At 39.3% G+C, this 144,179-nt stretch overlaps 1 protein-coding gene and 1 non-coding gene across 3 annotated transcripts; both read left to right on the top strand.

Moving 5' to 3' along the window:
• The first annotated feature begins 14,808 nt into the window (after nt 1-14,808).
• Nucleotides 14,809-103,349, top strand: IPO8 (importin 8). Of its 2 annotated transcripts, XM_053556274.1 has the most exons (25): nt 14,809-15,235; nt 20,896-20,977; nt 28,717-28,873; nt 33,285-33,443; nt 34,691-34,847; nt 46,667-46,756; nt 48,185-48,279; nt 50,039-50,123; nt 52,682-52,816; nt 54,439-54,538; nt 58,086-58,162; nt 58,490-58,606; nt 59,048-59,137; nt 60,862-61,027; nt 61,977-62,137; nt 63,804-63,929; nt 67,172-67,238; nt 72,544-72,669; nt 73,348-73,445; nt 76,550-76,645; nt 86,951-87,171; nt 90,169-90,374; nt 93,819-94,022; nt 100,240-100,356; nt 101,318-103,349. In XM_053556274.1, exons 1-25 carry the CDS (start codon nt 15,152-15,154, stop codon nt 101,413-101,415), a joined length of 3,114 nt encoding a protein of 1,037 aa, XP_053412249.1. In that variant the 5' UTR covers nt 14,809-15,151; the 3' UTR covers nt 101,416-103,349. The 2 variants fall into 2 exon arrangements, with proteins under 2 accessions (XP_053412249.1, XP_053412250.1); XM_053556275.1 differs by lacking the exon at nt 20,896-20,977 and having other exon boundaries at nt 15,153-15,235.
• An 845-nt stretch (nt 103,350-104,194) lies between these two features.
• LOC128562861 (U6 spliceosomal RNA) lies at nt 104,195-104,302 on the top strand. The gene has a single exon (XR_008373561.1). It is a non-coding gene; the product is annotated as a U6 spliceosomal RNA (small nuclear RNA).
• The last annotated feature ends 39,877 nt before the right edge of the window (nt 104,303-144,179 follow it).

Below are 144,179 nucleotides of genomic sequence, written 5' to 3' on the forward strand. Positions count from 1 at the left end.
CCCGCCAGCCTCAGTGTATGTGGCCGGCGCCCTACCCACTGAGCAACAGGCGCTGCCCCAAGTGTATAATCTTATTTGATCCTCATAATGGCCCTGGTGAGGTAGACACTCTTTTAGGGGGATAGGAAAATGGAGACTCTTTGAGATGTTTTTTTCTAAGGCCACTAGCTGAAGTGCCTGAGCCGGAATTAGTGCTCTCAAGGCCAAATACAGTGTAGCATTGTCTATGCAGGTATCCTCAAACTTTTTATTTATTTATTTTATTTTATTTATTTATTTTTTTTGTAGAGACAGAGTCTCACTGCACTGCCCTCGGGTAGAGTGCTGTGGCATCACACAGCTCACAGCAACCTCTAACTCTTGGGCTTATGCCATTCTCTTGCCTCAGCCTCCCGAGCAGCTGGGACTACAGGCGCCCGCCACAATGCCCGGCTATTTTTTTGTTGCAGTTTGGCCGGGGCTGGGTCCGAACCTGCCACCCTCGGCATATGGGGCCAGCGCCCCACTCACTGAGCCACAGGCGCCGCCCCTCCTCAAACTTTTTAAATGGGGGGCCAGTTCACTGTCCCTCAGACTTTTGGAGGGCTGGACTATAGTTAAAAAAAAAAAACTATGAACCAATTCCTATGCACACTGCACATATCTTATTTTGAAGTAAAAAAAACAAAACGAGAACAAATATATTCACCCCGCCTCATGTGGCCCGCGGGCCGCAGTTTGAGGACCCCTGGTATGGTACTGCTTTCTACTTCTCTTGTGCTGCGGCCTCACACACACTTGCTTTTGGTGCTCTGCTCAAGTTTCTATTGCAAACGATACACTTTGTGAACTCCGATGAAGGTGTCATAAGCCACCGCTTCTCATAGGTCCTGAAGCTGAAGCAAGGGATGGCGCCTTTTTGAATGTGAAATGTGGAAAGCCTGAGGAGATCACAAAACAACACAGTGGAGGAAAACATTGTTTGCAAATATTTTTTCTTTTATCCCAGTTAATACTACTATCTCCAGCTTATATCCCGTCCAAGCACCACTACCATGGTAGCCTCTGGAGAAGTCCGTTTCTGGCTTCTGTTAGGTAACTTTTGTAATATTGCTCTCAGCAAATAGTTCAGCTTGTGTATCACCGTCTTTTTGTTTTGTTTTATTTTTTTGTGACAGAGTCTCTTGTCGCCCTGGGTAGAGTGCCATGGTGTCCTGGGTCACAGCAACCTCAAACTCTTGGGCTTGAGCCATCCTCTTGCGTCAGGCTCCCTCGTAGCTGGGACTACAGGTTCCTGCTACAATGCATAGCAGGTTTTTTTATTTTTTAGTGGAGATGGGGGTCTCGCTCTTGCTCAGGCTGGTCTCAAACTCCTGAGCTCAAGCAATACAGCCACCTTGGCCTCCCAGTGGGTTGGGATTACAGGTGTGAGCCACCATGCCTGGCCTGGTTTTTTGTTTTAAAAATGCAGTCCACTTGGCTCAGCGATTGTAGCTCAAGCGGCTAAGGCACCAGCCACATACACCAGAGCTGGCAGTTTCAAATCCAACCCGGGCCTGCCAAACAACAATAACAACTATAACCAAAAGTAGCCGGGTGGTGTGGTGGGTGCCTATAGTCCCAGCTACCTGGGAGACTGAGGCAAGAGAATTGCTTAAACCCAAGAGTTTGAGGTTGCTGTGAGCAGTGACGCCATATTACTTTACCCAGGGGTACAGGTTGAGACTCTGTCTCCCCCCCCCCCCAAAAAAAAATGCAGTCCTCTTTAGTTGGGAGGTCTGTCACATTCTTTTAGGAAAGGTGACTCCAGGCTTCTGGTTACATGTGCCATTTTAAAGGTGATTACCATTGAATTCTAGTAACAAAATACTGAAGATATGTGTTTGTAAGATTATATTCTTACATATACAGTTGATCCTTGAAAATGAGTTTGAACTGCATGGGTCCACTTATGCTAGAGTTTCTTTCAACAAAACACTGATTGAAAATAGAGTATTTGTGGAATGTGAAATCCGAGTATAGGCAAAACACCCAGAGTTGCACAGGGCAGACTGGGAGACTGGAGTATACATGGGTTTGGCATATACAGTGGTCCTGGGCCCAATCACCCACATACACTGAGGGGTGGGCTCGGTCAGAATAGACACTTTTGGAGGAGAGGCATTTAATCACAGACTTTACAGTATTTGCTTAGGAGTGGTCCTCAAACTGCGGCCCATGGGCCACATGAGGTGGTGTGATTGTATTTGTTCCCGTTTTGTTTTTTTACTTCAAAATAAGATATGTACAGTGTGCATAGGAATTTGTTCATAGTTTTGTTTTTTTTTTTTTTTGTAGAGACAGAGTCTCACTGTACCGCCCTCGGGTAGAGTGCCGTGGCGTCACACGGCTCACAGCAACCTCTTAACTCTTGGGCTTACGCGATTCTCTTGCCTCAGCCTCCCGAGCAGCTGGGACTACAGGCGCCCGCCACAACGCCCGGCTATTTTTTGGTTGCAGTTTGGCCGGGGCTGGGTTTGAACCCACCACCCTCGGCATATGGGGCTGGCGCCCTACTCACTGAGCCACAGGCGCCGCCCCCATAGTTTTTTTTTTTTTAAATTACAGTCCGGCCCTTCAACGGTCTGAGGGACAGTGAATTGGCCCCCTGTTTAAAAAGTTTGAGGACCTGGGCAGCGCCTGTGGCTCAAGGAGTAGGGTGCCGGTCCCATATGCCGGAGGTGGTGGGTTCAAACCCAGCCCTGGCCAAAAAAAAAAAGACAAACCTTGAAAAAAAAGTTTGAGGACCCCTGGTAGAGATTACTTAACTTGGTTTTAAAGGATACCTTATCTCACGCAGAAAAAGGGCTAATTTTTTTTTTTTTTTTTTTGTAGAGACAGAGTTTCACTGTACCGCCCTCGGTAGAGTGCCATGGCGTTACACGGCTCACAGCAACCTCTGTTGGACTTACGCGATTCTCTTGCCTCAGCCTCCCGAGTAGCTAGGGCTAATTTTTTAAAAAAATCCATTATTAAACTCAGAGATAGGAATGTTTTTGCATTGATTTTTTTTTTTTGTGGTTTTTGGCCGGGGCTGGGTTTGAACCCGCCACCTCCGGCATATGGGACCGGCGCCCTACTCCTTGAGCCACAGGTGCCGCCCTTTTGCATTGATTTTTAACTCCCATTTTTCCTTTACCATATGGACTAATTTCAAGCCTACAAACCCAGGCCAGCAGATGAGCTGCTGCCACAGATGAGGAGGACAGCTGTGTGGTATTCCACTCAGATGACTAAGATATTTAATCTCAAAAAAGCCCACGGTGTCAATGCTTGGAGTGAGTCTGAAGTTGAGCTCTGATGTCAGTTCTTCTTACTCTGTGCTGTATTTCTGTGTAATGCCATTCTTTTCTGTGGTGTCACCCGCTCTCTATATACAGGTGACTTTCGTTCTTTTACCTCATACCTTTATTTCTTCCTCTTCTTGCTATAGCTTCTTCCCTATCTTCTCACCCCCATCTTTTGAGAATGCCAAGTGTGGATTTCCAAGTCATTCACTGGGAATCTCTGGCTGTGTAAACTGGAGGCACTTCCATTTCAACACGTCCAAAGGCAAGATCCTCTTTCCTCCAGCATTTACTGTATTTTTGGTTACTGATTTCCATAGGTCATCAAAGCTTGAAACTTTAAAATCATTCTTGACTTCTTATTTACTTTATATATCTAATCCATCACAAATACTCATTGATTCTACCTGTAAAGTGTCTCCCCTTTAATACCTTCTTTTCTACTGTGGATATACTATTTCAGTCTCCTTAACACTCACATTCATTTCTTTACTCATTTGACCACTAGTTATGAATTACTTATTATGCACCAGGCATAGAGTGAGACTGTGTCATTCATTAAAGGTTGAATAAGACCTTTCTTCTCTTAAACAGATTACAATGATAATATTTACTGAGCATGCCTCATGAGCAGGATGTTTTTCTAGTCCTCACAACAGCTCTTGGAAACAGATGAGCAAACACATACACCGAGGTGAGGCAAATGCAAACCATGATCATACAAGACAATGCAGCTGGTTCAAATTCTACCTGAAACAAGGTGAGGGTATCAAATACAGAAACCCAAACACATCTCATTATACAAGGTAATAAAAAAGGACTCATAATGAGCCGTGTATAAATTAAGCCTGCTATACTTGATCTTAGCTAAAAGGCTGAGAATTGATATATAACTTAAACATAAATTATAGTTTAGGGAAAACCACTTTAAAACACCTGCAGGGAAATCTGAGCACTTATGTTCTTCCTGATCTTTTCCTGTTGGCTTGGGCATGCATGATTTAACAGCGTTGTTTTTTTTAAAATAAGTTGTCTTTCTTGAGTCCGTCTAAAACGTACACCGTTTTCTTGGAACATCAGCTTTTTAAAATTGTTAAAATTTTTGAGATAATTGTAGATTTTCATACAGCTGTAAGAAATAATACAGATAAATCCCACATCCCTTTATTGAGTTTCCTTCAGTGGTAACCATGTTGCAAAACTACAGTAGAACATCACAACTAGGATATGAACGTGGATGTGGCCAAGCACATTTACATCACCACAGAATCCCTCAAGTCACATCTACTTCCCTTTGCCCCCACCTCCACATTAACCCTCAGCAACCACTGATCTTTAATTTCTTAGTTTTAAGACTGTTCCATAAATGGAATGAGACGATGTACAACCTTTTAGGATTGGCTTTTTTCACTCAGCACAGTTCTCTGAAGACCCCCCAAGGTTGTTGCATATACTGTTCCTTTTTGCTGCTCCGTAGTATTCCATGGTATAAATGTACCACGGTTTAACCATTCGCCCATTGAAGGACATCTGGATTCTTTTCAGTTTTGGGCTATAATAAAGCTGTTACAAACACAAGCTTTTGTATGAGCACTGGTCTTCATTTCTCTGGGATAAATGCTCAGGAGTTCAACTGCAGGGTCATATGGTAGTTCCATATGTAGTTTTTTTTTTGTCAAGACAGTCTCTCTTTGTCACCCTCAGTAGAGTGCTATGGCATCACAGCTCACAGCAACCTCCAGCTCTTGGGCTTAGGCGATTCTCTTGCCTAAGCCTCCAGAGAAGCTGGGACTACAGGCACCAGCCACAACGCCCGGCTATTTTTTTGTTGCAGTTTGGCCGGAGCCAGTTTTGAACCCACCATCCTCAGTATATGGGGCCGGTGCCCTATCCACTGAGCCACAGGCATATCTAGTTTTTAAAAGAAACTGCCAAATTGTTTTTCAGAATGGCTACAGCACTTTACATACCTACTGCCAGTGTATGGATGATCCAGTTTCTCTGCATCCTGGCACATTTGATCATGGCACTATCTTTGATCTCTCCTTTCATGTTTTTGGAATAACTGCATCAAGTTTCCCTTCTGCAAACCATCTTCTTCTGTGCTACCAGAGTTAAGTTTTAGACACATGCCTTAAGTGATTTCTACATCCTGGCATTGGATACATTTAGTTTCAAGAAACAGAACTTGGTTGGGTGGCTCCTTGGCTCAAAGGAGTAGGGCACTGGCCCCATATGCTGGAGGTGGTGGGCCCAAACCCAGCCCTGGCCAAAACTACAAAACAAAACAAAACAAAACTTGGTTAGAACTAGTTTTGTAAGTTATCTTTGTGGAGTTGATGCTTAAAGTTAAGTGATGAAATGAAGAGGAATCAGTAGAAGAGAGAGAAAGGGGCTGAGTGAGAGGCACCGTTTGTAAGAGTTACATGATTAATCGCATAGGCAAAGGGTTAGGAATATATTCTGTAAGAGAAAACAAGAAAGGAGATATTTTAAAAAGAATGTAATGCAATACATTCAGATACCAGAGAGGGTGACTATTTATTATAACAATTAAAACTGTCTTTTACATTTATTACCTAAGGGAGTCAGTTGCTTGGCAAGATCTTTGGCCGTTTCAGTGGGAGATGAGGGCAAAAGCCTGGTGGGTATCAGATTAAAGCATGAATGGGAACCATACAAGGAATGCAGTCTATTTTTTTGGAAGGAAAAATGAAAAATAATGAGCAATAATTAGAAAGCATTACTGAAAAACCTGTTTTTTTTTTTTTATTGTTGGGGATTCATTGAGGGTACAATAAGCCAGGTTACACTGATTGCAATTGTTAGGTAAAGTCCCTCTTGCAATCATGTCTTGCCCCCATAAAGTGTGACACACACCAAGGCCCCACCCACCTCCCTCCTTCCCTCTTTCTGTTCCCCCCCCATAACCATAATTGTCATTAATTGTCCTCATATCAAAATTGAGTACATAGGATTCATGCTTCTCCATTCTTGTGATGCTTTACTAAGAATAATGTCTTCCACGTCCATCCAGGTTAATACGAAGGATGTAAAGTCTCCATTTTTTTTTTTTTTTGGTTTTTGGCCGGGGCTGGGTTTGAACCCGCCACCTCCGGCATATGGGACTGGCGCCCTACTCCTTGAGCCACAGGTGCCGCCCAGTCTCCATTTTTTTTTAATGGCTGAATAGTATTCCATGGTATACATATACCACAGCTTGTTAATCCATTCCTGGGTTGGTGGGCATTTAGGCTGTTTCCACATTTTGGCGATTGTAAATTGAGCTGCAATAAACAGTCTAGTACAAGTGTCCTTATGATAAAAGGATTTCTTTCCTTCTGGGTAGATGCCCAGTAATGGGATTGCAGGATCAAATGGGAGGTCTAGCTTGAGTGCTTTGAGGTTTCTCCATACTTCCTTCCAGAAAGGTTGTACTAGTTTGCAGTCCCACCAGCAGTGTAAAAGTGTTCCCTTCTCTCCACATCCGCGCCAGCATCTGCAGTTTTGAGATTTTGTGATGTGGGCCATTCTCACTGGGGTTAGATGATATCTCAGGGTTGTTTTGATTTGCATTTCTCTAATATATAGAGATGATGAACATTTTTTCATGTGTTTGTTAGCCATTCGTCTGTCGTCTTTAGAGAAAGTTCTATTCATGTCTCTTGCCCATTGATATAAGGGATTGTTGGCTTTTTTCATGTGGATTAATTTGAGTTCTCTATAGATCCTAGTTATCAAGCTTTTGTCTGATTGAAAATATGCAAATATCCTTTCCCATTGTGTAGGTTGTCTCTTTGGTTATTGTCTCCTTAGCTGTACAGAAGCTTTTCAGTTTAATGAAGTCCCATTTGTTTATTTTTGTTGTTGTTGCAATTGCCATGGCAGTCTTCTTCATGAAGTCTTTCCCCAGGCCAATATCTTCCAGTGTTTTTCCTATGCTTTCTTGGAGGATTTTTATTGTTTCATGCCTTAAGTTTAAGTCCTTTATCCATCTTGAATCAATTTTTGTGAGTGGGGAAAGGTGTGGGTCCAGTTTCAGTCTTTTACATGTAGACATCCAGTTCTCCCAACACCATTTATTGAATAGGGAGTCTTTCCCCCAAGGTATGTTCTTGTTTGGTTTATCAAAGATTAGGTGGTTGTAAAATGTTAGTTTCATTTCTTGGTGTTCAATTCGATTCCAAGTGTCTCTGTCTCTGTTTTTGTGCCAGTACCATGCTATCTTGAGCACTATGGCTTTGTAGTACAGACTAAAATCTGGTATGCTGATGCCCCCAGCTTTATTTTTGTTACAGAGGACTGCCTTAGCTATACGGGGTTTTTTCCGGTTCCATACAAAACGCAGAATCATTTTTTCCAAACCTTGAAAGTACGATGTTGGTATTTTGATAGAAATGGCATTGAATAGGTAGATTGCTTTGTGAAGTATAGACATTTTAACAATGTTGATTCTTCCCATCCATGAGCATGGTATGTTCTTCCATTTGTTAATATCCTCTGCTATTTCCTGTCTGAGGATTTCATAGTTTTCTTTATAGAGGTCCTTCACCTCCTTCGTTAGGTATATTCCTAGGTATTTGATTTTCTTTGAGACTATGGTGAAGGGAGTTGTGTCCTTAATTAGCTTCTCATCTTGACTGTTATTGGTGTATACAAAGGCTACTGACTTGTGGACATTGATTTTATATCCTGAAACATTACTGTATTTTTTGATGGCTTCTAGGAGTCTTGTGGTTGAGTCTTTGGGGTTCTCTAAGTATAAGATCATGTCGTCAGCAAAGAGGGAGAGTTTGACCTCCTCTGCTCCCATTTGGATTCCCTTTATTTCCTTGTCTTGCCTAATTATATTGGCTAGAACTTCCAGCACTACGTTGAATAGTAAAGGTGACAGAGGACAACCTTGTCTGGTTCCAGTTCTAAGAGGAAAAGCTTTCAGTTTTATTCCATTCAGTAAAATATTGGCTGTGGGTTTGTCATAGATAGCTTCAATCAGTTTTAGAAATGTGCCACCTATGCCTATACTCTTCAGTGTTCTAATTAGAAAAGGATGCTGGATTTTATCAAATGCTTTTTCTGCATCTATTGAGAGGATCATGTGATCTTTATTTTTGCCTCTGTTAATATGGTGGATAATGTTTATAGACTTGCGTATGTTAAACCAGCCTTGCATCCCTGGGATGAAGCCTACTTGATCATGATGAATGACTTTTTTGATGATAAGCTGTAATCTATTGGCTAGGATTTTGTTGAGAATTTTTGCGTCTATGTTCATGAGTGAGATTGGTCTGAAATTCTCCTTTTTGTTTGGGTCTTTTCCTGGTTTTGGTATCAGGGTGATGTTTGCTTCATAGAATGTGTTGGGGAAGATTCCTTCTTCCTCAATTTTTTGGACTAATTTCTGCAGTACAGGAATAAGCTCTTCCTTGAAGTTTTGATAGAATTCTGGAGTGAAGCCATCTGGGCCAGGGCATTTTTTGGTTGGAAGATTTTTTATTGTTTCTTTGATCTCAGTGCTTGAAATTGGTCTGTTCAGGAGCTCTATTTGTTCCTGGCTAAGTCTAGGGAGAGGGTGATTCCAAATATTGATCCATTTCCTTCACATTGTCAAATTTCTGGGCATAGAGTTTCTGGTAGTATTCAGAGATGATCTCTTGTATCTCTGTGGGATCAGTTGTTATTTCCCCTTTATCATTTCTGATTGAGGTTACTAGAGATTTTACTTTTCTATTCCTCGTCAGTCTGGCCAATGGTTTATCTATTTTATTTATTTTTTCAAAAAACCAACTCCTTGTTTCATTAATTTTCTGAATGATTCTTTTGTTTTCAATTTCATTGATCTCTGATTTGATTTTGGATATTTCTTTTCTTCTACTGAGTTTAGGCTTAGATTGTTCTTCTTTTTCCAATTCCATAAGATCTCTTGTGAGATTGTTGATGTGCTCTCTTTCTGTTTTTCGAATGTAGGCATCTAAAGCGATGAATTTTCCTCTCAAAACTGCTTTTGCAGTATCCCACAGGTTTTGGTAGCTTGTGTCTTCACTGTTGTTATGCTCAAGGAAGTTAATGATTTCCTGTTTTATTTCTTCCTTCACCCATCTGTTATTCAACAGAAGATTGTTTAGTTTCCATGCCTTTGGGTGGGGTCGAGCATTTTTGTTAGAGTTGAGTTCCACCTTTAGTGCCTTATGGTCTGAGAAGATACAAGGTAAAATTTCAATTCTTTTGATTCTGTTGATATTTGTTTTGTGTCCCAGGATATGATCAATTTTGGAGAATGTTCCATGGGGTGATGAGAAGAATGTATATTCTTTATCTTTGGGGTGGAGTGTTCTATATGCATCTATCAAGCACAGTTGTTCTAGGGTCTCATTTAAATCTCTTACAGCTTTGTTTAATTTCTGTTTAGAGGATCTGTCCAGCTCTGTAAGAGGAGTGTTAAAGTCCCCTGTCATTATGGTATTATCAGATATCATATTGCTCAGACTGAGTAAGGTCTGTTTCAAGAATCTGGGAGCATTTAAATTGGGTGCATAGATATTTAGAATTGAAATGTCTTCTTGTTGTATTTTTCCCTTGACCAATATAAAGTGACCATCTTTGTCTTTTTTGACTTTAGTTGCTTTAAATCCACATGTATCTGAAAATAAGATTGCAACTCCTCTTTTCTTCTGAATTCCATTTGCCTGAAAAATTGTCTTCCAACCCTTGACTCAGAGCTTTAATTTGTCTTTTGAAGCCAGGTGTGTTTCTTGCAGACAGCAAATGGATGGCTTGTGTTTTTTAATCCAGTCAACCAATCTATGTCTCTTCAGTGGGGAATTCAAGCCATTAATATTTATTGAGATAATTGATAAGTGTGGTAGTATTCTATTCGTCTTATTTTGTGATAGTCCATTGCTTAGTTTTATCTTTTGCATCAATGTGGATGTTTGGTTCTGTCCTTTAATTTCTGAGTTCTTACTTTGCTGCTGATCCATTGTGGTGGTCAGTGTGCAGAACAGGTTGAAGTATTTCCTGTAGAGCTGGTCTTGTTGTGGCGAATTTCCTAAATGTTTGTATATCCGTAAATGATTTGATTTCTCCGTCAATTTTGAAGCTTAGCTTAGCAGGGTACAGAATTCTGGGCTGGAAATTGTTCTGTTTAAGTAGATTAAAGGTAGATGACCATTGTCTTCTTGCTTGAAAAGTTTCATTGGAGAAGTCTGCGGTCAATCTGATGGATTTGCCCCTGTAGGTCAACTGGTGCTTACTCCTGGCAGCTTGCAGAATCTTTTCTTTTGTCTTGACTTTGGACAGGTTCATCACAATGTGTCTTGGAGAAGCTCGGTTAGAGTTGAGGCGACCTGGGGTCCGATAGCCCTCTGAAAGCAGTGTGTCAGAATCTTTGGTGATGTTTGGGAAATTTTCTTTTATAATATTCTCTAGTATGGCTTCCATTCCTCTGGGGCATTCTTCTTCCCCTTCTGGAATTCCTATAACTCGTATGTTGGAACGCTTCATAAAGTCCCATAATTCTGACAGTGAACGTTCTGCTTTCTCTCTCTTCTTTTCTGCCTCTTTTACTGTCTGAGTTATCTCAAAAACTTTGTCTTCTACCTCTGAAATTCTTTCTTCTGCATGGTCTAACCTGTTGCTGATACTTTCCATTGCATCTTTAAGTTCCCTGATTGACTGTTTCATTTCCTTCAGCTCTGCTATATCCTTTTTATATTCTTCATATCGTTCATCTCTGATTTGATTCTGTTTTTGGATTTCCTTTTGGTTATTTTCCACTTTATTAGCAGTTTCCTTCATTGTTTCCATCATTTCTTTCATTGTTTTCAACATGTGTATTCTAAATTCCCTTTCTGTCATTCCTAACATTTCTGTATAGGTGGAATCCTCTGCAGTAGCTACCTCATGGTCCCTTGGCAGGGTTGTTCTGGACTGGTTCTTCATGTTGCCTGGAGTTTTCTGCTGATTCTTCCTCATGAGTGATTTCTTTTATCTGTTTCCTTGCCCTAATTTTCCTTTCACTTCCTCTTGCTCTTTAAGTTCTCGTGCCTGTGGACTAAGGGTTACAGGACCAGAAGGGTGAGAAGGTTTAAGAGCAAAAAAGGGATGAAAGAAAGGAGGACCAAGTGATAAGGAAAAAAAAAGAAAAATAGAGAAAGGAGAGGCGGTGGGTAAAAGGAATATTGACAAAAAGAGGAGAGGTACAGAAAGAGGGAGACAGAGCAATATAGGTGTACAGTAGGGTACTTTGATACAACCTTAAAAAAAAAAAAAACAACACCTTCTGGGGGTGCCCAGTTGGGTGGTTCCCTTGAGGTCAGCAGCTCTTTGCTAACCTGATCAGACAGAGTACCCCACCTCCACCAAGTAGAGAGGAAAGACAAAAATGCTATAAATCAAACCAAAACAAGCACACAGAAAACTTTACGGGATAAAATTGGCTAGAAAACCAAATAATAGTGGTAGAAACACTAACAAAAATGAAGTTCTAATTATTGAAATAGGCAGCAATGGGAAATTATAATTAAACTAGAAAAATTGAGAAAGAAAAAGGATCTGTATGGAAAAGGTTGAACTTAAAAAAACAAAACAACAATCAACAACATCAAAATAAACAAAAAAAAAACAACCAAACCAAAAAAAAAAAAAAAAAAACACAACCAAAAACAAAGCAGTATGTGTATGTTATTGAACATTGTCTGGGCAACACGTGGTCTTCTGGGGTATGAGATGTTAATCACAGTTCCGATATGACTGGAGGCTGCTAGTTTCTCAAACCCCAGTAGGTAGACACCCTAAATCTCTCTTCAGCCCACTTAAAAGGCACTTTGAACTTGTTCACTTACTGAGCAGAAGCTTTCTCAGGGAAGTGCTTGTCGCTGGAATCACTGCTGAAGTGGCTATCCACTTACCCTGTGTGCCAAAACCGGTCTCACTCTGCCCCCGAGGGTTAGGGCTGCAAGGCGGCTCAGACCCCGCCCTTAGGCTACTTGGTTGCTGGGTTACCAGCTCCCACCCAATTCCAGCTCTGCGACCCTGAGGGTGGAGCTTGCTGGGGCAGATCGCTCACAATGTCTGCCTGTGACCCAGAGCCAAACACTATTAGCTCCGTCTGGCTCAGCGGCTCAGACTGGGGCCCTAGACAAAGGCCAAAGTTCTCCGCACTCCCACTCAGGCTCTCCCCAAGGCCGTTCAGCTGAGTGCCAAGTCCAAAGACACCAAAACAGTTCACAGGTAAGGCCTTTCTGGTTTGCAGTCTCACTGCTACTGAACTTACAGTTGCGGGCGGGTTTAGACGGATTGAACACACGCGACCACTTGCCAGTTTTCCACTGTTTTAGTCCTCCTCTTGGGGTCCAGAAGTCTCTCGCTGACTCCCTGTATCCTCTCAGGGGTGATGATAGGCAGATCCCACCAGCCAGAGATGCCTGGAGTCCTATATCCCCAGACTCACGGTGCCCAGATGCAAGGAAGCTGTTACTCGGCTGCCATCTTGCTCAAAACCTGTTTTTGTTAGCTGGGGGAAATGATTTTAAGCTAAAATTGAATCAGTGGAGGGAGAGATGCTGAAAATACAGGGAAAAAAATCTTAAAGTTTTTCAACAATGAGCATATACTACCCCAAATTTACTTTGCTGAAAAAATACATAAAAGCAGACATTTATGGAACAAGGTTCTGGAGGAGATTGGAGAGGATTGGGTTCACACTGGAGAAAAGGAGGAGAGGCAGGATAAACAAAGATTAATTTGTTGTTGGGTGAGTTGAACCTGATGTTGTTGCTCATCTTTGCAGGGCTCTGTGGAATGGGTAGGGAGCTTGAGGAATCCTGAGGGCCGGAACAGTCACAGAGGGAATGGAAGATGGTGCTGATTAAAGAGAAGGAATAGGATTATTAAAGTCTGACAGGACACATATTTGTAGTGGTGTCAGGTTGCACAGTGGGTCAAGGGTAGACTTGAAGTTGAATTGGGGTTTAATAGCAGAAAAAGATAGTCAGGAGTGGATACACTACACTACAGAGAACTGAAGGAGTGACTGAGTTGCAAAACAGGTGTAGGATTATTGAGGGAGAAAGCAATAGAAGAATTGGGTCTAACTATAAAAGAGGATATTGAAGTTAGGGTTTTAGAGGTAAAGGAATTTTAATCATGACCTCTAATCATGAGATCCAAGAGAGTGGGTTAGTGAAATAGTGTGGAGATGAAAGACATGTTTTGTAAGACTTTGGAGTGTTAAGGAGTTTGTATTTTATCTTGAAATTGATGGGAAATCATCAAGGAAGAGACAGGACAATATTAACATTACAGAAACATTACTTTGATGGCAGTTTGGATTATGGATTAAAGAGAGGCAATACTGGAAGCAATCCGAGCCAAGACATGTTAAATTTGTTGCTAGGTACTTTTGCACACAGCTGAGGGGGGAAGCTTTCAGTCACTAAGTTTTCTGCCATATATTAAAATTTTCTATCTTCTTGATTGAACCCTAATTGAACAAATCTCCTTATTATATGCTTCTGAAAAAAATCATACCCCCTCAGTTGTATTTTGCTCACAATCATGTTCTTTACTAAATGTAACTAGAACTCTCTTTTCTGGCTTAACTTCAGAAAACTAGTTTCTTAATATATTTTTCTTTTTTTGGTAGAGACAGAGTCTCACTGTACCGCCCTCGGGTAGAGTGCCGTGGCATCACACGCTCACAGCAACCTCCAACTCTTGGGCTTACGCGATTCTCTTGCCTCAGCCTCCCGAGCAGCTGGGACCACAGGCGCCCACCACAAGGCCCGGCTATTTTTTTGTTGCAGTTTGGCCGAGGCTGGGCTTGAACCCGCCACCCTCAGCATATGGGGTTGGCACCCTACTCACTGAGCCACAGGCGCCGCCCAGTTTCTTAATTTTTTTTATGTCATTGAAATTGCGGAGCCAGATGGTCACGGTGAATGGAAACAGCACAACGCTTCTCCTTGCTTTTCACTACTTTTCTATGAAGGTCTGAACTTTGTCAGAAAACTCTCAGGCATATAGTTTCTTTGATCTGTGTTTCCACACTCTGTAAATATATACTTTTAATGTTTAGATTGTTTCTTCAATCATATTGTGAGCTCCTTCATAATAATCTGCATCAAATTCATCTTGTTATAACGTGGTACCTGAAAATCCTAGTCTGGTTCAAAACTACGTTAAATGTTCAGTGAAAGTGAATGAATGAAGGAAAGAATGATGGTTCCCACACACGGAGGGAACTCTGTCTTGTAGAGTACGTGGTCTCAAAGTCCCAACAAGTCTCTCTTTGACCCAGTTGCGACGTCCAAACTATTCTCGGACTAACAAAAAGCGCCACTCGGTCCAGATATGCTTAATTTGGAAGCAGCTGTAAGGAGAGACCGGACCAGCTCAAGTTTCTCCACCGGGAAGGAGCCGGAGGCAGTTTTCCGTACGAAAGCATGGCGGCCGCCTGACGGAGCTCAGCAGCTTAGCTTCCCTCCGGGGAAGTCGAGATCGCTTTCCGTACAGCAGCATGGCGCTCGCCAACGGGAACTGGTCGTAGCATTACGCCTGGGGGAAGAGGCCGCCGTAAAGGAAGCTCTGCTTCCTCTTCTTGGTTCTCCCGCCTCCCACCGGCTGTCGTAAAAGGGTGAATGGAGAGCGAGTTGTGGGGGGGGGAAGGGAGGACAGGGGGCGCGGAGTCAGAGTGGCGCAGCAAGTGGCTGCAGGTGGGAACGAAGGCTGGGGGTGGGGAGTGAGATATTTCAGGGGTCGCGGAGGAGGAAGCCGAGGGTCAGAAGGAGACTAAAGCGTCAGTCTGGCCTACTGGTCCGGGGGCCGCGGAGCCCCCACCCGGGGAGATGGACCTCAACCGGATCATCCAGGCGCTGAAGGGCACCATCGACCCGAAGCTGCGGATTGCCGCGGAGAAAGAGCTCAACCAGGTGAGGAGCGGGGCCGCGGCTCTCCCCTCCCGCTGGAGCGGCGCCCCCAGCCGGCGCTCCGGGCTCTTCCTGCTCGGCGCCGCTCTTCTCCACCCCACGGGGCTGGGACCCTGACGCCTCTCTCGGCCCGTCCCGCCCTCCGCTCCGCGGTCCTGTGGAGCAGCGCTCCTAGGAGCTTTGCTAAACAGCTCGCGCACCTGTTGGCTGGATTTGCATCTTTTCGTATTGTCTTCCTTCCCCAGTGCAGTTTGTTCAGCCCACAGCGGTCTGCAGAAAGAAGCCTTTGCAACCTTTGCTAGGGTTTTCACGGTGTAATTTCTTCTTAAGTGCGTTGACTTGGGGTTGGAGGTGGGAAAATTCACTTCCAATTCAAATCTGAGTTCAGCTTTTCTCCATACCCAACCCTTTTTAGTGTTGTTGTGGGAAACCCAGCTCATCACCTGCTTCCGTGGGGTTGGCAGGACAGTTTTGACACTGAATGGTAGAGTTTCGTTGGAGCACTGGGCATTGCTGTCGGGAGGGTGGTCTGGGAAAAAGAGGCAGTTTTCATGTTGGTATTGCCTTATCAAAGACACAGCAAAGTAATATGTGTTTGAAGGGATTTCTTATAAATGCTTAAATGTGTAAAAGTTTCTTTTTTCCTCCCTTCTCTAGTCTTCCTAACTAGCCTTGACCTCTTCCCCACGTTGCCCCCAACATTTCAAAATTTTAATGATCACAAATTGTAGCTTATTTCTTCCTTTTTACCTGTACGAATAAATCATAGACTAAAAAGTAGTAATTAAGATCTACTTCTAGGATGGAGTGACAGCTGTTTGAGGTTGTGATAATCTGTAAAAGGTAAAGGAAAATTCCTACATCAGTGTTTTTCAAAGTGAAGTCCTGGATCTGCAGTTGCAACGTCACTTGAGAACTTGCTGGAAATGGAAATTCTGGGGCTTCACCTAGCCTTAAAGAATCAGAAATTATGGAGGTGGGGCCCCATTGTGTTCAGCTCCCCAGGAAATTCTGTGCCTCCTAGTGTGACTGTTCTAAAGAGACGATTCTGTTGGAATTGACTTTAAAAAACAGGTGTGTGTTGTGAATCTTTTTTTTTTTTTCTAAGAAGTTTGAGTGTTGTTGAATCCCTTTGAAAGGGCTTCTTTTAATTATTTTAATTGGAAAAACCTGATAGAGTTTGGAGTAGGTGTGAATCCGGGATTCTCAGAGATCAAAGAGAGAGAGTGGAAGCCCTGAGTAAGGAGAGGAGGTTGAGGTGAACTAAAACCCAAAGAGAAATGTATTGGTCTTTCAAAAAGAAAAGAACTGTTATTCAAAATAGGGGGAAGTTAAAGTCAGTACCTGTCCAAGGCTTTGCATTGTAGAAGTACTGGCTGGAAGAATAGTAATCCAGGGGCTAGTTAGGAAGAACAAAACAAGAGCTGACTTTGCAATCTACTAGTATGAACTAGGGAGTTGGCCTATTTGTGACCCCTTTTCCTCTCACAATGAGGGCAGATAGTATTGATGGGGAGCAAGCGCATCTTTGATAACGTGTTATACTTTCCTGTTTTTAGCCTAACCTTCATTTCTTTCTGATGCATCATTATGTTAAAGACATGGAAAAAGTAGTTGGGAAAGCTGGTAGAAGTAGGAGACCTTTAAGACCTAATCCTATTCTTTTTCCTTTGTGATATTCCAATCCAGGCCAGTTCAATCCCATCCCATATCTACTCAACTGATCACAGACCGTGGTGTTCCCTGCAACTTCTAATTGCCATAACACTGTTTGAGCATTCATATTTTACATACTCTTGATTTGTAGTATGTTCTCACAATTTTTTTTTAATAGGCTGTAAGTAGAGGGCCAAAATACAGTGTCACATAACCTTGTATGACATGGTTGTAGTTTAGGTTTTGTATGCTTATCCTTTTCCACCACTGTAACATCCTGCTTTGTTGAATAAACGGGTGGGTAATCTGTAAGTGATTTAGGTCCAGCTCATTTATTTTAGTCTAGCCCTATCCCCACCCTTAGCAACTATGCTCTGTGCAGAAAATTGGAGCAGATTCCGCAGTGTACTGATTGATCTATCAATTGCTGTTTAGAAGAGTCGGCAATTTCATGACAGCGTGTGTTCCAAAGGATACATCCTTATTTGGAGCTATATTTACTCAGGCTAATATTTTCTGTTACTAGTGACTGGTTCCCTGAATGCTATTTGTGATCTCTATTTTTTTTAACGGGAAGATACTTTCAGTTTTATCTCAGGATATTAAGAATGAAGCTTGCACACCTTCTTCATTATCTCTAGACCTTAAGTCCCTTTAGTAGCAGCACAGGGAAGCAGGAGTGGGTGGTTATCTTGCTTCAGTAATTCATCTGAAAGATGCCTTACTTTAATAAATCATTCTCCACATAGCCTCAACAGGGAAGTCAAGGTATTTACTTTCCTTGCCAAACTTTTGGATCTCTGCTTTTCATGCATCTGTACATACCATTTTTCATTATGCTTTAAGAGAGTTTGTTTTTATGCATAACATATTTATTGAGTTATTTTGAAGGCATTGGTATAAGACTTCACTCTCATGGAGTCAGGGATACAGACAAATAGTATAATTTAGTACTGTTCCCATGCCACTGGGACAAATAAATAATGTAATTTCAGGTCATAAGGGCTATGAGAATAAATCCAAGAAAGAGTGCTGGGGTATAGAAATAGTCATTCTGTGATGAACAATATTGAACCAGAGACCTGGGTGTTGTGAGGGAATGAGTCAGGTGAAGAGCTGGGAGTGGAACAGAGGGAATAGTGTTCAGAGAGGGCCCTCACTCAGTGTGCTGGAGGACGAGGGAGGTTAATGTAGTTAACTCGCTGTTGGGGCAGCGAGTCAGAGAATATCAGATCTTTGCTTTATATGAGTTCTCAAAAACTACAGAACTTAGCATTGAAGCAAACTCCTTATTTGTAGAAAACTTAATGGATATAAAATATCCACAGGTATGCCGGAGGTGGTGGGTTCAAACCCAGCCCTGGCCAAAAAAAAAAAAAAATATCCACAGGAAATCATTGAGGAATGAGCCTTATTTTGTTAGAAACTTGAAGCCTAATGAAAGAAGAAATTGAGGAAAATAGTATGAAATACTTGTGAGGAAAGTAGTATGAAAATGTATCTGAATTTACCTCTGAGTGTTTTACCTGGCCAAATTAATGTACAGTGAATCAAAGCTGAAAGAAGATAGTTTCAGAAGTTCTTGAAAATGTCAAATTGCAAAAGGAGGAGTTCTAAAATGTGTACAACATTGTTGCTATAAAAGTAGTTTCCTGTGAAAATAGGGTACTTTCAAGTAAGCAGTGTTAATGTAAGTATAAAGGTGTTACTTTGTAAATAATAAGGTTTTTTATTTTTATTTTATTAATTTTTTTTTCTTTTTTGCAGTTTTTGGCCAGGGCCGGGCTTGAACCCACCACTTCTGGCATATGGGGCCAGCGCCCTACTCCTTTAAGCCACAGGCACTGCCCTTATTTTATTAATTTTTTTAAAAAGCAACTGAAGTCAGTTTTTATGAGAAAAAACTACATGGATATTTTAATCTTTGATTCACTGCAAGACCTTTTAGTATTTAGAAGGTTATAAACATGAGTTATTTAAATACATATACAGGTGAAGAAGATTGGGGTAAATGTACATTAATTTTGTCTCCTGTAAACTGCTGTTAAAATAATTCTGTTTTTGTAAAAACTTTAAAATTTTGGTGGTTTTACTCATGGATTAAAAAGAGTTTACCTGGGTGGTGCCTGTGGCTCAAAGGAGTAAGGCGCCAAGACCATATGCCAGAGGTGGTAGGTTCAAACCCAGCCCCGGCTAGAAACTACTAAATAAATAAATAAAAGAGTTTACCTTACATCCCACAGACTTGAGATTCTGAAGAATACACAGAATGAAAGAAAAAGAATTACAAGATAATTCAAAATTTTATTGAAGGATATGTAAAGATTAAGAAAACAATGTTCTTGGATGGAAAGGTTCAATATTTTATAAAGATGCCAGTTTTCACCAAGTTAATTTTTAAATCAAACGCTTGCCTTAATAAATGCTATTATAAATAAATGAATAGGAAAAGGGATTACTTTAAAAATTGAGTGATATGCACGAAACCTAGCTGGGTGTAGAACCAGGTTCTTTGGGTCATTGTTCAGCTTGGCCTCACTGGAATTTATGGATCCTGGCTGAGAATGTCAGTGGACAAGGTTATGTGTGGGCTGCGAGAATGTGGCAGGCTTGTAAGATGGTCCAGGTACTAGAATCTGTATAGAACACGATCAGAAGGAATGGGCTCCCCTATAATTTTTTTCTTTTAGGGTCACTGAAAGGGCGGCACTCAACTGGCAGAGATGTCATAGACCACCAAAGCTTGTATGAAAGGTCTTCATTGACAAGGGAGGGATGCTGCAGAGCAGCACCAAGGAGGAGAGAGAGAAGAGAGGAACCAAAAGAAAAGCGCACCCTTATATAAGTTTGGTTAGGGGAAGTCTTAGAATGGTGACGGGATGATAGAATAGCCAATAAAGAGTTACTGCTCTGGTGGGAAGAGCCATTATGGGCAGGACATAAGTTTGAAATTTTCAGTGGGTAATTGGGATAGGGAGATGAAGTTAAGTTTTGCGGCTAGGAGATGCTTAGTAGGCAACTCCCTGTGCTTAGAAAGGAGCTGTAACTTTAAGAGTGAGACAGCTAGTCTTGGTCTGTTGAAAGCAGGAAGGGGTTTTCTGGGGAAGGGGCTTTCTCTGGGGCAATTACCTGACAGTCACCATGGCCAAACTCAGGAGCAGATCAAGGTAGAACATGCCTGTGAAATGACCCAGGCAGCAGGGCATATCAGAAACTTCATCCACACAGGCTCACTTAGGCATTGCTAAGTTTAAAGGATGGGACAGCAGGAGAGGGCAGCTCAATACTGTCTCGTTAATCACACTGTTCCGGTCTGGATTGGCTTCTCTCTGTAGCTCCAGGTCAACTGTGTAACACTTACCTGGTCTGTTTTGCGATTTTCTGTAGCCTATGTTTTCTTGTTTTCTGTTTGTCAAAAATACCATAAACAAAATTGAAGCACAGATAATCTAGGAAGAAATACTTGTCGTGTGTAAGTCAAGTAAAAGGGTGAGATTTGAAATTCATAAATAGTTCTCAGAGTTTATTTTTTAAAAAAGCAAATATTTGCTTTACAAAGGGATAAAGGGGGCAAGGACTGTAGAAAAAACAAATAGCCAGTGAACAGGAAAAAGAAAATCCAACCGCCTTAGTCATAGAGGAAATGTAATTTAAAATAATAATAAGGTTTTAATGGTTCAAAGGAGTGATACTATCTGTATTGGATAGATGGGCACCCTCCTCTGCTACTTTTGAGAGTGTAAATTGGCATACCCCAGATAAACCCCTTCTGGAGAGCATTTTGACAATGTATGTCAAAATAACATTTAAAAATGTTCGTGTTCTTTTATTCGTCAGCATTGTGTTTTTTTTTTTACTTGAAGTATGTCAGTAATCTTCATTTTGTTTTGGAGAGTTTCTCTTTAAAAGTTTTTCTTTTATTTGGATAGTAGTGTATTCAGTAGCAGGTGCTAACAGCTATTCACTTATATTGCCCTATTTTATAAAACATTGCTTTGTAATTTCAGTCCTACAAGATTATCAATTTTGCCCCCAGTTTACTTCGGATTATAGTCTCTGAACATGTGGAATTCCCAGTACGTCAGGCAGGTGAGTTGGTTTTATTCTTCTTTTATACCTATAGATGAAAGTAGAATGATGCAGTTTTATTTTGATTGTAAATATTTGTAATTTCTTGAAAAATTAGGAAGGAGACATGCAGTGTTTCTGATGGCTAAAACCCTCACTGTTTTCCCCTAGAAATTTGGAGGTAGATACTGAGCTCTCAGATGTTGTCTAGCTTTTTCCTTCCTTTTTTCCCCTCCCACCCACTAGTTCCTTACTTCTGTAACTTTGCCATTTTCCCCCTTAGCTTTCTTGACTTTAATAGCTTATTCTCCCCCATTTTTTTAAAATGATTTCTGGTAGCCTACCCTCTGGGCCTATAGATAAATACTGCAAATTTGTAAGTGTGCATATAAGCTCCATTCGTGTGTCAGATTGTGGAGGTTATGTATTGCATAGATGTTCTAATCCGGTGACTTTATGTTTTAAATATGAAATTTAAAAGTGTATGAGGTCTTATGCAGTTCTGTGATGTGATGCATTGCTGTTCTGTTTCTTTCTTTCTTTTTTTAATGGACTAGTCATCAGAGCTCAGAAGGTTAAAAATTGAGAAAGCCTTGGAGTGTCATGAGTCCTGAAAAGATAATAATTATAAGCTAATGGGGGTAAAATGAGAGTAGCTAATTTAAAAAACAAATATATTTAAAAAGACTTATTTAAGTGACATATACTCATTCTAAGTAATTTGGGCAATATAGGAGGATACAAAGAAGAAAGTAAAATGACCTAAGAGCTAATTGTCCAAATTGTGGTGTGTACATACCATGGAATACAATTCAGCCATAAAAAGATGGAGATGTTACATCTTTTATGTTTATCTGGATGGAGGTGGAACACATTCTTCTTAGTAAAGTATCTCAAGAATGGAAAAAAAAAAATTATCCGATGTACTCAATACTGTTATGGAACCAATATATAAACACATACTCATATGATAAAACACAAATATCGTCTAGCCAGGGGAAGGAGAGAGGATGGAGAGGGGAGGGATGCCGAGGGAGATTGGTGGGAGGAGGGAGGGCATTTGGTGGGATCTTGCCTAATGTGCACAATGTAAGGGTATATTTCAAAATAACTAAGAGTAAATTTTGGGCGGCGCCTGTGGCTCAGTGAGTAGGGCGCCGGCCCCATATACTGAGGGTGGCGGGTTCAAACCCGGCCCCGGCCAAACTGCAACAAAAAAAATAGCCAGGCGTTGTGGCGGGCACCTGTAGTCCCAGCTGCTCGGGAGGCTGAGGCAAGAGAATCGCGTAAGCCCAAGAGTTGGAGGTTGCTGTGAGCCGTGTGACAGCCACGGCACTCTACCGAGGGTGGTACAATGAGACTCTGTCTCTACAAAAAAACAAAACAAAACAAAAAAAAAGTAAATTTTATTTATTTATTTATGATTATTTTTTGAGACAGAGTCTCAAGTGTCACCCTGGGTAGATTGCTGTGGTGTCACAGCTCAAAGCAACCTCAAACTCTTGGGCTCAAGCCATTCGCTCAGCCCCAGCCTTCCAAGTAGCTGGGACTACAGGCGTCTGCCACAACGCCTGGCTATTTTTTGGTTGTAGTTGTCATTGTTGTTTGGCAGGCCCGGCCTTGATTCAAATCTACCAGCTCCGGTGTATATGGCTGGCACCCTAGCTGCTTGAGCTTCAGGCACCAAGTCTAAGAGTAAATTTTAAATGTCTTACCACAAAAAATAAGTGAGGTTGGGCTATGTTAATTAGTTTGATTTAAGCATTCCACATTGTATATCAGATCATTACATTCTACCCCATAAATTTATAGTTAGGATTTTAATGAAAAATTATATTAAAAGAACTATCATTAATATTAGATGGACATTAATCTTTGTATCTATGGGTTAAGGGAGAAAGATAGTTGAACAGTTTTCTAGAAATGGGATCATAATCTACATGCTGATAAAAATATTTCATTTCAGGCGGCTCCTGTGGCTCAGCGGGTAGGGCGCTGGTCCCATATGCCGGAGGTGGCGGGTTCAAACCCAGCCCCGGCCAAAAAAAAAAAAAAATTATTTCATTTCATTATAACATAGAACAAAAAAGTAAGAAATTATGAAGCTTTGGGAAAATTTATAATATACATAATTTCCTAAAAGATACTTTTATGGCTAAAATAAAAGAAAAAAACTTATGTAAAAATATTCATATTAGATTTACTTTTTTATGTTAATAAGGTTTATAACTTCTGTGTAAATTTTTTGAAACCATATTGTCAGTTGTTTAATCTTTGTTTCATAAAATAGGGCAGTTCCAAAACAACATTTTAACAACCTAAGTATTTATAGGGCCATCGTGACAATCCTATGAAGCTTTTTAGAAATAGCATTTAAAAAGATCTTACAACCAGTTATTCCACTAATGTCTTCTTTATCTATCATAATATGTAAACATTACAAAAACATGGAATTTATTCGTTAGATTGCTCTCACTACCCCCAAAGATCATCAGCTTTCTTGTTTTTTTTTTGTAGAGACAGAGTCTCACTGTACCGCCCTTGGTAGAGTGCTGTGGCGTCACACGGCTCACAGCAACCTCTAACTCTTGGGCTTACGCGATTCTCTTGCCTCAGCCTCCCGAGCAGCTGGGACTACAGGCAGATCATCAGCTTTGCCTGGTTCTCTAATTCTTTTTTCTTTATCAGCATTTTTTTTATTTTTTATTTTTATTAAGTCCTATACACATAGATCATGAATACGTTTATGCATATGTGGGGTACAATGTGTTGATTTTTTTATACAGTCTGATGTGGTTACATCAAACCAATCAACATAGCTTTTGCCTCATTTACTTGATTATTGTGTGTTAAGACATTTATGTTCTACACTTGACAGATTTGACTTGTACCCTTGGTTCGCTAATTCTTACAGATGCTATTTTATAGTTTCCTTTTTTCTTTTAACCACGTACTCTTGGGGATTGTTCCACGGCACTGCATATACTACTTGGGCTTCATTCTTTGTAACAGCTCTTCAGCATTTCTTTGTATGAACTACCATAGTTAATTGAAGCAATCTGATGGTATTGGACATGCCCCTTAGTGTCGTTTTGTTGTTGTTAGAGGAGGCAAAGCTAAATGAATGTCTTCGGACATGTATCTCTGAGTACTTGTGGGAATGTTTTTATGGAGTATATTTTAAGAATGTAACTGCTAGGTTAATAGGTATTAATGATGTCAACATTTAGAATTTTTTAATGTTATCACTAAATTGCTTTTGCTTACTTTTTCTATCAAGAGTGCATTAGAATGTTTCCTCATATTATATACCAACTCTGTTACTTCTCGAAGTTTTGATATAAAATGTAAATAGTATTTAAAGACAATTTTTCTTCATAATTTATATGTGCATTTCAAATCTGTTAGCCACCAGAGTTTATCTTGATGATCATTTCCTAACTTATTAGGACAGTTTTCTATCTTAGAACAGTCATGTTTATAGTCTTTTATGATAAGGTATGAAATACACTGTGTAAAATTCTACATGATAACTATCCTAAATTTAAGTGTCATTTATAAATTTTCTGCTCTGTTCAGTCTGTTAATAAACAGGACTGCTCCAAGAACTTTATGGTGACACCAGATAGGTGGTTTATCATTTCAGCATGACACTTAAAAACAAGTGATGCGATCTTTGTTTTTTTGTTTTTTTTTTTAAGAGACAGTTTTACTTTGTCACCCTCGGTAGAGTGTTGTGGCATCACAGCTCACAGCAACCTCTAACTCCTCGCTTAGGCGATTCTCTTGCCTCAGCCTGGGTAGTAGCTGGGACTATAGGCGCCTGCCACAACACTCAGCTATTTTTTTGTTTGAACCGCCACCCTTGGTATATGGGGCCGGCGTCTTTCTCACTGAGCCACAGGCGCCTCCCATGATCTTTGTGTTTAAAGGCCAGGCATGATACCTCACACCTGTAATCCTATCACTTTTACATGCTGAGGTGGGAAGATCATTTGAGGCCAGGAGTTTGAGAACACCGTGGGCAACATAGTGAGACCCCGCTACAAAAAAAAAAAAGAAAGAAAGAAAAGAAAAATTAGCTGTATATATCTGTAGTCCCAGGTATATGGGAGACAGAGGTGAGAGGATGAGCCTAGGACTTTGAGACTGTAGTGAGCTCTGATGGTGCCACTACGTTCCAGCCAAGGCAACAACAGAGACCCTGTCTCTTAAAACAAACATCTGTTAAGGCTGTTAAAAAATTATGCTAATATTAAGTAGAAAGACGTAGCTCTGCAAAATATTTAGTTTTTAATTTTTTTGCTTGTGGGCAATTCTAAAATATTCCTGTGACCATAAAGCACATATTCACTACTTATTAGTGAATATCCTTCTATTACTATGAATTTTTAAAGAAATAGTAAAAAAGATTAGTATTTTGATGTTGCCAAGCAATTCAAAATAAACTTGAATGCTTGCTCTCTACTGCTTTTCTTTTGAGGTGTTGATAGATTTAATGGCGTTATTAAATTTTCATGTAATGTACAAAGAAGGATACCTATCTTAAATTAGTTATGACTGAGAATTACTCGTCTATTTTGATTCCAAGTTTTTACTCCTTATCTCTGAAGAGACTCTTTATTAAAATTCTTCTAATATATGTAAATCTAGATTTAGAAATGTACTTTCTTTAGAGCATTTTGGAGTTGCTATGAAGAGTAGTGCTGATTTAAAAGTGGTTGAGGGGGGCGGCGCCTGTGGCTCAGTCGGTAAGGCGCCGGCCCCATATACCGAGGGTGGTGGGTTCAAACCCAGCCCCGGCCAAACTGCAACCAAAAAATAGCCGGGCGTTGTGGCGGGCGCCTGTAGTCCCAGCTACTCGGGAGGCTGAGGCAAGAGAATCGCTTAAGCCCAGGAGTTGGAGGTTGCTGTGAGCTGTGTGAGGCCACGGCACTCTACCGAGGGCCATAAAGTGAGACTCTGTCTCTACAAAAAAAAAAAAAAAAAAAAAAAAAAAAGTGGTTGAGGGTGTTTTATTGGATGTGAAGAAATCCTTGGTGGTAGCTGATATGGGACCATTATTTGAAAAACAATGTGGTTTCTATTTTCTATAAGTCGACTGGTTTTTGTTCTTCTGACTTTTTTTGTTTTTGTTTTTTTGTGGTTATTTCCAAAAGAAAGGGACAGGATATAAAAATTCAGTCTGTCTATGGTTAGTTGGTCTGAGGTTATTTACTTAAGATTAACCTTAGCATTTTAGAGTGTAGAACCTAGAAATAAACAGAAAGATGCCTCTAATCAATCCAGAAGCACTCAAGAAACTACTAAAACTCAGGTGTTTTATTTTTAGGAAGCTTCTTGACTCTTACTCAGAATTTGTTTAATCTTAATTTTAGACATAATTTACACATTTGTTATCTGATCTACCATTTCACAGATTCAAGTAATAACAAGGGATAGAAGTGTTGGAAAATTACAAGGAAAAATGTTAAGGCTTCTGCTTCACAGTTTTTATAACAGAGTTTCTAACAGCACTTTCTCCCGTTTGAGGTTATGAAACCCAATTGATCTCTCTAGTTGCATTTCTGGATCCAGAGTTTAAGTGATGATTTATTGTGCTGGAGAAGGAGAAAACTGTGTATATGTTTTAGAAAATTAATTTTGACTTAAGTCACTTAAAATGTTAAGTAGATTTCATAGGAAGACTTAAGTTTCATGCTTCCTTTCTTTATGAATTGGATTAAAATAATATTAATATTTTGTTAGGTCGGGCAAGTCGCTTAAATGATTAAAGGGTTGGTTTTTAGATTATTGATGTGGTTATAATTATCTCTGGAATTTTTCCTTCATTATCCTTAGTAATCCATATTTATCCATAAGAGTAATTTTTCTCTTTTTAATTTTTATGTTAAGTTCAATTTTATTTTAACTAATTATACATTGATTTAACCATATATAAATTAGTCAGTGTACCTTTTATTAATATATAGGCTGTCTTGTATGGTGCCTGTGATAAAATTACTTTAAGTTATAAAATTAGCAGTATTTAATTACTGAATCATTTATAAATAAGTATGATTTTACCATGTTGGTATCTTTTTTTTTTTTTTTTTGCAGTTTTTGGCCAGGGCTGGGTTTGAACCTGCCACCTCCAGCATATGAGGCCGGCGCCCTACTCCTTTGAGCCACAGGCGCCACCCCATGTGTCTATCTTTTGATGGTTGCTTTTATTTATTTTCAAGACTAGGTCTATAGAAATTGAAATGATTTTGCTTATAGTTGATTTTTTCTTTGACAAAGATTAATCCCATGAAATTAGTCTGAACTTCTGGCAGGTTCTTATGCTTCGGTAATTCATTCATTTTTTTTTTAATGTTCTACAATACATGTTTTTATTGAATATCTAAATTTTTGTCAATAACTTATTGTGTAATAACTGTATTGGGATAAAATATGATGCTTAGTCCAGATCGTTTGTGATTGAAATTTTTTTTTTTTTTTTTTTGGTTTTTGGCCAGGGCTGGGTTTGAACCCGCCACCTCCGGCATATGGGACCGGCGCCCCACCCCTTGAGCCACAGGCACTGCCCTGTGATTGAAATTTTTAAACAACAAAGAAAAAAAAAACAACTAATATACACACCTTTAAATAATTTTTGTTTTTACTCCAACAAATTGAAATCCTAGGTGAAATAGTCTTTTTGAGACCTTTGAATCACAACTAATGAAAGGAACTTATATCAAATTTATAATTTCCTTTGTTTTAGCAAATATTTGAACATGCTGGTTTATTCTCTATGGTGTAATGCTTTCACCAATTTTATGTTAAAAGTAGGGTGAAGGGAGGGTTGAGTGGGGAAAAAGGGGATAAGAAAAAGTAAGAATGCTTTGCAGTCCACATCTCTTTATTACTGCATATATGAAGATACAGCATTACTTACATTCAGTGTTCAATTGAGATAGTTAGAAAGCTTCACGTTCCCTCTCAAAACCCTGTAGCAGTATGTCAGCCTTTTGTTAAAAGCTGAAATCGAAGATGGTTAAAAAGAATAGCAGTAAGGGTGGCGCTTGTGGCTCAAGGAGTAGGGTGCTGGTCCCATATGCCAGAGGTGGTGGGTTCAAACCTAGCCCCGGCCAAAAAAAAAAAAAAAGAATAGGAGTAAAATAATTGATTACACATTTTGATAGAAGTAAAAATAAAAATAATTTTCTAAGATTTTACAAAAATATTTGAAGGCTGATGTCTGTTTCCCATTTATTATATTTATGATTAGTAAATATTTCAAAGGTTAGATGAAAAATTACCAATTCCATAAAGAGCATAGATATTCCAAAGTGGTAGTGTAGGATAGTAGCCTGTGAACGAAAATGAAAAAGTAATCTATATGAAGGAAAGTAGAATTTTACTTGTTAACTCAAAGTCAGGCATGGTGAAAAGTTTGATTTTTATGATCTCAAAGTATGTTTAGTGAGGTCTCACTTAGACCACCTGGCACTTAGTCTATGGGTATTTACATGAGTCCTAGATTTTTTTCTGTCATGTAATCGCTGAAGCTTGATTTGATGAAATGTTTTCTGCTTAGACTAGCTGACATGAAACCTTTAAATTCTTACTCATTTTCTCTTCCTGACTTGGCTATTTATACCTGTAGGATAATTACATTTTTGGTGAGTATTATGTTTTAGCATTGAAGGGTTTAGCCTTTCATGCTCTGTAAAGCTGAATTTAAGCCACCCTTTTTGATACTGCTACATTAGCATTTTTTCCCTCTAACTTAGCTGCCATTTACCTGAAGAACATGGTGACACAGTACTGGCCAGACCGAGAACCTCCACCGGGAGAAGTGATATTTCCATTCAACATTCATGAAAATGATCGGCAGCAAATACGTGATAACATTGTGGAAGGAATAATTCGGTCTCCAGATTTAGTGAGGTACATTATGCTTTATCTATATGATTACTTAGAAGCGTGAAATATTTGGGGTGGGTGCTGTTGGATCTAATCATCAGCTTAAATTTTGTTTTGTAATGGCCCAGCACACTCCTCATGTACAACTTGGCTAAGTTTGTGTTTTGGAAGATTTGAAATTAAAGCTTTAAATTCTAATAGAACAAAGAGGTAAAATAATGGACAGTCAAATAATATTATTTTACTGGTCTTTGCATTTGTCATTCCTTGTCTCAGAATATTTTAGAAAAGGTTTCGTTGTGGTAAGTTGTCACAAAAAGAAGGTAAAAATTACGTTTAACCAAAATGATTGTATAAATCCTTGCTATAAATAGCCTATGTTCTTAATCGCAAACTCTTGACTATTTTTACTACTTGCTTTTATTTTTCTTTGCTATAAGGAAATTGATTCTGGGAATTTTATCCTATGACTTGTCTGAACCCTTTGCCTATATTTTTATTCATTAAAAAAAATGAATTGAGTATCTTTTCCTTTGGAGAAAACAGGATTTAGTAGATGTAAATTAGAAGAATTCTCTCTAGTTTTTCAAATTCATAGATTGGATGCTGTAGAGCAGCCCTGTCCAATAGAACTTTCTGCAGTAACAGCAACATTCTGTATTCATGCTGTCTAGTATTTAGCCGTGTGGCATTTGCGTTTTCAATTCTGTTTAATTTTGATTCATTTAAAGTATATTTATGGCTCAGCACCTGTAGCTCAAGCGGCTAAGGCGCCAGCCACATACACCAGAGTTGGCGGGTTCCAATCCAGCCTGGGCCTGCCAAACAACAATGACAACTACAACCGAAAAATACCCGGGTGTTGTGGCAGGTGCCTGTAGTTCCAGCTACTTGGGAGGCTGAGGCAAGAGAATCGCTTAAGCTCAGGAGTTGGAGGTTGCTGCGAGCTGTGACGCCACAGCACTCTACCCAGGGTGACAGCTTGAGGCTCTGTCTCAAAAAAAAAAAATTATTTAGCTAGTGGCTGCTCTGTTGAACATGAACAGCTGTACGGTAGAAAAAAAAAAAACACCCTTAAAATAGGAGACAGAAATTCTTTTTAATGAGCTAGTAATTTTGAAAAGGGAGGGCAGGTAAGTGAAACAAAGATAGGGGAATGCAAATGTTTGATGTCAAGGTCAGATACAACTTTAGCTCTGAGTATCTAATACTCATCATGACACAGCAGTAGAAAAAGAAGGAAGTGTGAAGGCAATGGTACCAGGAAGGAGAGTAGATATTGAACTTTGTGCAGTTATTTTGTTAAGAGGAGGAAATAGGTGTTCAGAAAGTCACAGAGTTCTCCTTGGCTGTCCATCATGTACCCATTTTTTTTTTTTGTCAAAATCTTTATAGTTTTGGATCTCCCTGAATCTTCCAGTGGTTTTACACAGTAATTCATGAAGGATGGCCTTTCTTAATCATGCTTTGTTTGGGATAATAAAGCAAATTATTCAGGTTGGGAGGGTCAATCTGAAGATGAAATTTTAAAAAGTGAAAACCTTAGCTCAGCGCCTGTAGCTCAAGCAGCTAAGGTGCCAGCCACATAGACCAGGGCTGGTGGGTTTGAATCCAGCATGGGCCTGCCAAACAACAGTGACAACTACAACCAAAAAAAAAAAAATAGCTGGGCGTTGTGGCAGGTGCCTGTAGTCCCAGCTACTTGGGTGGCTGTGGCAAGAGAATCATTGAAGCCCAGGAGTTGGAGGTTGCTGTGAGCTGTGATGCCATGGCACTCTACCCAGGGCGACAGCTTGAGGCTCTGTATCAAAAAAAAAAAAAAGAAAAGAAAAGGAAAGAAAACCTTCAGTTTTATTACATGCAAATATGACATACTTGTTCTTTAAAGGAACAACAGCTGCTATTGGCAGTAGAAGAAATCTTTATTATGAGACAGTTCTTTGTGACTTTGCTTCTTTTATGTCCTTGAGGCTTACTTGTAATCACTCCTGAAGAAATATCATCTTCTGTCTCAAAGTTTAAGAGTGTTACAGAGGAAATTTTCAAATAGATTTGGTAATGTAAGGAAAAGGCATTATTTTGTTTTATTTCAGCAGTTTCAGTGGATCTAAGTTATTGCTTGTTCAACTGGACACACTTTTTTCTTTTTCTTTTCTTTTTTTTTTTTTTAGTTTGAGAAAGAGTCTCAATCTGTCACCCTGGGTAGAGTTCCGTGGCATCATAGCTCGTAGCAACCTCCAACTCAGGCTCAAGTGATCCTCTTGCCTCAGTTTTTCTATTTTTAGTAGAGATGGGGTCTCACTTTTGCTCTTGAACTCTTGAGCTCAAGCAATCCACCTGCCTTGGCCTCCCTGAGTGCTAGGATTACAGGTGTGAGCCACTGAACTAGCTTCACTTTTTTCTTTCTTTAGACAGAGTCTCACTCTGTTGCCCCAGGCTAGAGTGCGGTGGTGTCAGCCTAGCTCACAGCAACCTCAAACTCCTTGGTTCAAGTGATCCTCCTGCCTCAGATTCCTGACTAGCTGGGACTACAGGTGTCTGCCAAAATAGAGGCATCATGTCCTTTATTTTGAGTAGATACAGGGTCTTACTGTTCAGACTGGTCTTGAACTCCTCACTTCAAGTGATCCTCCTGACTCAGCCTTCTAGAGTGCCAGGATTATAGCTGGTCTGGATATGCTTTTTGTTTTTATGTCTTTTTGCATTCTGGAATCCTTATTTTGCCAAATTCACCCTTTAACCATTTGCAAATAACTATGTAAGGACATATTTGTTAATAATATTGATAAATTTGTGGAAGAGACATTTTTTTCCTTATTTTCTTTTTCAATCCCAATTAAAGTTGAGATCCCATTGAGGAAATGATTACTGATCTATGTTATCTTTTATTACTTAACTTTGCATTTTTTTAAAAGGGGGTTTTTCTTTTTCTGTTATGTCTTTTCTGTTCAGTTTTTCATTTATTTCTTTGGGAATAGCTCTGAGCTTTCCTCTTTAAAAATTGCCTAGTGAATACATGTTTCTGTCTTATACTAAATCAGAAAAATTACTATCTCGGGCTTCTTTGATGGGTTTAACATACTATCCTGGCTGTTAAGAGATAACGAATGGGTTCAAAGTTTTAGCCCACAAAGAAGCTTTTCACAGTTATGTGAGCCTCTGTTTTTGCTTACTTTTACCATCTTTTTATGCTAGTTTTGTTTATTTGGAATGATACAACATTCCTTCCCTCCTTTAGGGTATAATAACCAAACTATAAAATATAATAAGCTGGGAAATTGTACAGAGCTGAGACAGATTCATAGTCTTTCTTTAAATTAAAAAAAAACTTTTTTAGATTCATAGTTTTTTTAAAAACTTAAAATTATTTTTAAATTAAAAAAATTGTTTTTGAGACAGAGTCTTACTGTGTCACTCTGAATAGAGTGCTGTGGCGTCATAGTTCACAGCAACATCAAACTCTTGGGCTTAAGTGATTCTCTTGCCTCAGCCTCCCAAGTAGCTGGGACTACAGGCACCCACCACAACGCACAGCTATATTTTTGTTGCAGTTGTCATTGTTGTTTAGCTGGTCCGGGCCAGGTTCCAACCTGCCAGCCTCGGTGCATGTGGCTGGCACCGTAACCACTGTGCTACAGGTGCCAAGCCTTAAATTAATTTTTTAAAAAAGCTGTCTTTAGCCGGGCGTTGTGGCAGGCGCCTGTAGTCCTAGCTACTCGGGAGGCTGAGGCAAGAGAATTGCCTAAGCCCAGAAGTTGGAGGTTGCTGTGAGCTGTGTGATGTCACGGCACTCTACCGAGGGCCATAAAGTGAGACTCTGTCTCTACAAAAAAAAAAAAAAAAGCTGTCTTTAGGATAAGATAGTTTGAAAAGTTTCATTCATTTTAAGAAATCACACATTTTGTTTATTTTTGATAAGTTGAGCCACTGAGGAGCTTTTTTATAGGTCTGCTCTTTTTCCTGCAACCCACATATATTTACTACAGTTGTTGAAGGAAACTTTAATCTGCTAATGTATAAGATAGCAATATAATATAGGCACATAGGAGCTAGATTTTTTTATTTTTATTTTTATTTTATTTTATTTTATTTTATTTTTGTAGAGACAGAGTCTCACTTTATGGCCCTCGGTAGAGTGCCGTGGCCTCACACAGCTCACAGCAACCTCCAACTCCTGGGCTTAAGCCATTCTCCTGCCTCAGCCTCCCGAGCAGCTGGGACTACAGGCGCCCGCCACAACGCTCGGCTATTTTTTTGGTTGCAGTTTTGGCCGGGGCCAGGTTTGAACCCGCCACCCTCAGTATATGGGGCCGGCACCCTACTGACTGAGCCACAGGCGCCACCCGGGAGCTAGATTTTTATGAAAAATGTTAAAGGTCTTTAAAACATGGTATTGATAACTATTTAGATTTTGGATTTTCTTTCCCGCTTACAGAGTCCAGTTAACAATGTGTCTCCGTGTCATCATTAAATATGATTTTCCTGGTCATTGGCCAGCAGTGGTCGACAAGATAGACTATTACTTGCAATCACAGAGCAGCACCAGCTTGCTTGGCAGTTTATTATGTCTGTATCAACTGGTGAAGACATATGAGTAAGTAGATTTCAACTGGCTGCAGCTTTGTGTAACTTAAAATTAAGTTGCATAGAAGGGGTCTTTGGTTCCTACAAACAGTGTGTAGAGTTTAAACTATGTAGAGTTTAAAAGAAGGAAAGCTATGGGATTTATGGATCAAGTAGCAATCCTCCTAGAGACTAGAAAGCAGTACTATTAAATGTGATACCAGTCTAACACCTCCCAAGCAACTTTTATGGAAAAGAAACTGTAACATTTTCTATCTTGTATCCAAAACAGTAAATACTTTGTTTTACTTAATAACATGCTCCCTAGGCAACAAATGTTAAGGTTCTTCTACATTAGAGTTTCCATGTCTCTTCAGAATCAGATTGGTTTGGGAAATGTTGGGTTAAGCACAAACACGTTTATTTATTGCAGTTATTCAAGGAAACTTTAACCTGCTAATGTACGTTGCTAATTTCGAAAACAGTGATATTATATGCAGCACTTCTCAAACTTACTCTTTTTGGTAAGTTTCCTTAGAAACTCTGAAGTACCTTAACATTTGTTTTCTAGGGAGCATATTATTAAGTAAAACAAAACATTTATTGTTTTGGATGCAAGATAGAAAATGTTCACGTTTCTTTGCTAATGGCATTCTTTTCCTTAAAAGCTGCTTGGGAGGTAGAGAACTAATACACACTGTGTGTTACAGTTAACAGCCTTGCTTTCTGATTTTTAGGAGGATTGCTACTTGTACTTATAAAGTCCTATAGTTTTCCTTCTTTTAAAATGATTAGTACAACTCTAGTTGTAGAATTTTTAGAGAATATTTTAGATTTATGACAATTAAAATGACCTAAGGCACCTACATTTGTAAACTATTTCAACTGTTCAATTTAGAGTAACATAAGAAAAAGTTTTTTCTCCATTATTTGTTATATAATTTGGATTACTATTTAAACTAACATGTTGACTTATATAGGAAGAATTGTATTTTGATGAAAATTAAGTACTAAAAACATTCAAGTAGGAAAGCTGCAAAATAGTCTTGGATTCTATTAAATCTTTCGAGAAAGATTTTAGGTATTCTGTGTTAAACAGAGATGTGTTCTTGTAAACCTTTTTCAACTTTTGCAATCCAAACAGAAAATGTAAGCCAATGTTTATATGTTTTTGTTTTGTTAGTTTTATATATTTAAGAAATATTTTTTCATTCATTGTTTATAGCTCTTTGAGGAGAGGGAGAAACTATTTTTCTCTTTTTGTTTTTGCTTATGTAGATATAAGAAAGCAGAAGAAAGAGAACCTCTTATAGCAGCAATGCAAATATTTCTGCCTCGTATTCAGCAGCAAATCATGCAGCTCCTTCCTGACTCCTCCTATTGTTCTGTATTATTGCAGAAACAGATTCTGAAAATCTTTTATGCACTTGTTCAGGTAGGCGTCTCTTGCAGACAGCATGTTTGGGGAATTGTATTTCTGCCCAGCACTTGGGAAGTGCCCAGTGTCAGTTACTACTAAAAAATTGTTACCTATTCTTGCGTACATTTCTTTTTCTATTTATTTTATTTCACAATATTAAGGGGGTACTAAAGTTTTTGTAACATGGATATAGTCTGTAATGCTGAAGTCAGGGCTTTCAGTGTGCCCACCACCAGGACAGTGTTTATTGTATCCAATAGGTAAGTTTTTATGTGTCACCCTGCTCCAACTTTCTCCCCTTCTCAGCTTCCAATGTTCTTTACAGGTTTTGGTGCCCATATTCATCAATAGCTTAGCTCCCACTTATTGGTGAGAACATACGGTGTTTGTTTTCCATTACTGAGATATTTCCCTTATGATAATGGTCTCTAGTTCCATCCAAGTGGCTGAAAATTACATGATTTCATTCCTTTTTAATGGCTGAGTGGTACTCCCTTTCTTTATTCACTCTGTATTGTTGGACACTTAGGTTTGATGCTACATCTTTGAAATTGTGCGTTGTGGGCTTGGTGCCCATAGCTTGGTGGTTAGGGCACTGGCCACATACACCCCGGCTGGTGGGTTCGAACCCAGCCTGGACCAGCTAAACGACGACAGCTGCAACAAAAGAATAGCCGGACGTTGTGGCGGGCACCTGTAGTCCCAGCTACTTGGGAGGCTGAGGCAAAAGATTCTCTTAAGCCCAAGAGTTTGCTATGCGCTGTGACTCCACAGCACTCTACCAAGGGTGACATAGTGAGACTCTGTCTCAAAAAAAAAAAAAAAATTGCATATTGTGCTGTGATAAACATTTGAATGTAGGTGTCTTTTTGATAAAATGATTTCTTTTCCTTTGAGTAGGTACTCAATAGTAGAATTACTGGATTAAATGGTAGGTCTACTTTTAGCTCTTTGAGGAATCTCTATAATGTTTTCCATAGAGGTTATATTAATTTGCAGTCCCACCCACAGTGTTTAAATGTACCTTTTTCTCTGCATCCACACCAGCATCTATTATTATTATTCTCATTATTATTTTTGAGAGAAAGTTTCACTCAGTTGCCCTGCATATGGTGCAATAGTGTTATAGCTCATAGGAACCTTAAAACTCCTAGACTCAAGCAATCCTCTTACCTCAGCCTTCTGAATAGTCGGAACTACAGGTACCCTCACAACACCCACCTAGTTTTTGTATTTTTAGTAGAGATGGGGTCTCACTTTTGCTCAGGCTGGTCTCGCATTCCTGAGCTCAAGCAATCTACCTACCTCAGCATTCCAGAGGGCTAGAATTATAGGCGTGAGCCGCTAAGCCTGGCCCCATCTATTGTTTTTTGACTTTTTAGTAATGGCCATCCTGATAGGGTAAGAGGGTGTCCCATTGTGGTTTAATTGGCATTTTCCTAATGATTAGTGATATTGAATATTTATTATTTTTATTTTTTAATTTTTTTTTTTGAGACAGTCTCACTATGTCACCCTTGGTAGAGTACTGTGGCGTCACAGGTCACAGCAACCTCAAACGCCTGGGTTTAAGTGATTCTCTTGCCTCAGCCTGAGGAGCTGGGACTACAGGTGCCTGGCTATTTTTTGTCATGGTTGTCATTGTTGTTTAGCTGGCCCAGGCTGGGTTGGAACCCGCCAACCTCAGTGTATTTGGCTGGCTTCGTGACCACTGGGCTACGAGTGCCGAGCCCAGTGGTTTTAATATTTTTTAATTATGAACATTTTTTAATATGTGCTGGCCATTTGTATTCTTTGGAAAAAATTCTGTTCATCTTTTGCCCATTTTTTGATGGAATTGTTTGCTTTTTTCTTGCTGTTTTGAGTTCTTTGTAGCTTCTAGAAATTAGTCCTTTGTTGGATGTAGTTTGTATTTTTCTCTATTCTGTGGGTGCCTCTTTAGTCTGTAGATTATTTTCTTTGCTGTATAGAAGCTTTATTCTCATTTATTTATTTTTGTTGCTGCTGTATTTGCTTCGGGGTCTTAGTCATAAATTCTTTGCCTAGGCTAATGTATAGAATAGTTTTTCTTACGTTTTCTTGAAGAATTTTTAGGGTTTCGTGCCTTACACTTAAGTCTTTAATCCATCTTGAGTTACTTTTTACAGTAAGAGTGAGAGGTACGGGGTCCTGTTCTTCCACATGTGGCTCTCCCATTTTCTTAGCACCATTTATTGAATAGGGCTTCTTTTCTCCAGTGTATGTTTTTCTCTGTTTTGTTACAGATTAGTTAGTTGTAGCGCTAGCGCTATGGTTCTATTTCTGGGTTCTCTATTCTGTTCCTTTGGTCTGTGTCTCTCATTTTATACCAGTACCACACTGTTTTGGTTACTGTGGCCTTATAGTAAAATTTGAAGTCAGGTGATGTGATGCCTTCAGATTACTTCTTTTTGCTTGAGATTGCTTTGGCTTTTTGGATTCTTTTTTTGGGTTCCAAATGAAGTTTAAGATTATTTTTCTAGAATGTGAAGTGAGATGTTATTTTAATGGGCATATGGGAATTGCATTGAATTTATAAATTGCTTTGGGTGGAATGGACATTTAAACAATGTTAATTCTGCCAGACTGTGGGCATGAGATAATTTTCCATTTGTCTGTGTTATCTGTGAGTTCTTTCGTCAATGTTGATAGGTCGTCTTATGAGATCTTTCACTTCCCTGGTTAACTATATTCCTAGGTACTTTTTTTCCCTTTGTAGCCATTGTAAAATGGTATTGAGTCCTTCATTTGACTCTCAGCTGGATTGTTATTAGTGTATAGAAATGTTACTGATTTGTATACATTGATTTGGTAACCTGAGAGTTTGCTGAATGTGTTTATTCGAGGATTCTTTTAGTGGGGTCTTTAGGATTTCCCAGATACAGGATCATATCATTGGTAAAGAGGGATAGTTTGGCCTCCTTTTTCCCATTAAGGATTCCTTTTATTTCTTTCTCTTACTTGATTTCTCTGTCTCCAACTTCCAGCATTATGTTGAATAAAAGTGGTGACAGTGGTGACCATGATAATTTGTGATCTTTTTTTTTCTGTATCACCCTTGTCTGTTCTAGTTCTTAGGGGGAATGCATTCAAATTTTCCCCATTTAGCATGATGTTAATTGTGGGTTTGTCATAGACAGTTTTAATAATTTTGAGGTATGTCCCTTTCATGCTAGTTTATTGAGGGTTTTCATCATGAAGTGTGTTGGATTTTACTGAACTTTATTTTAGCATCTATTGAGATGAGCATATGATTTTTGTTTTTGCTTCTCTATTTGTGTGGTGAATCACATTTACGGATTTGTGTATGTTGAACCATTCTTGCACTCCTGAGATGAAAACCACGTGATTGTTGTGAAATTGTCTTTTTTTTTTTTTTTTGAGACAGAGTCTTACTCTATAGCCCTGGATACAGTGCTGGGGTGTCAGAGTGCATAGCAACCTCAAACTCCTGGGCTCAGGTAATCCTCTTATTACCTCAGCCTCCCAAGTAGCTGGGTCTTTAAGTACCCACCACAAGGCCCAGGTAGTTTTTCTGTTTTTAGTAGAGCCAGGGTCTCGTTCTTGCTCAGGCTGGTCTCAAACTACTGTGCTTAGGGATCCACCTGCGTCAGCCTCGAAGAGTGCTAGGATTGCAGGTGTGAGCCACCATGCCTGCCATCAATCATCTTTTTGATACGCTGCTGAATTCAGTTTGCCTACTACTTTGGTAGGGCTCCTTTGGTAAGGACTTTTGCATCAGTGTGCATAAGGGGTATTGGTCTTTATTTTTCTTTTTTTGTTGTGTCTTTTTTTTTTTTTTTTTTGTGGTTTTTGGCCGGGGCCGGGTTTGAACCCGCCACCTCTGGCATATGGGGCCGGTGCCCTACTCACTGAGCCACGGGCGCCGCCCCTTGTGTCCTTTCTTATCTCTGGTATCGAGGTGGTACTGGCTTCATAGAAGTAGGAAGAATCCCTCCTTCTTGATATTATGGAATAATTTCTGTAGACTAGATGCCAGTTTTTCTTTGTAGGTCTGGTAGAATTTGTCTGTGAATCAGTTTGGTTTGGGGCTTTTGTTTTTTTGGGGATAATTATTTATTACTGCCTTAATCTCACTGCTGGTTTATTGGTTCATTCAGGATTTCTATTTCTTCCTGATTCAGGCTTGTGTTTCCAGGAATTTATTCATTTTCTCTAGGTTTTCTAGTTTGTGTGCACAGAGGTTTTTGTAGTATTCGCAGATGATATTTTGTATTTCTTTGGTATCAGTTATAATATCTCCTTTTTCTTTTTTTTTTTTTTTTTTTTTTGAGACAGAGTCTCACTTTGTCACCCCCGGTAGAGTGATATGGCATCACACAGCTCACAGCAACCTCAAACTTTTGGGTTTAAGCGATTTTTTTTTTTTGCCTCAGCCTCCCAAGTAGCTGGGACTACAGGTACCTTTTTGTAGAGACGGAGTCTCACTCTGGCTCAGGCTGGTCTCCAACTCCTGAGCTCAGGGCAGTCCACCTGCCTCGGCCTCCCTAGGATTATAGGCGTGAACCACCATGCCTGGCTAAATTCCTTGGTTGCGGGGTTTGGTACTTGGCTCCTGGTCACTGGCATGTGAGAGCATTTCCTTTCCCTGCTCACTCTTCCATAGGCAAGGGGCAACATGGGGGAAGTTGTAGCAAAGCTGATCCCTGTTTAGACCAGGACCTTGGGACCCAATAGCTGAGAGTGGCATCAGCTACAGCCATCCAGGAACCCAGGCAAGCCAGCGGGTCCCTGCTGAGTCTGTTTTCCCATGTAACTTTACCATCTCCAAGCAGTTTCCTGATGAGAATGGAGACCCATGGTAGTGTTCAGGGGTTCCCCGCAGCTCCAGAGGCGGTGTCTCCTGCAGAGTGTGGGGTCCCAGAGTTCTCTCCTTTGTCCCTTCTCCATTTGTAGGTGTCTCCCCTAGGGACTTTCTGATCTTGGCCAGTGGGACACCCTGTCCCCAACTCCTTCACTCTATCTCCTTTTGCCTCTCTGACAATTTACAATGCTGTCTCTAGCTCCTGTCGGTGAGCATCTACTTGCACCATGAGAATGGTGTTTGTGGGCTGCTTCTAGTCCGCTATCTTGGGCCCTCTCTTGCATATATATCTTTTAAAAATCCACATGAGGAACAGGTTTGCAGAAATTGTCTAAGATCATCTCAGTGGCAAAGCTGAAATTCAATGCCTATGTTTTTCACTCCGGGTTTTGAAGTCCTGGGTAAGGAAGAATGGGGGTAATTATAGTACTCGTCCCCAAACTTACTTACTTACTTTATCTATTCACCTCATCCTATCTGTAGATTATTTGTAATTATAAGAGAAGAGGAAGGAAAAGGAAAAGCATATAAATGGTAGTGTTTTTGCATTTGACTCAACATAAAAATAGCAAAGAAGACTTAGTGGCTCATTTTCTTTAAATAATGCCTTCAAAAAATCTGAATGTTATAAATGATACTTATGAGAATCTAAAAATAAATTAGAAAATGGAAATGGAGTATGTTTGAAATATAAAAATATTTAACATTAAATTCCTGAAAGACTTGGGTGAATTATTTGGGTCTGGTTGGTGGAAGAAAAATTGTCAGTCCTAACTGATGAATGAATTAAACTCTGTTATGTGCTTTCTAATTAAATTTGTCAAGACAAGAGGATGGTTTTATTTTGTTAGTGAGCTAAGGTAGTTTGGATCTGTTCTTGGCTTTTTAATCTGACCTATGTACTTTTGTAATGTTTCAGAATATCTCACTTCAGTAAAGATTTACATTTTTTTTAAAGCCTCATCTTTTAAACTTGAATAAAGACAAGCTAAGGCAGAATTGTTTCTCAGGTGAGCCTTTTTGTGGGGAGAAAGAAGGGAGAAGGAGGTAAATGTGAAAAGAGAGAAGAAACTAGGATGCCAAGAAATTATATTGCCCCTCTTTTGTGCAATGATAGGGAAGGAAGATGAATGGTGCCTTTGCTTGTTAAAACAGTATTTAGAAATCTTCCTCAGAAGAATCACTTCACCTTGAGGCATACTTTTTATTTAGCTATATGTTTTGCAATTAACTAATTTGCACTTACTAATTAGTAACACCTGTACCTATGATGCACTAGCTCATTTATTCAGACTTCCCTTTCCTCCTTAGAGAAACACAGCTAGAAATTGGGAAGTAATACAAAAGCAGATGATGTAATTTTTCTAAAGCCTCTATCACTACTTCCTATGCAGAGAGCAAAATCTACAATTTTTTCCTCTGTTTTTACATGCTAAAAACCTAAATGACCAATGAAAAACTTTAACCTTTCTAATCATTTTGGTAATCTATTATATACTAATATAATAATATGCTCCTCTTGGAAAGTAAAAATTTAGAAGTCTTTAGGATATGGAAAGAGGCAGGAAAATTTGTTTTTAAAAGTACTGATTTTTGTTTAAGTAGCAGTCATTTGTATGGGGCACTTGGATATTCCACATATATCCCTAGCCCACCCTTCACCCTGCTTTTCCTCTGTTTCCTGTCTCAAGTCCAAATGACCCCCAGTGCTCTTAGAATAAAATGTGAATTTCTTAACCTAGCCTTTCATTTCTCTACTTTCATCTCTTAACATTCCTACCTTTGAACTTACACATTCATGCGTTGCTTAATGATGGGGATATGTATTGAGAAACGTGGCGTTGTGCGATTTCATCCTTCGGCAAACATCATAGAACACGAACCTACTGGTACACCTGGGCTATGGTGGTTTAGCCCAGGAGTGGGGCACCTTTTCATGTTGGAAAGCTTTCTTAATTTAGCTGTAATCAAATAAGGCTGCATTCAAGAAACTTCAATTAGATATACTTAAAAATGTACCTTATTTTGTAAAAATCTACTATTGTACTTAATAGTTTCAAAAAAATGAAAATTATTTTAAAGTTAACTAACATAAAAGTATGTGGGTCTTTACAAAAGTATTGAGATACATGAAAATCCAGAAATGTAAAGTCTGCATGGACAGAAACAAATGAACCCTCCTTGCACCACCAGTAAGCTGAGCAAATTGAAACTTGCATCAGTGATCAGAAAGGATGGTGTCGAATGTGTTTCTTGGAAGTGAAATAATGGAACATAACAGTCTAGCTCAAAACTTTTGTAGTGTCCCAGGTAATAACTTTGTTGTGTCTGCTTATTGTTAGAAAGCATTTGAATATTTGGTTGCAGCATGGAAGTCTGCAGTTTCATTTGGATATAAGTCGTTTTGTGATCTTAAGGGTGTCTTTGTTTGGGTTAGGTAGGAGAATGCAGGTTCATAGCAATAAGTGGTTGAAAAGCAAGAACGCATTTATTATTTATTTATTTATTGATATGCAGTCTCATTTTTGTTGCCCTCAGTAGAGTGCTGTGGCATCACAGCTCTTAGCAACCTCCAACTCTTGGGCTTAGGCGATTCTCTTGCCTCAGCCTCCCAAGTAGCTGGCACTATAGGTGCCCACCACAATGCCCGGCTATTTCTTTGTTTTTAGTGGGCTAGGGTGTATTTTAAACCCACCAGCCCTGGTGCATGTGGCCGGCGCCCTACTCATTGAGCTATGGGTGCCGCCCCAGAATGCATTTTTTTAGGCATGTTGCTGAAGGCAACATTTTTCCATATTTCAATTGGATCTTCCTTAGCATCAACCAATGACTTTAGAATGTCACCTACTGAGAGCTCAGTCAACTCTATCTGTAGTTCTTTAGGTGCCTTGGTGATGATATCAAGTAGGTGAGGCTGAAATGCTAATTTGAGTGTGATGTCATAATTCTCAAAGTCAGTGAACCTTCCATTGTATTCTCCAGTTATTAGATATATAGCAGCTGCATATTCTTCATATGATTATCTGTCATCCTGATCATCAATAATGTTTGCTAACTGGGGAAAATGTCCATCTGAAATTTCCTTTTGAAGAAGTGTTTTTGGAAAAAATGGCTTCTTTTGAAATGGTTGGATTTTTTTTGGCCATCACATCATATGTAGACTTAATTTTACCTTGCAAAGAAATATTCAAGCTGTTTTGATTTGACATATCACACAGAAATGCTGCGTTCCTGTAGAAATCATTCAGCAATTCACATTGCTGATTTGTTCTTCATAAATTTGACTATCTGTTCATGCAGAGATAAAACTTTGACTAACACCTGTCCCTATGATAACCAACACACTTTAGAATGATACAGGAAATCCACACTTAATACCTCATCATTCAACTTTAGCATGTTATGTACCTGATGATGCTGTGTTGCATTTGCATAAGTGTAGTTAGCCATACTTGTTGCAAAGTGTCAGTTAAAATAGTAGTTTTAGCACAGAGATTTTGCTGATTCTTGATACAATGAAAAGAAATGATAGCATCTGGATCTGTTGATACTTTTCTTATCTGTTTTCCTGTCACGGAAGGTGTACCTTCTGTAAATACACTGTAAATTTGCCAAATTTGTCCAACTTCATTACATTTATCTTGAAATTTGTTGAAGGTATCTATTCTCCATGTTCTATTCACAAGAGTGCCCAAAGTGAGTAACTCTTCATGGTAAAGAAAATCTGCTATGACCTGAATGAAATACAAAACCTGTGTGAGTTAGTAGGATCAGTTAATTCATCCAAAGGGATTGGATAATATATATTTTCCCTGTGAAATATTGCATGAAATTCTGTTAAGTTGAAGGCTAAATTGATGCTGCTGATTAGTTATGGTTCTCCTACAAGAGGCAGTTGTTAGTACTTTGAAACATTATCAAGGTGTAAGCATCCTACAACTCTGACAGTGCTACTGAAGAGTAACTGTCAATGCAATAATCCTCCCAGATTGACCAGCACAATTAGAACATTAATAAGCCGTGGTCCTTATTCATGGTCCTTGTGAATGTAACAGTGTTCATGAGCTTTGTGTTTCTTTTTTTTTTTGGCTGGGGCTGGGTTTGAACCCGCCACCTCCGGCATATGGGACGGGCGCCCTACTCCTTGAGCCACAGGCGCCGCCCTGTGTTTCTTTAATGTTCATATTGTGGTAGCACAAAACCAGCAAATCATCTTTATTATTTTTTTTTTGTGTGTAATCCTCTTGCCTCAGTTTTTCTGTTTTTAGTAGAAATGGGTCTCGCTTTTGCTCAGGCTGGTCTCGAACTCCTGAGCTCAAGCAGTCCACCTGCATTGGCCTCCCAGAGTGCTAGGATTACAGGCATGAGCCACCATGCCAAGCCTGTTTTATGATCCTTAAATATTTGAATTTAAATAATTTTTTAAAAATTACTAGCCGTAGAGTTGTAATTGTAGAAAAGTAAATAAGGGGACAGTGGTTAACTTTTACTAACCAAACGAAGAACAGGAAACAGAGACAGAAATTGTCAAAGAGTGAAGAAGAAAGACTTGAAGGTAGGGAACCTCTGACTATTTTCATTGTGGTGGCAAAAGTTAAGATTTTGAAGGATGTTTCAGTAAAAGGTGTCATTTTTAGTCTATTGAGAGTCATTAAGTTGGTACAGAGGCCCAGCTGTGATAGAGAAGATGAGGTGCTTAGTGTGGGTATTGGACAGGCTAGAGGAGAGAGGTCATCTTTACTTTTAGTGTGACTGCCCTGAGAGTGAGAGCATAGTCTTCAATCCAGACATCCTTAGAGTTAGAGAAGGTCAGGGAGTAGGGCCCAGGGCCCAGCTGAGAGGGATTTGTGGCTTAGAAGTAGAAGTTGGGTTGGAGAAGGATAGAGAAAAAGGGTGTCTTTTTAGTCTAAGATTGTAAAGTGTGTGGTGGAAGGAGGAATAGGGGAGAGGGGTAAAGGGATCTGGGACGAGGGGAGCCATAGGGACAGTGGTTTCCCTGACTTCCCACAGATCTTGGGCTAGTCAGAAGGAGCCATCAGGTTTTGGGACCACTAGGGTAGTGGGTCAGAGGATGTGGTTTATTAGTAAATGACTAATAATTGGTTGGGTCCCTTTATAGCATAGGGCATAAGGGGGTATTGAGGTCGGTTTGGGAGATGTAAAGGAGTGGTGGTAGAGGAAAGCACTATATAAATGATCTTTCATGAGAGGTCATCGAGACTGAGTTAAATACTGGAAGTTTTGTAAATTGGGTAGGGTCAATTGAAAAGTATCTAAGGCATTTTCAATTTGGAATGGTTAAAGGGGACATGAACTCTGAGGCTGTCCCTGAGAGAGAGTGTGGAGGAGAAAGGGAGTCAGGAGGAGAGGTTGGGGGTGTGGGAGTTGGGGAATGAATGGGAACAGAAGGTTCAGGAGGCCGAGAGGCAAAAGGTGGGGGACAGAATGGTCAGTGGGATTGAAATCTGAGTCAGAGGTGGAAGGTTGAGGTGATGGCTGTTGGTTGAGAAGGAGCATTTGAAAGGTGGTGCAGGTCTGGCAGAGTGAAGAATGACCCCAAAGGAAGAAGAAAACTTGAAGATAGGGGACCCCAGACCACTTGCCGTTGCAAGCTATGAAATTTTGAAGATCACTGAGGATATGAAATCTAAAGCTCTTCTCGGGGTATTGCTTCCCCTTGTCTGATGTACCTTGGGGCCAGGCAGTGCTGTGGAGGTGGTTTTGATGTCTCCTTTTAAACCTAGGCTGCCAAGGTTTTTGAGGAGACTGCTAGTGGCAGGTTTTAGGAGTGAACTGAATAACCACCACCAGCCGTGTGAGGTAAGGAGGAGGAATGGGGCACAGGCTCACCAGTGGGGAGGCAGATGTCCCTGCATCACTCATGGAGCTGAGAGGACAATGTCCTCAGAATCCCAATCCTGTGCCTTAGGCATCTCCGAGGGAAGGTGTTGGGGAGATTGGGACTCAGATTCTCAGGGAAATCCCAACCTAGTGCTAGGACTTTTAGAGGAGTCAGTGAACAGAGGAGGAAATGAATGAAAGAGGAATGGGAAGTCTTGGAGAACAAGGGGGAGGAGGAGCAGTAGGAGGGTAGGAGGCCCCTTGCTCCAGCTTACCAGAGTCCTAAGGAATGTTGGAAGGAGGGCTGCGGTAAGGGTCTGGTGTGGTCCCTGGACTGGTCTCACTGCCTCCTTTCTCGGCCAATGCACCATAAAGATAAGAGGTTCTGGCATAGAATTGGGGTGAGGGTCCATAAGAAAGGAGAAGAGGCCAGTCCAGGGACAAGGAAAGACCTTAATAGAGGGGAAGAGGAGAACTGGAGACTGACCAGGTGTCAGCTCCTTTCAGCTATGTTGTAATCTTTGGGGCCGTCCATTGGTGGTGGAAATATTATGTGACATGTGACTTTTTTTTCCCAACTAGAGTGTAGGCTTTGTGGAAGCAAAGATGTCTCTTTTACTTAACTGTTGTGTCGTAAGCATGTAACGTATTTTGGAATGAATGGATGGGGAGGCAGTGTACCTCCTCCCCCATTGCTCCAAGTGTAGCCGGGAGACACATACCTGTGTAGTACACGGTGGCTCTACTTACGCCATGGTGTAGCCGAAAATAACAAAAAATGTTTCATGAGTGTTTAATGAGGTTCAGATTTTCAACCAGGTGGTTAAAATCGAAAGTTTGATAAATAAATGGTAAAAATTACTTACAGTTTTATGCTGAATAAATGAGACCTTAATGGTATTAATTTGTATTTTCATTTTCAAAAGTAGCCCAGAAAAACAAGTCAAGGCATATAGTCTTCTAAATTTAAAACAGTTCTATGTAGATGCTTATAGATTTAAGTATTAGGTTGAACCATATGTCATTGCTATTGTCATGCTCAAATGTTAGCTATTTTTTATATAGTATTTTAATTTTCCAATATAGATAAAATTGCTTATTTTTTTTGAAGGGAGGAATTATTGTTTGTTGTTGTTCTTCCGTTTTCCAGTACGCACTGCCTCTTCAGCTGGTGAACAACCAGACCATGACAACGTGGATGGAGATCTTCCGAACTATTATTGACAGGACTGTTCCTCCTGTACGGAAAAGCTCTGTGCCTAAGAAAATTTGGGGAAACTTGGGTTTGGAATATTAGTGATAGATTAGTGATAGATCATTATTCGAGCCTATGTGGGGAAAAAAAAATCACTACTGTAATAAAATAAATATATATTCATTTTTAGAAAGCTCAGATAAACAAAAATAATAAAATAATAATTCCACTAACAGTGGTGTACACCATTTTTAAAACTTGACATTCCTTTTTTCCTTCTGTAGTCTATATGCAACCATATTTTATTTATAAAAATAGTATATGCTACTATTTTGAAGTTCATTTTCCACTTAAAATTTATTATAAATTGAATTTTTTATGATTATAAATATTTTTATACTGTGTCTTTTTGTCAAATGCTTCATTTACTCGGTAGTGAGATTATTTTAATTTTTTAGTGTTTTAACTATAATAATGTAGTTGTTATTATAGTTATTATTGTAGTCTTTGTGCACATACACAATTTTTTTTTTCATTAAAGTCCTAGAAGTGTTTAAGCCTCTTTACAGTTTGTAAAGTGCTCTCCAGAAAGGGTGTGCTGGCTTATGCTTTAATAATCAGTAACTGGGAGTGCTTGTTGTGAGTTCACACTTAATTCTAAATTTGTCTATTTGATAGGTAAAAGATAGTGTCTCTTTTGATTTGCAATAGTGATATTATTTTTCATTGATCAAATTAACTCGTGTTTTAAAATGTTAGCTTTTCTTAAAATGTACAATATTATTTCTGTTGTTTGTATCTTGAGACAAAAGATACTGAGGTTTAATTTACATATGTAAATGCACAGAATTTATTGAATTTTGACAAGCATCACTTAGCTTACGGTCACCCAGATCAAACTGTGGAAACTTTGTCATCTCAGGGTTTCCTCAGGGGCCCATTGTGTTTTGTATTTTCTTTTCTACTTTATTTGGGGTTTCTGAAGATAGGAGATAAATGTGAAAAATGGCACTGGTTAGTTGAAATTTATTTTTTATTTTTATTTTTTTGTAGAGACAGAGTCTCACTTTATGGCCCTCGGTAGAGTGCCGTGGCCTCACACAGCTCACAGCAACCTCCAACTCCTGGGCTTAAGCGATTCTCTTGCCTCAGCCTCCCGAGTAGCTGGGACTACAGGCGCCCGCCACAACGCCCGGCTATTTTTTGGTTGCAGTTTGGCCGGGGCCGGGTTTGAACCCGCCACCCTTGGTATATGGGGCCGGCGCCTTACCCACTGAGCCACAGGCGCCGCCCCAGTTGAAATTTATTTTGCTTATTTAATTCCTGCCTAGCAATTTATAAAGTAAAAATTTGTATTTGTGTGGCAATCTAACTTCACATTTAATGACTTGACCTATACCAAAAAGTATTCTGCCTTTGTTATTCACATAAATCCCCTGCAGAAATTTAATCTGTGTGACTTTCTCCTGCTAGGAGACTCTGCAAATTGATGAGGATGATAGACCGGAACTCATATGGTGGAAGTGTAAGAAGTGGGCACTGCATATTGTAGCTCGCCTCTTTGAACGGTAGTTCTCTATTTATTATATTTATGATCCTTCACTCATTATCTCAGTATTAGATATATTAAAATTGGTTAGTTCCTTTGATTCTCTGTACCTGCAGGGGTGTCCAGCCTACTGCCTGTGGGCCACATGCGGATTATTTGAATACTGTTTTGTTTATCTGTGTGTCAGATATTGCAAAAAGTATGCATAGACCTTTTTCTTTTTTTTTTTTTTTTTTTTTTTTGAGATAGAGTCTCACTTTGTCACCCTTGGTGGAGTACGTGGTGTCACAGCTCACAGCAACCTCAAACTCCTGGGTTTAAGTGATTCCTTTGCCTCAGCCTCCCAAGTAGCTGGGACTATAGGCAACGTTCCAGCACATGCCACAAAGCCTGGCTATTTTTAGAGATGAGGTCTTGTTCTTGCTCTGGTCTCGAACCTGTGAGCTCAAGCAATCTGCCTGCCTCGGCCTCCCCACTGCTGGGATTACAGGTGTGAGCCACCATACCCGGCCTTGGACTTTCTTTTTTTATTCATCAGCTTTCATTAGTGTGTGTGTATTTACTGTGTGGCCCAAGACAACACATTTTTCCAATGTGCAGCAGAAAAAAAAAAGGTTGGATGCCGCTGATTCTACAGTGTATGATTATTTGTCTTTAAAGACACGGGGCAAAGAGTTACACTCTGTTTAAAGTAGGCTTAATTGTCTCTCTCTCACTTTGAGATCATAATAGAACGAGCAGCCTTCTCTGGGTCTTTTCTATTCTGTGAGAAACATGAAAAATAACATTGTTCAGTCCATTGGAAATATCTAGGAATTATGCAGGAAGGGTCATGGGCGCTCAGCTCCACAAGAAAGACAAATTCAGTTATAAAAGCATTTATTGAATAAAATCTATTATATATCAGTTATAACATCTTTTTTTTTTTTTTTTTTTGAGACAGTCTCAAGCTGTTGTTCTAGGTAGAGTGCTGTGGTGTCACAGCTCACAGTAACCTCCAACTCCTAGGCTTAAGAGATTCTCTTGCCTCAGTCTCCCAAATAGCTGGGATTACAGGTGCCTGCAACAATGCCCAGCTATTTTTTTGTTGCAGTTGTCATTGTTGTTTTAGCTGGCCCGGCTGGGTTTGAACCTGCCAGCCTCGGTGTATGTGGCCAATGCCTTACCCATTGAGCTACAGGTGCTTCCCTTTCTTTCTTCTTCTTCTTTTTTTTTTTTTTTTTTTTATTGTGTTTTATTTTTTGGAGACATAATCTTGCTTTGTCACTTGGGCTGGAGTGTTATGGCCTTAGCCTAGCAAACAGCAACCTCAAACTTCTGGGCTCAAGCAGTTTTCCTGCCTCAGCCTCTTGGATACTTGGATTATAGGCACACGCTACCACATCCAGCTAATTTTTCTATTTTTAGTAGAGATGGTGTCTCACTTTTGCACAGGCTGGTCTTGAACTCCTGAGCTCAAGCAGTCCTCTCATTTTGCCCTCCTAGAGGGCTAGGATTACAGGTGTGAGCCACCATGCCCTGCCAGCATTTTTATTTCTCGTTCTTTCTAAGCTCTTGGTTAAGTGGGTGAATGCTTCTGTCTGAAACTTAGGCTGGTAATTTTCATCATGTTTCATCAACTTATCTTGATTTTATTTAGTGGCTTGTGAAAAAAGGGGAAAGTGTTAGTTTTTTGTCTTAATTGACTAGATCTTTCAACCAGAGACTGTATTTAAGCTAGCAAACAGGCTGTGTTTTTAAACTCACAGTGTTTAAACATTTTCTCTTTGTATTTTAAGATATGGAAGCCCAGGAAATGTCACAAAAGAATACTTTGAATTTTCTGAATTCTTTTTGAAAACTTATGCAGTGGGAATTCAGCAGGTAATACACTTACGCTTTTTAAGTAGAAGGACTACATGTATTACTACTGAATGTAATTAAGTCATTTCTGTTTAAAAGTAGGTTATAAACATATTAATTCATTGCATATTTATATAGGATAAAATGCTAGCTCTGGGAATCAAATACAGTGCAGTTTTAGGACCAGATGTCCTAGAGTGGTCACCACAAGAACAGCACTTCCAGACTCTGAGACTCTGAACTCAAGCCTTTTATGTTTTTTGATGCTGGGGTGTGTATTTGTCCGCAGTATTAGATCTGATTCTTCCATTAGCACTTCCTGATGTCTTCTGGGTTTCTTAACCTTTATTTCTTTGGGCTCCTACCTTTTTGTTTTAATGTTCTATTTTAGAGGATGTGAGTAATACAAGTTGTTCTATTTCAAGAGTAGTTGAGCTTGAATGTTAAGACTCACACCTGAGAACTTACACATTTCTATGCAAGTTTGGGAATGATTCTATACAGTGCAAAGTTAGGAGTTCTTGAAAAACAATCCAAGTCAATACTAGTACTTAAAAACTTTTAAAACTCCAAAGGACAAGTGAGCTATGTTGCCATTTATCAGGATATTTTTGTTTATATTTCAACAAAGAAAATTTAATAGTTATTGACCACTGCATCAGGACCCTCTTGAGGAAGCAAAGATTCATCAGACATGGACGAAGGTTTAATGAGATAGTGTTTCTGGATTTTTTTTTTTTTTTTTGGTTACAGTTCAGCCGGGGCCAGGTTTGAACCTGCCACCCTTGGTATATGGGGCTGGTGCCTTACCGACTGAGCCACAGGCACCGCCCTTGTTTCTGGATTTTTATATGTCTTTATCGTCACCAATATAAAGTTAAATCCTATGAGCTTGTCTTAAGATGAAAGACTTCCTTGTATGGATTATCACTTTGGTAGAATGTGTATCATGTGACAATTTTAGAAAGCTACAGTATAATTTTCTCACTTGTAGTGAAAATTGGTGAATAATTAGAAAAATTATCTGTTCAGCCACTCACCATAAATACCGTGAAAATCAGGAACCTAGTTAGCTCTCTCCTGCTCTTTCCCCTGCTATTAAACTCTGTTAAGTGTGTTACAGTTGATGTCCACAGGGAATGTGTTCAGTAGAATTTTCCCAGTATCATTAAGTGTGTTCAGGTGTGTATATATACATGTGTACACACATACAGTAGAACCTCTGTAAGTCGACCACTCAAGGGATTGTAAAAACTGGTCAACATACAGAGGGGGTCAACATAAGGAACTAGCCCTACTGTCCTGATAGGTACATGTGATGCATGCCCTGTCTATGAAAATTAGGTCAGTGTAGGGAGATGGCCAACTCTGCAAGTTCTACTGTATTTTAACATCTCCTGCCTTTGCATCCATGTCATGAACCCCTTGTACCACAGTTATTTAAGGCCTGTATTCCTGATGTACAAAAGCAGTTCTCTCACCAAGAGATGTTCTCTCCTCCATTGTGATCTCCTTTCCCATCGCCCCCTGCTTTGTATGAGGCACCGCTGTATTAAAAAGACCCCTGCTCAGTATTATCCACTCTTCGCCTGCATTGCAGTCATAGCTTCTCTGACATGGTTCTTTTCATATGAACAGTTTTTTAAAATCAGTCTCTTAAAAAATAACTTCTCAGTTTTGTGTTACACTTATAAAGACCTTCTGTGGTCTGAGATTATAAAACAGAACTTTCCCACACTTTATTCTAGGAATTCTATGCTTTCATTTTGTTGTCGTTGTTGAAATATTTCCCCATCTGGAGTTTATTTTGGTATGGAGTTTAGTTAGGGAGCTAATTTAATTTTTTCAGAGGTCCAATGAGCTGTGCCAACACTGTATTTTGAATAACTTTCCTCTTCCAATTTGAAAGAGCCTTTATCAAATAATAAAATCTCTTTGCTATATGGAAGTTTTAAATGTTTAATCAAACCTGTTTTTTTAAACAGGAGTTTTATTTATTTTATTTTATTTTTTTTGTAGAGACAGAGTCTCACTGTACCGCCCTCGGGTAGAGTGCCGTGGCGTCACACGGCTCACAGCAACCTCTAACTCTTGGGCTTACGCGATTCTCTTGCCTCAGCCTCCCGAGCAGCTGGGACTACAGGCGTGCGCCACAACGCCCGGCTATTTTTTTTTTGTTGTTGTTGCAGTTTGGCCGGGGCTGGGTTTGAACCCGCCACCCTCGGCATATGGGGCCGGCGCCCTACTCACTGAGCCACAGGCGCCACCCAGGAGTTTTATTTTATTTGAAAAACTAGCAGTGTAATAGAACTCAGACTTACTCTGAGTAATTCTACAGGTTAGAAGTAGGACATGTGCCTAGAAATTATAGTGAGATAGCCTTAAATTCAGTAGAACATGGACTTGTCTAATAAATAAAACTGCCGAGAGAGAGTCTCTCATAAAGTATTGATGTTCTCAAAATCTGTTAATTTTTATCTGTGTGGATTCTGGATTTTATGTCATGCCAAAATTGCCCCTACTCCCTTTTAACCTTAAATTTGTTTACGTTCTCTTACGTTGTCTCTCTTTTCCCACAGGTATTACTAAAAATTTTAGATCAGTATAGACAGAAAGAATACATAGCCCCCCGTGTTCTGCAGCAAGCGTTCAATTATCTCAACCAAGGGATTGTTCATTCTGTCACCTGGAAGCAGATGAAGCCTCACATACAGGTTAGCATCAACAGCCGTCTGAAGTTGTTCTCTGGTAAAATTAGATTTTCCTGATTTACTGGACAAAGTACATGTTTCTAGTCCCATATTTTGTAGTAAATATATTTTTTTCCTTTAATAATTTCTAAAAGGTGCAGTCTCGTATCTGGTATGAAGGGCTTGGAAATTTAAGTATTTACGAAGAGTAAGAGCTTTAAGTTTTATGAGTTAGAAGACTTGGGTTCAGTTAATTTTGTTTGAAATCTCACTTAGCTTCAGTTTCTACTCCATTAAAGCAGATAAGGTTTTTCTACCTTTCTTATCTATAGGTTGCTAGGATCAAATGAGGTATTGTGTGTAAAAGCATTTTGAAAATTGTCACCTGGGATCTACTAAAGTAGTGTTATTTTTCAAGAAATGAAGCTTGGTATGTGACTCTTTTCTTTTGTAGGTATGAGCTCTTAAGAAAGGTTTTGGTTTCTTTTTTTTTTGGATCTGTGAAGTTCTATAGCAGAAGTTAATGTTTTCTGTTTTTTTAAATCAATTGTTTACCTAAAGTAGAATTCAGCATTGTAATTAAGAACAAATGAGAGTGGAAAATTATGGGCCATTAATAAATGAATTCTTATTTGCATACAGATAACTTTGGGTAATTTAAAGACATTTAGGGGGAAAAAAAGACATTAGGAACTGAATACCCACCCTCTATCAAACCATGAGTTCTTAAAGTCTGTATAATGGCGACTGAAAAGAAAATTAAATTCTTTCACTTTGCCTTTGGTGTCCCAGAATTTGTTTAGTGTTATTTTATTACAGATCTTACCAATGCAGTATCTTTTCCTTATATGGCTGTCTCAATAACTGTTTGCCTAATCACTTTGATCAAACAGTAATAATTTCTTTGCAATTAATAAAGATACTGATTTTATTTTATTTTTTTACTATATTCCTGTAAAGTAAGGGTGAGTTATGATAGCATTTCTTCTCTACTTGATACTTTTGGCCTTATTTTTACATGGCTGTAAAGTAGGAATTAGAAAACTTATCTATAGGCAGAAGTTTTTTTCTCCAGGAGTACTTTAAGAGATGATCCTGTTTTTACATAACTAATTGTTAGAGAACAAAAGGCGTTAACAGAACATAGCAGCAATGTATGGAGAAACTAGAAGATGGAATTTTTTTCCTACCGAAACCCACACTTCGAGAGTAGGAAATTGGTTTTTAAAAAATGGAAGAAGAATAGAAAACTTTAATATTATTGATACATTTCCACTTAGGACCAAAATGGAAATGTTGAAAAATTTCAAAATAAGAAACATAATAGTTAATAAAACCTTTACTTAACATTTTCCTTCCTTAAAGAATGGAAGTATTTTTCATAGTGATTTGTTAATAAAACTTTATCATCCCTATTGTTGCCTCTTTCTCCTTTATCACTTGTTTAAAAGCAATCTTCGGAACTCTTCAACAACAGCCCCTTCTCAGAGGCTCTTGTCCTGCGTTCACCTTAGTAAATGCATGCTTAAAAGATTAAAGTAACAATTGGGACAATTTACGTTAAAAAGGGTGTCCGTAACACACTATTGGTATTCCTGAAATGTGAATAACTTATCCTATGTGTTTTTGCCCCCCTCTCATCTTAGAATATCTCTGAAGATGTGATTTTTTCTGTGATGTGTTATAAAGACGAGGATGAAGAGCTGTGGCAAGAAGATCCATATGAGTATATAAGGATGAAATTTGGTAATGGGGATATTTTATTGCTCATCACTTCCTGGATATAGAAAGTAATGTAACTAAATTTATATTTAAAGTAGATTTTATGACTTTGTTAAATCCTCAAAGTTCCCCTTTGCGCAGTTGTTCTATTGAGTCAGAGAACTTGAGGCTTTTGGGTGTGGGAGCTGGGAAGCCACTCTCTTCATCTCTCTTACGGGCACCTAAGTACTCCCAGATGGCAGAGAGATGCCCATCTGCAGGGACCACCCCTTTCTGTGCCCTTCGGAGTATCGGTTTCTAAATCAAGTTCTCACTTTGGGAAATCCTTAAATTTCCGCATATTTTAGGAGCACTCAGATTTTGTTTGCCTCCTTATCCTAGGGACTGTTCCACAAGGGAAGGAAGTTACCTATGCTGGCCCCACTGTGTGTGGCCCAGTTCTTTTAGTTTGGACCTTCCAGCAAGTTGTTGAACTGTGCAGGTTGCCCGAGTCATTCCCTTGTATCCCCAGTTTGTATTCTTCCTTTCCTTGAATATGCAAGCATTTCACAGAGCAAAATGTTCATTTGGGTACCTCTGTCTCTCCGGCAACTTAGAAGCTTGCTGAGGGCAGGAATTTTATTTGTTTGGTTTATTTTGTATTTTTTTTTTATTTTTTTATTTTGTATTCTTTATCCTTTCTGTACCTCTATATCCCTCTACCAGTGTTTGGCACCCAGTATGCCTTCAGTAAATATTGAAATAAATAATGGCTGAAACTAAGGCATGCTGCAGGTGCTGTGACAATGAAGTGCTTTCCCCTTGTGGAGCTAGATGTCTCTGGCTGCCTGAGCTAACCCTAAGGATGTGGATGCCAGGTTGTCTGGCTGTGATGTTTTTACAGCGCTTTGTGTAAGTGAGGAGGTGCCTCTTGGAGACAAAGCATAAGAACAGCAGATGAATGAGAAACCACATTACCATGTGCTTTATTTCCCTGTTCTATCTTTGTCTTTTGACAGTCCTTACTCAGATGCATAATTTATTATTTCCCCTTTATTCTGCCCTTGTTTTTCCTAGTTTGCCTTGTCAGAGCAGATGATGAGTCCATCTTTCTTTTTACTGTTAACAGGCATTCTTTTAGTGTTTACCTTTTCTACACTACTCGTGTGTTTTGTAATGTAAACGGTATTTGTTGGCTTTCAGAAAGCTACCATTAGTTCATGTAATCCTCATATCTGACATGTAGAAGTATCTCAGCTTTTAGAAAATAAGGGTTGTGTGTCACTGTGTGATTAACAGTGAGAATTTGTCTTTTATGGATTGCTTAGAAGAGAATATGGATAATTTAAGACTAGCAAAAGTGCTGTGCTTTTTTAAAAAGTTCCTTCTGTGGACTAGAATGCAATGGCTTTTATTTGATACGTGTATTTTAGGTAACTATAAAGAACATTTACTGTATTTTCTTTTCATATTTTTGTCACTTGTAATTCTATATGTGAACAAACTATTTCTATCTAAATGTATTGATAGATAATAATGTTTTTATTTTTCTTTTAATTGTATCCTTTAACCTTCTCCCCATATTCCCTAATGTCAATGCTTTTAGATTTGATAAAAACTAAAAAGGTTGTGATGTTAGGACAGCCTGGATTCAATGTTGGCTTGGTTGCTTGCCTGTTGTGTGATTGTAGGCTGGTTATTTAACCTCCCTAAGAAGCAGTAAAATGGGTAATGGTGATAGTGTTGGATCATGCCCAGCTACTTTTTCTGTTCATGTGTAGGATGATAGATATGAACTGCTTAACATAGAATACTAGATGTTTAACAGTACTCCAAACTTAGTTATTAGTATTTTCTATTTTGAGGCATACTTAGATTTGGCTTTATTTATTTATTTGTTTATTTATTTATTTTTTGCAGTTTTTGGCCAGGGCTGGGTTTGAACCCACTACCTTCGGCACATGGGGCTGGCGCCTTACTCCTTTGAGCCACAGGTGCTGCCCTTGGCTTTATTTTTTATAATTTAAACAAACTGAAACAGTTTCAGTTTCCTATTCCGAAAATTGCCTATTTCGAAATTTGTGAGAACTTGTGTAATATTGGAATATTACAAAGGTGACAGGAATACTTGGTGCACCTGTCTCTTGGGAGAGCCCAGTGCTGCCCTAACATCCCTCAAGGCTTCCACGCCTGCTGTTTCCTCTGCTTGGAGTGCTCTGTCCATGGATAGCTTTCTCCCTCATTCATTTTCTGCTTTAACATTACCTTAACAGAGAGTTGGAGAGAGTTTCCCTGATGCCCTACTTAAACTAGCACCCCGTACTCTGTCTCCTTACCCTGCTTTACATTTTTTTTTTTTTTTTTTTGAGACAGTCTCAAGCTGTTGCACTGGGTAGAGTGCTATGGATTCATAGCTCATGGCAACCTCCATCTCTTGGGCTTAAGTGATCCTCTTGCCTCAGTTTTTATATTTTTAGTAGAGACGGGGTCTTGCTAAGACCAGTAGGCTGGTCTTGAACTCAGGAATTCAAGCAATCCACCCACTGGGGTCTCCCAGAATGCTAGAATTACAGGCCTGAGCCACTGTGCCTGGCTCTATTTTACGTTTGTTTTTAGCCTAACTTATTGTGTGTATGTGTGTGTGTATAATCTGTTTATTTTTTTCTCTCACCAAGTAAGCTACATATAAATTTTTTTTTTTTCTGAGACATAGTCTTACCCTGTTGCCCCAGCAGAGTGCCGTGGTGTCAGCCTAGCTCACAGCAACCTCAGACTCCTGGGTTCCAGTGATCCTCCTGTCTTTGCACCCCGAGTAGCTGGGACTACAGGCACCTGCCACAATGCCCAGCTACTTTTTTTTATTTTAGTAAAGACAAGGTTTTTGTTCTTGCTCAAACTCCTGAGCTCAAGCAGTTCTCTCATCTTCGCCTCCCAGAGTCCCAGGATGATAGGTGTGGGCCACTGTGCCCAGCTGGAGAACCTTTTTTTATTGATCTTAGTATCCCTGGAGTTTAGAGCAGTGCCTGGCACAAAATAAACACAAAATAAATTTTTGTTGTTTTTTGATAACGTTCTTAGCAAAATAGATATCTCTATTGTGTTTTTTTAAAAGTATATAATTGTTTGAAAGTCCAAACAGAGTTTGATAAATATTGTGCATAGGAGCATTGGTGATATATCCTTAGCTTTTTAATGCTATTAACAAAATCGTGGTCGGTGCCTGTGGCTCAGTGGGTAGGGCACCGGCCCCATATACCGTGGGTGGTGGGTTCAAACCCTGCCCCAGCCAACTGCAACAAAAAAATAGCCAGGCGTTGTGGCAGGCTCTTGTAGTCCCAGCTACTCAGGAGGCTGAAGCAAGCGAATCGTTTAAGCCCAGGAGTTGGAGGTTGCTGTGAACTGTGATGTCACGGCACCCTACCAAGGGCGATATAGTGAGGCTGTCTCAAAAAAACAAAAAACAAACAAAAAAAAAAAAACAAAGTCGTATATGGACTGTTTTATGTCTTGGTTTGGAATAGTTGTGAGTTACGTTTAAAATCTATAAGTAATTGTATTTTTACTAACATGATTTAACTTTTAAAAATCTTAGATATTTTTGAAGATTATGCATCTCCCACTACAGCAGCCCAGACTTTACTATATACTGCTGCGAAGAAAAGAAAAGAGGTGTGTAGTTATTCTTTTCAAATCCTAAACAGCCTATGTTGCTTTGATACTCTAATACACCCCTAGTATTTGAAAAATTATATTGTTACTAGTTATAACTTGTCACTTTAAGAATATTTTTCTGTTCTAGGAAGGAGTTGTCCTAAAAGGGCTGAGAATTGTTGGTTATTTGGTTTTCTTAACAAATTATACCTTTCTTATTGAGCTTATATTTGATAAAACACAATAAAATGGCTTTATGTTTGAAAATTTGTGCAGCATATTTACTTATTATAGTAAGATAGTGAAAGTGCATGGAGACTAAAATAGATTCTTTGATTTCTTTAGGTGTTACCAAAAATGATGGCATTCTGTTATCAAATCCTAACAGATCCGAACTTTGATCCTAGGAAGAAAGATGGAGCCCTGCATGTGATTGGTTCCCTAGCTGAGATTTTATTAAAGGTGAAGATAATCAAAATTTAATTTACTTAATAAAAACTGTGAAGCACAGGCAAATGAGAGAACGTGAAAGTTATGGGTCATTTAAAACTGGTGACTACTTCTGGATAATTGAGTTGATTTTAAAATATCCTTTTTTCTGTCTTCTATTTTATTAATTAAAAAGAAAATTTGACTTTTGTGTAAGTTTTTCAGTGTGAAACTATAGGTATATATAAAAAAGAATGTGAAAGTCCTGTATTTCTATAAAAATTAATATCAAAATTAATATAAGGTACTATTTGTCTTTAAAATATGCAATATGTAGACTGAATGATTTTACAAAATTATAAATAGAGGTATAGTTATACATGCAAGTCATCATAAACTTACTTTATTGGAAAGTAATTCTTTCATATGAAAAAGAGATTGATAAGTTGAAATTTAATTTCTGTTTCCTTACAGAAGAGTTTATTCAAGGACCAAATGGAATTGTTTCTACAGAATCATGTATTTCCATTACTACTGTCTAACCTAGGATATCTTCGAGCTAGAGTAAGTTTTCCATATTTCTTTTGTGTCTTAAATCTTTACCTGTAAGGTAATTATTGAAATAAATATTTTTGGATGAGTGGGCCTTTTACCACATACTGAGATGAAATGGAGTCAGTTAGAATGTCTGTATAGTCACATCAGGTGAGTCCGGAACAAACTAGTAAAGAAAGGGGTTGTTATGGGTTTTAATTCCAGCTGATTTCATTTGTCACCCTGGCCTCACTTGCTGCATTTGAGAGCATGGTACAATATAAATTCATAAAGAGATTAATTTTCAGTATCTAAAGTGGTATGAAATTTTAGTTTGGCTAAAAAGTTGAATTTGTTTTCTAATATAGTGGGTAGATTTGCCTCAGTAATATGGATAAATAATATTCCATGTAAACATATTTGTGTTCTAATAGTATATCCTTTCTAGAATCTTTATATTTTATTAAGAAATAGAAATAGAACTTTAATTCAAGAGCCTGGTATTTGTCTTTATAAATATATAAACACAAAAAAGTCTTGCTAAAAACAACATATATTAATACTTTGTACACTTTGAAAGCCTTTTAAATACATAATAGTCACTAGAGAAATGTTTGGACAAATGTAGGCTAGGGATACTGAACATCTTGATCATTGGGCTCTTAGCTTTGAGCAACTGTGTGAATTGTAATTCTTTTTCAGAAGTCTTTGGTAAATCAAATTGATTTCTGTTGATTGTGTTGTATGCCCACAGAGTATAAAATGAAGTAGTAATGATTCTGTGGTCTAATAGAATTGATCATTAAAAATTGATCATTTATGAAAGGTTTAAAATTCCTTTTTTTTTTTTTTTTTTAATTTGGCCGGGGCTGGGTTTGAACCCGCCACCTCCGGCATATGGGACCGGCGCCCTACCCGCTGAGCCACAGGCGCCGCCCAGGTTTAAAATTCTTGGTATCTTCTGTGAATGAAAAAAGGAAATTTGCTAAGCCAGTTAGTGTAAGGGAAAATAATGTATCACCTAGCATTGAAGTGTGAAGGGCCAGCAAATTATTTCAACACATTAGTTATGAATCATAATATTTACTAAAAGCATAAATGGGATTATTTTTCAGGAATACTTATATTTGGCTTCTTTTTCTCTTTCCTGTAAAAAAGGTGATCACATATGGGTAATATAAAAGTAATGAAACTAATCTTTCTTTCTTTTTTTTTTTCCTTAAGACAGAGTCTCAGTCTGTTTGCGCAGGCTATATAGTACTGTACCATTAGCCTCGCTCATAGCAACCTTAAACCCCTGCATTCAAGCAATCCTGCCTCAGCCTCCCAGGTAGCTGAGACTAAAAGGAGCCACCACATGCCTGGTGTGAACCCAGGCGTTTGAAAAATTAAAAAATTTTTCTTTAAAAATTGCTTGAACCAGGAGTTTGAAAAACTTAAAAGTTTTTCTATTTTTAGTAGACCTGGGGGTCTTACTGTTGCTCAGGCTGGTCTTGAATTCTTGAGCTCAAGACATCCTCCCTCCTCAGCCTCCCAGGGTGCTAGGATTACAGGTGTGAGCCAACATGCTGAGCCAGAAACTACCTTTCTTTTTATAAAAAGGATGGAAAATCCCAGAGTTAGAAACTAAGGCCAACATATCACCCTCCAAAAACAAATGAACACTTCCTGGTAGAATCAGTGGTGTTCTCCTTGGAAGTTCTTACGTGTGTGACGCTGCCACTGAGCGCTCCCGACCTGCTGTCTTCTTGCAGTCCTGCTGGGTGCTTCATGCCTTTAGCTCCCTGAGGTTTCATAACGAGCTCAACCTGAGAAATGCAGTTGAATTAGCAAAGAAGAGCCTGATCGAAGATAAGGAGATGCCTGTCAAAGTTGAAGCTGCCCTTGCCCTTCAGTCCTTAATTTCTAACCAGATACAAGGTAAAGCTAAATACTTTTTAAGAGTTTTTTGAAATAAATTTTTTGGGATAGTCTTCTCAAATAATTTTGATTCTCTATGTCTGAGGGTTCAGGCTTTGGAATTCTGACTTTTTGCCCTCTTAGAATTTTAAAGGGGTTTATTCTTGCCCTTTTTAGGAGTTCCTACTGATCCAACTTTCCAGAAAAGTTTTAAATTAGGAAACATGTTAATAATTGTTGAACACTAAGGTTGACTGGGAATCGGGACCTGGGGTCCAGTACATGCCATGTAAACCTGGGTGAGGCACGTGACCCAACAAGGCTTAGGCTTCCACATAGTTAAATTCAGGGGTATTGGACTAGGTAGCTTCCAGATTCCTTTCAGTTCTAGAGTTCTGCTAGTTCTGCGAGTAGCAAGTAGGATTTCTAGTGAGTGAGAACAGACATATCTCATTCATTTCTATAATATTTTGTTGAAATATTTAAAAATATTTCTGAAATATTTTGTTCAAATAAATCTTTGGAAGTCACCTTTATTCAGCAATGTTTCAATGGGAGGATTGAATATTATATAAGGACGTGGGGAGGGGAGGGTAGGTAGAGGTGGGTTGAGGAGGGATGGTCCCCATCTGTACTGACATAGTCTTTCTATGTACATCATTTTTTAAACTTTGTCATCAGGGTGGGTGTAATGTTCCTGTTCTCCAAGTCCTGCTGATGACAGAGCATATGTATATTTAGAATTTCTTAGTGGAGGCTGTTGGCACTTTGGGCAGGAGAGATTTTTTTCCTGAGCAAAACTGCTTGTCCTTATGTTACTCACAGGGAAATTGATATATTGGTGAATATTATTTTGGTATGGCTTTGCAGTTTATTCACCATAGAGCAAGTGTATACCTAGAACCATATCTAGGTATTAGTTAATTCACTATGGCTAATTTTTACTAATTTGTTTGTTTTATTGCAATAGCTAAGGAATATATGAAGCCTCATGTGAGGCCTATTATGCAGGAGCTGTTGCACATTGTTAGAGAGACAGAAAATGACGATGTTACTAATGTGATCCAGAAGATGATATGTGAATACAGTCAAGAGGTGGCCTCGATTGCTGTTGATATGACCCAGCACTTGGTAAGACTGGGCAAAGGTTTACATTACTTTAGTGTGGAAGCCTTGAGTAATCTAAATAAATTAAACTCCAAGATTTGGAATTCGGTTTTATTTGTACAATCTTGTACTGCTTAATGATGTGGTCAAGGACCGATCACATATATGACAATAACCCCATAAGATTACAATACCATATTTTACTGAACCTTTTCTATGTTTTGATATGTTTAGACATACAAATATGTAGCATTGTGTTACAGTTACAGTTGCCTGCCGTGATCAGTACAGTAATATGCTATACAGGTTTGTGCCTAGGCATGTGGTAGGCTATAATGTTTCAACAATGTTTCAGTGGGAGGATTGAATGTTATATAAGGATGTGTGCGGATGGTAGTGTAGGTAGAGATGGGTTGAGGCAGAGATGGTGCCTGCCTCAGGTTTGTGTAAGTATGCTCTGTGATGTTCACACAGCGAGAGTATTACATAACAAAGCATTCTTTTTTTTTTTTGTGGTTTTTGCCCGGGGCTGGGTTTGAACCCGCCACCTCCGGCATATGGGACCAGCGCCCTACTCCTTGAGCCACAGGTGCTCCCCTTTTTTTTATTTTTATTTTTTTTTATAACAAAGCATTCTTAAAACATATCCCTGTCATTAAGCAACACATGACTCTAACTAAAATATTAATCTAAAAAATGTTTGCTGTAATAATTCTATGATAATTCTGATATTTCTAGTTAATAGACTTAAATCTAATAGCATTTAGGATTAGGATAATTTCTTTTCATCTATGATATTCTCAGATTTCATAGCAATATGCCTTGATATGAGCCTTCTAAATTTTTACTTTCTGGGTTTTGAATCTGGAAAGTAATTTCTTTCAGTTTGGGATAATTTATTGTATTACTTCTTTTTTTTTTTTTGAGACAAAGACTCTTATTTCGACACCCTGGGTAGAGTGCTGGGGTGTCGTCATAGCTCATAGCAACCTCTGACCCCTGGGTTCAAGAGATCCTCTTGCCTCACCCTCGCAAGTAGCTGGAACTACAGGCGCCTCCACGCCCAGCTAGTTTTTCTGTTTTTGGTAGAGGTAGGGTCTTGCACGCTCGACCTCCAGCAATCCACTGCCTCAGCCTCCCAGAGTGCTGGGATTGTAGGTGTGAGCCAGTGCACCTGGCCTTGTGTTACTTCTTTGATAAATTTCTCCCTGCTGTTTTTTTCTGTTCTGTATTTCTAGATGTGGAGTATCTGACCTGGACCAAGTCTTTGATTTTCTTACATTTTTTCTGGTGTTTTCCATGTCTGTTATTTTTGTTTCACTTTTCTAGGTGACCCCTTGACTTTATCTTCTAAACCTTTTTTCACATTTTTCTTTTTAGTGTTATTTGATTTCACTTTTTCTAGATTTTGATTTTATTTGCTTAATGACCGCCAGAAGTTAAATATTAGCTATCTGGTTGCAATAGCTAATATATGTTCCACTCTAGTGGCAAGAAAAGGGAAAATGGCTATATTAAAACATAACAGGTTCTATCATCATAAGGAAATAAATGCTTTAGTCAGCAGAGGGGAGGATTTAAAGTTTGAGCCCTGCTAACATTTAGATGTGAGACACTGCCCTTTTGCTAACTTTTATAATGGGGCGTATAGCAGTGCTAACTGTTGAATATTTTAATGTTATTTTCATAGGCTGAGATATTTGCCAGAGTTCTTCAAAGTGATGAATATGAAGAAGTTGAAGACAAAACAGTAATGGCTATGGGGATTTTACATACCATTGATACTATCTTAACAGTTGTAGAAGATCACAAAGAGGTGAGATTTCTTTGTGTTTTATTGTCACAATAGGAGCATTGACTCAAAGTTATGTGATCAGTGGATATACATTTTAAAGTCTTAACTTTTAAATTGCTACTTAGTTATGTTTCTAGGCTTTACAAATGGCCCTTAGATTTTAAAGAAACACAAGTAGCACATTATATTCGTAATATTGTAATATTATAAAGTTTATAGTGTATCTTTTTATTAAACAAAGTTCAGTTCATCCCATCTGCCTAGGCTAGGTTTTGGGGAATACTGGACAGAATAAGACATGAGGCCTGCCTTCTGGAAACCTACAGCCCAGTCCTCTTGTTGGAGGGTGTAACGGGCAGTCATTTAATGACGCTGGCAGGGGCTACGTGATGGAATGAATTCTGATGCAACAAGTCCTGTAAGAAAGGGAGGCAGTAGGAGCAAGCACTTAAAAACATCTTTCCTAAATTCCAGAATAGACGGAGACGAGAATTTATACAGATGTTTACCCAGGGCTTTCATATTCATCACCTGATGTGGTCTTGTGATGCCACTGTGAGATAGATAGAGCAGGTAGGGGCAGGCTTTTTTGCAGAATTGGAAAACCAAGTTCAGCTAGGGTTCAAGGGACTTGCTCCTGGTCACAGGGCTAGTAAGTTGTACATTTGGGTTTCGTAGTAAGATCATTTTGATAAGGTATCAGTTATCCCTATTTAAATCTGTAGCTCTCCTTCTCGAGTATCACATGGCCTCTCCTTAGCTCAGGATTTTGTTCATTACTCCTGTGAGTGCAGGTTGACTTGCTTGGCACTGATGGCAGCCTTTGTTTCACAAGGTGAGGATTTTAGGAAATAGGTGCCAGTTTTTTTAAATAGCATTGTTGAACCATGGGGCTGTTGGTTTATCCTGTGTTTATCACATACTCATGGAAAATTATTAGGTTCTTAAAAACAGTTTGATATTCTTCTCCTGGACTGGTCTTTCTTCACCTGAAGGGCTTAATGTGAATTTTTATTTCCATATTCATTATTTTATTTCTGTGTCTTTCTGTGTTGAACCTGGTCCTTTTGGTAACAGTGAGATGTCAAAGTATACATAAGGGATAGTTCTTTTACCTTATATTTAGAACATGTATTTTTAAATTTGAAGAGACCTTAGAAATCACCTAGTCCAGTTTTCCCAAAAGTGTGGGTGTGTGGGGGATAGTGGAATGAGCTGCAGGATTTGTTTGAAAACAGAAGAGCATTTATCTTTTTTGTTCTAATTTTTTACTCTTGATATTAAATCCATTTTGAATTTCAAAGAATGTTAAAGGAGCACGTGAACTTACTGTGCTTGACAAGGGAGGCGGGGATTAAAATTGAATATACTAAGCAAATCCATCTACCCTACCTATGTATGAAAAAACCTAAGGCCTTCAGCTGAGTGGCTTTACCAAGGACGTGGAGGCAAAGCCAACTGGAATCTTGATCTCCTGACCACCTGTCCTTTAATTTTGAACTGTGACTTACTAAAAGCAAACATTGAAAACATTATGTTCTTAGAAGGAAAAACTGCATGTGTGAATCCATGTACAAATACTTGATGTATAAAAAAGCAAAACTGGAAATCTAAAATAGGTGCTTAAGCATATGCACTTTTGCTTACTGGATTTAAGTATACTAATAATTTTTCAAACTGGGAAATTTGCATCATTTGAACTTAAGGGAATAGTTTAAACTGAATATTAGAATGTGCAAAGTTAAAATAGGATATTTACATGAAAAATGGAACCCATAATGGATTTTAATTTTCATTTGTTTAAAAATATTTAATATAAACATATGTTGACAAATATTCAAAAGGTATGCAAAGATGTTCAGTGAAATTTTACCTTCTCAGCTCCCCAGCCATCTAATTCTTCTCTCAGGCAATAGCTATTTTTTTTTTTGGTTATAGATTGGCCGGGGCCAGGTTTGAATTCACCACCCTCAGTATATTGGGCTGGTGCCCTACTCACTGAGCCACAGGTACCGCCCTGGCAATAGCTATTTTTACCATTTTTATTGTATCTGTTTAGAGATTTTTCTATTGACATACCAGCAAAAAGTGGGTGTGCATTTTTTTTTTTTGAAAAAGCATATTATCCATAATTTTTACCTGCCATTTTTTACTTAATATATCTTGGTGATCTTTTCATGTCAGTTGATAAAATTATATCTAATGGTTGTGTAACATCCCCTTGTGTGATTTGTCAAGTTTATTTAACCATTCCCTGACTAATGGGTTAATTTAACTGTCCTTTGTTTAAATGGACATTTGTTTGGTGGTAATCTCAAACATGAGCTCAATGAATGTCCTTTTACGTGTCATTTTGCACAGGTGCACAGGTAATAATAGGTCTGTAGGGTTAATCCTTGAAGTGAAATCACTAAGTTGCAGGATACATGCATGAGTAAGCTTGAAGAATGTTGCTAACTTGTTCTTCACAGCAGGAACCAATTTATGTTCTACAAATCAATGTACCGCAGGATCTTCCACAGGGTCTTCTTCCCAGGCCCATACCTTTGATCATTGCTGGTCTGATAGGCCCAAAGTGTTAATGTGGCACTTTGAATTTTTACTCTTACCATGTATTAGACTTGCAGGGGTCCTCAAACTTTTTAAACAGGGGGCCAGTTCACTGTCCCTCAGACCGTTGGAGGGCCGGACTATAGTTTAAAAAAAGAAAACTATGAACAAATTCCTTTGCACACTGCACATATCTTATTTTGAAGTAAAAAAACTGGGAACAAATAGAATCACACCACCGCATGTGGTTTGAGGACCCCTGTTAGAGGGACCATCCCTTTATAAACATAGGCAGAGGTTATGAAAAAGATATGTTCACATGCATTGTCTTCGTATTTCTTTTTTATAACCTTTGTTTATTTTTCTGTTGTTGATTTCATAATACAAAAATTTTTATTGCTTCTAGCATTTTTTTATGGTTTAATTCTTCACATTGAAATCTTTGATCCATTAAGAATTTATTTTGGTATAATATATGAGGTAAAGAACTAATTTAATTTGTTATTTTATTATGGATTTAACCCCCATTCCCATCATTAGTCTATTTTTCAGTATTTTCTGATTATTCGTGTATGTTTTTCAAAGGAAGTTTAGAATTTTAAGTTCCCTTCTCAGAAATGCCTTGTTGATATTTTTATTGAGATAACATTACATTTATGTATTAAGGGTCATCAGGGTGAGTTTTAAACTAAATCTTTAAAATTTATCTTTAGATTACGCAGCAGTTAGAGAATATCTGCCTACGGATCATTGATCTTGTTTTACAGAAACATGTAATTGGTAAGTCCAAAGCTTAAAAAGGTGAATGGATATACATTTTTTTAATTTGACTAACTCAAAGTATAATTTTAGTCCTTCAAATTTAACAAGATAGACAATTTTGAGAAAGCAGCTTACACTCTCTTCATTTTTTTTGATATCCTTTCTAATGTTAGATATGTATATTTCATTTACAGACAACTTGTAATATAACCAGTTGGGAATTTTTGATCTTGGAATTTTTAAAGGACAAAGAACTTAAAATTTTACATTTTTAGAAATGAAGAAATTTGATGAGGTTTAGGTAAAGTTACTTTAATCTGTGGTTGAGCCAACTCTGGTGGCTTAAGTGTGTAATCCAAGCAACTATGGAGGCTGCAGCAGGAGGATTGCTTGACACTATGAGTTTGAAACCAGCCCAGGAACATAGGGAGACCCCCTTCTCTTTAAAAAAAAAAAAAAAATTAGAAAAATTAACTGAGGCAGGAGGATCACTTGAGCTCACAAGTTTGAGACTATTATAATACAGTGAACTATGATCATGCCAGTACATTCCAGGCTGAGTGGCGGAGTGAGACCCTATCTCTTAGATAAAAAACAAAAACAAAAATGTCTGGGCTTTAAAAATGTTTAATTAGCATATTTCTTATCAGAAGTGTGAATCGTTTTCCTGTTGTCTATTGTAGTATCTGACTTCCATTTAAAATACTAACTGATGCTAGATGTTACAAACTGATGGTAATTTAGTATCCAAGCATTTTGAGATGCCAGGCCCCAAGTCCTGTAAGCACAAGAAAGATGCAAAGCTGTGTAGTATTCAGAAAGATACAAGAAAACCATGTTCCTGATTAATAGCAATTGTCTTCAGACTTTTATTATTGTTCACCATATTAGTAAAAAATTGAGCCGGTACTACTAATGTAATAAATAATATTTGAATATTATTTGAATATAATAGAATTCCATTCAGCCTTAAAAGGGAAGGAAATCCTGCCATTTGTGACAATGTGGGTGAACCTGAAGGACATTTCGCTAAGAGAAGTAAGCCAGGCACAGAAAGACAAGATACTGTGTAGTTGGCTTGGACCACTAGCTCAGCAGCTGGGGTGCCGGCCACATACACTGGAGCTGGTGGGTTCAAATCCAGCCCGGGTCTGCCAAACAACAATGACAACTACAACCAAAAAATAGTCGGGCATTGTGGCGGGCACCTGTAGTCCCAGCTACTTGGGAGGCTGAGGCAAGAGAATTGCTTAAGCCCAAGGGTTTGAGGTTGCTGTGAGCTGTGACACCATGGCATAGTGGGACTCTGTCTCAAAGAAAAAAAAAAAAAAAGATACTATGTAATCTCACTCATGCCTGGAATCTAAAAGCAACAGGCTCCTAGGAAGTGAGACTAGAATGGTGGTTATGAAGGGTTCACGGGTGGGGGTGAGGTAGAGAGATATTGGTCAAAATGAGGGATTGTCAATAATGATAATGTATTACATACTTGAAAACTGCCAAGTGGTCTTACAAAAAAAGTAAGTTTGTGAGTTAATGGGTATGTTAATTAGCTTGATTTAGCCATTCTATAAAATACATGTATTTCAAAGCATGTTGTATGTCATAAAAATATACAATTTTGTCAAGTAAAACAAAAATAAATAATAATTTTTTTTTAAGTGTGCTTTTCAGCGAAGAGACCAGTGGTTCCCAGGGGTTGGGGATGGGAGAGCTGGGAGGCTGAACAGGTGGAGCATGGGATTATGGAGGCAGTGGAACTCTTCTGTACCCTGTGGTAGGGAAGGACACACGTCATCATACATTTGTCAAAACCCATAGAATGTATAATACAGTGCAAAGAGTGAATCCTGATGGAAACCACAAACTTTAGTTAATAATGGTAAGACTAGTGAAAGAATTTCTGAAAGCTCTGTTCTGGTTTATTTTACTTACCATAGTACATTCTAGGTCCATCCATATTGCAAATAATGGGATATTCTTTTTCTATGACTGAGTAGTTTCCCACTGAGTATGCACACCACGTTGTGCATTCATCCATGATGGACCCTTAGGTTTCCCCCATATCCTTTTGATAGAGACCCAGTAATGCAATTGCTTGATCATATGGTAGTTCTGTTTTTTTTTTTTTTTTTTTTTTGTAGAGACAGAGTCTCACTTTATGGCCCTCGGTAGAGTGCCATGGCATCACACAGCTCACAGCAACCTCCAACTCCTGGGCTTAAGCGATTCTCTTGCCTCAGCCTCCCGAGTAGCTAGGACTACAGGCACCCGCCACAACGCCCAGCTATTTTTTGGTTGCAGTTTGGCCGGGGCCGGGTTTGAACCCACCACCCTCGGTATATGGGGCCGGCGCCTTACCGACTGAGCCACAGGCGCCGCCCGGTAGTTCTGTTTTTAACTTTGATGAATCTCTATAGTGTTTTCTACAGTGGCTGCACCATTTTACATTACTACCAGTAGTGTGCGAGAGTTTGGTTTTTTCCACCTCACCAACATTTACCTTTTGTCTTTTTTCTCCTCTTTTTTGAGACAGGGTCTGGGTCTGTCACCCCAGCTAAGGCGTCATCTTGGGCTCAAGCAGTCTATCTGTCTCAGCCTCCTAGGTAGCTGAGACTACAGACCACCACATATTGCTAATTTTTTTTTTTTTTTTTTGAGACAGAGTCTCACTCTGTGTCCCTGGTAGAGTGCTATAGCATCATAGCTCACAGCAACCTCAACCTCTTGGGCTCAAGCTATTCTTTTGCCTCAGCCTCCCAAAGAGCTGGGACTATAAGTGCCCATCACAATGCCCAGTTATTTTTGGAGACGGGGTCTCAGTCTTGCTCAGGCTAGTACCTGGCTAATTTTTGTTTTTTTTTTTTTTGTAGAGACAGAGTCTCACTTTATGGCCCTCGGTAGAGTGCCGTGGCCTCACACAGCTCACAGCAACCTCCAACTCCTGGGCTTAAGCGATTCTCTTGCCTCAGCCTCCCGAGTAGCTGGGACTACAGGTGTCCGCCACCACACCCGGCTATTTTTTTGGTTGCAGTTTGGCCGGGGCTGGGTTTGAACCCGCCACCCTCGGTATATGGGGCTGGCGCCTTACTGACTGAGCCACAGGTGCTGCCTGTACCTGGCTAATTTTTAAAAAGATTTTTTTTTAAAAATTATTATTATTTTTTTTTTATTGTTGGGGATTCATTGAAGGTACAATAAGCCAGGTTACACTGATTGCAATTGTTAGGTAAAGTCCCTCTTGCAATCTAAAAAGATATTTTTAAAGACAAGGGCTCACTATGTTGTCCAGGATGGACTTGAACTCCTGGCGTCAAGTGATCCTCCTAAAGTGCTAGGGTTATAGGCATGAATCCCTGTCCCGGACCTTCCATCTTTTTGATAATAGCTGTTCTAAAAGGTATGAGATGGTATCTCATTGTAGTTTTAACTTGCATTTCCCTGATAATTTGTGATTTTTTTTTTTTTTTTTTTAATGGACCTGTTGGCCATTTTTTAATTTTTTATTTTTGTTGGGGATTCATTGAGGGTACAATAAGCCAGGTTACACTGATTGCAATTGTTAGGTAAAGTCCCTCTTGCAATCATGTCTTGCCCCCATAAAGTGTGACACACACCAAGGCCCCACCCCCCTCCCTCCGTCCCTCTTTCTGCTTTTCCTCCCCATAACCATAATTGTCATTAATTATCCTCATATCAAAATTGAGTACATAGGATTCATGCTTCTCCATTCTTATGATGCTTTACTAAGAATGTCTTCCACTTCCATCCAGGTTAATACGAAGGATGTGAAGTCTCCATTTTCTTTAATAGCTGAATAGTATTCAATGGCTGTTGGCCATTTTTATGTTGTCTTTTGAGAAATGTCTGTTCAGGCCCTTTGTCCATTTTTAAATTGGATTATTTATTTTTTTTTGCTATTGAATGGTTCATGTTCCTTGTATGTTTTTGATATTAACTATTTATTGATACATGATTTGAAAATATTTTCCTCCATTATGTACATTGTTTCTTTGTTATGTCGATTATTTCCTTTGCTTTGCATAGAAAATCCTGTTTGTCTAATTTTGCTTTTTTGCCTGTACCTTTGGGGTTATGTCAAAAAAAAATCTTTCCCCAGACCAATGTCATAGAGCTTTTCTAGAAAGAAAACTAGAGTTTTCTTCTAGTAGTTTAACAATTTACAATAAGTAGTCTTAAAGTTTAAGTATTTAATCCACTTTGAGTAGATTTTTCTGTATGGTATAAGATGAAGTCTAATTTCCTCTGCATGTGGATATCTGATTTTTCTCAGCACCATTTATTAAAGCGAGACTGTCCTTTCTCCATTGAATTTTTTTGATATCTTTATTGAACATTACTCAATCATGAATGGGATTTGCTTTTGGGCTGTCTATTCTGTTCCATTGGTCTATGGTTCTGTTTTTATACCAGTACTATGGTAGAACTGTCAGAAATTCAATATTTAGATAATGTGTGATTTATTATTTTCAAGTGATTATCTTAAATTATTTCCCAGGATCTGTAAATTCCATCTCATTTTGCCTTCAGTATGGCAAGTATCTATACTACTGGCTTTTGAATGTATTAAATCTTAAGCAATATTAGGGGGGAAAAAACCTTTAATCAAGCTTCCAGGGTGAAAATTGATTCTTTTGATAAGAGGAAAGAAGAAGAAAACCTTTCAAGTTAGAATTCTTTGCTCAGTGCAGTGATTGGAATTAATTCAAATTTTTATAATAAGGTTTGTTTTTTGATTATATGTATATAAATAACTTACTTTTGACTGAGGGTAATGATAATATATATGAGAATATAAGAATATTTCCTTTGGACTTTTCTACTCTATAATGGGTATAATTGTTTTGTGTAACTTGAATACTGTATAAATCTTATAGGTTTTGTAAATCAAAAAAATACTGCACAGTATATAGTTGTTCATGAAATATAAATTTGAGATAGGTAGGTATTTAGCCCAGTGTAATTAAGTTCTCCAAAGAATATTGTCATTCATGAGTTTTAAGTCTTCTACATGAGAGAGATATGATAATCTCTTCCTTCTTGTATTCATTTCTAATAGTTTTATAAATATAAGCTGTATTTTATATATTACAGAGTAGAAAAATTATCTATTTTTTCACTAGTGTAAAAGTTTTAGTAAAAACAAATTTAGGCAGCATGTATGTGGCTGAGGATGCAAGTGCTGTGGGGGGAGGCTTGGCAAGTACATGAGATGTAGGTACACCCCACGTGAGCGTGTGTGGTCTTTGTGTTTAAGTTTTGCTGTTCTCAGGTTTCTAACTAGAGACTTTCTTCTTTCTAGAATTCTATGAAGAGATTCTTTCACTGGCATACAGCTTAACCTGCCACAGTATTTCCCCTCAAATGTGGCAGCTTTTAGGTATATTATATGAAGTTTTTCAACAGGATTGCTTTGAATACTTTACAGGTATGGTTTGGAGCGTGTAACATTTTTGCTTTTCTGTATCTAGATATTACTTCCAATGACACCTATAATAAAAACATGTACAATTCCAGTACTGATCAGAAAATGTTCTTATTTCCCTGTCAAGTAAAAGGTGGAGCTATCGTAGTAATGTTTTTCAGCACTAGGTATATAGGCACAAGAGGTATGTTGTATTTATTTCTTATTATATTGTAATTTACTTTACAACCAAAGCATCTATCAATAAATATTTTCTGAGTACAATTCTAAGCACTCTTCTGAGTTCAGCAGTACAGCAATGAGCAAAATAGCCTTTGCCCTTTTGAAGCTACATTGTAGTGGGGTGGGGGAGAGCAAGGAAAACACTCAAACAAAAAAAAAAAAAGAAAGAAAACACTCAAACAAGCAAGGAGATATAAAGTGAGTCATATGGGGAGGGGGGCAGTGGAGAAAAGGAACAGATTCAGAACAGTAACTACAACAAGTGACGAGCATTTCGATCTTTCTGATCCTTATTTTCCTCATCCGTAAATAGGCAGATTTATTGTTTTCATTTCTAGCGTTTTGTGGTCGCATCGGAAGATAGGAATGTGTGGGCACTACAGAGATGTGGTTTCAGGAAGAATAATTTATTTCTACTCCTATCACTCAAATCTCACTGGAATTTTGAATTTTTTTCAGACATGATGCCTCTCCTGCATAATTACGTGACAATAGATACAGATACCTTGCTGTCCAGTCCAAAGCATTTAGAGATACTTTTTACAATGTGTAGAAAGGTAAGCATGCCATAATCAGGTATTGCAGTGTTTCTTATTAATGTTTGAATATTTTATTTTAAGACATTCTTTCAGTTTGTTTATTAAATATTTAGTTCTCTTTTATCTTCATCAACATATACGTTATTTTATAGTTTCAAAGGGAGGTTAGAATGAAAGTTTGAATTTTAAAGTTTGATATTACATGTTGTGAAGAACATTTGTCATTTTTATATTTGTGTACTTTATAATTTTCAAGGTAAATACTTTGTATTTTTTTCTTTCTACAGTATAAATTACATGTACTTGATTCAAGAAAATGCTAGAAAAATTCACTGCACAGTTTGTCAATCAATGATAGAATGGCACTGGTCTTTTTTCTTTTAATTGAATGCATATTTTGAGAGCCACTAGATGTTGGTAATGTGAACATAAGAAATATAAAACAGAAATTATAATAGTTTGGAAAGAAGTATTATTTAGCTTCATACAATACAATGTATAATCCACTTAATGGCTGCTGCTATATTTACACGCAAATGAGTACTGTGCTGTCTTTGTCACAGGTTGTATTTGGCCTTCTGTTGGTACATCTTGGAAACTTTGATGCTTAAATAACCTTTCCTTCTTTAGGCAAATATATGTATATACATAAACATACAATTATTTTGCACGCAGCTGGCAGGTGACTTTTAGAAACCTCAAATAGCCAGAAACCAAAAAGTTTGACATTGGAGTTGGGAGTAAAATCGCTAGTGTACAATGCAGTTTTCTCAATTGAACAGGAGTGTGTGGAAATCTGGTAAGAGCATTGAACTGGTTATTAGCATATCTGATTTAGGTCCCAGTTCAGTTATAAAGAGCCTAGGAAACTGCTTCAAGTGTAAACTGAAGGGGTTGACTTTGATTTTTCATGACTCATTTAGCTCTGCGATAACCCTTCTTGTTAAATCATAATCATCTGTCAATTTTCAATTTTTCCCTAAGTTATGGAGATAGCTTACAATGAGGGGACGGGGGAAAGAAAGCACCAAGCAGAAAGCACAGCAGTCCTGTGTGTTCCGTTGGTAGAGTAATTCACAGCTGCTCTGCATGATGACAGAGTCACTTGATGTTCGTAACAGCATCCTTATACTTATCAAGTAGTTAAAATACACTTCATATTGTTTTTTTTTTTCCAATTGAGTCAGAGTCTCACTCTGTCACCCCTGGGTAGAGTGCTATGAAGTCATAGCTCACAACAACTTAAAACTCTTGGGCTCAAGCGGTCCTCTTGCCTCAGCCTCCTGAGTGGCTGGGATTACAGGCATGTACCACCCTGCCTGGCTAATTTTTATTACTTTTTGTAGAGCCTGAATCTAGCTGCGTTGCCCAGGCTAGTCTTGAACTCCTGGCTTCAAGTGATCCTCCTGCATTGGCCCTCCAAAGTATTGAGATTACAGGCATAAGCCACCACGCCTGGCCACACTTCCAACCTTTTAATTGCTGTATCTCTTTACTTTTCTCTGAGTATGTGTACCTTTAAAATCTCTCTACTGTCATTTTGATGGCAGAATGAGATTAAATGACAGAGTTCAATCTTTATCTGGAATTTCTTTTTGATTCAATTTTCTTAAATTATACTTTTCTGGAAAATTATCTAAAATTTCAAATATATAAAGAATATAACATTCTTCATTTTTTTCCCTCTTCTTTCTTTAAAAAATATATATTTTTAAGAGGCGAGGTCTTGCTGTGTCTCCCAGGCTGGTGTGCAGTGGCCTGATCACTGCAGCCTCAACTCTTGGGCTCAAGCATTCCTCCTGTGTCAGCCTCCTGAGTAGCTGAGACTATTGGCATGAGCCCCTGCATCTGGCTTTATTTTCTTATTTCTTTTTTTTTTCTTTGAGACAGAGTCTCAATATGTTGCCCTCCGTAGAGTGCGTGACATCACAGCTCACAGCAACCTCTAACTCTTGGGCTTAAGTGATTCCCTTGTCTCAGCTTCCCGAGTGGCTGGGACTACAGGCGCCGCCCCCACAATGCCCAGCTATTTTTCTTTTGTTGCGGTCGTCATTGTTGTTTAGCTGGCCTGGCCTGGGCTGGGTTCAAACCCACCAGCCTCGGTGTATGTGGCTGGCGCCATAACCACTGTGCTACAGGCACCAAGCCTATTCTCTTATTTTTAATCTCTCTTTTCTCTGTATTTATGTCTCTTTCATACCTAATACATACTTTAAACTTTTGCTCTCTTTTCATTTTGAATATTTTGGCAAAAGGTTGTCTACTTTAAGGTTTTTTTTTTTTTTTTATTTTAAGTTTTTTTCCAATGGATCTGCTTTTGGTTTTTCTCTGTTCTTTTTGTCTATATCTTAAATTTCTGCTCTCACATTTCTTTCTTTGGGTTATCTCTTCTTTTTCTTGCGTCTTGTGTTTGGACCTTAATTCATTAATTTGCTTATCTTAATTGTTAACATAAGCATGTTCTACTCTAGGGGCCTTTCTTTGGAAATCTTAGTATATGGCAATCATATTCCAGATCTTTTGTATGAACATGTGCATTGTAGAATTGTTTTATAATAGTGAAAATACCGAATTGGCAATAGGGGAGTAGTCTGATAACTTTGTTATACTTCTCTCTCAACTGTCGTATTGTATCATCCTAAATGGTTATAATGCCCATGAAAAATATTTCTAACTATTAAGTTCATGTGGGGGAAATGGAGAAGTGTGTAATATCAAATTATGGTTATTATGAAAAAATGGGTTGTATATGGGCAGGAATTCAAAAGAAACAAAAAAAATAGTTTCAATGTTTAAAAAGGAGATTGTTTTGTTTTATTTTGATTTAATTTTATTGTTTTGGTGCCTTTAAAAGGAAGCTTCGTTTATCTGGACAATGAAATCATGTAGCCTGCTTCATCAGTCTAAATAAGCAAATTATTACTCCTTAGGACTTAGAACCGATAGAGAAGATAGATGGACTTCATTCTGACCTTCTTTCTTTGGGTTGGCAGGGTAAACTTGCAAAGTAAGCAAAGCTGTGATTCCCAAGACTGAATGTATACGGGATGTTTGCATCTTTTTGCCTTGATCAAGCTCCCGGCTGTGCCCCTGGTTGCTGAGCTGACTTGTATCCCTTGCAGGTGCTGTGTGGTGACGGGGGAGAAGATGCAGAATGTCACGCAGCCAAACTTCTTGAAGTCATCATTCTTCAGTGCAAAGGAAGGGGAATTGATCAGGTACTGTACGTCTGGAAAGCACCTTCCATGACGTTCACATATGAAATTCACAATACCTGACTGGCGTTTCTAAAATGACGAAAAATCAGAAAGAGCCTGTAGTTAGCGCTTGCTGGTGCAAATCCTATTTAAATGATAAAAACAGCCATGTAATTTGGAAATTTTCCCCCTTCCATTCTAGTTGAGAAGGGGATGCATAGGAAAATATGTAATAATTTAAGGGGCTATCAAAAAATTAATGAAGGAAATAAATTCTACTCACTGGGAGTCCCAAAGATTTAAATGCTTCCTTTGCTTTTGTGCATGCTATTTAAATACTCCTGATTACCTTTTCTAACCAAAAATTAAGATACTATGAAAGAAAAAGTTTCCCTTTACCTATTTAGAAAGTATAATTTTATACTATTTATTTATTTATTTTTTGAGACAGAGTCTCATTATGTCGCCCTCAGTAGAGTGCCGTGGCGTCACAGCTCCAACTCCACAGCAACCTCCAACTCTTGAGCTTAAACGATTCTCTTGCCTCATCCTCCTGAGTAGCTGGGACTACAGGTGCCTGCCACAATGTCCAGCTATTTTTGTTGCAGTTGTCACTGTTATTGTTTAGCTGGCCTGGGCTGGGTTTGAACCCGCCAGCCTCAGTGTAGGTGGCTGGTGCCTTAACTATAGAGCTATAGGCGCCGAGCCTATTCTATGCTTTTTATAAGGTATAAATTTGTAAATTTTCTATAAGATTAATTCAATTTTTGGTACTGTTGAGGTATGATAGAGCCTTTTCCATGTGTTTGTATCTTTGCATCTAAAGTGTGCTTTATTTATATAGCAGATAGTTGGATTTTGTTTTTATCCAGTCCAGCATTCTCTACCTTTTGATTGTTTACTCCATTTATATTTACTATTACAGTTACATACTGATTTAGTCTGCCATTTTTTTATATGTCTAATGTTTTTGTTCCTGTATCATTCCTTTACTGCTTGTTTCGACTTAAGTAAATATCTTTTAGTGTCGTATTTTAATTTCTTTAGTTTTTTTCTCTTTTTGTTTTCTTAGTGGTTGTTCTGTATTTCTTCACTGTTTTATTTGTGTGTCTATTTGTATGTCTTAACATATTTTATCTTATTAAAATCTACACCAGATTTATGGTAAGTTAATTTGAGATACAGAAACATTACTAAGAGTTTAGAATTTCCATTTAGTTTTTTTTATATGTCTATACTCCTTCCCCCATTTGCACTGTTATTATACACTTATATATTTTACAAACAGAGGAGTACATGGTTTATAATATTACTTTTTTTAATTTTATGTCTGTTAAAGAAGCTGAGAAAAGAAAGGTGATAAGGATATAGTTACAGAATTTTTTATGTTAACCCTCTTACCATTTCTGCTTTTCCTCACTTGTTCCTGTGGATTTGGGTTATGGTCTAGTATCATTTTCTAACTCGAAAAAGCTTAGCTCCTTTGATATTGTTATTAATGTTGAATATATTATGATTTTCTATTTTAGAAGCACAACAATACAATTATAACATTATTATTTTATGCAATTGCTCTTTATAATAGTTAAAGAAGCCAAAGAAATACTGTTTTACTTTCTTTTATAACTATATAAAGTTATAATTGCTCTTGTGTGTGTGATAGAGACTGTCTTTGAATTACTTAGATTTAGCATGAAGAACTTCACTTAGTATTTTTTTTTAAGGTGGATTTGCTAATAATGAATTCTCTATTTTTGTTTATTTGAAAATATCTTTATTTTCCCTTCTTTTTGGAAGAGAATTCTGGCGGGATTTTGATAATTTTTTTTCAGTTCTTTGTATATGCCTTCCCACTATCCTCTGTGATAAGAAATAATAATTAACACTTGTTAATCTCACTGAAGTTCCTTTGTTATGATGCTGTATGTTTTTTTCTTAGTGCTGTTCAAATTTTTTTCTTTCAGCATTTGTACTATACTGGGTCTCTGTGTGGGTCTTTTGCATCTATCCTGCTTGGAATTAATTCATGAACCTTTTAGATGTGTAGGATTTTTTGTTTGTTTGTTGCTTAAATTTGGGAAGTTTTTAACTATTATCCGAGTATTTTTTCTGCAGCTTTCCTCCCTGTACTTCATCACATACACGTTGGTATGCTTAACTGTAGTCCACATTTCTCTGAAACTCTGATCATTCTTCATTCTCCTTTTTTTCCTCTGGTTTTTGGATTACATAATCTTTATCTGTCTCTCTCCAAATCTACTGTTGAGCTCCTCTAGTGAATTTTTCATTTTGCTTATAATATTTCATACGTTCAGAATTTCTATCTGGTTCTTTTTTATAATATCTGTATTGATGTTTTGTATTTGAGACATTGTCATCATAGCTTTATCTACTGTACAAAGTAGATAATTAATTCCTTGCATTCTTTATTCCTAAGCATTTATAATGGCTGATTTGAAGTTTTCTTTTTTTTTGCAGTTTTTGGCCAGGGCTGGGTTTGAACCCACCACCTCTGGCATATGGGGCCGGTGCCCTACCCCTTTGAACCACAGGCGCCACCTGATTTGAAGTTTTCATAGTCCATCTTTGAGGTTTGTTTTGACTCCAGGAGGGTCGTTGGCCATTATGCTCTCATGGTAGTAGCTGCCAGCTTCCTCTTCCTTGCTTACCACCAAAATCTTAATGATTTTTGAGTGCCCCCCACTACATTGGGGTGTAACTGACAGATAAAAATTGTATGACCTTTCTTTTTAATTTGTAAAGTTTTGCAGGTATTTTTGAAAGTTCTTTGCCCCTTTCATTATTGTGTACTGTTTTAGACGATGTAGTGGAGGTGAAAAGAAACTGTGGTGTAAAAAAGATAAGATGAGGCTGTAAAGCGCCAGACTCGAGTGGGGCTAGAGAAGTGTTTAGTCTTTTGACTGGATTTTGGAGGGTTCTGAGCAGTAGGATTAATAATGGAGAGATAGCTTTTTGTATTTGTATGGGTGGAGCTGAAGAATATTCTTCTTGGTAAAGTATTTCAAGCATGGAAAAACAGGCTCAGCGCCTGTAGCTCAGTGGCTAGGGCACGAGCCACATACATCGGTGCTGGTGGGTTTGAATCCAGCCCAGGCCTGCCAAACAACACTGACAACTACAACCAAAACATAGCCGGGCATTGTGGCGGGCGCCTGTAGTCCTAGCTACTTGGGAGGCTGAGGCAAGAGAATCGCTTAAGCCCAGGAGTTGGAGGTTGTTGTGAGGTGGGACACCATGGCACTCTACCCAGGGTGACAGCTTGAGACTCTGCCTCAAAAAAAAAAAAAAAGGAAAAACAAGTATCCCATATACTCAGTACTATTCGAAACTAGTAGATGAACAACTGCAGGCCCACACGAGAGGAAAAACACAATTAAATTCAAGAAGGGGAGGAGAAAGGGGGAAGAGACTCAGTAAGCCCCACCTAATGGATGAAGTAGGGGTATATGGCACGTATCCCGAGTCAAGGACTCAGATACAACTCGGACTTTTCTTAATAGATGCAACGTAACCTAACCATATGTACTGTCATATTAATCGGAAATTAAAAAAAAAAGTTCTACAAAAAATAATTGAGAGAATGTTTGGGGATAGGTTCAGAAAGCATAGAATTTATGGCACAGAATTTGAAATCTGTTCTGTAAGTCCGAGGTGGTTTGTAGGCCATTTCCAGCCTGAGGCCTGTTTTTGTACAGCCGGGGAACTAAGAATGCTTTTTATATTTTTAGAGGATTGTTTAAAGAATAACTGAAACAAACCAAAACAACAGCAATACTGGTAACAAAAACAGAAAAAATCATATGTAATAGATTATATATCGCTTGCAAAGTAGAAAATATTTACTCTCTGGCTATTTACAGAAAAAGTTCAGCAGCTCTTGCTATAAGCAGTTAAACAGAGAGACCTCACAGAGCAGAGAAGGAAGATCAAGGTGGGGCCTGATGAATCTGCTAGCAGTGCCCTAGAGCTAAACAGAACTTCTGTAGACACTAGACTATGAAGATGAGCAAGGAGGCTATTGGCAGTGGAAGTGTGAGGGTTCTGGTTCTGCTCTAGGCAAGTATCATTGGAAATGAGAGGTTAGAGCAAGATTTACAATGGGAGGCTGGTGGCTTGTGCCTAACACTCTGGGAGGCTGTGGTGGGAGGATTCCTTAAGCTGAGAGTTCGAGACCAGCCTGAGCAAGAGTGAGGCCTTGTGTCTACTAAAAATAGAAAAATTAGCCAGATGTTGTGGCAGGCACGTGTGGTCCCAGGTACTTGGGAGGCTGAAGCAGGAGAATCACTTGAATGTAGGAGTTTGAGGTTGCTGTGAGTAGGATGACACCATGGCACAACAGCCTAGGCCACAGATGGAGACTTTCTCAAAAAAAATTTTTTTTTTTTTTACAATGGGAGATGTTGCAGACATTGCATAGGAAGCATCAGAAAAAGCAAGATGTGGAGGACAGAGTAAGGGCCAAGAGCACAGGATTGTCTTGGGAAGTAAAAGGATGGTGTCTTCCACGGTATGCAAAGTGTGGGAAGTTGCTATTTGTCTTACTCTGTTTTGTATTGGTATAACAAAATACCTGAGACTAGGTAATTCATAAAGAAAAGAGGTTTATTTAGCTGATGCTTCTGCAGGCTGGAAAGCTCTAGAAGCATGGTGTTTTCTTCTGGTGAGGGCTTCCATGCTGCCTCACAACATGGGCCAAAGTCAAAGGGGAGACAGACGCGTGCGAAGGGCCAAAACTGAGGGGTGTCCTCACTTCATAACAACCCACTCGTGAGGACTGATGTATTCCCAGGAGAACTAATTCAGTCTCCCGAGAGTGAGAACTCACTACCTGAGAATAGGAGAACCTGGGAGAACCAGAATGATGCCATTCATAAGGGATCCGCCACCCCTCTAACTCAAATACCTTCCACTAGGCCCCACTTCCCAACACTGCCAAATTAGGGATCACATTCAACAAGTTGGGGTGGGAACAAACCATATCCCAACGATAATAATATTTAAGACTTTGTATATGAGAACGTTAGGGACACTAGGGCATCCGTAATGTTCGTGAGGTCACCATGACAGCACACTCATGTACAGCTGAGGTCACCATGACAACACACTCAAGTACACCGTGACAACACACTCAAGTACACTGTGACAGCACACTCAAGTACAGCTGAGGTCACCGTGACTGCACGCTCAAGTACGCCGTGACAGCACACTCATGTACAGCTGAGGTCGCCGTGACAGCACGCTCAAGTACGCCGTGGCAGCACACTCATGTACAGTTGAGGTCGCCGTGACAGCACGCTCGTACGCCGTGGCAGCACACTCATGTACAGCTGAGGTCGCCGTGACAGCACGCTCAAGTACACTGTGGCAGCATACTCAAGTACAGCTGCGGTCACCGTGACAGCACGCTCAAGTACACCGTGGCAGCACACTCATGTACAGCTGAGGTCACCGTGACAACACACTCAAGTACACCATGGCAGCAAACTCAAGTACAGCTGCAGTCACTGTGACAACACGCTCAAGTACACCGTGGCAGCACCCTCATGTACAGCTGAGGTCACCATGACAACACACTCAAGTACACCGTGGCAGCACACTCAAGTACAGCTGAGGTCACTGTGACAACACATTCAAGTACACCGTGGCAGCACACTCATGTACAGCTGAGGTCACCGTGACAACACACTCAAGTACACTGTGGCAGCACACTCGTACAGCTGTATTCTTGGCATTCTGTTCCTCAGAATTTTCTGCAAGTTGCTGGTTGCTTTTAGAGGTTGGGTCAGATTCAGCTTTTGGAAGAATACTTTGTAGGTGATGGTGTATATTTTTACCAGGCCTGGTCATCTCTCCTCTTACGATGTTAGTGCTGTTGGTGGTGATAGTCTGTCATTCCTTCTTCATTTCTTAGTGGAAATACTTCTATAAAGAGAAACGTTTTCTCATAAATTATTAGGTTAACCTGAGAAGCAGTTTGAGTATTTCCTTTTACTTAAACGTGATTCAAGATAATAAGTTTATTGCGTGGCATCCTCCAAAGATGACCAGGGAAGTGTTTTCTTATATTGTTTTGTTTTTGTTTTTTAAGTATCATTGTGAACTTATGGATCCAAATGTACTTGATGTGTTTCAATATATTTTAATTATACAAAGTTGTTTTGTTTTTGTCAGTGGGAGCCCTTGAATTTGTCTTGAGTTCTTTTTTTAAGGCAGAGTCCTTTTCTATCAGCCCAACTAGAGAGTAATGGGATCATCATAGCTCACTGCATCCTCAAACTCCTGAGCTCCAGTGGTCTTTCTGCTTCAGCTTCCCAAGTAGCTGGGACTACAGGTGCGTGCCACCATGCCTGGCTAACTTTCTATTTTTAGTAGAGCCAGGGTCTTGCTCTTGTTCAGGCTGGGCTTGATCTCCTGTCCTCAAGCCATTCTCTCAACTCATTCTCCCAGAGTGGTAGGATTACAGGCATGAGCCCTGGGACCCTGCCGTCTTGAGTTCTTTCGACCTGATTGTTTCAGTCTTTGGCAGTTTCCTGGCAATCTAGTATGAGTAGCTTTTCCAGGCTTATCTTACAGATTTCTTGCTCTAGTCTGGGAAATGGGGTTTCAAGACTAAAAACCTAGACACAAGAGATATTCATTGTTATTCATCTATTTATTAATAAAATATACGATTAATATGTGTTGCATTAGTATATTGACATAATACAATATATAATTATATATTAATACATAGATGTATATAAATAATATGTAATATGCTCTCTCTGTGAATTTATTAATATTGAATTGGTCATTGTTTCTACAAAATAGAGCCAAGAAATAATTTTTTTTTTCTTTTTGTCCTTAAAACATTAGAACACCTGGATAGGCCCAGCGCCTGTGGCTCAAGCGGCTAAGGCACCAGCCACAAACACCTGAGCTGGCAGGTTCGAATCTAGCCTGGCCGCCAAACAACAACAGCTGCAACCAAAAAATAGTGGGGCGTTGTGGCGGGCACCTATAGTCCCAGCTACTTGGGAGGCGGAGGCAAGAGAATTGCTTGAGCCCAGGAGTTGGAGGTTGCTGTGAGCTGTGATGCCACGGTACTCTACCCAGGGCGACAGCTTGAGGCTCTGTCTCAAAAAAAAAAAAAAAAAAAAAAAAGAACACCCAGATATCTCTAATTCAGATTCAGGACTACATTGTTTTTGCCTATCCTACTTGATCTTAATCTATATTTCCCACCTCATAAATTCTGAGTCTCATCAGAATTAATTTTCTTGCTTTATCCCACTAATATATGCGTATAAACTCAGTAATTAATTATACCAACATCATTATAAAAATGATGACTGTTAATGGTTTAAGTTGTTTGGGTAGCTCTTTTTATCTCAAGGTATATTTATATACTAAGGAGATACACAAATAATTCATATTATTAAAATTTAAAGTCATTAAAATAATCCCTGGTTGATTAATTTATTTCATTTTATCTTAATTTTTAGAAATTGCTAGACCAGGTGCAGTAGCTCACATCTGTAATCCCAGCACTCTGGGTAGGTGGATTGCCTGAGCTCAGGAGTTTAAGACCAGACGTCTCTAAAAAAATATTAAAAAATAGGGTGGCGCCTGTGGCTCAAAGGAGTAGGGCACTGGTTTCATATGCCAGAGGTGGCAGGTTCAAACCCAGCCCCCACCAAAAACTGCAAAAAAAATATATATATAATAATAATAATAATAATAAAATAGGCATTGTGGTTGGTACCTATAGTCCCAGCTACTCAGGAGGCTAAGACAAGAGGATCCTTTGAGCCCAAGAGTCTGAGGTTACTGTGAGCTATGAAGCCACAGCACTTTACCCAGGTTGACAAAGTGAGACTCTGTCTTAAAAAAAAAAATTGCTTAAGAAGTTTTTTAAGGCCTGGTATAGTGGCTCACACCTATAATCCTAGCACGTGGATTGCTTGAGCTCACAGGTTCCAGACCAGCCTGAGCTAGAGCAAGACCTCATCTCTTAAAAAAAAAGTAGCCCGGTGTTGTGGCAGGCACCTGTAGTCCCAGCTACTTGGGAGGCCGAAGCAAGGGGATTGCTTGAACCCAAGAGTTTGAGTTTGCTGTGAGTTGTGACGCTAGAGCACTCTACCGAGGGTGACAAAGTGAAACTCTGCCTCAACAACAACAAAAAGTTTTTTAATGAATATATAAAACATATGCACAATTCTAAAGTCTAATTTATAAAACTGTGTATATTCAGGGTAGCCTAGTTTCTTTTTTTATTTTTTTTGTAGAGACAGAGTCTCACTTTATAGCCCTTGGTAGAGTGCCGTGGCATCACACAGCTCACAGCAACCTCCAACTCCTGGGCTTCAGCGATTCTCTTGCCTCAGCCTCCCGAGTAGCTGGGACTACAGGTGCCCGCCACAACACCCGGCTATTTTTTGGTTGCAGTTTGGCCGGGGCCGGGTTTGAACCCGCCACCCTCGGTATATGGGGCCGGCGCCTTACCTACTGAGCCACAGGCACCGCCCAGGGTAGCCTAGTTTCTATCCCTGTCCCTACTCTCCTTTTTCTTTCCCCAGTTGTTCTTTCATCCATTCATTTAAAACAACATAACATACCTTCTCTCTCTCCTTTCCTGGGTGAACGCTGTGTTCCTGTCTCGCTTCTTTCCTGGTAGCATGCCCTGCAGAACACTCCACAGCAGCAGATGGAGGTTTCTTCGTTCCTTCTGCAGCCACCTGGGGCTCTGGCTGTCCTGCTAGTCCCCATGATCAGTTTTAAAATAATGTAAAGGGATCATTTTAGTTTTACTAGTTTTTTTTTTTTTTTTTTGTAGAGACAGAGTTTCACTTTATTGCCCTCGGTAGAGTGCCGTGGCGTCACACAGCTCACAGCAACCTCCAACTCTTGGGCTTAGGCGATTCTCCTGCCTCAGCCTCCTGAGTAGCTGGGACTACAGGCACCCGCCACAATGCCCGGCTATTTTTTTGTTGTTGTTGTTGCAGTTTGGCCGGGGCCGGGTTTTTACTAGTTTTAAAACTTCAAAGCTTCCTTTATGTTTTTATTTAACAAATACTTACTATTACATGCAAAGCCATTAAAACTTTATTTTTTAATTAAAAATTTGATACATAATAATTGTACATAAATTCCGGGTACATAGTGAGGTTTCAATATATACATACCCATCGTCTCATTTATCACTTTTTTGTGTTGCAAACATTTAGTATCCTCCTTCTAGCTATTTGAAACTATGTACTATCATTAGCCATAATCATTCTGTAATGCTTTGTCTCCTATTAATAGCTGTAATTTTGAAACTTTAATTTTAAAACATCTCAAAAGAGCTTTTCAAACTTAACTTACATTTTCTTGTAGTTTCACTGATCTACAACCGTGGTGGTAATTGACCATGACAGTAATTTTCAGTGTAGTTTACGTATGTGTTGTGCCATCAAATCAGAACACAGACTGTATCAAATGGGAAGAAACCAGTGTAGAGATAAGCACACTAGCTATCTCATCTCTTTGTAAATTCCAAGTCTTAGAAGTACATACAATCATGTATTTTGATTTAATATGTCATTCTACACAACACAGATATTCTGCTGATCTGAATGGATATGTGTACATGATTTGGCTTACTAAAGAAAACATAATAAATTTAGCTCTTAAATTTTTATAGTAGACCTTGATTTTTGAAGTTTAATTTTAAAAGGGGCTCACGTTGATACCTCAGAATTTTATTTTGTACAAATCATTTCAGGCCATCGTCTGTAATTGAAAATAACTATCAGGAAATACTTCTAATAAAACTGGTTTAGCAATACTGCATTTTAGGATTGGAGTCAGATGATTTTAGTGTGTGGAGTCTGCCATTTTTTGTTCGATCTTTTTCTTTCACTTATACCAATAGGAGTTTTCCTTCTCAAGAAACAGTCCAACTACATATTTATTCTCAGACCCATTCACTTATTTCCGGTTTTATTTGCCAAAGAAAATGACACCCAGTGATTTTACCTTAAGCATGGAAGTGGCTGAGTCCCATGAGGATGATTACCACCATTTGTGTGTGGGCTCTCATCTGAACTTAAAAACAAAGATTGTCTGGCACTGCTATAGGACTTCTTTTTGTCTGTTTAATGTCTGTAGGTTTTATGAGGATGTAAATCTTTTAAATAATTCAACTTATTTAGATAGGGAAAAGGTTCATTACCGTTAAGCCTATCTTATTTATTGAAATTCTTCTTTGCCAACATTCAGCTTTCTATGAAAGTTACTTGGTTGCTGTCTATCGTCCACTTTTTTTCTCTCTTTGTTCTCTAGTGCATTCCACTCTTTGTTCAGCTTGTTTTGGAGAGATTAACGCGAGGGGTTAAAACGAGTGAGCTTCGTACCATGTGTCTTCAGGTTGCAATTGCTGCCTTGTACTACAATCCTGATTTGCTGCTACATACTTTGGAACGAATTCAGTTGCCTCACAACCCTGGACCTATCACTGTACAGTTTGTAAATCAGTGGATGAACGATACAGATTGTTTTCTTGGGTAAGTGTCCTTTGTATTTTACACTGCTTTTCTGTTTCTGGGAAGTATACTTTTTAATATATGCATATTATAGCATGTGTAAAGATAATTTCCATATCTTAGAAATTATTTTTAGTGTATTAATTAATTTTTAGAAAGTTAAGAGTGTATTTCTACAGTATAATTTAGTGGAAAATATCCAGGCTTTGAAAATTAGATATAGTCCTTCCCGACATATTTTTGGCTTAATATGTATATCTCTAGGCAACAAGAATTAAATGTCTGCCTGGGTTCCATGGCTAGTAAGTGTCTTGGATAAAAGCATTTTATTTATTTTATTTATTACTTTACTTTTTTGTTTGAGACAGAGTCTCACTCTGTCATCCTGTTGTCATAGCTCACAACAACCTCAAACTCTTGGGCTTGAGCAATCCTCTTGCCTCACCTCCTATGGGACTATAGGCATGCGCCACTACACCTGGCTAGTTTTTCTATTTCTGGTAGAGATGGGGTCTTGCTCCTGCTCTGGCTGGTCTCCAATTCTTGAGCTCAAGCGATCCACCTGTCTCAGCCTCCCTGAGTGCTAGGATTCCAGGTGTGAGCCACTGTGCCTGGCCTGGATAAAAACGTTTTAAATGGAGTCCGGTTTCTAAGGAAGACACTAGTCTGGCAAAGTAATAATGTAATATCCTAGCATGTTTAACTCTTTGTGCATCTTAAGGGAGCCTATTCTCAAATGTGGGGTCAGAAGGCTTGTTAGTTGTAGCCTGGGTGCTGCCCATTAGAACCTGGCATTCTTCTTGTTTTCAGAGTAGGAAGAGTAAGGTCCTAACTAGCAGTTATGGGCCCACCTCAAGTCACCTAGCGCATACTAGTGATTGTGTTATGCTAAAATTTGAGCTAGATTGCTGTGTAGTTTGTTTTGGTTTAATATGTCATCCTAAATAAGACTAATATTTGGCTGATCGATATATATATCTATATATATATATATATAAAATTTGGCCTATTTAAATCTGGCAAACTTAAAACTTCTGCATGAAACTTTGATTTTTAAATTTTTAGAAAGTCAAAAAATGTTAAAGCCAGGAGTGATGGCAGGCACTTGTAATCCCAGCTGCTCAGGAGGCTGAGGTAGGAAAATCATTTGAGCCCAGGAGTTAGAGGCTGCAGTGAGCTGTGCTTGTACCACTGCACTCCAGCCTCAATGATAGAGCAAAACCCCATCTCTCTCCAAAAAAAAATTAAAAACACCTCCTGTTAAGACTTCAGAATTATATTTTATACAAGTCATTTCAGCTCCTTTTTCTTTCCATACCCGTTTCAGCTCATTCTTTTTAACTGAAAATAACTTTTATAAAATACTTTTAATTAGTTCTTCCATATTGTACTTTAGAATTGGAGTCTGCCCACTAGAAATAATGTTCTCTTTAAGTTTTGTAAGATCATTTAGAAAAATTTGGTGTGAGGAGTAGACCCCCAGCAGAAGTGGTGGAGAGAAGATGGAGGGCTAGATTAGGATGGTGGGATAGGACTGGAGGAACATGTTTACAAGCAGCTATGTCTGTTCTAATTTCTCTACTTGTAGGTCACTGGAATTTGTCCCTATTGAGATTTGTTATTAAATCCTTGAAGGGAGGAGCATACCTTAAAAAGAACTTTGTTTAAAGTTATCTGTGACAAAGATTTAAGAAGTAGAGATTTGGTCATTCAAAGTTAAGCAGTTGGTACGCTTACTTATTAGCCTCTATAAGCAAGTTTCCAAAGATAGGCTGCCTCTCCCAGCTGTTGCATAGATGGGCAGTTTTGTCTAACTTGAAGTCTCTAGATCCCCACTTGATAATCATCCTTTTTTGTTAGGATCTACTGGTATCTGGTGTGCATTCCTAGTTAGGGCCTGTGTGCTGACAGCCCTCAGATCGTGTGCAGCGCCTGTTACAGCATGCTGTTACGCTGGGGTGTGAATAACTTGAAGGAAGGAATAAAGAGCAATAGAAGCTTATACTGTGTTCATTATTTGGTTTGTTCTATTAATATTTTATTACCCTCAATTTAAACAAATTGAGCATAGCAAGTGAATTTTTTGTTTGTGCCAAAAATGTTAGAGTTTTTACCAATATAGTAGTATTTTAACCCATAATATTTTTGGTTTTAAACAATGTAGAAGAACATGTAATAGAAAATAATACAATATACATACATTGGTTGAAGTCTTTTTTCTCCTCAGAATTAAATTTTCCTTATCTGTGTTGTAACAGAGGATTTTAATAGATTACTTACATTAAGTTCAACTTGCTAGATGCTGAGTTTTCTTTTTTTTTTCTTCTTTTTTTTTTGTAGAGACAGAGTCTCACTTTATGACCCTCGGTAGAGTGCCGTGGCCTCACACAGCTCACAGCAACCTCCAACTCCTGGGCTTAGGCGATTCTCCTGCCTCAGCCTCCCGAGTAGCTGGCACTACAGGCGCCTGCCACAACGCCCAGCTATTTTTTGGTTGCAGTTTGGCCGGGGCTGGGTTTGAACCTGCCACCCTTGGCATATGGGGCCGGCGCCCTACCGACTGAGCCACAGGTGCCGCCCGATGCTGAGTTTTCAAAACAACTTTTAGCATCCAGGGTTAGCATAGAGCATATGTGCCAAGAAACCTTGTAGCTCAGTCTAGTGACAGAAAAGTCTAAGAACTTTTTGTTTTTGCCATTATGTAAGAATTTTATGTTGTCAAATACAGGTATTCCTATTTTAATAAAACTCATTATGCCAAAGCTCATATATAGCATTTATATTAATCATAAATTGGTATTGCATTAAGATTCACCATGGTAATTGCAGGCAATATATAATTGGTTTATAAAATTTGATTTACATAGGATTTCATATAATACAAGATAGGGGTATCTCTGTATAATTCCAGTGAATGAACCTTAGAGTATACCTGGGACATTTCATTTTATAGTATCTTCAGAATCTGTCCTTTATTGCCATTTCTCATGTCCATATTTTTTCCCTTCTGATTTGCAGGCATCATGACCGGAAGATGTGCATAATAGGACTGAGTATTCTTTTGGAATTACAGAACCGGCCTCCTGCAGTAGATGCTGTGGTGGGACAGATTGTTCCCTCAATTCTTTTCCTTTTTCTTGGCCTGAAGCAGGTCTGTGCTACTAGGCAGCTGCTAAACCGGGAAGATCGCTCGAAAGCAGAGAAAGCTGATATGGAGGAAAACGGTAAAGTCTTCCAATTGCTATGAATGCTAGAATTGATTTTGATTGGAGCATGCATTTTCTTTGAACATTATTTGGGGCTTGGTTGACTTCCTGTTAATTATATCAGGTAGCATAAACTAAGATTTGTACACCTTTTGACATTTAAAACTGTTAATTGTTTTTTGTGTAGAGCCTAATGGATGTTACACATTAGGAAATACATTTATAACAGAATCAAATGGTGACTACAGGTTAGCAGCCCGTTGTTTCATTTTTTTGTTTGTTCTCACAGCCTAGATGAAGGCAACAGCCAGGGGTTAAATGAACCATTAGATTAAGAGAAGTGTTAGTACAACAGATTAGTAGAGAATGTCCGATTTTTTTAAAAAGGTTCTTAGGTGACTCATTACCAAAAATTGTATTTGAGAGATATATTTTTTTATTTAAATAAAAATTAAGGATAAAGTACGTAAGTGAAGGTGATTTGCTTAATTAAGTCGGGATAAGATTATTAGATTCAAGAATATTAGGCTTTTATTTAACAATGAGATTGTAAAACTGCTTGCTAGGGATCAGGAAGTAGCATTATTCAATTTCAAGTGGAGTTTTTCCTTTTAAGGTTAAATGTAGACATTTTGTTAGCTCAGAAAAATACAAACACTTCCTTGAAAACACACAACTCTATTTTGATGCTAAATTACGTGATTTTAGCATGTGTAGATTTAAAACACTTTTCACTTAACTGGCATCATCCCATTTTTTTCATATACAAGGAATTGTGAACTACCCTTCTACCCTCAACACAAAATAGAACTTCTAATTTGTTTTTCTGAATTCTGTGTAGGCCTTTTGAAGTAATGCTTCATTATTAGAAGTTTTGTTTACTTGTTTAGTTTTTCTTTTGGCTAATAATGTGCCAACAATTATAGAATTCCTTTTTTCAGTATGTGAGAGTCTCTAATTTCTTGCTTTGCAAAATCTTTATTGGCTTATACTACTATGGTTGAGAGGAAAATTTTCTAGTAACATCCCACATTTTCTTGTTGGTTTCCTACAAGTGTGGATTGATTAACAAACCAAGATATTTCTTTTTTGTTTTTTCTTTTGGCTGGGGCTGGGTTTGAACCCGCCACCTTCGGCATATGGGACCGGCGCCCTACTCCTTGAGCCACAGGCGCCACCCTAAACGAAGATATTTCTTATTCTCTTTATAATTATACCCTTCCCATGTATTTTTTTCATGTATTTGGTCCAAACTATGGTTAATTGCCTCATTCCTAAAACTATCTCATTCCTAAAACTGCTTCAGTATGGTGTGTTTTTATATCACTAGTTTTAGATTAATATTGCCTGGTTTGGGTTCACTCCAAGTTTTTCCTCTTATGTTTTTCGTTTTATATTTGCTGCTTTCCTGTTACAGTATTCCCAGTTATAATCTAGCTGCTAGGAACAGATTGGTGCTGGAAATAGATACAGAATCAATGGTGATACGCAGTTTGGCTTTTTAACTTTTCAAGTTGCATATAGCTAACTATATGTATGTATATGTATATATAATTTACATGTTTATTTTTCTAAATTATAAATTGACAAGTTACAATTGTATATATTTATGGGGTACAAAATGTTATAATTTATGAATATAATGTAGAATGATTAATCATGCTAATTAACATACCCGTCACCTTAAATACTTATTTCTTGTGGTAAGAACATTTGAAATTTACTGTCTTATCAATTTTGAAATGTAAAATACACCATTATTAACCAATTTCACCATGCTGTACAACAGATCTCAAAAAAACAACGCCCCTGCCCCCCCCCCCCATTCTCCTGAGACTTTGTACCCTTTGAGCAGCATCTCCCCATTCCCTGCACGCCCTAGCCTCTGGTAATCGCCATTCTGCTTTCTACTCCTATGAGTTTGATTGTTTTAGATTCCACGTATAAATGAGAACATGTGATACTTTTCACTCCATGCCTGGCTTATTTCACTCAGCATGATACCCTCCACGTTCATCTGTTATTGCACAGAATTTCCTTTTTTTTTTTTAAGTCTAAATAGTATTCCATTGTGTATATGGAATATAAACATTTTCTTTATCCATTCATCTGTTAATGGACACTTAGTTTGACATTAACTTGACTGCAGTGAATAATGTTGCAGGGAACATGGGGGTGCAGTGGGGGTGGGACTGTCTGTCCCACATACTGTTTTGAAATCTCTTGGTTACAATATTTGCATTTGTTAGGTGGAGTCCCTTTTGCAGTTGTGTCCCACACCCCAGAGGTGTGCCATACACCCTTACATTGTGCCTGTTAAATGGGCAAACACCAATCCCCTTTCCATCTCCTTTGTTTCCTCATCCCCCAACTTGAATTGAGTTTTTCTCTTATGTGGGCATGAGATCTATATTCTATCTGTATTTGGATCTATGTTCTTTTTTTTTTTGTAGAGACAGAGTGTCATTTTATCACCCTCGGTAGAGTGCTGTAGCGTCACAGCTCACAGCAACCTCCAACTCCTGGGCTTAGGCGATTCTCCTGCCTCAGCCTCCCGAGTAGCTGGGACTACAGGCGCCTGCCACAACACCCTGCTATTTTTTTGTTGCAGTTTGGCCAGGGCTGGGTTTGAACCCACCACCCTCGGTATATGGGGCCGGCGCCCTACTCACTGAGCCACAGGTGCCACCCTGGATCTATATTCTAACATTTTTACTATTTCTGTTAGCAGAAATGAAATTATGTGGGCATTTCTGACCAGTTTATAATCAACTTAGTTGATTAGGAGATCTGAATTCTCACTGTTACTTAGACTCCATAGACTGACTACACAATCACCTTATGTCACCCTCCCCTTTGCTTTAAAGAGAAGAGCCTGGTGCAGCACTTGGGGAGGCCAAGGCAGGAGGATTGCCTGAGGCCAGGAGTTTGAGACTCGAGACTAGTCTGGCAATGTTATAAGACCCCCATCTCTACCAAAATAATAATAATAATAATAATTGGGAATGGTGGTGGGCACCTCCAGCCCTAGTTACTCAGGAGGCTGAGGCAGGAGGATCACTTTGAGCCCAGGAGTTTGAGGCTGCAGTGATCTATGATTGGGCCATTATACTCCAGCCTGGACGATAGAGCGAAACCCTGTCTCTAAGAAGAAAAAAAAATAATTAATTTTGGCATCTACAATTAAAATAGTCTCTGTGTATTAATGAATGTGGGACAGCCACAGCATAGCAGTAGTAATGTTCAGCTGCATGACAGATTTAGGGAAACTTTTCAGTGAGGAGGATAAAGTCATCTCAATTTAACAAGCTATAGTAAAGATAAGGTTAATTTTTATAATTTTAGGCAAAATTATGTGGTAGTTTATCCATGTCTAGAGTGTTATTTTATAATCTTTTTTATATGAAACTTACTTTGTCCTTATGCGTTTCAATTCCTTTTAAATACTTAATGGATTCATAGAGGAGATTTCGAGTGATGAGGAAGAGTCAAATGTAAATGCCCAAGCCATGCAATCAAATAACGGAAGAGGAGAAGATGAGGAGGAAGAGGACGATGACTGGGATGAAGACGTGTTGGAAGAAACTGCCCTTGAGGGATTCAGCACTCCCCTTGACCTTGACAGTAGCGTGGATGAATATCAGTTTTTTACACAAGCTCTGCTAAGTATGTCTGTACTCCATGAACCTTCACATACTTTTTCTAAATTCTTTCTTCATTTCTTCCTGTTATAAGTTGTTTGGGACCTGCCCCAATTGGTGTAGAATCTTTTAAAAAATTTTATTTGTTCTTTGTTATAGAAATCCCCAAACATATGCAAAAAGAGAGAGATTAAAATAACGTACCACCCATCACCCAGTCCTAGCAGTCTTCATCATTGTAAAGTAACAGGGTGAGCCTGTAGATGATCTGCACAGAAGCAGTTTCAGGCAGCAGTCTGTGCGTATGCTGTCACCCTTTAGGTCTGAATGGGCAGCATGTTCACAGAAAAGAATGAAGCGTTTCAGTCATGTTGCTAAAAACTGGGGCCATACGCCATTAGTAATTCACAGACCCTGTGGGAAGGAACTGGTGCTGTAACATTTTGTTATATAAACAGTTTGCCAATTTTGTGCAGAAAAGGAAACTATAAATACAGTCAAAGGGCTCATACATGATTGGGAGAATCATGTATGAGCCCTTATTAGAGGTTTAATGTACACACTGTACAAAGGCCATCTACAGGTGAATAGGACCAGTAACCCAGTATAGAAATGGGAGATATAAATGGACAATTTACAGAATAAAAATAAATTAAGACCCAATGACAATATTTAGGAAATTATTATTATTATTATTATTATTTTTATTGTTGGGGATTCATTGAGGGTACAATAAGCCAGGTTACACTGATTGCAATTGTTAGGTAAAGTCCCTCTTGCAATCATGTCTTGCCCCCATAAAGTGCGACACACACCAAGGCCCCACCCCCCTCCCTCCGTCCCTCTTTCTGCTTCCCCCCCCCCATAACCTTAATTGTCATTAATTGTCCTCATATCAAAATTGAGTACATAGGATTCATGCTTCTCCATTCTTGTGATGCTTTACTAAGAATAATGTCTTCCACTTCCATCCAGGTTAATACAAAGGATGTAAAGTCTCCATTTTTCTTAATGGCTGAATAGTATTCCATGGTATACATATACCACAGCTTGTTAATCCATTCCTGGGTTGGAGGGCATTTAGGCTGTTTCCACATTTTGGCGTTTGTAAATTGAGCTGCAATAAACAGTCTAGTACAAGTGTCCTTATGATAAAAGGATTTTTTTCCTTCTGGGTAGATGCCCAGTAATGGGATTGCAGGATCAAATGGGAGGTCTAGCTTGAGTGCTTTGAGGTTTTTCCATACTTCCTTCCAGAAAGGTTGTACTAGCTTGCAGTCCCACCAGCAGTGTAAAAGTGTTCCCTTCTCTCCACATCCACGCCAGCATCTGCAGTTTTGAGATTTTGTGATGTGGGCCCTTCTCACTGGGGTTAGATGGTATCTCAGGGTGGTTTTGATTTGCATTTCTCTAATAGATAGGGATGATGAACATTTTTTCATGTGTTTATTAGCCATTCGTCTGTCATCTTTAGAGAAAGTTCTATTCATGTCTCTTGCCCATTGATATATGGGATTGTTGGCTTTTTTCATGTGGATTAATTTGAGTTCTCTATAGATCCTAGTTATCAAGCTTTTGTCTGATTCAAACTATGCAGATATCCTTTCCCATTATGTAGGTTGTCTCTTTGCTTTGGTTATTGTCTCCTTAGCTGTACAGAAGCTTTTCAGTTTAATGAAGTCCCATTTGTTTATTTTTGTTGTTGTTGCAATTGCCATGGCAGTCTTCTTCATGAAGTCTTCCCCCAGGCCAATATCTTCCAGTGTTTTTCCTATGCTTTCTTTGAGGATTTTTATTGTTTCGTGCCTTAAATTTAAGTCCTTTATCCATCTTGAATCAATTTTTGTGAGTGGGGAAAGGTGTGGGTCCAGTCTCAGTCTTTTACATGTAGACATCCAGTTCTCCCAACACCATTTATTGAATAGGGAGTCTTTCCCCCAAGGTATGATCTTGTTTGGTTTATCGAAGATTAGGTGGTTGTAAGATGTTAGTTTCATTTCTTGGTTTTCAATTCGATTCCAAGTGTCTATGTCTCTGTTTTTGTGCCAGTACCATGCTGTCTTGACCACTATGGCTTTGTAGTACAGACTAAAATCTGGTATGCTGATGCCCCCAGCTTTATTTTTATTACTAAGAACTGCCTTAGCTATACGGAGTTTTTTCTGGTTCCATACAAAACGCAGAATCATTTTTTCCAAATCTTGAAAGTACAATGTTGGTATTTTGATAGGAATGGCATTGAATAGGTAGATTGCTTTGGGAAGTATAGACATTTTAACAATGTTGATTCTTCCCATCCATGAGCATGGTATGTTCTTCCATTTGTTAATATCCTCTGCTATTTCCTTTCTGAGGAGTTCATAGTTTTCTTTATAGAGGTCCTTCACCTCCTTCGTATATTTAGGAAATTATTAAGCAAAGAAATTATTCAGAATCCTATCAATATAAATCATTTGTTTTATGGTTAGGTAATATTTCTATAGTAGTATCATAATTTAACTTATTTCAGCTGTTGGATCTTTACAATTATTTCAACTTTTTGAGACTATAAGCAACATTAAAGTAAACATCCTTGCGTAAGCTATATTAACAAGGCAGTACCAGTACATTATAGGTATTATTTACACAATACCACAAATACCATTGATGATGAAAAATACATCCTTCTGTTTTTATTTAAATTCAATAGGAATCAGAGGCAAAGAGCATAGGGAATGGTCCTGTAAAGTCTGGAGAAAATAGAAGCATGTGGAGGGTGTGCTCTAAGGCAGTTGCTCCTGGACGTGTGTGTGCGTGTCACAATCACCCAGGAAACTTTTAGTTTCTGGGTGGGATCTCAGGAAATGTATTTTAAAATGCTCAAGTCAACATTAGGCAATCAGCTTGGGACCAATATGTAAGGACCATTGCTTAAAGTCTCTGAGAAGGGGTCAGGTTGGGCTGGATTGCAGCAATCCTGATTTCTAAACTGGTGGGACCACACCTATGGTGCATCTTACAAGCGTATATGTGAAATTTACTAGGTGTAGAATATAAATCTTTTTTCTTTCCCCCCCATTTTTTTTTTTTTTTATTGTTGGGGATTCATTGAGGGTACAATAAGCCAGGTTACACTGATTGCATTTGTTAGGTAAAGTCCCTCTTGCAATCATGTCTTGCCCCCAGAAGGTGTGGCACACAGCAAGGCCCCACCCTCTCCCCCCTTCCCTCTCTCTGCTTTTCGTCCCCCCCATGACCTTAATTGTCATTAATTGTCCTCATATCAAAATTGAGTACATAGGATTCATGCTTCTCCATTCTTGTGATGCTTTACTAAGAATAATGTCTTCCACGTCCATCCAGGTTAATACGAAGGATGTAAAGTCTCCATTTTTTTTAATAGCTGAATAGTATACCATGGTATACATATACCACAGCTTGTTAATCCATTCCTGGGTTGGTGGGCATTTAGGCTGTTTCCACATTTTGGCGTTTGTAAATTGAGCTGCAATAAACAGTCTAGTACAAGTGTCCTTATGATAAAAGGATTTTTTTCCTTCTGGGTAGATGCCCAGTAATGGGATTGCAGGATCAAATGGGAGGTCTAGCTTGAGTGCTTTGAGGTTTCTCCATACTTCCTTCCAGAAAGGTCGTACTAGCTTGCAGTCCCACCAGCAGTAAAAGTGTTCCCTTCTCTCCACATCCACGCCAGCTTCTGCAGTTTTGAGATTTTGTGATGTGGGCCCTTCTCACTGGGGTTAGATGGTATCTCAGGGTGGTTTTGATTTGCATTTCTCTAATAGATAGAAATGATGAACATTTTTTCATATGTTTGTTAGCCATTTGTCTGTCTTCTTTAGAGAAGGTTCTATTCATGTCTCTTGCCCATTGATATATGGGATTGTTGGCTTTTTTCTTTTTTTTTTTGTGGTTTTTGGCCGGGGCTGGGTTTGAACCTGCCACCCCCGGCATATGGGACCGGCGCCCTACTCCTTGAGCCACAGGCGCCACCCAATTGTTGGCTTTTTTCATGTGGATTAATTTGAGTTCTCTATAGATCCTAGTTATCAAGCTTTTGTCTGATTCAAACTATGCAGATATCCTTTCCCATTGTGTAGGTTGTCTCTTTGCTAGAATATAAATGTCTTAACACATTAACTAAGAAAATGCCATGAAGGCTATGTTAACCAGTTTGATGAAAACATTTCAAATTATGTATAAAACTACCACGTTGTACCCCATGATTGCATTAATGTACACAGCTATGATTTAATAAAAAAAAAAACAAAAACAATTGAGATAGTCTTTTTCCCATCTCCACTGGAGTAGTGTTGAAAGTTCTGTGAGAAGGTTGGAGATGAGGTGGTTGAAGACGAGGGGAGTTACCAGGTGATGGACGATGTGCAGAAAGAGCCGAAGAGGGCTGGATGCAGGAACCAAGCATGAGATGATTCTTTTTATTAACTTAGGAGTATTAGGGACCTGGAATGGGAGGCCAGCATTTCATAGAAAGAAGCATATAGGCAAAAGACATTCAGAAAGAAACAGATTTAGGTCTGTAATCCCAGAACTTTGGGAGGCGGAGGCAGGAAGATTGTTTGAGGCTGGGAGTTCAAGGCCAGCCTGAGTAACATGGCAAGACCTTGTCTCAACAAAAAAATTTAAAAATTGGGCGGCGCCTGTGGCTCAGTGAGTAGGGCGCCGGTCCCATATGCCGGAGGTGGCGGGTTCAAATCCAGCCCCGGCCAAAAACCACAAAAAAAAAAAAAAAAAATTAAAAATTAGTCAGGCATGGTAGCATGTACCTGGAGCCCCAGGTACTTGGGAGCTGAAGTGGGAGGATTGCTTGAGCCTGGGAGTTTGAGGTTGCAGTGAGCTATGATTGGACCTGGGCAACAGAGACCCTGCCTCAAAAAGGAAAAAAAAAAAAAAAAAAAAGCAGAAGTTTGGATGTGGAGAGGGCATGGTTAAAGATGTTTAGGAGTGGCTGGATGCAGTGGTTCACACACGTAATTCCAGCACTCTGGGAGGCGAGACGGGAGAATTGTTTGAGCTCATAAGTTGGAGACCAGCCTGAGCAAGAGCAAGACACCCCCCCCCATCTCTATTAAAAATAGAAAAATTAGCTGAGCATCATGGCAAATGCCTGTAAGTCCCAGCATCAGGAGGCTGAGGGAGGAAGACCACTTGAGCCGAGGAGTTTGAGGTTGCTGTGAGCTAGGCTGACGCCATGACACTCTAGCCTGGGCAACAGAGTGAGACAGTCTCAAAATAAATAAATAAATAAAGATGTTAAGGATTTATAGTGGTTGAGCGGAGGGCTAATAGACCTAGTGAGGGACATGAGGTGAAGAGAGTTTGGGTGAAAAATGTTTTAGCCATGCTGTTTGAGGTTTAGGGGAAGGTTTTACATAAATTTACAGATTTGAGTCTTTGATGTAGGAGCAATACTGAAGCTGCAGGTGGTATGAAAATTCCAGAGGAAAATGGTTACTAGTGAATATACATGTTTACCAAGATTCAGATTTTAGGGAACATCTGTAGAGAGAAGTCAGTGGAGGAGGCAGAGAACTAGGCAAAGTAGAGATACTCTGGGCCCTGACCTTCCCTTGACACCCCATGTATTGGGTACGAACTGGGTGCTCAGCAATACACTAAGGGACTGTATCAAACTGGTCAGCTACGAAGGTGGTGAACATGAGAAAGTAGGCGTCAGTACCTGTGGTGCACATGTCTATGAAATTAGGTCAGCTTAAGGAGTTGGTCAGTGTAGGGAGGTGGTCCTCTATGGAGGTTGCACTGTAATCCCTTGTTGAAATAAATTTCATTAACTGCATTTGTTGGAATTGGACTCTTGTTTCTTTTTCTTTCTTTTTTTGAGACAGAGTCTCACTATGTCACCCTTGGTAGAGTGCCGTGGTGTCACAGATCACAGCAACCTCACCTTTTGGGCTTAGGCGATTCTCTTGCCTCAGCCTCCCGAGTAGCTGGGACTACAGGTGCCCACCACAACCCCTGGCTATTTTTTGTTGCAGTTGTTATTGTTGTTTAGTTGGCCTGGGCCGGGCTCCAACCCGCCAGCCTTGGTGTATGTGGCTGGCGCTGAGCCTATTCTCTGAGGTAATTTTGTTCATGTTCCTAGTTCTCTGAAATATAAAATAATATATAATATTAATAATTATTAATGTAATAATAATTAAATAATAGTCACTGTATTCTCCTATCTTTTCTTCCCCTCCTTTTTATCCCCCCAAACATAATAGCTGTACAGAGTCGGGATGCTGCCTGGTACCAGCTGCTGATGGCACCGCTCAGTGAGGACCAGAGGAGGGCACTGCAGGAGGTGTACTCGCTGGCAGAGCACCGGAGGACGGTGGCAGGTCAGCTGAATTCACCTCCCGATGGGATGCATGAATCAGTGCCAATAGTCATTCTTGATGAGTGACCTCTAAATACTGCTTTTAAAATTGTTGGAGAATAAGGACTTGTATGGTTATTCTTTTTTTTTTTTCTTAAGACCTAGGTTTGAGTGTAGTGGTGTGATCATAGCTCACTGCAGCCTTGAGCTCCTGGGCTCAAGTGATCCCCCTGCCCCAGTGTCCCAAGTAGCTGGAACTACAGACACACCCAACCATGCCTGGCTAATTTTTAAAATTATTTGTAAAGATGGGGGTCTCACTATGTTGCCCAGGCTGGTCTCAAACTCCTGGCCTCCAGTGATCTTCTTTCCTTGGCCTCCCAGAGTGCTGAGATTATAGGCATGAGGCTCTATGCCCAACCTAACTGTTCTTTTTAATCACTCATGGTATCTTAGCTCTGCAAAATCCTGTGCATTCACATGTGTCTATTTGTGGTGCTCTCATTCGCATCCTTATCCTATTTAGGAAAGAAAGGTACAAAATAAGGGTTGGGATCCTTCTTAATTAATCCAGACTTAATTAGCTGGATCACCCGCCTGAGCTTCTCAACCACAGAAGAACCAAGGGATGCGTTCTTGCAAAGAGCTTATATTCCTAGAAATGAAATGCTCTCCATTCCCATTTTAGGGGCTTTATGTGTTACTGATTCTTGTTGATTTTCAGTTTTTAAACTGGAGAAATTATCTTTCGTTGATTATTGTAGCCACTCCTAGGTTACCAATGGAAAAGATTTTGTATATTTTAGTGGAAACATCGTGTACCAGCCATCTAAAGTTGAGAACTCCAGTTCTTTTGTTGGGACTTAGATCTTCAATTCTAAGTATATAAAGAGTCTGGTACCTTTGACCTTATCTCCAACTTTGTCACCTTAAATACTCTTTATTTTCTCTCCCTGCCACCCCTTTCTTTTGGAAAATACTAGAGGCAAAGAAGAAGATTGAACAACAGGGCGGCTTCACATTTGAAAACAAAGGCGTCCTCTCTGCATTTAACTTTGGGACTGTGCCCAGCAACAACTGAAGGAGGGGACATCAGCCTACGGGATGTCATCCCGCATTTTACTTCACGAGGGGAGTGTGGGGTGAGGGCAGACAAAGGGCTGCTTTTCAGGGTCTTCCTGCTGTGCCAGCTCCCATCTGGCATTAGGCAGCACTTTTCCCCACCCTGCCTTTCCCCTTTGACCTTTCTCCCCCTGAAATCTAGATGTTTTAAACAGCTACTGTAATGTATGAAATGAGAGAAAAACAGAGTCATTGGGCTGAAAAGGACAAACTGTATACTCCAAAGGCTGAGTGCCCAGGGTGTTTTAGAGGATCAGATCAACTCGCCCGTCTCAGGTTTTTGCCATGCAGAATCGAAGGATTGATGCGGATAACAGTGCCTTCTGTTGTACATGAATTATCAGAAAAAATTTTTTGGAGTGCATTGCAATTTTTTTTAAAGCATAAAACATATTTGTAGATATAATATAAACCTTGGTTGTATGTTGACGTATTCTGCATTTTACTCTGTGAATTTACTGTTAGGCAGTTAGCTGTGAGTCACTCTGGTTTCAAAAATGTCCTTGCTCCCTTTGCTCACCCTGCTGCTGGGGGGCTTGCTTCAGGGGTTGTGAAACATGCACTGGCTCTGGTTTTCCATAAGATGTTTTGTGGCTTTCTTAAGAAGTGTCTTACTCCTTCTTCCATTGTATTTTTTTTACCTTGGAAGGGATAATATTTCTTTTGGGGTCAAGAAATATGCGTATCAATTTCATTCATAACCTTGTATGTTACGAGTGTTCCTGCCAATAATTTCTTTGCACCAAGTGGCAGGGGCTCTTTAGTCACTGGAGTTAACAGTAAGTCTGAATATATTCTGAATCACATCTTAATTATGCAATTAATTCATCATTATACCTAAAGCACATTGAACTTCTAGGAGAAAGGTACTACATAGGCACACCGTCTTTCTGGATGGGGGCTTGCATTTTCAATAACTTATCATTCCAGCTGTGTTGGACCAGGGTCCAAAGTATTTTATAATGATTTTTTTTTTAATCTAGGAAAAAGACCCAAACATCGCTAACTTCTTGCTTTCTCACCTATTTTAATTGTCTCCTACCTAAGTTTTTTCTAGTCTTTATTAGAGCTCAGTTTGACTTCTTAAAATTTTTTAAGAGTTGTGCAGACTCCATGTTAAGGAAGAAAACTTTTTCAAGGGTTGGGTCAGCTGCACTCTTAGATGGGTAATGATGTAAGATAACCTACAGAAAATATTGCAGATGGGTAGAATTGTTTTTCTGAACTGGTCCAAATCCAGAACCTAGACCATAGTGTTTTTATTCAGCGAAATGAAAATATATCTTCAGAATTTCACATATTATTGGATTAATACAACTTTTCATTTTTGCAAAATGGAAAATTCAGAAATTCACAGCTTAAGTTTCTCTTCAGTGACTGGAGGAGTGGTAGGGAGCCAGGTGCTTCATCTGCTGCCATCCCTATTCATATGTCAACTCTTCTTATTACAAAATTGTAAGTAATTTTTGCAGAAGTAGCCTGAAAAACCATGACTTTTGGAGGTAAATGTCCCCTGCTTTCCTCTGTCCCTTCACGAGACATTAAAGCTGAATGTGCCAACAGCAGTTAGGAGAGAAGGATGACATTGGGGGAAGTTGTAGAGAGTTCTGAAACTCTTCATTCTCCTCATATGAATTTTAACATGAATACTATGCTTTGATACTGGATGGTAAAGGCATCTGATTTTAGCGATTTTGTGATGTGTTGTCTTCTGCAGTATTAAAGGGAAAGAAGTATTAATGTGCATCACCCTATCTTGTTTTTGAAGCCAGGGTAGTTGTATGATTTTGTTACCAGCAGTGCTAACCTGAATGTGACCCGGTTACCTTGGAAATGCAGGAACTTCTATGAATGTACTGTAAAATAAAATGTGGACTGATGCCCAAGATTCTGAAGTCTGTGTGAAATATTTTATGAAGTGTGGAGGTGCCTTAGGCAGATGATTAAAAGCCCATCTATATGTTGTCCTGACTTCTGGGGACCTACAGCATGGTGACTGTTGGTCTAGGAGGGTAACAAGTTCTTATCAGGAACAGCTAAAGCATGGGGAGTGGTAGGGGACCAGAGCCCACCTCATAAACCAGGGTGTCCAACAAGAGTGATAGGGCTCTGAAAAGGTGAAGGGTGGTCAGCCATTTCAGAACCTTGGGGGAAAGGAAAGGTCACTAAAATGCAGCCAATTTTGGATGGGCTACTGTCAGATTAAAGTGGTAAATGCTGGCCTTGTGATTCTCAATATAGCCGTGTGTTGCTTAATTGTTACGAGACAAAGAGGATCCGGCTGCCTGTCACTGTCAGCCAAATGCAGGGACAAGGGTTAGGTCCAGTGAGCTTCATTATCAGAAGGCCAGCAACTCAGAAGGAGCACAGAGAGAGCAGTCGCTCCACAGCTGCTCTGCCTCAGTTACAAGTCTGACAGTTTTTACAATGGGGATACAAGGAGGTACACTTAGAAAATTTTAACTTACCTGATAGAATGAAGACTTCTTCGAGGTTGCTTCCTACCCTGTATCCCCGAAAATAAGACATCCTCCAAAAATAAGACCTACTTACAGGAAAGATAAGACGTCCCCTGAAAATAAGACCTAGCGCATCTTTGGGAGCACACCTTAAAATAAGACACTGTCTTATTTTCGGGGAAACAGGGTAAGGAAAAGCGTTTAAATAGCAGACAGGTGATTTTTCACTCTAACAAAATAAAAGAATCAATAAAACAGTCGTCAAAGTAACCTTTACCAGTGCTCGCTTTGGCAGCACATATACTAAAATTGGAATGATACAGAGAAGATTAGCATGGGCCCCTGCGCAAGGATGACACGCAAATTCGTGAAGCGTTCCATATTTAAAAAAAAAAAAGTAACCTTTACCAGTATCCCAGCACTTATTGCCTACGTGTGACTATTTCCTCAAGTCTCCTGAGGTAAGTGTCCTCAACAGTCACAGAGAAACCTTAACTAGAGAATCGCCGGAAGGTGTGAACTCGGTAGTTTAGGTTCCATACATAACACTCCTTCAGCCCAGCTTCTCAGACTCCTCCTTGTCGGCCACTTTTCTGGCTTCATAACAACAGGGATATATTTTGAGAAATGCTTTTGAATGCAGTTTTCTTGTATGATATCATAGAGTCTACTTACAGGAACCTAGATGGTATAGCCTGTTAGACACCTAGCCTGTGTGGGGTGGCAAATTAGTGCCAGGCTACAAACCTCATGTTACTGTACTGAATACCTTAGGCGGCTGTGACACAATGGTAAGTATTTGGGTATCAAAAAATATCTAAACATAAAGTGTAGTAAAAGTACAGTGTAAAAAATGGTACACCTGTGTAGACACTTAGCATGGTGGAGCTTGCAGGACGGGGGTTGCTCTGGGTGAGTCAGTGAGTGAATGAGAAGCCTATCAGGGGTCCTCAAACTTTTTAAACAGGGGGCCCGTTCACTGTCCCTCAGACTGTTGGAGGGCCGGACTATAGTTTAAAAAAAAACTATGAACAAATTCCTACACACACTGCACATATCTTATTTTGAAGTAAAAAAACAAAATGGGAACAAATACAATCACACTGTCTCATGTGGCCCGCGGGCCGTAGTTTGAGGACCCCTGCCTAGGACATGACTGTGCACTGCCACTTCCTTTCTAAGTATCGTTCACTTAGGCTGCTCTAAATTTATAAAATTTGTTTAATAATAAACTTACTGAAGCTTACTATACCATAGCTTACTGTAACTTTTATAAACCTTTTTTTAACTTTTTGACTCTTAAAAAACACTTAGCATAAACAATCATTGTACAGCTATACAAAAACATTACCCTTCATATACTTATTCTAGAAGCTTTTTTCTAAGAAAATTTTTTATTTTTTACTTTTTAAACTTTTGTTTAAAAGCAAAATACAAACATTGCCCTAGGCCTACATAGGGTTGGGACTGTCCATATCCCTGCTTCTGTCTTCACATCTTGTCCCCCGGAAGCTCTTCCTGGCAGTCATGTGCATGGAGCTGTCATCTATGGTAACCACGCCTGCATCTGGAATACCTCCTGAAGGACTTGTCCGAGGCTGCTTACAGTTCACATTTTTTCTGTAAGTACAAGGAATGCTCTCTAAAACAATAAGAGGTATAGTATAGTGAATGCTAAGTGATTGGAAATTTTCTGCTCTATTATAATCTTATGGGACCACCATCTTACAACTCCTGTCATTAACCAAACGGTCGTTATGTGGCATGTGATTATAATTAAACTTTCATGACACTAGACCCTTCTTCCCACCTCTGAATTGTGTTCGACCCAGTATGTTGTTAATCATTGAACATTTCTAAGATAGAAAAGTTATTTTAAATTGACACTTAAGTAATATAGTGAATTATAATACAGTTTTGTGTTCATCAAGGGAGGCTGAATAATAAATCCAGGGAGAAAATCAAAGAAAACTTGGAATGTACCTGTGTGTGCATACATGTGCATGTGTGAACATGTTTCATGTATTAAAAGTATTTTTTAATAATAAAATAATAAAAATAATAAAAGTATTACTCCCGATGCGCCTTAAACAATAACCTTTCCTGTGGCCTCTTTACTCTCTCTATTGAGACCACGGTGCAAGTGCTGACTCTGGGTGGGCTGGGAAATGGCTGCAAAGTCAAGGAACAAAGGGATGGCTTGCACTTTGTAAGTGACTGTGTTTGAGAAAAAAGCACAAATAAGGAGCGACCACACTTAATCCTGTATCAGGAGAGAAGCATGTCGGCAACAGAAAGTGGGCGGGAGAGTCTGGGCCAGAAGGCAGCGCTGGTAGAGGAAGGCGAGGCCCCTGCTGTGGAGGAGAGGGAGTGCAAGTTCTGACATGGAGCGGGCAGAGAAGTGGGTGCACCTGCTCCCTGCAAGGCACATGAGGAGGCTCACATTGGAGTCACCCAACTGGACAAAGAGGTTTCACAAGTGGATAGGTCCCCACCTCCCCAACCCTAGCTGCAGCTAGAAATGGGAAGCTTTCTAAAGGATTTGGAATATCAGGGGCTAAAAGAAACTCAGGCAGGAGTGAACTTGTGGAGACTTTCCTCCCCAAAGGCTGCCCTAGGCAGAGCAAGGCCTCACAGGCACCCTTCTGCTGGTCTGTGTCCAGTGCACAGCTCTTCTGCCTAGCGGGTGAGAACAGTACGCTCAGTTTCTCCTGCCGGTCATCCTCCCCTCCGCTCTGCTGATTTCGGTCAGTCTGACTCCCAGGTCTTATCTCCCCGGCATGCAGTGAGCTAGAACTCCTTCACACACGGGTAGTCTCTGGCCTTGGAATTGCCTCTTTCTGCTTCTTTGTGTACCACTAGCATTTGTTTTGTTTTGCCTTGAATTGTTCATACCACTGATCACAGACTTAAGGGCAGACTGTGCTCTACCTAATATTTTGTGGATGATTTTTTCTTTATGATGCCTGCCTCCAGTGGCAAAGCATTATTAATAGAATGAACAGATGAATGGATACGTATTTGCAGTTTGCCAATAAGCTTAGAACTTGCAGGCATCGCAGGCCACACGTAAGGTCTCCGAGGCAGGTAGGTCCCTGTGGAGGGAGCTGGCTGTTGGAAGAGAAACAGTGTGCAGCAGCAGCTGGTGGGGACGGACGTGTGCTGCAGGGAGTGAGATGCTGTCTGGGGATCCCCGGGGCCCCCTCCCTGTTTCTAAATCCAGTGCACAGTTTTTCCCCAGTAATCCCTTCCAAATGATAGTACACCATTTTTATGTGCAGCACTCAAGGCAGCTTTTTATTTCCGGACCTCCCTTTCTCTAGGTCCCCTGACAAACTATTCCCTTTCTCCTCACTCCCCTGGTCCCTTCCTTCCCCCTCTGGGTTCATTCTCCTCTACTTAATTTTTAAGCTGGTTCATCCTTGACTCACTTCTCAGTCTGCACACTCAACCACCCTGTCTCACTGACTCTTCAGAATATATATATATATATTGGGGGGGGGTTGTCAAATGATCTTTTATTAAAACATCTTCCCTCATATCTTTTAACTAGCTGGGCATTCCACAGCACCTCTGTTGATGTCAGCTATGATGTTAGGAGGGTGGTGGCCATCGACATTGCAGCCCACCGACTGAGCCGTCTCCCGAATCTCTTTAATGGTTCTGGAGAGTTTTCTGGCTAAAGATCAGTGTTGCATCTTCTGGGAATGTTGATAATCTCATCAAAAGTGATATGTCTATTGTGTTCAATGTTTTTCTGTTTCTGTCCTTCGGTGGTTCCTTGAGGGCTTTGATGGTGAGGGCACAGGCAGAAGGCACCACTTCGCTCTGGGCCTGTCTGTTCTGGATGGTCAGTTTCACTGTAATCCTCAGACTCTTCCAGTCACCTGTTGCCTTGGCGATGTCATCACCAACCTTTTTTGGAGACAAACCCAGGGGGTGATCTTGGGGGCCAGGGCAGACGTGACACTGACTTCAACACCGGTGCATCTCAGGTACACGACTTTGATCTTGTTGGGGTTGAACTTAGCGGCATGGTGGAGGCGACTGGGGTCAGATGAACCTGGATTCAGGATAACCGAAGGAAGTTGTACTTTGGCCTCCTCCAAGCCGAAAGCCAAAAGGTCTTCAGGATATGTTTTGAAAATATGTATGTATAGTTTGAGTCTGCTTCCTTCCTTCCATATCACCTGAGTGTAAGCCACCACTGTCTCTTTAATAGAATAGTCTAGTATCCTCACATTTTTGGTCTAACATCTGCTCATGCCCCCCACACCTCTTTTCTTGCCTATTCTTCACATAATAGAATGGATGTTTTTTCAAAATATGATCTTGATAGCATCACAAACCCGATTAAGGCTCTCAGTGGCTTTAGAATAAAGAGAAAGTCCTTGGCCCTTCCTCCACTTTGTCATCCTGTGTTACGTCCTCAGACAGGATGCTCTAGCTGCCTGCATTTACTGTCTCCAGTTCACTGGTTTCTTTTTTTATTTCAATAGATTTAGGGAGTACAAGTGGTTTTTTGTTGCATGGATGACGTGTATAGTGGTGAAGTCAAGGCTTTTTGTGTACCTGTTACCGTGCAGTATGTAACTTTTGCTCCCTTACCTCTCCCTTCCTCCCTCTCTGAGTCTCCAAAGTCCTTTATACTCTGTGTGGCCTGTGTGTTCATTGTTTAGCTCCCACTTACGAGCGAGGATACGCGGTATTTGTTTTTCCATCCCTAAGAAGGCCAAGTTGCTGCCAAAGACATTATTGCATCCTTCTTTATGGCTGAGTAGTGTGTGTGTGTGTGTGTGTGTGTGTGTATCACATTCTCTTTATCAGTTCATCAATTGATGGGCATTTAGGTTGATTCTATGTCTTTGCAATTGTGAGTTGTGCCGCAGTACATATAACAGGGCAGGTATCTTTGCTAAAATGACTTCTTTTGCTCTAGAGATTCCCAGTAGTAGGATCGCCGGATCAAACAGCAGGTCTATCTTTCGTTCATTAAGGAAGTTCCACACTGTTTTCCATAGAAGTGGTACTAACTTATAATTTATTAATAATACTAATTTGTTAATTAGTGCTAATATTAAGTGGTACTAATTTATTTAATTTAGTGCTATCTCATTGTGGTTTTAATATGCATTTCCCTGATGACTAGTGGTGTTGGGCACTTTTTCATATGTTTGTTGGCTACATGTGTGTTTTCTTTTGAAAAACGTTTGTCCATGTCTTTTGTCCTTATAGATTCTGGATATTAGTCCTTTGTCAGATGTATAGTTTGCAAATATTTTCTCCCATTTTGTAGGTTGCCTGTCGATTATTTCCTGTGCTGTGCAGAAACTTTTTATTTTAATAAGTTCCATTTATTTATTTTTGTTTTTACTATATTGCTTTTGGGGTCTTAGTCATAAATTCTTTGCCTTGGCCAATATGCAGAAAAGTTTTTCCTAAGTTTTCTCATGCCATTTTTGTGGTGTCATGTTTTACATTAAATCTTTCCTCCATTTGAGTTAATTTTTGCAAGTGGTGGGAGACAGGGATCCAGTTTCATTCTTTCTGCATGTGGCTCTCCAGCTTTCCCGGCACCGTTTGTTGACTCCCGTTCTTTCCTCATGTCTGTTTTTGTCTGCTTTGTTGAAAATCAGTTGGTTGCAGGTATATGGTTTTATTCGTGGGTTCTCTATTCTGTCCCACTGGTTAATGTCTTTCTTTTATACCAGTACCACTCTGTTTTGGTTACTAATAGCCTTGTAATACAATTTGAAGTTAGGTAATGTGATGCCTCCAACTTTGTTCTTTTTGCTTAGAATAGCTTTGGTTATTCAGGCTCTTTTTTGATTCCATATGAAATGTAATATTGTTTTTCTAATTCTGTGAAAAATGATGTTGATATTTTGATGGGAACTGTATTGAACTATAAATCACTTCAGGCAGTATGGACATTTTAACAATATTGATTCTTCTCATCCATGGGCATGGGATGTTTTTCCATTTGTGTCATCTGTAATTTCTTTCATCAGTGTGTTATAGTTCTTGAAGAGACCTTTCATGTCCTTGATTAAATATATTCCTTGGAATTTTTTTGTGTGTGTGTGTGTGGGGGGAACTATTGTAAATGGCATTGAGTTGTTGATTTGATTTTTGTTGTTATTGTTGTTGTTGGCAGGTTTTAAATTTTTGATTAAATGTTCTTATTATTGATCTGTTCAGGCTTTCTATTTCTTCTTGATTCATTCTTGGTAGGTTGTAGGTTTATGGGCTGTCTGATTTGTTGACATGTATTTGTTCATAATAGTCTTGAACTTTTTTCTTTATTTCTGTGGCATTGGTTATAATGTTTCCTCTTCCATTTCTGATTTTTATTTATTTGTGTCTTCTCTTTTTTTTTCTTAGTCTACTTAAGGATGTGTTAATTTTATCTTTGATAAAAATTCTGTTTTGTTGTTGTTGTTTTTTTTCCTATTTTCTAGTCTCCCTTACTTATTTCTGCTCTAATATTTATTAGTTTCTTCCTTCTGTTAGTTTTGGCTTTAGTTTGTTGTTCCTTTTCTAGTTCTTGAAGTGTAATGTGAGCTTGTTATTTGAGACCTTCTTTTTTAATGCAGACATTTATCACTATAAAATTCCCTCTTAGTACTGCCGTAAGTTTTGATATGTTATATTTCTGTTTGTCTCAAGATATGTCTTTCTTTTTTTCCCTTTTATTAAGTCATATACACATAGATCAAGAATGTGTTTATGCAAATATGGGGTAAAATGTGTTTTTTTAAATACAATTTGGAATATTTACATCAAACTAATTAATATAGCTTTTGCCTCATTTACTTGATTATTGTGTTAAGACATTTATGTTCTATACTTGATAGATTTGACTTGTACCCTTGCAATATGCTCCATAGGTGAGGTCCCACCGTTTCTCCTCCCTCTATCAAACCAACCCCCTCCTCTCCCTTCCCCCTCCATTTCTCTCCTTCATCCTGGGCTATAGTTGTGATCTATCTATCATAAGAAAGTGTAGGTAAATATAAATTGGTTTCATAAAAGTGCTGAGTACATTGGATACTTTTTCTTCCATTCTTGAGATACTTTACTAAGGAGAATATGTTCCAGCTCCATCCATGTAAACATAAAAGAGGTAAAGTCTCCATCTTTCTTTAAGGCTGCATAGTGTTCCATGGTGTACTTATACCACAATTTATTAATCCATTCATGGGTCGATGGGCACTTGGGCTTCTTCCATGACTTGGAAATTATGAATTGAGCTGCAATGAATAATCTGGTGCAAATATTTTTGTTGCAAAGTGATTTATGGTCTTTTGGATATACTCCTAGTAGAGGAATTGCAGAATCAAATGTCAAGTCTATTTGTAGATCCCTGAGTGTTCTCCAAACTTCTTTCCGAAAGGAATGTATTAGCTTGCATTCCCATCAGCAGTGCAAAAGTGTTCCCTTTTATCCACATCCATGCTAACATCTGTAGTTTGGGGATTTTGTTATGTGGGCTACTCTTACTGGGGGTAGATGATACCTCAAAGTGCTTTTGATTTGCATTTTTCTGATGATTAAAGATGATGAGCATTTTTTCATGTGCCTATTGACCCCGTGCCTGTCTTCTTCAGAGAAACTTCTGTTCAAGTCTCTTGCCCACAATGAAATGGGATTACTTGTTCTTGTCTTATTAATAAGTTTGAGTTCTCTGTGGATTCTGGTTGTCAGACCTTTGTCAGAAACATAATCTGCAAATATCCTCTCCCATTCTGAGGGCTGTCTACTTGCTTTACTTACTGTGTTCTTGGCTGTGCAGAAGCTTTTTAGTTTGATCAGATCTCAGTAATGTATTTTTGGTATTGCTTCAATTGCCTGGGGAGGGGAGTCCTTCTCATAAAGTTTTCTCCCAGGCCAATTTCTTCAAGTGTTTCCCTTGCACTCTCTTCAAGAATCTTTATAGTTTCATGTCTTAAGTTTAAGTCTTTTATCCAGTGAGAGTCAATTTTTTTTAGAGGTGAAAGGTGTGGGTCCAGTTTCAGTCTTCTACAAGTTGCCAGCCAATTCACCCAGCACCATTTGTTAAATAGGAAATCTTTCCCCTAATTTATTTTTTTGATAGGCTTATCAAAGATCAAATGATGATAAGTGTCTGGATTCATCTCTTGGTTCTCAATTCTGTTCCACACATCTACCTCTCTATTTTTGTGCCAGCACCATGCTGTTTTGATCACTATAGATTTATAGTATAGTCTGAAGTCTGGTAGCATGATTCCACCTGATTTGTTTTTCTTTCTGAGTAATGTCTTGGCTATTCGAGGCTTTTTCTGTTTCCATATAAAATGAAGAACTTATTCCCTTTTCATTTCTTCTTTGATCCAGTGGTTGTTCAAGAATATATTGTTGGCAGGGGGCAATGGCTCATGCCTGTGATCCTAGCACTCTGGGAGGCTGTGGTAGGTGGGTTGAGCTCAGGAGTTTGAGACCAGTTTGAGCAAGAGGGAGACTCTATCTCTAATAAAATTAGAAAAACTAGCAGGCATAAGCCTGTAGTCATAGCTACTTGGGAGGTTGACGAAAGAGAATCACTTCAGCCCAAGAATTTGAGGTTGCTATGAGCTACGATGATGCCTTAGCACTCCACCCAAGGTGACTGAGTGAGACTCTGTCTCAACACAAAAACAAAAACAAAAACAAAAACAAGGGTGGTCAGATGCGCTTCGTGAGGGACAGATGATGCCTGAACGCTGAAGGAGAAACCTTCCAGAGAACCAGCACAAAGATTCTAAGCGGCGACCCTGAAACTAATTAATCCTCCTAAATCTTAAAACCTGAGGATGACATAGAACAAGCATAAATTTACAAGAAGCAAAGGAAGAAAACATTTATCTGGGAACATTTCAGCTACACTTTTGACTTGGTAACTGTTCTCCCCCTCAAAAATCAAGAGTTTGGGAGAGGCGGAGCAAGATGGCAGCCGAGTAACAGCTTCCTTGCGTCTAGGCACCGTGAGACTGGGGATATATGACTCCAGGCATCTCTGGCTGGTGGGATCTGGCTATCATCACCCCTGAGAGGATACAGGGAGTCAGCGAGAGACTTCTGGACCCCAAGAGGAGGACTAAAACAGTGGAAAAATGGCAAGTGGTCGCGTGTGTTCAATCTGTCTAAACCCGCCCGCAACTGTAAGTTCAGTAGCAGCGAGACTGCAAACCAGAAAGGCCTTACCTGTGAACTGTTTTGGTGTCCTTGGACTTGGCACTCAGCTGAACTGCCTTGGGGAGAGCCTGAGCGGGAGTGCGGAGAACTTTGGCCTTTGTCTAGGGCCCCAGTCTGAGCCGCTGAGCCAGACGGAGCTAATAGTGTTTGGCTCTGGGTCATAGGCAGACATTGTGAGCGATCTGCCCCGGCAAGCTCCACCCTCAGGGTCACAGAGCTGGAATTGGGTGGGAGCTGGTAACCTAGCGACCAAGTAGCCTAAGGGCGGGGTCTGAACCGCCTTGCAGCCCTAACCCTCCAGGGCAGAGGGAGACCAGTTTTGACACACAGGGTAAGTGGATAGCCACTTCAGCAGTGATTCCAGCGACAAGCACTTCCCTGAGAAAGCTTCTGCTCATCCACATGCACGAGAACTTAAAGAGCAAGAGGAAGTGAAAGGAAAATTACGGCAAGGAAACAGATAAAAGAAATCACCCATGAGGAAGAATCAGCAGAAAACTCCAGGCAACATGAAGAACCAGTCCAGAACAACCCCGCCAAGGGACCATGAGGTAGCTACTGCAGAGGATTCCACCTATACAGAAATGTTAGGAATGACAGAAAGGGAATTTAGAATACACATGTTGAAAACAATGAAAGAAATGATGGAAACAACGAAGGAAACTGCTAATAAAGTGGAAAATAACCAAAAGGAAATCCAAAAACAGAATCAAATCAGAGATGAACGATATGAAGAATATAAAAAGGATATAGCAGAGCTGAAGGAAATGAAACAATCAGGGAACTTAAGGATGCAATGGAAAGTATCAGCAACAGGTTAGACCATGCAGAAGAAAGAATTTCAGAGGTAGAAGACAAAGTTTTTGAGATAACTCAGATAGTAAAAGAGGCAGAAAAGAAGAGAGAGAAAGCAGAACGTTCACTGTCAGAATTATGGGACTTTATGAAGCGTTCCAACATACGAGTTATAAGAATTCCAGAAGGGGAAGAAAAATGCCCCAGAGGAATGGAAGCCACATTAGAGAATATTATAAAAGAAAATTTCCCAAATATCACCAAAGATTCTGACACACTGCTTTCAGAGGGATATCGGACCCCAGGTCGCCTCAACTCTAACCGAGCTTCTCCAAGACACATTGTGATGAACCTGTCCAAAGTCAAGACAAAAGAAAAGATTCTGCAAGCTGCCAGGAGTAAGCGCCAGTTGACCTACAGGCGCAAATCCATCAGATTGACCGCAGACTTCTCCAATGAAACTTTTCAAGCAAGAAGACAATGGTCATCTACCTTTAATCTACTTAAACAGAACAATTTCCAGCCCAGAATTCTGTACCCTGCTAAGCTAAGCTTCAAAATTGACGGAGAAATCAAATCATTTACGGATATACAAACATTGAGGAAATTCGCCACAACAAGACCAGCTCTACAGGAAATACTTCAACCTGTTCTGCACACTGACCACCACAATGGATCAGCAGCAAAGTAAGAACTCAGAAATTAAAGGACAGAACCAAACCTCCACACTGATGCAAAAGATAAAACTAAGCAATGGACTCTCACAAAATAAGACGAATAGAATACTACCACACTTATCAATTATCTCAATAAATGTTAATGGCTTGAATTCCCCACTGAAGAGACATAGATTGGTTGACTGGATTAAAACACATAAGCCATCCATCTGCTGTCTGCAAGAAACACACCTGGCTTCAAAAGACAAATTAAAGCTCCAAGTCAAGGGTTGGAAGACAATTTTTCAGGCAAATGGAATTCAGAAGAAAAGAGGAGTTGCTATCTTATTTTCAGATACATGTGGATTTAAAGCAACTAAAGTCAAAAAAGACAAAGATGGTCACTTTATATTGGTCAAGGGAAAACTACAACAAGAAGACATTTTAATTCTAAATATCTATGCACCCAATTTAAATGCTCCCAGATTCTTGAAACAGACCTTACTCAGTCTGAGCAATATGATATCTGATAATACCATCATAACAGGGGACCTTAACACTCCTCTTACAGAGATGGACAGATCCTCTAAACAGAAATTAAACAAGGATATAAGAGACTTAAATGAGACCCTAGAACAACTGTGCTTGATAGACGCATATAGAACACTCCATCCCAAAGATAAAGAATATACATTCTTCTCATCACCCCATGGAACATTCTCCAAAATTGATCATATCCTGGGACACAAAACAAATATCAACAGAATCAAAAGAATTGAAATTTTACCTTGTATCTTCTCAGACCATAAGGCACTAAAGGTGGAACTCAACTCTAACAAAAATGCTCGACCCCACCCAAAGGCATGGAAACTAAACAATCTTCTGTTGAATAACAGATGGGTGAAGGAAGAAATAAAACAGGAAATCATTAACTTCCTTGAGCATAACAACAGTGAAGACACAAGCTACCAAAACCTGTGGGATACTGCAAAAGCAGTTTTGAGAGGAAAATTCATCGCTTTAGATGCCTACATTCGAAAAACAGAAAGAGAGCACATCAACAATCTCACAAGAGATCTTATGGAATTGGAAAAAGAAGAACAATCTAAGCCTAAACTCAGTAGAAGAAAAGAAATATCCAAAATCAAATCAGAGATCAATGAAATTGAAAACAAAAGAATCATTCAGAAAATTAATGAAACAAGGAGTTGGTTTTTTGAAAAAATAAATAAAATAGATAAACCATTGGCCAGACTGACGAGGAATAGAAAAGTAAAATCTCTAGTAACCTCAATCAGAAATGATAAAGGGGAAATAACAACTGATCCCACAGAGATACAAGAGATCATCTCTGAATACTACCAGAAACTCTATGCCCAGAAATTTGACAATGTGAAAGAAATGGATCAATATTTGGAATCACACCCTCTCCCTAGACTCAGCCAGGAAGAAATAGAGCTCCTGAACAGACCAATTTCAAGCACTGAGATCAAAGAAGCAATAAAAAATCTTCCCACCAAAAAATGCCCTGGTCCAGATGGCTTCACTCCAGAATTCTATCAAACCTTCAAGGAAAAGCTTATTCCTGTACTGCAGAAATTATTCCAAAAAATTGAGGAAGAAGGAATCTTCCCCAACACATTCTATGAAGCAAACATCACCCTGATACCCAAACCAGGAAAAGACCCAAACAAAAAGGAGAATTTCAGACCAATCTCACTCATGAACATAGACGCAAAAATTCTCAACAAAATCCTAGCCAATAGATTACAGCTTATCATCAAAAAAGTCATTCATCACGATCAAGTAGGCTTCATCCCAGGGATGCAAGGCTGGTTTAACATACGCAAGTCTATAAACGTTATCCACCATATTAACAGAGGCAAAAATAAAGATCACATGATCCTCTCAATAGATGCAGAAAAAGCATTTGATAAAATCCAGCATTCTTTTCTAATTAGAACACTGAAGAGTATAGGCATAGGTGGCACATTTCTAAAACTGATTGAAGCTATCTATGACAAACCCACAGCCAATATTTTACTGAATGGAGTAAAGCTGAAAGCTTTTCCTCTTAGAACTGGAACCAGACAAGGTTGTCCTCTGTCACCTTTACTATTCAACGTAGTGCTGGAAGTTCTAGCCAATACAATTAGGCAAGACAAGGAAATAAAGGGAATCCAAATGGGAGCAGAGGAGGTCAAACTCTCCCTCTTTGCTGACGACATGATCTTATACGTAGAGAACCCCAAAGACTCAACCACAAGACTCCTAGAAGCCATCAAAAAATACAGTAATGTTTCAGGATATAAAATCAATGTCCACAAGTCAGTAGCCTTTGTATACACCAATAACAGTCAAGAGGAGAAGCTAATTAAGGACACAACTCCCTTCACCATAGTCTCAAAGAAAATGAAATACCTAGGAATATACCTAACGAAGGAGGTGAAGGACCTCTATAAAGAAAACTATGAAATCCTCAGAAAGGAAATAGCAGAGGATATTAACAAATGGAAGAACATACCATGCTCATGGATGGGAAGAATCAACATTGTTAAAATGTCTATACTTCCCAAAGCAATCTACCTATTCAATGCCATTCCTATCAAAATACCAACATCGTACTTTCAAGATTTGGAAAAAATGATTCTGCGTTTTGTATGGAACCGGAAAAAAACCCGATAAAGCTGGGGGCATCAGCATACCAGATTTTAGTCTGTACTACAAAGCCATAGTGGTCAAGACAGCATGGTACTGGCACAAAAACAGAGACATAGACACTTGGAATTGAATTGAAAACCAAGAAATGAAACTAACATTTTACAACCACCTAATCTTTGATAAACCAAACAAGAACATACCTTGGGGGAAAGACTCCCTATTCAATAAATGGTGTTGGGAGAACTGGATGTCTACATGTAAAAGACTGAAACTGGACCCACACCTTTCCCCACTCACAAAAATTGATTCAAGATGGATAAAGGACTTAAACTTAAGGCATGAAACAATAAAAATCCTCCAAGAAAGCATAGGAAAAACACTGGAAGATATTGGCCTGGGGAAAGACTTCATGAAGAAGACTGCCATGGCAATTGCAACAACAACAAAAATAAACAAATGGGACTTCATTAAACTGAAAAGCTTCTGTACAGCTAAGGAGACAATAACCAAAGCAAAGAGACAACCTACGCAATGGGAAAGGATATTTGCATATTTTCAATCAGACAAAAGCTTGATAACTAGGATCTATAGAGAATTCAAATTAATCCACATGAAAAAAGCCAACAATCCCTTATATCAATGGGCAAGAGACATGAATAGAACTTTCTCTAAAGATGACAGACGAATGGCTAACAAACACATGAAAAAATGTTCATCATCTCTATATATTAGAGAAATGCAAATCAAAACAACCCTGAGATATCATCTAACCCCAGTGAGAATGGCCCACATCACAAAATCTCAAAACTGCAGATGCTGGCGTGGATGTGGAGAGAAGGGAACACTTTTACACTGCTGATGGGACTGCAAACTAGTACAACCTTTCTGGAAGGAAGTATGGAGAAACCTCAAAGCACTCAAGCTAGACCTCCCATTTGATCCTGCAATCCCATTACTGGGCATCTACCCAGAAGGAAAAAAATCCTTTTATCATAAGGACACTTGTACTAGACTGTTTATTGCAGCTCAATTTACAATCGCCAAAATGTGGAAACAGCCTAAATGCCCACCAACCCAGGAATGGATTAACAAGCTGTTGTATATGTATACCATGGAATACTATTGAGCCATTAAAAAAAATGGAGACTTTACATCCTTCGTATCAACCTGGATGGACGTGGAAGACATTATTCTTAGTAAAGCATCACAAGAATGGAGAAGCATGAATCCTATGTACTCAATTTTGATATGAGGACAATTAATGACAATTATGGTTATGGGGGGGGAAACAGAAAGAGGGAAGGAGGGAGGTGGGTGGGGCCTTGGTGTGTGTCACACTTTATGGGGGCAAGACATGATTGCAAGAGGGACTTTACCTAACAATTGCAATCAGTGTAACCTGGCTTATTGTACCCTCAATGAATCCCCAACAATAAAAAAACAAACAACAAAAAAAAACGTGTATTGTTTAATTTCCATATATTTTTAAATTTTTCCATTTTTGTTTTGCTATTGATTTCTAGTTTCATTCTTTTGTTGTCAGAAAAGATACTTGGAATGATTTCAGTTAAATTTGTTAACACTTGTGACCTAATATGTGATCTATCCTGGAGAACGGTCTGGGTGCAGTTGAAGTGTGTGTTCTGCTGCTGTTAGGAAGAATGTTCTGTATGCGGCTGTGAGGGCCATGTGGTCTGTTCTGATTCCTTGTTTCTTTTCTGTCTTGGATGATCTATTACTGAAAGTGGGGTATTGAAGCCTCTTACTGTTGTACTGCTGACTGTTTTCCCTTCAGATCTGCAGCGTTTGCTGTATATATTTAGGTGCTCTGATGTTGGGTGCACATATGTTTATAATTGCTATGTCTTCCTGTTGAATTGACCCTTTTATCATTATGTACTTCTTTGTCTCCTATGACAGCTCTTGACTTAAAGTTTTTTGTCTAATATAAGTAAAGCTACTCATACTCAGTTTTGGTTATTCCATCTGTATGAAATATTTTTTCTATCCCTTTGCTTTTAGCCTATATATATTCTTAAATCTAAGGTAAGTTTCCTGTAGACCCCATGTAGTTAGATCTTGCTTTTTTTTGTATTCAGCTACTCTATATATCTTTTTTATTTATTTATTTTTTTTCACTTTTTTTTTTTTTATTGTTGGGGATTCATTGAGGGTACAATAAGCCAGGTTACACTGATTGCAATTGTTAGGTAAAGAAAATATAGCTGCTGGGAGCAAGATGGCAGCCGAGTAACAGCTTCCTTGCATCTGGGCACCGTGAGTCTGGGGAAATAGGACTCCAGGCATCTCTGGCTGGTGGGATCTGCCTATCATCACCCCTGAGAGGATACAGGGAGTCAGCGAGAGGCTTCTGGACCCCAAGAGGAGGACTAAAACAGTGGAAAACCGGCAAGTGGTCGCGTGTGTTCAATCCGTCTTAACCCGCCTGCAACTTCCACAGGCACGAGAACTTAAAGAGCAAGAGGAAGTGAAAGGAAAATTATGGCAAGGAAACAGATAAAAGAAATCACCCATGAGGAAGAATCAGCAGAAAACTCCAGGCAACATGAAGAACCAGTCCAGAACAACCCCGCCAAGGGACCATGAGGTAGCTACTGCAGAGGATTCCACCTATACAGAAATGTTAGGAATGACAGAAAGGGAATTTAGAATACACATGTTGAAAACAATGAAAGAAATGATGGAAACAATGAAGGAAACTGCTAATAAAGTGGAAAATAACCAAAAGGAAATCCAAAAACAGAATCAAATCAGAGATGAACGATATGAAGAATATAAAAAGGATATAGCAGAGCTGAAGGAAATGAAACAATCAGGGAACTTAAAGATGCAATGGAAAGTATCAGCAACAGGTTAGAGCATGCAGAAGAAAGAATTTCAGAGGTAGAAGACAAAGTTTTTGAGATAACTCAGATAGTAAAAGAGGCAGAAAAGAAGAGAGAGAAAGCAGAACGTTCACTGTCAGAATTATGGGACTTCATGAAGCGTTCCAACATACGAGTTATAGGAATTCCAGAAGGGGAAGAAGAATGCCCCAGAGGAATGGAAGCCATACTAGAGAATATTATAAAAGAAAATTTCCCAAATATCACCAAAGATTCTGACACACTGCTTTCAGAGGGATATCGGACCCCAGGTCGCCTCAACTCTAACCGAGCTTCTCCAAGACACATTGTGATGAACCTGTCCAAAGTCAAGACAAAAGAAAAGATTCTGCAAGCTGCCAGGAGTAAGCACGAGTTGACCTACAGGGGCAAATCCATCAGATTGACCGCAGACTTCTCTAATGAAACTTTCCAAGCAAGAAGACAATGGTCATCTACCTTTAATCTACTTAAACAGAACAGTTTCCAGCCCAGAATTCTGTACCCTGCTAAGCTAAGCTTCAAAATTGACGGAGATATCTTTTTTATTTTTTTGCAGTTTTTGGCCGGGGCTGGGTTTGAACCTGCCACCTCCGGCATATAGGGCTGGCACCCTACTCCTCTGAGCTATGGGTGCCACCCTACTCTATATATCTTTAATTTTACACTTAAAGAAGTTATTGATAAGGACTTATTACTATTTTATTGTTTTCTATTTTGTGGTTGTTTTGTTCCTCTTTCCCTCTCACTTCTTCCTTTATTATTTGATGATGATGATGATGACGATGTGTGTGTGTGTGTGGTGATGTACTTTGTTTTTTCTGTCTTTTCTGTATCTGCTATAGGTTTTTTCCTTTGTGGTTACATGAGACTTGCATAAAACTTGTTATAACAGGCTATTTTGAGCTGATAATAACTTCAGTCACATACAAAAATTACACTTTTACTGCCCTACCCACTTGTTATTGATGTCAGAATTTACTTCTTTCTTTTTTTTTAATCAACTCAATCAAACTGTACAGAAAAATTACTTATTTTTATATTGTGGATCCATGAATGAATTTTTCTGGTTATAAATATTCTTCATAATTGTATCTTTTAACTTTTATCCCAGGGTTAAAAGGGATTTATGCACCACAGTACAATATTATGTTCTTCGTATTTGTATATTTGTTTAGCAGTGAGATTTATACTTTCATATGCTTATATATTGCAATTATGCATTTCTATTCTCAAAATAAGAAATTTATTGTATGTATTTATTCCACACATATTTTTCAAACCACATAACCCAGTGTTGGCTAATCCCAGTAATCAAAACTGCACATTCAATTCCATAATTTTTAGCTCCCTACAGGTGCTGACATTATACAACCCTCATCTGGGTGGTGTCAGGATTGGTAGCATTTTCACACAAAACAAAATGTTTAACTTCCACAGATACCAGGAAAATGTATGTGTTTCTTCATAAGAGTGTTGTCTACTTCGGTGGGAATAAGACCACTTTTCATTTCACTAGTTAAATGGAGTTGTATTTGGAAACCTTCACCACCTGGCCTTCTTTGCAGTGTGTTCTAGTCAGGTTTTAGCCCTGCAGGCCAGTCCCCAGCTGGCCAGTGTTTTACTGGGTTGTGGTTGGGCTGTGTAGCCAGAGATTCTCTGAAGGCAGAAACATGTTAAATAGGGAGAGTGTTTACTTTTCAGTGTAATTACACCTGCTAGGTGTTCAGCCTCTTGCACTTTAGGATTAAAGAGTAGGGTACTCTGTATAGCCTTAGCCAGGCCACTACCAGGTGATGCTGTTCCCTGACTGCGCTCCCGATCCCACCACCTGTCTCAATCCTCATCTGTGGTTGTCCTTTAGCTGGCTGTGGTGTTATAGGCTGTGCCTGTGGCTCGGTGAGTAGGGCACCGGCCCCATATGCTGAGGGTGGCGGGTTCAAACCCAGCCCCGGCCAAACTGCAACAACAACAACAAAAAAATAGCCGGGCGTTGTGGCGGGCGCCTGTAGTCCCAGCTACTTGGGAGACTGAGGCAAGAGAATCGTGTAAGCCCAAGAGTTAGAGGTTGCTTTGAGCCATGTGACGCCACGGCACTCTACCCGAGGGCTGTACAGTGAGACTCTGTCTCTACAAAAAAAAAAAAAAAAGGCTGTGAGAAGCAGAATAGTGACCCCCAAAGATGTCTAAGCCCTGATCCCTGGAACCTGTGAAAATGTAACCTTAACATGATACAGGGGAAGTAAGGGTCCAGACAGAATTCTGTTTGGTAATCAGCTGACCTTAAAATAGGAAAAGTAGCCTGGGTTATCAAGGTGGGCTCAATGTAATGACAAGGTTTCTTTTTCTTTTTCTTTTTTTGAGACAGACTCTTGCTCTGTTGCCCCAGGCTAGAGTGCCCTGGCATCATCCTAGCTCATGGCAACCTCAAACTCCTGGGTTCAAGCCATCTTCCTGACTCAGGCCTCCCAAGTAGCTGGGACTACAGTTGCCCACCATGACACTCAGCTAATTTTTCTAATTTTAGTAGAGATGGGGTTTCACTCTTGCTCAGGCTGGTCTTTAGTTCCTGACCTCAAGGGATCACAAGGTTTCTTAAAAGTGGAAGAGGGAGGTAGAAGACAAGGTCAGGTTGATAAGATATGGGGAGGACTGAACTATTGCTGGTTTTGAAGATGGAGGAAGGGCCAGGTAACAACAGACTCAGGTGGCCTCAATAAGCCAGAAAAGGCAAGGAAATGAATTGCTCTCTAAGGCCTTCAGAATGGAAGATGGCCGTCCTAACACCTCGATTTTAAGCCAATGAGACCCCTGTAGGACTTCTGACCAGCAAAAATGTAAGACAATAAATCTGTGGTTTGTGAGTCATTATGTTAGTAGTAATTTATTACAGCAGCAATAGAAAACAAATGTACGGCCCTGTGGGGCTTGACAGGTGTAGGAGAACTCTCAACTTCGAAATGTTAATGTTTTGAACTTGGCCAGACACAGTGGCTCATGCCTGTAAACCTAGCACTCTGGGAGGCTGAGGTGGGAGGCCCTCTTGGGCTCAGCAGTTCCAGACCAGCCTGAGCAAGAGTGAGACCCTGTCTCTACTAAAAATAGAAAAACTAGCTGGGCATTGTGGTGGGTGCCTATTGTCGCAGCTACTTGGGAGGCTGAGGCAAGAGAATTGCTTGACTCCACGAATTTGAGGTTGTTATGAACTATGATGACACCATAGCACTATACCCAGCATGACAGAGTGAGACTATGTCTCAGAAAATAAAATTTGGGGCTGGAAATTTTAATTTTTAAATCAAGACCATGTTTTGCAACATAAAGTGATCAGGAGTCTTATTACCTACACATGATCAGAAAATCATTGGGCCTGCTGGGGGTTTTATGTAAAAGCTTTGACGAAAATACTTTCTCCAGTGGGTAAGATTTTAAAGAGAGAATGGAAGATAAAAAAAATTGCATTTCGAGTACATCCAGGCATTTTGAGTGTGTAATGTACTTCTTTTAATAGTATAAATGAATATAAAATATAAGTCTCATATATTCAGCAAATATCCTACCATTTTCTGAGCTTTATTTATAAGATTTCATTTCAGTTCTGTGAGAAACTAATTTCTACTTAAGTTAGCTGGAACTGGCTGCTATTGCCTAGAACTAAGAAGGCTGACTGACATAGGGACAAACTAACCCTTTGCATCTGTGAAGATGTGTGGCTGCAGATGGGTTATTCTTTGCTGTGACATTGGGCCTCTGAGATGGCTCCTAGGGTTCTTTGCCATCCCTTGAGTAATTCCCTCTTACACTGTTCTGTGGTTGGACTGTGAGGTAATGGGATGCGGACGTTATGGGATGTCACTTTCAAGATTAGGTTATAAAAGTCTGTGATGTCCATCTGGGGTCCTTCTCTCTTCCTGCCTTCCTCATATCATTTGTTCTAATGGAATCCTTGTCATGAGCAACCCTAGGGAGAGGCCCATGTGGTTTGGAACTGAAGCCTCCTGCAAATAGACATAAGTAAACTTGGAGGTGGAAGCTTCAACCCTTGTCAAGTCTTCAGAACCTGCAGCCCTGACTGATGGCTTGACTGTAACTTCATGAGGGCATTTGAGTCCTAATCATCCAAATCACCCACCCTTTCCCTGATTTCTGATACTCAAACTGTGTAGAAAATAAATAATTATTTTGAGCTGGTATGTTTGGGGACAATTTGTTATGCTGATAGAGATAACAAATACACTCCCCCCTCCATTTTCTTTATTTTTTACCCCTGATGTATAATAATATTTTGTGGAGTCTGACATGTGGAAGTTTCGATTTGTATATAGCTTAAACTACTGCCATTGAGCTTATGTTCTTGACCTCTATACTTGCTTTAATTGACTCAAGTGTTTTTTTATTTGTTTGTTTTGTTTTTCGAGACAGAGTCTCACTTTGTTACCCTTGTTAGAGTGCCGTGGCTTCACAGCTCACAGCAACCTCAAACTCCTGGGCTTAAGTGGATCTCTTGCCTCAGCCTCCTAAGTAGCTAGGACTACAGGAACCTGCCACAATGCCTGGCTACTTTTAGAGATGAGGTCTTTCTCTGGCTCAGGCTGGTCTCAAACCTATGAGCTCAGGCAGTCCACCCGCCTCGGCCTCTCAGTGCTAGGATTACAGTTATGATCGACTCAAGTATTAATTGAGTATCCATGGTATGCTAGGCAATATTCTAGGCTAGTGAACAGACATCTGTCCCTGTTCTCATGAGCCAACATTAAATAGAGGAGTCAAAAAATAAAATGTAAACAAGTAATTAAAGCCTACTATAAAAGGGCCAGATGCACTGACTCACATCTGTAATCCCAGCACCTGGGAGGCTGAGGTGGAAGGATTGCTTGAGGCCAGGAGTTTGAGACCAGCCTGGACAATATAGTGAGACCCTGTCTCTATAAAAAATAAAAAATTAGCCAGGTGTGGTGGTGTGGACCTGTAGTCCTAGCTATTTGGGAGGCTAAACTGGGAGGGCCACTTGAGCTGATGAGTTCAAGGCTGCAGTAAGCTATGAGCAGACCATTGCACCACTGCAACAAGATCATAATGCCAGTGTTCTAATTTGGCCAGACCAGAAAGAAACTCAGGCAGGGAGGCAGGTGTAACATGCTTTACTCAGCTCACTGGTGGCAGGTGAGCTAAGTTACGAGGAAGGTCCTGCCTAGCTCCTGGTGGCTGGGGAGCTAAGTTATGCATCTCAATCTGTGATCTACCATCTGCACAGGGGAAAGGGCCTGTGCACCATTATACCCAGGGGAACAGAAGTGGTACCATGCCAAGCAGCAGTTACATAAACGTGACTTCACTGTACACAGGTACGGCTGTCTAGGAGTACATGGCGCTTTCCTATGGGAGAGAAACCTAGACATTTTTTCCTGGCCCTACAAGGATGCTATTAGAATAGAACAGGCAACAACTATTGTAAATGAAATGAAGCCAATTATGCAAAAGAGCTGGGAGGGTCTGGGGGTGGGTTTAACTCTAGAAGAGGCAAATGCATAGACATTGAAGGGAGAAAAGCTGATGGGAAGGTAACTAGAATTAGCATTATAGGCAAGTGGTACGGGGTGATGAAGCCGGAAAGGTAAGGGAAACATCATGCATAGCATGGTCAAAAGTAGACGAAACTTTATCCCTATATACTCTTGATAAACCCTACTTGGGAGGTAACAAGGCAGGGAAAAGAATGGAACATTTTTTCCTAAATCTCTCTAAAGAATTTTTTTATGTGCTCTAAAGCTTAAGGAGAAAAATACTCTGATATTTGCCCCCAGTTGAAGCTGAATGATGACTGCAGAGATTTGGGAATTAGCTCTTCTGGCAACTTAAGAAGAGGATTTGAAATTAATTAGATACTTATTATAAAACAGGCATTTTGTTCTGTACTGTTTCAGTCAGTTTTGCTGCTTAAAAAAACACTCCAAAATATCATGGATTGAAAAAAGCACCCCTCCCCCATGCCCTCTCCTGTGGATCAGTCGGGTGATTCTCTGTGGCACCGTCAGGGCTCACTCATGCAGCTGTGTTTAGCTGGTTAATTGCCTGGGGCTGGACGCGTTTGGGCTAAGGCATCTCTGCAAAGTTGTTCAGCCTCAGGGAGGAAGAACAATCTCATGTGTTGATAGCCACATTCTAAGAGAGGGCAAATAGAAGGTGTGTGCCTTTGCAGACATCATGCAAACTGCCTTCTGTTGTACAGACCAAGCCCAGCTCAGATTAGAGTGGTATTGAAATGATTCTACCTCGTGATGGACAGGATAGCAAAGTTTCATTACAAAAGGGTGTGGATACAGGCTAGTTTAATTCATTGGGAGCCAATATAGTAAAAATCTACCACAGCGTGCACTCTCTCCCAGTAATTCAAGTCCCTTCTACATGCAAAGTACCCTCACCTCTTCCCAAGACTGCTCCAGTCTTGTCCAGTTAATGGCATCATATCCAAAGTCCATTGTTTATAATCTGCGTCACATCCAGAAGTGAGACCGGGATAGGATGCCCATAACAGATGCTGTCACGAGAAAAATGTGAAGGATGGAAGGCAGTTAGCAGTGACTAGTCCATAGGAGTTTAGAAATATATCTGGATACATGTTGACAAGACCAGTTTCCTCTGTGGCAGGGCAGACTTGACTTACAGCACAGTTTGTGAATGATTGTCCAGTTCTGTTTTATCCCAGGCTCTTAGCATGCTGTGGGATCTTGCTTCTGCCTTCTGAGATGTTTTTCCTTGTCAGTTAAAAATAACCCATGTTTGTACCTGAGTCACTTTCTCAGCCTGTTTCCAACTGTAAAAATGGAGGCCCAGAGTGTCTTCATTCTGAATGGTATCTGTTCCTTCTTGTCCAAACTAGTGGTGATCTCACCAATATACTTCTCTCAGAAACTTTGTGTGTTTGCTATATGTCTAACTGTGGTTCACTCCATACCCCAAAGCCACATCCATAATTCTTTGAGACAGAACTCTCTATTTGAAGGCATTTTACCTAGCTGAGAAATGTCTACTAGAGGCTGCCTTAATCTTTATAATGTCTTAACAAAAGATCTTTTTTTTTTGGAGTTGCTCACATTATTTTATTTCATGAGTTATACAGTAATCAAAATGGTATGTTATTAGCATAAAAATAAACAAATCAATGAAATAGAATAGAGGTCATAGATACATAAGCCCAGATATAAATCAATTGTTTTTCAGCATGGGTGCAAAGCAATACAATAGGGGAAAATCTCTTCAACAGACTTTTCTGGAATAATTGGATAACTTACACAAAATATGAACTTTGACCCTTACCTCACACCCTAAAAAAAAAAATAATTAACTCAAAGTGGTTCATAGCCTTAACTGTAAGAGACAAACTATAGGGCAGCACCTGTGGCTCAGTGGGTAGGGCACCAGCCCCATATACCGAGGGTGGCTGGTTCAAACCCGGCCAAACTGCAACAACAACAACAACAACAACAAAAAGCTAGGCGTTGTGGCAGGGGCCTGTAGTCCCAGCTACTCAGGAGGCTGAGGCAAGAGAATTGCCTAAGCCCAGGAGTTGGAGGTTGCTGTGAGCTGTGTGATGCTACGGCACTCTACCCAAGGTGACAGAAAAAAAAAAAAGAGACAAACTATAAACCTTCTAGAAGAAAACATAGAAGAAAGTCTTAGTGATCTTAGGTTTGGCAAAGATTTCCTGAATTTATACAAAAAACAGAAACTACAAAATTTAAAAACAAATCTACTAGATTTCAATAAAATTTAAAACTTTTGCTATGCATAAAGATATTTTAACAAAAGATCTTATAGCCACATCTTTGATTCCATACCAAGGCCATCTCTTATTTTGTTCTTTTTTTTTTTTTGTAGAGACAGAGTCTCACCCTATGGCCCTCGGTACAGTGCCGTGTCCTCACACAGCTCACAGCAACCTCCAACTCCTGGGCCTAAGTGATTCTCTTGCCTCAGCCTCCCGAGCAGCTGAGACTACAGGCGCCCGCCACAACGCCCGGCCATCTCTTTGGTTGCAGTTCAGCCGGGGCCAGGTTTGAACCTGCCACCCTCGGTATATGGGGCCGGCGCCTCACCGACTGAGCCACAGGCGCCACCCGCCATCTCTTATTTTGATAATGTTTTGCTGACTGGAGAGATTAGATTAGAGATTAAATACTAAACAGTTCTATTTCCTGACCCAGAACACCCTCATTCTTATATATTTTCTCTAAGTTTGTCTTGCCAATGGAACAGTTATTAGTTTATTTTTTTTTCTTTCCATGCTGTATTACACACAGCTAAAAAAGCCAACTGATTCTTTCAAATTTTGCCTTTAAATTGCCTTTGCCAGATCCCCAAGTTTATTAGGTATGTTTTTTAACCTTCTGAGTTATCATGATTTTGCCAATTTTTCTACCCCTAGAGAACACGAGCCATCCTCTTTTCAGCTTCTTATAGCAGTTTCCCTACTCTCTATCTGAAATGGGGCACCCTAGTCCCAAAGCCAATACCACGTCTAGTTTTTTGTTAGGATGGCACCCCTACTCCTATTTCAGCCAGCTTTTGTAGTATAACCACCCCAAAATGTATGGCTTAATGATATATTGCTGCTCAGCGTTTTGTGGGTTGGCTGGATGATACTTGTGTTGGGCTTACCTGTGCTCACCCGCGTGGCTGTGGTTAGCTGGCAAGTGGCCTGAGGACCGGGCTGCACTCAGGTGGCTGGGCCTCTCCATTTAACATTCATCCTCAAGGAGGCAAGGCTGGGCTCTTCATGGTAGTGGTCATGTTTCAAGAAAGCAAGAGTGGGTCCCGGTAAGGCTCTCACAGCCTGGTGTCAACAGTCACACAGTGTCACATCTGCATCCTGTTGGCCATAGTAAGTTACAGCAAATTACCAGGCCAGCCTATGTCCAAAGGGAGGGGACACAGAACACCTCTCGATGAGAGGTATTATCTTGCCAAGAGACCTGGGAAGACAGATCTCACAGTCTGCTGAAATCATCCCTATTGTAGGGGTATAGAAATCATCCTGGGGTTGGAGGCTTCAATCAGCCCGGGAAAGACAGCTTTCTAATTTCGGGGAAGCCACTTTTAACTTTCCCCCATTTCCTAAGGCAAAAAAAAGTCCATATGCTTGCTAACATCACTTGGCCTCTTGTTGGTATTGTTTACCATTTACCTTTAGGAGTGACCTGCTTAAAAATATGGATTCCATTTTGGAGAGCTGTGATTTTGTAAAAAAAAAAAAATAAATAAATAAATAATAATAATGCATGAAACTCAGAAGGCTTCAATAAATATTTTCTTTGGTAATCTGTGAAAACGTACAACTCTGTGATAAATATTGGGGGAAGGTACGATGGAGAGGAAAGTGAGGAAAAACTTACTAAAAACAGAAATTGATAAATTGTATTTTCCAGTCTGAGTGTGATTTCTCATTTTGATAAGTGAGGCAGGAGAAGCCTTTAATTCTGTTTGTTTGAGACTATGGAATGGATTAATGGTGTTATCAGAAATCACATCTGTCTTCTAAACTATCGCTTTGCAGTGAGAGTAAGGGGAAACAGTGGACTGCTAGGAAAACAGACACTTGGGAGGCAATTTAGACATCTGACTTGAGGCAGAACTAAACTTTTGGCAGTTTCCAAAAGTTCTCCACAGTCCGAGATTTTATGGTAGGCTAAAAGGGAAGAGTGAATATGATACTGGAATTTTCCTAAAATGCTCTGATTGTCTGCTTTCTTTTTTTTTTTAAAGGATGTTTTATTTATTTATTTATTTTGAGACAGAGTCTTGCTCTGTCACCCTGGGTCAAGTGCCTTGGTGTCATAATAGCTCACAACAATCTCAAACGCTTAGCCTCAGGTGATCCTCTTGCCTCAGCCTCCCCAGTTAGTGGGACTACAGCTGCCCACCACACACCTGGCTACTCTTTTTTTAGTAGAGACAGGGTCTTGCTCTTGGTCTTGGACTCCTGAGCTCAAGCAATCCACCTGCCTCAGCCTCCCAGAGTGCTAGGATTACAGATATGAGCCACCATGCCCGGCCTTGATTATCTACTTTCAAACTAAGCTATACCTAACAACAGGTATGACAATCTGTATCTTAGACTCAGTTTACATGTATTTACAGATGTTAGGCCTCTTCTCTGTTTCTCTGTTCTCAGGGACTATCATTTCTTTTTACTTTTAGCAGGATTTATTTTTTAATATGTAAGACTGTCCACAAATGAAAAGGCATGATTGTTTTTGTAGGTTATATTTGGATGGCCAGAAAACTTTATTTGCAACCATGGCTGAATTAATCTTTCACATACTCAGACATTATCTTTTTTTAATTTATTTATTAAATCATAGCTGTGTACATTAATGCGATCATGGGGCACCATACACTGGTTTTATAAACAGTTTGACACATTTTCATCACACTGGTTAACATAGCCTTCCTGGCATTTTCTTAGTTACTGTGTAAGACATTTACATTCTACATTTACTAAGTTTCACATGTATCCTTGTAAGATGTACCACAGGTGTAATCCCACCAATCACCCTCCCTCCGCTCATCCTCCCTCTCCCCTCTGCCCCTTCCCCATATTCTTAGGTTACAACTGGGTTATGGCTTTCATATGAAAGCTATTAGTTTCATAGCAGGGCTGAGTACATTGGATACTTTTTCTTCCATTCTTGAGATACTTTACTAAGAAGAATATGTTCCAGCTCCATCCATGTAAACATGAAAGAGGTAAAGTCTCCATCTTTCTTTAAGGCTGCATAATATTCCATGGTGTACATGTACCACAATTTATTAATCCATTTGTGGATCAATGGGCACTTGGGCTTTTTCCATGACTTAGCAATTATGAATTGGGCTGCAATAAACATTCTGGAACAAATATCTTTCTTATAATGTGATTTTTTGTCTTCTGGGTATATGCCTAGTAGAGGAATTATAGGATTGAATGGCGGATCTATTTTTAGATCTCTAAGTGTTCTCCATACATCTTTCCAAAAGGAATGTATTAATTTGCATTCCTACCAGCAGTGTAGAAGTGTTCCCTTTTCTCCACATCCACACCAACATCTCTGGTCTTGGGATTTTGTGATTTGGGCTAATCTTATTGGAGTTAGATGGTATCTCAAGGTAGTTTTGATTTGATTTGCATTTCTCTGATGATTAAAGATGATGAGCATTTATTCATATGTCAGACGTTATCTTGAGCCCTACTTTTTTTTTGGACAGAGTCTCAAGCTGTCATCCTGGGTAGAGTGCTGTGGCATCACAGCTCACAGCAACCTCAAACTCTGGGGCTTAGGTGATTCTCTTGCCTCAGCCTCCCAAGTAGCTGGGACTACAGGTGCCTGCTACAATGCTATTTTTTGGTTGCACTTGTCATTGTTGTTTTAGATGGCCTGGGCCAGGTTTGAACTGCTAGCCTCGGTGTATGTGGCCGGTGCCCTACCCACTGAGCTACGGGCACTGCCTAGAGCTCTACTTTTGAACGTGCTCATTTGTAGTAATGTCTGCGTCTCTTACTGAGTGGTCAGCTCTACTAACTACCATAGTTGGGCTCATTCTTCAATAAATCAGTTTAAAGTGCTTGACAAACTGGCTCGGCTGCAAAGCTGTTTCTCAGAATCATTTGGGAGCAGTCACAAGCCTGTGTCATGCCTCTCTGCCCTTGGCTTCTATTTTTACCATCTCATGTTTCTATTCACTTGGAAATTTTATTTTTAGAGATATTGGGTTTAGAGTGAATTGTGAGGCATAAACGCAAGGAAAGAATTGCTTGGGTAACATAATAACACAGGCTTTTTTGTCCCAGTGGTCTTTTGTTGAGTTGTCACTTGGCAATGGTGACACTGTTATATAATTTTATTCTGCTGTGCAGAGAACCACTAAATTAGAGTAATGGATTGTGCTGCCAATCAGGTTTGACAAAATCTCTAAGAGAGTCTGCAATGGGATGGAATCTACGTGGTCCAGTTAAGCTGTGATTAATAGTCTACCTGAGTCAAAGGGATAGTTTTTTTAAAAATTTTATTTATTTATTTATTTATTTTGCAGTTTTTGGCCGGGGCTGGGTTTGAATCCACCACCTCTGGCGCCCCACTCCTTTGAGCCACAGGTGCCGCCCCAAAGGGATAGATTTTTTTTTTTTTTTTTGTGGGTTTTTTTTTTTTTTTTTTTTTGGCCGGGGCTGGGTTTGAACCCGCCACCTCCGGCATATGGGACCAGCGCCCTACTCCTTGAGCCACAGGCACCACCCAGGGATAGATTTTTAAAGTGAGGTAAAATGCATTCTTGTATAGCGGATTTATTTTCTACTGCATGCGTTCTATTAATATTGCAAATATGGTCCTCAGGGTATTAACTTATAACCCTTCTAAGGCAAAGTTTAGGTATGGAGTTTAAAAACATAGGCAGTAGAACCTCTGAAAGTTGACCATCCAAGGGACTGTAACAAACTGGTCCACATTCAGAGGTGGTCAGCAGAAGGAACCAGGCCTGCTGTTCTGATACATACATGTGGTGCATGGCTGGTCTATGAAGATTAGGTTAACTTAAGGAAGTGGTCAGTGTAGGGAGGTGGTCAACTATGGAGGCTCCCCATATATATTCATGAAAGAGAGAGAGAATGCCTTAAAATGGAGTGAAGGTACCTTTGTGTAACTCTCTCTTTTGGAAGCTGTAGAAACGTACAGTAGTCACAGGAAATGGAGAAGGAAGAATACCCAAAAGTCACACTCCAAGAAGTGTGAGAAGTGAGTTGGAGTGTGACTTTTGGACCTGGGCTAGCTTCTGCCTTGGCCCAGGCATTGGGCAACAGAGGAGAGGCTGTCAAGCTATTTGCCTTCAACCTTGGCCAACTTCATTCCATTACTAACACTGGGCAGGGTGAAGGGTAGGCACACTTACCTGTACCATTGCAAGAAGCATTTTTGCCTACCTCCATTTCTTAATACTCTGTAAAACATCATAGAGTCTTTAAGTCTTGGTATATTGTTTATGTTCATTCATTCATTGAGAGAGTCTCACTCTATTGCCCCAAGCTAGAGTGCTAGTGGCCTCGCCTAGCTCCCAGCAACCTCAAACTCCTGGGTTGAAGCAATCGTCCTGCCTCTGCCTCCTGAGTAGCTGGAACTACAGGAGCCCACCATGACATCCAGCTAATTTTTCCATGTTTAGTAGAGATGGGGATCTCACTTTGCTCAGGCTGGTTTGGCACTCCTGATCTCAACTGATCCTCTGCCTTGGCCTCCCAGAGTGCTAGAATTACAGGTGTGAGCCACCACACCTACGCTTTAAAAAAAAAAAATTTAGACTTAGAGTGTTAAAGGGGCTTATTGCTTTGGATGGTAAAGGCTGCTATCAAGTTCATAGCTGTTCAGGAAAACAACTTGAACATACCAATCATTTGGTTAGCTTTATTTTTGTTTCCAAAGTTGTAGATAGACTTCGTGAACTGCGACTCTTGGAAAATAGCCAATTTCTATGTTTTTATTTTTATAAAAACCAAAATCAAGGAGGGACAGGTAAAATGGCATTTTTATTTTAGAAATCAAGGCAACTATCATTGTGCTGACAAAGAGCAGTTCCTCATTCATTATTCAGAGCATTAGTCAGTGACTCAATGATTCTCTGTTTTACAGAAACCCTATTTTTAAAATATTGTTATTAGATATTACTATTAATTATGAGCCAAGACTACTTAGCAGGAGAAAGATCATTTTTTAAAGAACAGAAGTTTAGGAAATCTGAGTTTCTGCAGTATAGCTCCTGCTTTTGACACTGACTTTGTAGGAGCTTCTTTACCTATAGAAGAGAGATTTGTAGAGGGAGACCTGGCTGCCCTGGGGAACAATACTCTCATAATTGTGAATGTGATTTTTCTAAAAAGAAAATTGTCTTCATTCCCAGTGTTTTCCTTTTCCCCCCTCTAATTGAGAACAAAAAACAGGGAGAGAAGAAAGTGGGGAAGGTATATAGAAATTATTTTATACTTAATTTTCTTTTTTAAAAATTTTTGAGACAGAGTTTCACTCTGTCACCCTGGGTAGAGTGCCCTGGAGTAATAGCTCACAGCAACCTCAAACTCTTGGACTTCAGTAATCCTCTTGCCTCAGCCTCTCAAGCTGAGACTATAGGTGCTTGCCACAACACCCTTCTAGTTTTTCTATTTTTAGTAGAGATGGGTTCTCGCTCTTGCTCAGAGCTCAGGTCTCAAACTCCTGAGCTCAAGCAATCCATTCGCCTCAGCCTCCCAGAGTGCTAAGATTACAGGTGTGAGCCCCCACACTTGGCCTATTTTATACTTAATTTTAAAAACAGACTATATTGTTTTATATTCTTCAAAGGAAACATGGTTCTTAAAAATAGTACAGCTGTGCCTCAAGGCATGCTGTAAAAATTTTAGGAAACCACAATCATAAAGGAGCTAAAAAACAGGATACTTACATGTTTCCTCAATGAACAAAGGAAAGTTAAAAAATTGAAACTGGTTTCCTGGGAAACTGCTGACTGGAGTCTGGGTGGCCATTAATGGGATTTTGGATTCATCTCCTATTATCAATGTAATTCCCGCCCCCCCCCCCCCCGCTTTCTTTTAGGCTATGGGGAGAGAAGGAAATTTAGAAGGGCAAAGTGGGCCTAGTCCCTGAGAGATGGGAAACAGAGAATAGCCAGCACTCCAGGTGGCCCAGAGGGCTAGAGGTTGGGATGGGGAAACTCCACCAAAATGCCAAACACTTGGCTGCTTCCTCTGTCCCCATTTCTAAGACATATTCAGTGAAAACTCTGCATAGATCTTCTCCTCAATAAGCACTTTTATGTGTTGTTTCTCCAGGTTATCTGTTGTTTGTTTCTTATCTTTGCATTCTAGTGATTTTTTTTTTTTTTTTTGCAGATTTTGGCCAGGGCCAGGTTTGAACCCACCACTTCCGGTATATGGGGCCTGCGCCCTACTCCTTTGAGCCACATGCGCCACCCTTCTAGTGATTTTTGATTCAATGCTGGAAATCTTGTTAAAAATATAGAGGATTCTGTTGAAGATGACATTGTACAGATCAAGTTCAAATTTTTCTTTGCTAAAAATTTAGAGTTGAATAAAGGGGGACTTATTTAAATCCGAGCAAGAATTGCGTTGAGGTTAAATTGCAGTTTTGAAAAGATTTAGTCTACTTCTCTATCTAGGGCATGGCCTTTCAGAGTTTTAGTTAAGGGATGAGTAGGTCTTTGTCTTCTCAGTACCAATGGGCTATGGAGATTTCTGTCTTATTTTTCAGAGGTTTTCAGCTTAGCTCTTTAGGCTCCCACTGTGCACATTGTTGGAATTAGCTGAATGCCTTGAGAGGGAGACTGCTCTCAGATTTCCAATTCTGTCATCCCAGCCTGAGTGACCACCTGAAGCTCTGCTAGTTTCTTTGTCTTCCCAGCAGAGACCCTCTGCCTGGACCAAGACCAGATCCCCCAAACCAGCAAATATCTCCTGGAAAAGGCAGCTACAGAGTCACAGCTCATCTATAAAAACATCTCTCTTCTTTAGCACCTGGAATTTTAGACCTTCTAGTACAGTTTGCTTTTGCAGCTCTCTGATGCTTTAGAAAATAAAATTTGAAAAAAAATCAATTTGAATTTTGTAGTTGTTTTCAGTGGGAGAATTTTCCTATTACGAATTTTATCATATTCAGAAGCAGAAATATATCTTCTTTGTTGTATTGTTTGTCTTTTTATGGGTGTTCTCACTTTTGTCCATATGGTCTGACTTGACGTCTCCTGCTACTGTTCCCAACTATTTGTCCTCATGCCTCCGATGATTTCCGTTTTATGAGCACTGCTGCTACATTGTTCAGTATAGAAACATTTATAATTGTCAGGTCTTCATTTCGGTTTGTAGTCACTGGCATTCAAAGGTGTCTTTATTATTGCTTTTTGGCCTTAATTCTGCTTCCTCTCATATTATATTGCAACCTCCATTTTCTGTTTGTTCTGCATGTTCCTGCTATGTTTTTGTTCATCTTTTTACTTTTATTTGTTATTTGTTTATTTTTTGGTGACAGAGTCTCAATCTGTTGCCTTAGATAGAGTGCCATGGTATCATCATAGCTCACAGCAAACTCAAACTCCTAGGCTCAAGTGATCTTCTTGCCTCAGTTTTTCTATTTTTAGTAGAGACAGGTTCACACTCTTGCTCAGGCTAGTCTCGAACTCTTGAGGTCAAGCAATTCACCCACCTCAGCCTCCCTGAGGGCTTGGATTTCAGGCATGAGACACCACACCCTGCTCTTTTTACTTGTAACTTTTTAAAATAATTTTGTTTTCAAGCTTGACTCTTTAAAAATGCACATGTTTAAATATGTTTTGATGAGTTTGGACAGATGTGTACACCTTGGAAACTATCACCTTGATCAAGGTAATAGACATAACTATCACCTCAGGTTCATTGTGGCTTTTTTTTTTTTTTTTTTAACATAACAAATGTTTATTTTTCATTCCCACAAAATCCACTACAGGTCTAGAACTCTCTAGAATAGCTGCCCTTCATGCAGCAGCCCAGGGTTTCAGACTACTTTGATCTCATGGCTCCTCTTTATGTGCTTCCATGACTTAGGCAGGAAAGCACAGTACTAGTCTTACACCATCTAATAAATGTTTCAACCCAGAAGTGAGGCTTCTGTAAAACTCACTAACCAAAACTATCTCATGACCCCACCTGCAAGGGCAAACTATTCTCTTACTTGCTCTTAGAATACAAGCTCCAGAAGGGAATGCATACTGTCTCTCTTGTACACTGCTGTGGCCTCAGAGTCTAGGACAGTGCCTGGCACATCATAGGCCCGTGGCTTTTTTTTTTTTTAATATTTTTTGTGAGAACATTTAACATGAAATCTACCCTCTTAACAAATTTTTAAATGCATAGTGTATCAAGGTGACTCTTGTGTATAGCTGAGGACCTGGATTTGTGAGCTAGATTTATGACTTAATCTATAAATTGGTCATTTTCTTTTACTAAGTAAATTGAATTTATTTACATTTATTGGTATGATTAATCTTAGCTCTATAGTTATATACTACAAATAAAAATCTCTTCTATGTGGTCTCTTTTGCTTTTTGGTCTAGTGGCTACATAATTATACCTTTAATACTTTTATTCTTTCTTTCTTTTTTTTTACTTTTATTCTTTCTTTATATCTAATTAATAAGCAACATTAAAATTAGCTTATATTCTAATAATATTAATAATGTTATTAATTAGCTTATATTCTATTTCTCCCCTTTGTCCCTTCTCCTCCATCATACAATTTTAGTCAATAATAATTGTCTTTTTTAGTGTCTACTTTTATTTTGCTAAGTATGCTATACTTCTAAAACTTGATCTTTCAACTTTAAACATCTCCTGGTTTTAAGGCATTATAGATGCAGTAAGAGTGAGCTTATTTTTTCCTCTACTTTTTTCTCTCTCTCGTTTTTTGTTTTTTAAAAAAGTTTTATCTTGGGCGGCGCCTGTGGCTCAGTCAGTGAGGCACCGGCCCCATATACCGAGGGTGGCGGGTTCAAACCCGGCCCCGGCCAAATGGCAACCAAAAAATAGCCGGTGTTGTGGCGGGTGCCTGTAGTCCCAGCTACTCGGGAGGCTGAGGCAAGAGAATCGCTTAAGCCCAGGAGTTGGAGGTTGCTGTGAGCTGTGTGAGACCACGGCACTCTACCGAGGGCCATAAAGTGAGACTCTGTCTCTACAAAAAAAAAGTTTTATCTTTTTAAAGCTATAAGTTCTTACATCACTTTCATCCTTTTCTCTCATCCTTATTTTCCCCTTTGTTTTTCTTATATCTATAAGCAGACGTATTTGCCCGTGGAAAGTCTTTTTGTTATGATTGCCCCAGTCATCCCTTGCTTGGTTACAGATTTTCTGCTGGTAGTTTTCTTCATGTGAATTAAGAATTCACGTGAACAGCATTCCCTGAATTCTTGAATGTTGCAAGCAATTCTATAGTATTAACTATTGAAAGGAATGTGGGTTTTTTTTTTTTTTTTGCATTTTTGGCCCTGGCCGGGCTTGAACCTGCCACCCCACCCCCCTACCCCCTATGGGGCGGCACAGTACTCCTTGAGTCACAGGCGCTGCCCTATAAGCTCCATTGCTGGCAAGAACGTCAGTCGATACAACTGCTAGAAAACAGGTTTGTAACAACTTTTAAACATTCATTACCCTATAATGCAGAAATTTCATTCTTACCAAGAGAAACTCTTACATAGGGAAAATAGGAGTCATATACAGGGATGTTCATAATGGCACTGTCTATAATAGCAAAAAGAGAATGCCCACCAGGAAATGGGTAAGCCAATCAAGGTATAGTCCTCAAACTGAATTGTGTACATCAAAGTAACAGTCGCACACAACATTATAGATGAATCGTAGCACTTTTGCTGTATTTCATTAACTCTCATATTTGTCTTTTTAACATCTGTAAAATTGTGAAGTGTTTTACAATTGCTAGCAGGTCATAGTTTAAGTACAAGGTTTTCTCTCTTAGTCTTCGATAAAATAAGGCTGTATCTTAAATTTGATGAGGTCTTACAGTCCATGGTAATATTGTATGTTAAAGTCAGGTCTCAGAAGAGTACGTGCAAAGTGCTGCACATAATCACATTGCAATACGCTAACTTTAGTATGAAGTTGAAAGCAACTACAACTGAGCAGTTTTTATTTATGCATTCATATATATGGTAATACTAAATGTGTGCAAGGGAGTGATGAACGGAAATGTCAGAATGGTGATTACGGCTGGTGGGCGAGGCAGAAGGAGTGGCTGGGAATGGAGCACAGAAGGATGAAAGTTATTCCAGTTGCACAGGTATTTATGATGTTATTTAAGATACTAAAATATTTGATTCATTTTAATCAAAATAATTTAACATAAATTTTTCATAGATTAAATGCATGTATGTATCCATATGTAAGGACTAAGAATGAAAATACATCAGGGACTAAGAATTCTCGTTAATCTAATTTTATACATTTCAAGTCAAAACTAAATAAAGCTGTTGTCTGTAGGCTTTGTATTGGAAGTAAAACTTGGCTCGTTCAGACTTACTTTGAGCATATTGTAAGTATATACATGTTTAAGCTACCTTTTGGCCTTGAATGTTATAGAGTAATCTAATGTCATTCTGATTTACTTGCTTTTTTCATGCTATAGTCTTTTTGTTTGGATTTCTAAATAATTTTTTTCATCTTTAAAGATCATGACTTTAATAAGATGTGCCCAATTGTGGTTGGGGCTGGGCCAACTTTCCTTGACATACAGTGTGCCTTTTCAATAGGTAGACCTAAATCTTCTTATATTTCAAGAATATTTTCTATAATTATATTTTCAAGTATACATATATCATATCTGACTGTTTTTAGAAATACTTTTTTCTTTTATATTCTATATCTATATCCTTTGTCTGTATTTCTGTGTGCGCTGTATCTTATGATTTTTGTCTCTAATTCCTTTGATTTCTTTCTCTATTTTGGTTTCATTTTTCTTACTTTTCCCATTTCATTGCTGTCTGTTTCTTACTTTCCCTTGTAATTTGTAATAACTTTTTTTTTTTGTAGAGACAGAGTCTCACTTTATGGCCCTGGGTAGAGTGCCGTGGCCTCACACAGCTCACAGCAACCTCCAACTCCTGGGCTTAAGTGATTCTCTTGCCTCAGCCTCCCGAGTAGCTGGGACTACAGGCGCCTGCCACAACGCCCGGCTATTTTTTTGGTTGCAATTCAGCCAGGGCCGGGTTTGAACCCGCCACCCTTGGTATATGGGGCCGGCGCCTTATCGACTGAGCCACAGGTGCCGCCCTGTGATTTGTGATAACTTATTCTGCATATTTGATTGTCATTTGGCTTTCTTTTCTGACTCCTGCCAGGCCGCTTTCTCTTATGCCTGGTATCTATCATACTATCACCATCTGTTGTCTCTTACTTTCTTCTCTCAGTTTTTCTGTTTCTACTTTGCTGTCTTCCTTCATAATTATGATCTTATTTGAGTATGAGATCTGCCAATAATGTTCCTGAACTTGCCACTGTATGCTTAGGTTAGGTTGGTAGCACTGTCTAAACAACTCGGTAAGGTTTCATAACTTTGGTATATCAGTGTCTCACAGCTGTGTTCATGTTGATGTGTGGCGGTGTCTTGCTGAAGGCATTCCTTATGGATGTTGTGTGTTTTGTGTGCCTTCATGAGAATGTTGGAGCTTGAATTAGAGCGATGAACAAATACTACATTTTTTGCTAAACTTGACAAGAGAAGTGAAATCAGGGACATCTTAGTCCATGTTTATGGAGATAATGCCGTAAAGAAAATGGCAGTGTACAAAAGGATTAAATGTTTTTCTGAGGGGAGAGAAAGCATTACTAATGAAGACAGGTCAGGGTGGTCAGCAATGAGTAGAACTGATGAAAACATTGCAGAAATCTATTGAATTATGTATCAAAATTGTTGGCTGTGAGAAACATAAACAAATAATCATCGGTCAAAAAAGAGGAAAATAATCTTAACTGAAAATCTTGCCATGAGAAAGGTGTGGCTCTTGTGTCAGGACAATGCACCAGCTCACATGGTGCTGTCTGTGAGGGAGTTTTTAGCCAGTAAACAAGATACTGTATTAGAATACCTCCCCCTCACTCACCTCATCTGGTCCCCAATTACTTTTTTCCTTAATTGAAGATAAAGAAAATACGTAAAGAAAGGCATTTTGATGACAGTCAAGACATCAAGGGTAATATGATTTCAGCCCTGATGGCCATTCCAGAGAAAGAGTTCCAAAATTGCTTTGAATTGCTTAGATGCTGGTGTCAGTGCACAGCTTCTCAAGGAGAGTACTTTGAAGGTGACTATAGTGATATTCAGCAATGAGGTATGTAGAATTTTTTCTAGGATGAGTTTGTGAACTTAATTGTCACACCTTGTATGATTATTATCTGCTCTGTTACACCTCTTGCTCATGGAATTTTTTATATGAAAGTTTTGCTGTGCTTTCCCATATTTTTCTTACTATATAAATCTTTTTATGGATATTATTTATTTTTATAATTCATATTTGAATGAGTTATACTTTCCTAAAGCAGCTACTCACAGGTGATTGGGGAAGCGTGACTGGGTCGGGGCAGGGATTACCTCCTCTGTTGGTAAAGTGAAGAACTGTTTTCCTTATATATCTTATGTCTGTTTGTGTTTCTTCTTTACCATCTTTTATTTTAAATAATTGTATTCAAGTGTACCATTTTAATTTCTTCTTCCTATATTTTTTGGGTTATTTTCTTAGCAGTTGCTCTGCAGATTATAATATTGTACCATATAAAAATCTGGTATGCTGGGTACATGTGAAACTTAGTAAATGTAGAATGTAAATGTCTTAACGCAATAACTAAGAAAATGCCAGGAAGGCTATGTTAACCAGTGTGATGAAAATGTGTCAAACGGTCTATAAAACTAGTGTATGGTGCCCCGTGATCGCATTAATGTACACAGCTATGATTTAATAATAAAAAAAACTGGTATACTACTAAATTCCAGTTGTATATATACATTTTGCTTCAATATAGTTCCCTTTCCTCCCCCAACTTGTGCCATTATTGTCATATTAGTTACTTCTTTACATAAGGACATCAGTGTAGTTGTATTATTATAGTTTCATGTAATTTTCTTTTAAATTAATTTTAAAAAGAAAGAAGTAAATAATATGTATGTAGGGTCTTTTATATTTACCTATGCATTGTAGGTGGAATAATATCCTCTCAAAGATATCCAGGTCCTAATCTTTGAAGCCTATGATTATGTTAGGTCACTTGACAAAGGAGAATTGATGTTCTGGATGGAATTTAGGCTGTTAATCAGCTAACTTTAAGATAAGGAAGATTATTCTGCATTAGCCAAGTGAGTGAAATGTGTTCTGAAAAGTAGAAGAGGGACATATGAAGGTGAAACACGTTCTTCTTAGTAAAGTCTCTCAAGAATGAAAAAAAAAATCCAATGTACTCAATACTAATATGAAACCAATGTATGAACAATTACACGCTCACACAAATGATAAAACACAAATATAGTCTAGCAAGAGGGAAGAGGGGAAGAGGGAGGACAATTGGTGGGATCTCACCTAATGTGCACAACGTGAGGGTGTTCAGCACGCCGCCTGGATGAAGGGCTCAACTACAACTTGAACTTTACCTTGGAAGTGAGAACAATGTAACCTAAAAAACTTGTCCCCTCATGCTAATTTGAAATTAAATTAAAAAGTAGAAGAGGGAGGCAGAAAAGGAGGTAGGATTCATATGACATGAAAAAGGATTCGGCCCCTTATTTCTGACTTTGAAGACAGAAGAGGACCATGAATTAAGGAATGCAGGTAGCTTCCAGAAGCTGGAAAAGGGAACCAATTAGATTTTTCTTCTGAGCTGCTACAAGAGAATACGAATCTGCTGACACCTTGATTTTAGCTCAGTGAGATGGGTATTGGACTTCCACACTTCAGAACTGAACGATAATAAATTTGCATTGTTTTAGGCCATCAAGTTTTGGTAATGGGTTATTGAAGCCAGGAAACTAACTGTAATTACCTTAACTGGTGCTCTTTATTTCAATGGGGGTTCAAGTTACTGGTGCTATAATTAATTTCTTTTCAGCCTGAAGGACTTCCTTTGGAAATTATTATAGGGGAAAATATGTTAGTGACAAATTCTCTCAGTTTTTGTTTACCTGGACATGTCTTTAATTCATCAGCATGTTTTTGATGGACAGTTTTGCTTGGTACATAACCTTAGCACTTTCAATGTGTCAACCAATTGCCTTATGGCCTCCATTGTTCCTGATGAGAAGTTAGTTTTAATCTTATTATATAGGCTCTGTGATGAATTGTTTTTCTCTTGCTATCTTCAAACTTTTCTCTTTTAGCCAGGTGTGGTGGTGCACACCTGTTGTTCCAGCTACTTGGGAGGCTGAGGCGAAAGGATTGCTTGAGCCCCGGAGTTTGAGGTTTCTGGGATCTATAACACTATGGCACTCTACCAAGGGTGACAGAGTGAGTGAGACTCTGTCTCAAAAAAAAGAACCCAAAACCAAAACACTAAACAAATTTTTTTTTTGAGACAAAGTCTCATTCACTATGTTACCCTTGGCAGAGTGCCATGGTGTCACAGCTCACAGCCACCTCAAACTCTTGGGCTTAAGCTATTCTCTTGCCTCAGCCTCCCAAGTAGCTGGGACTATAGACGCCTGCCACAATGCCTGGATATTTTTTTGTTGTTGCAATTGTCATTTTTGTTTTAGCTGGCCTGGGCTGGGTTCGAACCCACCAGCCTCAGTGTATGTGGTTGGCACTGTAACCACTGTGTTAGGAGTGCTGAGCCCACAAAACAATTATTTTTCTTTGTCTTTTGGTGGTTTGATTATGATGTGTGTAGGTGTAGATCTGTTTGATTTTATTCTACTTAGAGATCGTTGAGCTTCTTGGATATGTAGATTAATGTTTTTCATCAAATGTGGTAGGTTTTCAGTCATTTTTACTTCAAATCTTTTTCTGCCCCCTTTCCTTTTTTCTCTAAATAGCTATGGTTCCTATGTGCCTCTGAACTTCATCTGGTTCAAGATGGTCTTTAAAGCCAGTTCTGCCCTCTCCTGGTTCCTTTGACAGAGGATACCCAGTAAGGTCTGAAAGAAAAAAAAAGACTTCTCCCAGGAGCCCAAGGACACTCCTGCAAAGTCCTTCCCATGGTGACTCAGCTCTTAGGAACTTGCAAACTTAACTTCCTGGGACCTTGAAACTAATGCTTGCTTCTGCATCTGTAAAAGCCTACCCCCGCCTTCTACAGCTCTATTTGAACTGAGCAATGAGAAAGGTACCCATGGGCAAGGAGCCCTGTGAAAGGGAAAGGACAGAGCCAGTCTGGGAGGTTGGCCATTTTTGGACTCTAGTCTGCTGTGGCTCTGACGGCTGCAATAAAACCCTTCCTCTTTTAAACATGGGTGTTTCTTTCTCTCCATCAGGCCTTGTTTTGCCGCAACACCTTCACCCAATGCCATACTTACC

This window comes from Nycticebus coucang, chromosome 12 (genome assembly GCF_027406575.1).
Source record: "Nycticebus coucang isolate mNycCou1 chromosome 12, mNycCou1.pri, whole genome shotgun sequence".
Classification (NCBI taxonomy): domain Eukaryota; kingdom Metazoa; phylum Chordata; class Mammalia; order Primates; family Lorisidae; genus Nycticebus; species Nycticebus coucang.

What these genes read in the sequence shown, in the direction of transcription:
- IPO8 (XM_053556274.1), top strand. Translation starts at nt 15,152, where the DNA reads ATGGACCTCAACCGGATCATCCAGGCGCTGAAGGGCACCATCGACCCG. An exon ending in CGGTCTCCAGATTTAGTGAG is followed by an intron (nt 28,874 to 33,284) that starts GTACATTATGCT and finishes TCCCGCTTACAG; the next exon opens with AGTCCAGTTAACAATGTGTC. An exon ending in TTGCTTTGAATACTTTACAG is followed by an intron (nt 72,670 to 73,347) that starts GTATGGTTTGGA and finishes AATTTTTTTCAG; the next exon opens with ACATGATGCCTCTCCTGCAT.